General features: G+C 40.6%; 4 protein-coding genes across 4 annotated transcripts; all 4 read left to right on the plus strand.

Annotated features, from left to right (window-relative positions):
• Positions 1-17,478: 17,478 nt before the first annotated feature.
• On the plus strand, positions 17,479-74,457 carry LOC311197026 (uncharacterized protein; the record flags this gene model as incomplete). Its single annotated transcript, XM_084270712.1, is given in 13 exon segments — positions 17,479-18,112; positions 21,554-21,824; positions 24,693-24,840; positions 26,029-26,215; positions 54,512-54,552; positions 54,555-55,264; positions 55,772-56,020; positions 56,739-56,886; positions 57,617-57,814; positions 70,042-70,693; positions 72,346-72,616; positions 73,275-73,422; positions 74,172-74,457. Coding segments are annotated over 13 exon segments (3,849 nt in total). The 3' UTR covers positions 74,364-74,457.
• Positions 38,428-43,055, plus strand: LOC311197052 (serine protease inhibitor A3M-like; the record flags this gene model as incomplete). Its single annotated transcript, XM_084270738.1, has 4 exons — positions 38,428-39,073; positions 39,899-40,169; positions 41,124-41,271; positions 42,105-43,055. The coding sequence occupies 4 exons, from the start codon at positions 38,428-38,430 to the stop codon at positions 42,297-42,299; spliced, it is 1,260 nt and encodes a 419-aa protein (XP_084126864.1). The 3' UTR covers positions 42,300-43,055.
• A 6,239-nt stretch (positions 74,458-80,696) lies between the features above and the next one.
• On the plus strand, positions 80,697-86,645 carry LOC311196963 (alpha-1-antitrypsin-like). Its single transcript, XM_084270639.1, has 5 exons — positions 80,697-80,722; positions 82,375-83,046; positions 83,683-83,953; positions 84,509-84,656; positions 86,314-86,645. Exons 2-5 carry the CDS (start codon positions 82,392-82,394, stop codon positions 86,521-86,523), a joined length of 1,284 nt encoding a protein of 427 aa, XP_084126765.1. The 5' UTR covers positions 80,697-80,722; positions 82,375-82,391; the 3' UTR covers positions 86,524-86,645.
• A 21,387-nt stretch (positions 86,646-108,032) lies between these two features.
• Positions 108,033-117,358, plus strand: LOC311197040 (alpha-1-antiproteinase 2-like). The gene is made up of 5 exons (XM_084270727.1): positions 108,033-108,055; positions 112,834-113,499; positions 114,332-114,602; positions 116,355-116,502; positions 117,110-117,358. The coding sequence occupies exons 2-5, from the start codon at positions 112,851-112,853 to the stop codon at positions 117,302-117,304; spliced, it is 1,263 nt and encodes a 420-aa protein (XP_084126853.1). The 5' UTR covers positions 108,033-108,055; positions 112,834-112,850; the 3' UTR covers positions 117,305-117,358.
• Positions 117,359-129,183: the final 11,825 nt, after the last annotated feature.

Below are 129,183 nucleotides of genomic sequence, written 5' to 3' on the forward strand. Positions count from 1 at the left end.
TCTCATCACTGTTGTGGTTTTGACTTTGCTAATCACAAATACATACAAAAGACTGTGCCTGAGAACTTTCAGTTTAATTAGACAAGAGAGGAAAGAGGAAGGTAGGCAGGCCGATGAGCAGCACTGGCAGCAGTGAGACCCCACTGACTGGTGTGATTTGTTCACTGAATGGGCATTGCCAACATATGAACAGTGTAATTCCTCTACTATAGAAGCACTGTAACAAAGGAAAGTATAAGGAAGATTGTAAAAAGAACACCTAAATGTCCATGTCAATAATTATAAGGAACTCCCACAAAACATCAGTGTCAAGATGTGAGAATCTACGAAAGTGTTTGTTTGAAAATGTTCTGTGGGAATGATGGGGAGGGGCATAAGGGCAAGAGCTGTCCTTTGACACTGAAGTAGAGATTTAGGAAGTAGAAAGACTAGAAAAAGTTCAGAAAAGAAGGAAAAGGGTCAATATTTGATCTCACTAAAAGGAAGAGAGATTGAAGAGATGCAGGGGGGGTGTCAGTATGGTATTTATGAAAATTAGTGTTCCCTTTTTTTTTTGGATTCTTTCCTTCATGCCGTGGGGGGTGGTAGAGTGAGTGAAGAGCTGTGTGGTTGTTTTAACTCCCTGCTGTGTTAAACCAGGCACATATTTCTTGGGAGGAAAAACTGGTGCAGTTTCAATCTCTGTGTTAATTTTAGCTGGTGTGGTGTGTGCTTCCTTTCTCCCAGTAATGTCATGCTCTCATGGCTTTGGAGGCATTTCTGACTATAGCTGCTCCCACTCTGGTATGTGCATGGTAGTCAGTAGTGAAATTCCTTTGGAGGAGTATTTAAGAGTTTTTATTTTGCTGCACTAAGCTCAACATGCAGTCTGGGCAATGAAAAGATGACAGACTGGCTAAGATTTCAGCTACACCAGGAGTGGCAGGCCTGAGATTCAGTCATAGTGTAGCTGCCTTTGTGGTTGAAATATCCCAGGATGAGGCACAGAAGAGAAGGAAAACCAAAGCCAGCATTCTATAAAATCCCCACCAGAAATTAGCAGGGTGATAGTATAAGGTCACAGGCAGGTTTTTCCAGATAAAGTATTTCTTTTACATCATGAACACTCTTTATTTACATCTGAGATTACAAGCTTGATTTTAGCTTAGCAGTGATCATGGTCTTCCTGTGATTTCCCTGGATTCCTATGGGTTTAAGGTTCTTACGGGTGATGGTACAAACACAGTAACAGACGATGGTTAGACAGAGTTAATATTAACACGTCCTGTACAGTGAAACAGATCCTCTGAGGGATAATTGGTTTCCCAAGCGAGCAATCTTCCTGAAAACAAATTTACTTAAACATGCTGTAGGAAAAGATTTTAGAACACTGAGTCATCTGGAAGATGTTGTAGCACAAATGCGGAAAATAAATGGGAACCTTGCCACGCCTCCATCCAAATAGGATCCTAGTCTTCTTTAAAGGGTTTTGAGTAGGGGAGGATCCAGGACAGTGTGCACCACCAACTGCAAATTTTATACCAAACAAGTTATTAGGAACTATAATAAAGAAAAAAATTAGTGGACATAGACATAATTATGTTGTATGGTAAAAGAACCAGCATAGTTTATTTATAAGTGAATCACATTTCAGAGATTAATAGATCTGGTCAACATACTTTACCTGAAATTCTAAAAACTATGTGACAAAATCTCTCAATAAAGGCATTCAATTTCTTTAAGCTGTTATGAGTAAAGAGGTATGGACTACATCTTTCATGGGTCAAGTCTTTCGTGTAGAGCCTCTTACAGGAGGAAGGGGAAGATTTGAGTAGATGGGAGGTCAGGAGGAGTGTAATTTGAAAGTCATCCCATTGTCTCCACTCAACCCTTATTTATCAAAGTCTCTTTGCCTTTTTATTTTCTCTAATGCAAGAACTGAGGGGAGGCCAAATCAATTGCTAGGTGCCAGGTTTACAACAAGCAAAAGGAAATAGTACCTCATGCAGCACAGGATTGAACAGTGAAACTCCTTGCTACAGAATGCCAAAAGTATAAATGGGTTCCAAAACTGTTTTTAAAAAATCATCTGCTTCTGTCAAGGGCTAGTCAACTCTGGAGACAACCTGTCTCAGGAAATCCTAAAATACTGATTACCACAAGGTGTGAGAGAACTGTCAATAATCAACCCATTCTTATATTGTATCCCTAAAGAACCAGTACTAGTCATAGAGACAGAAGAGTGAGTAGCCTTTGATGTTAATAAATGTCAGTGGTATATTTTTAACAGAAAGCAAAATCAAGCATAATATGAATAAGAAAGAATTTAAGAAAAAAAAAGGCTGTTTGCTTTATTTGTTTTGGTGGTATTGTTTTTTTTTTTCCCAACAAGTTCTGACTAGGGGAGGAACTGCTCAGGTGCTCACTGCAGAAGGATGACACAGCTTTGCAGAGCACAGATGTATTCCCTGGGTCCCCCAAAGAAAGCAAGAATTATCAGAAGAGGCATTATATTTCAGAAGTTTTTCTTAGGATTTGTAACCTCTGGGTTCTGCCTGTTAAACAAAGCAATGATGTGCACGAGCACAGTAAAACAATTCCTCTCTATTTATCTTGTGCCTTTGGAGTTCAACAGTAAACTCAAATGCTCCTACAACCCCTTAGAGTTTGGAAAATGGCAGCCTTAAATCATGGAAGAATTTTAAAGGTATGTACGTTTGGGACGGGCTAATGAACTGTGGGGATTACCTCCCTTGCACAAGTGTGTCTGAAGACCCAAAGCTAGAACCAGAACTCAGAAGGTGATGAATTGACTAGATTCCTCAGGAATATGTTTAGCCAAAGACCAGGTATACACTTCAGCTCTGGGTTCAGTGAGTAGCCCAAAAACAGATGTTCAGCTCGACTTCGTCGCAGGATGACGTCTTTGAGAGACATACTGATGGAATAATTGAGAAAGTCAGAAAAGAACAAGAAGAAATCACAGAAATAAAAAGATAACAAGGTTTTCTTTTGCCCTCAAGCCTTTGGATGCCCTCTACCTCACATTTTGCTTAGTTTGTATTAATTTATGTCTAAGTTCCTGCAGCTACACAGAACCCATCACTCCTGCTCAAGTTTCCTGTTCCTTACTAATGTCATTCTATCCAGCCTCAGATTCTGATTTCCTTCCTTGAAGGCCTGGTTTCCTTTGTTCTGCTTTGCCTTTCACGCAGAGTAGTTATTCAGCTGGTTTCTTTAGGCTTCATCCAACTAATTGTGGCAGAGCTCTTTGAATAGGTTATCATTAAAATTATAACAACCCATTATTGTGCTTTGTCTGGGAGGGATGTGATGCAGCCTTTGTAAACAAATGGTGGATTCCCTATATAATAAGGCCTTCCATGATTCAAGAGTTTCATAACAACTGTATAACATCAACTAGAATGTATAAATTGTACACAGATTCCCCCCTCCTTTTCCATAAATCACAGGTTACTGATGTACCTTTTGGCTTCAGGAGTATTATTAAGTATTCTGGCAAAACCAGGTTCAGTTGCAAAGGTAAGGAACCACACAAGGAGAGGAGCCCCAGGTTGAAACTATAAAGGTTGTGTTCAAAGAGCTTCAGAATGAAAAGATGGAGTGATACTGATGAAACAAGTTGGCTCAGGGTGGGATGTTTTTATAATGGGAGTGGTCAAAGCAAGCTCATGTGAGGGAGTAATCTGAGGGAGAGTGAGAAGTTACGCATGGTAAAAGGGAAGTGATGAGGAAATATATGATGGGAAACAGGAAAGACCATGCTATAAAAGCAGGTGGAGATTGGAGTGTACAGGAAGAAGAGCACTGCTTTCCCAGCTGTTTGCTTGTTACGAACTGACCTGAAGTCTTGCTTTCTGTGCCTTTGGAGTAGCGTCCCATCTCTCCAGATATACATCAGTCTCCACCAGAGCCCTATTGCTCTGGAGTTACCACTTGTGAGAACCGTGCAATCCTGTGTTCCTCTGCGTGTTAGGAAGCATGTAACATACTTCTACTGTTACTGTAATGCCAACAGGCAAGTTGTGGGCATCAGATGGTATCTTCGGGCTTGATGTTGTTTGCACCTTAGGTTGCTTTATCTACTTTGAAGTTGATATTGGCATGTATTTTTGCCATTTGTTTCTGTTGTGGGCTTTATCTTGCAGCTTGACCTCGTTTCATGCTCCTTGGGCTGTGCCTTCCCCCATGACAAGGGTGTGGGCAGACCTGTTAACTGGTGCCATAAACACATACCTTCCTGCAGGGTGGTACTGAGGATGAAGCAAGAGTTTAATAGGAACTTCTTCAAATAGCTATGGAGTTTTGTCTGGCGGGATGCATACTGTGCTATTGCACCTATCCTGCTGTACTGGCCCTGCATGCCTCACTTAAGTAAATCTCTCTCCAGTCATTGATGTGGGTGTGTCTGTCACTCCTGCATCAGGAGGGAGTTATAGCTGAGCCCTTCATCTATATGTAGGGATTGCCTGTCTAACTGTAGAGATTGAACTTGTTGCTTTATGCCCTTGTATTGACACAAAGCAGATGATTGTAGCTTTGTTGAGGTCATGGCAGGTTTTGTTCTCTTTTGCCTTCCATACCGGGATCTCTGTGTAGTTCAAAGTGGTTATTGCGTTGAGTGTTGTTGTGTCATGGAGTTTCCTGAATGACCAGATGTTTGTTTGTTTTTCAAGCCACAAAATTTCAGTTCAGAAAGAGAGAGTTCTTGGAACACACAAAACTAATCCACATGGAAAAAAAGTCAAGTTAGCAAGCGAAGGCAGTGATGTACTTAGTCAGCCAGTTTAAGACTGTGTGGGCTGGAAGATTCAGGCATTCCAATAAACACTCTTTTACATTTCTGCTAATCCCTCTCTGCTCCTTATTACTTTTTTTTGCCCTGACTCCTTCTGTTAGCTACTAATTGGTATAATACTATACAGGCTATGTCTTTGATCTGAGATATATATTGAGTAAGAAGAGTGGATAAAACATAGTAACACATCATGCCAAAACCATTTGGTGTTCTACTTGATGATTCTACTCTTTTCTACCTAAAAAAATACCTTTTAAAATTTAAGATGATTCTTGCAACACTTAGATGACGTAATTGCTGTCTCAGGAATAAAAACTAAGAAGGAACTGCACACTGTCAGAAGGCTGGCCACAGGATTTTGATCTTTAATGGGAAAAAGAAAGAAGCTTTTAGAAGTAGACACTGAATAACAGTGGTATCAACAAAACTTGTACGCAGCTAAGTTCAAGTTCACAGTTTAGTACACAGATAAATTAACATATATACTACTGAACATACTAATTTTTGTTTGTCCAGGTTGATTTCATAATGCTTCACTTAAAAATACAACTACATTTGAAAAATAGAGCATTTTTAGATTCATGAAATTTAGTAAAAAAGAAAAACAAAACATCAACCCCCAAGCAAATAAAAAAATTTTTTTTGTTTGTTTACATGAAAACACATATATACAAATCATAAGAAAAACAAAAATTATATAATTTGCATCATAACTTGGTGCTTAAAGCTAAATTTTCACATATGACTTCTAACTTTTCAGCTATCTGAAATAGTGAAGCATCTTGCACTTTCTATAACCATTTCCTTTCATGTTTCATCAGGTCTAGTTTCCTTGTTTTCTTTGAAGAAGGAAAGAATATCCATCTCCAGGCAACCCAAGGGATTCTTGCATGGACAAATTACCATGAGGCAAGTTGGGGTGTGGATTTACTGCATGTTACCTACTCCACCCGATGGCTTCTCTTTATGGTACATGTAAGGCCTTTGCCACCCATCTGTTGAGGTGCAAACTACATTACACTCAATGGGGGTAAGATTACATGGGCATCCAAGCAGTTGCTGCTAATGTACCATAATTTCACAATCTGTGTTATCACTTAGCAACTTGTTTGTGTGGTATACATTTGCCATAGCAAAAGGTTGTAAACAAACAGAAAGGGAGCTTAGAAGGGTATTACTTGCAACCCAGTACTCAGTATCGGCCTAGTAAGAGGCAAAGTGTATTTGTATTTAAGGTTAGTGTAGAGTATTTGCTGTTCTGAAACTCCTTTGTAGGGTGAAATGTCCACTGTGAGTTTTTTGGGAAGAGTTTGTTAGCCAAATAGTATTTTATGTTGACTTTTTACTAAAATGTGTTAATATATATGAGCTAGAGACATTGATTTATTCAGTTCCTGCAGGAAGACAAAGAACATAGTTAATATTATACTTCATGCATTAATGAGAGAGTTGGAGGCACTCCTGCCTCTAAACCAAAGAATGATATTTTATTTTATTTATTTTATTTTATTTTAATGTCCTTTTACAAATTTCTGCTTTGGATTTTTTAAAAGAAAATAACAAGACTATGAATAGTTTTATGTAATTTTGTGTGAAGTGTGGCTAACATTTAACCTCATTTGCAAAAGCCCCTTGTCTCCTCTTTGTCTTCCCTTCTTTTAACATTTTTCTTATTTTTCTGTTTTCACTCTAACTCATCTTTTCAGTGGTTCCACTTTGTTTTTACTGCAAATGTATTTATACCACTTGCCCAGTGTTCTTTGGTTTGTCAAGCAGGAGAGCTGAAATTATATAACATAGTAAAAGAAATCCAATTACATCCACACCTGTGGTTGTCAGTGCTGAAATGTCTGCATCTATGGCTTCATTAGTAAACCTTATGCTCTGTGGGTACCTAATTACTGGAGATCTATTTTAAATTTCAGATTTCCTTTCTGGTTTTATTTCTTTGTTCTCCTTCTGAAAGATATGCAAAATCTCAATAAAGTTATTTTAATTTTTGTGAATCCAATTCATTAAAGCATTGGAGCTGTAGCTGTCAAGAAATGGATCTTTGAAAATGTCCATGCCCATAGATATAACTGCTTCTAAAGCACTCAAACTGGTTACAAGCCTTTGTATATGCCAGTGAAATCTCCAATTTCTTTGTATCCTAAACTCCTTTGAAAATCTGACTCCTTGGAACTTCATTCACTTTGGAAAATGGGACACAGGCTCTGAAAACGTTAATAGAATTTCTGAAAATATTACCTTATGCCTTCCCATCAATGTTTATCACGTCGAGCCACACTGCAGAGACTGACAATGGTTGCTCTTTCTGGAGAATGTGTACTTTGGCAAGTACAAGTTTTCATTTAGAAAAATGCAAAAACTGGAATGATATTTTAGAAAAGCTATCAAGGGGATCCCATTAAGCCTCCAAACCCATCGGAGAAGTACCTCAAAACTGGCAGGAGTGAAGAAATATGTCTTTTAGTGCTTGGAGTTACTTATGAATTAGCCATGACTTGATGTGAAAAATAGCACTGCCATACCTTTTTATGTGTAATCCACAGCCTGTTTTCCCCAGGAAGAGGTGAAAACTAGGCCAGTGATCCTGGAACTGATCTCACAACAAAAGCAGGAGCTGCCATCTGCTTTTTTTCTGTCTTGTATTGTTTGCACTGGAGTACGAGATCCGCCTCATCGGACACTGTCCTATATATATTTGCTTGAGTGAGCACTGTTACTGTGCAGTAAATGAAAGGTAACCTGCTTCTACATGAAAGAAAAGTAGATCAGTGCATTTTTATGGCAGGATTTGAGCACACATACAGGACTCATCACAGAGTATACATTGCCTACAAAGTCACAGCCTTGCTTATCTTGCAGTAACCTGTTCTGATTCCTATAGTTTCAGGAAATTATTGCAATGGGCAAAATTGCAAACAAAGCTTGTGACATATGAAGGAAACTCCAAGAGACCAAAGTTTTATTCCCTTGAAAAGCCTTGAAAAAAGCAGCAGCATTTGGTGTTTTCTCTTCTCGCTTCACTTCGGTTTGGATTAGGCCCCATCTTTTATCATTCAGCCCCAAAACTTGGCTGCTGCAATCTTGCAGTGGTTCAGAGATAATGTCTTGAGATTGCTTCGGCTTTGAACAGCTGAGGCAAAACATAAAGTCTCAACAGGATTTTGCCATAATGCAAACTGTGAGTCTGCAGTTTGCCCTGCGGATGGGAAGCCCGATGGAGAGCAGGAGGTGCTGCAGCAGGGACCTCATCCAGACCCTGCTTAAATCAGGCAGGAGGGCTCTTGTTGTCATTAGCTTGCTTGGATGAGACCCTCTCTAGAAAGTAGCAGGCACCACCAGACAAGTCCAAAATGTGAGTCCCTTTGCATTTCTCCTGTCCTGCAGTTGCCAAATTTCTTCCTGCTTTAGTGGCTGTTGTGGAGTGTCTCTTCACTTAACAGCTCTTGAGCAACTGTTGGTTTTTTCTTTCCTTTCATGTCACAGCCCATTATTAAGCAACTTTTAAAATACATACATACATAGATCTGTAATACATACATTCTTCAATGACTGGCTTGGACATTGATTGAAGAGGTAGAAGACACGTGTCTGTGGGAGGTTTCACTCTTGTCATGGTCTGAAGAAAACAAAGCTACTTGATTTTCTTTGTTTTCTTTCTCTAGAAGGTATGTCCCCTTGAGATGCTTTGGGATTTTTCCTAGCAAATTCACGTTTCTGACATCCACATGTGTTAGTCATGTGTTTTCTGTGGAGAGAGGGTTTGCCCCAAATGCCACTCCAGAGACATTGCTTGCTGGTTGCTAGTTACCCTGACTAAGCAAGTCCAGTACATCTCTGAGGTCCTTTTCCTTCTGGACACGTAGCTCCCTCTTCTGATATCATTACTATTGGTTCCCATTGTTTATTGTCCCACAGATCATTTTCTCTGGGCTAACAGAAACCTTCTCAGGAAAAGTGGCAAAATCCAATGTCCTTAGTCAGTCTGCCTTTCAAAATTTAGAAGTGTTTAATTCTGACCCTGTATATCTGTCTTTGGATGATGATGTCCATGGATTACTGAACATGTGCTCATTATGATCACTAATTTCTTTTATAAATCTGATTTCCATCATTATCACAAAGTGATGAACGCACCCAGCATCCCAAGTAAAAATTTCATTTCTTTAGAGTTGTGCAGGCCTACAGTTCCCTTGGCTGCAGCTTAAAGACATTAAAGGCATTCAGACTGTTTTCTGCTAAATTAAATATCTGCCCGTGGCAAATCCCATTTTGCTCATTTGCTTACTTGTTCCTAAATAGCGCAAAGTCCAGATTGGAATTTAGCTTTTCAGCCTGTCAGAGGTGAGATAATGGATTTTAGCCTTTTGAACAGTGGCAAATTGTTGCAATAGCATAGCGGGAAACAGCATATCTCCTGAACAATGGGTTCGTGTGGTGGACCAGTAGAACAACCACATGTGCAGTTGTAATATTTCACCCCAAGGCTATTTCAAAGGAGTGAAACCAATAATTGAAAAAAACACATTACTGTTTTTCTAACCACTGTAATAAATCTTCACCTGTAACTTTCCATAAGGGAAGAAGTTGCTTCTTACTGAAGTATGAAATGTGCCTTGTTAAGATATATGTTCATTTAAATCCAAAGTATGTCCCATTGGGAGGTCTCTCAGATTTAATCTGCATTCCCAGGGAGTGGTTTTCTCAAGGACACACGCTCAAGATTTTTTTGCACTTGTTTTGTCCTATTTCCCTTTCTAGTGAGTTCATTGCCCTAAGACTGGAGAGCAGGGGTATAATGTATTTTTACAAACACTGCTTTCAGGAAGGAGTACTTTTTTTTCCTCTCCATTTATTTGTCTATGCCTCTGATTCACACATGTCCTCAGTGTGCATTAGCTTGTTGCTGAAAACTTTGAATTGCATTTATGTCATTTCCACAACCCAAAGTTTCTCTTTAGTTGCAGTTTGTTTTAACCATCACATGGGTGTATGCACCAGGATCCAATTTACAACGAGCAATGACCTCTCTGTTTTCTAATTGCCAATAATTCATCCTCTGGTGTAATGTTGTGTAGCACTTGTATGAAAAAATCATTTAAATTCATAGTCAGAAAGGACAAGGACCTTATTATACAACTGCCATGGCTTGTGAATTCTTCCAAAGTTGTATAATCAATTGCACTTTTTCTTCTTTTTTCATACTGTAACATTTGTATTGCTTTGGGTTGGTTGTTACAGGAGGCATCATGGGCTAGTCTTGCCAGATTTGCTTACTTCCCATTGTATGCCTACACTGTGCAAAGCAGCTGTTTGCAGAGATATCTAAGGAGCCCTGTGTGAATTTGGTGAGCTATAAGAAGCAGTGCAGTAATGCAGTGTGGCAGTCTGGTACAGAACATTTCCATTTTGGTAGTACTCTGTATTCTCATGCATGTCTGAGACAGAGCATGTGAGGTACTGTCTACAAGATTAATTCTGGACCACACAACTTCCTTCAAGGTGCTACCTGGAGCTAATTCTCAGTTCAGTTCATTCAGAAATCTCACTCTGAGCTTTTCTATGCATTGAACTCCATTCAGAAAGATATTTTGGATGAGAAGGCTGATTTTTGTGTTCCATTTCTGCAATGTGATGTCATGCTAGGCATCCAAGTTTGTTCTGGATGAGCTGGCGTGAGTATATGGCAAGCAACGTGTTGTGCAGAGCTCAGTTGTCACATTTGAACAGTAGCACAGCCACATCAGCGTAATTAGTCAGATGAGTAGAGACCTGCACAGTTTCAGCATTGTGTCACTGCCTCAGTTGTCTTGCTTTCAGTTCTGGGACCACCAAGTGATCTCCTGTACAGCATAAAAATCGCTAGGGAGAGTTTCCAAAATGGAAGAGTTTTCTTTTCAGCCCTACAGCTCTTTTCTTAGTTCTATTTTCCTTTTGACCCCACAGTGAAAAATTGTCTTTTAGTGTTTAGAACAGGACTTCTTGCTTTCTGAGGCACAGCTTCTTACTTGTAATCTTGTAGGTCTCACAGCATGGCTAGCAGTAGGTAGGGAAGGTGGTAAGCTGCAGTTCAGATTTATTTGTCATGTTTCCTCCATGCCCCCATGAGAAGTGCTAATAGATCAAACAACTTCAGATGCAATAGAATCATAGAATCATAGAATGGCATGGGTTGGAAGGGACCCCAAGGATCATAGAGCTCCAACCCCCCTGCCACAGGCAGGGACACTAACCTACAGCCTGGATCTACACAAGTTTGCCCAGGGCCCCATTCAACCTGGCCTTGAACACCCCCAGGGACAGGGTATCCACCACCTCTCTGGGCAGCCTGTTTCAGCCCCTCACCACTCTCTCTATAGCTGGTAAATAAATTCTTACACCTGTTTCCAGAGTATTTAGATAATTGATAACTCAGAATTTAACTGAACATACGAAAAATTCATCTTGTAAAAAAAAAATGAATGAGGACTTCTTCTGATGACTGTCGTCTTGTTCCCTGGTTTCTGTTCTTAGTGCTGACAGAGTAAGCTGCTGGCTGCATTTTCTCGACAAAACAGTCGTTTGTGTTTCTTTGATGATATGAAGTGCCGTGAGACTTATTGATGAAAATTGTGCTAGTGTCTGGTGCCTGAGTGAACACTTTTTTCTTTCCCAGATGCGTGGTTTTGGAGCCACGGAGGGGTACTATAATTTGGGATCGCTGCTAGTCTGACTATCTGTCCAAGACACAAACTTCTTTAGTTTTCTTTATTTTGAAAAAGCCATTCAAAAGGAAAATCGAGTCTAGAGAGAGGGATGAAGATATTCTTGGGATGTTTGTCTGTGCATGGTTTATTAATTTAATATTGAGAAATTTCTTATTTTTAATATAGGGGCATTTTTTTCTCTTCAGTGTTTTTGCTTCCTCATTTATTTAAAATGTCATGAGCTGACAGTAGAAAGCCACTAGCATTGGTAACTGCTACTAAGCTGTTAGTATTCTAGGACGATTAGACTGTTGAAACTAAGAGGAAAGCAGTATTATGCAGATTTTCTCAGCAGAGTGTAAAAGTTCACTGAAGGCAGAGAAAAGAAAATTTGCTAAAAATTTGTTAAAATTGCAAGAGATATGAAGTGTGGGACAATGATTCACAGACCACTTGGGAAGAGAAAAAGGAAAGGAGCTTTCTTTTGTAGCAGGAAAGTCATATTTCACTGAAAGGTGTGCTGAGGGGGAAGGGAGCCTATTTTGTGGGAGAAAATGTTTCCTGGCTTTGAGGAGAAACCATGAGCAGTAAACTAATACTTGTTTTTCAGTATGATGGTTCTTCAGCTCCCTTGAGGCAAACTGCTACCTACTTCTCATCCTCACCTCTCCTCCCCTTTGTGTAACATTGAGGCCCAAGGAGATGCTGGACAAGAGGGCAGAAAGTGTCAGTGAAGCTGACTTGCTGGCAAGCATCACTAGCCCACTTCAAGCTATGCCACTTTTCTTTATAGTGTAATGGTTTTACTGGCAGGAAATCCTGGGACTAAAGGGACTGTGAAAAGTCCCATAGCTAAACAGAGATGCCTTGGAGTGTTTTCTATCTCTGTAGGTCATCTCTAACAGTGCTTTACATACTGAGCAATAATTCTTGAGAAATTCTTCAAGATCTGGACCGTTTATAAAAGGCTGTGGTTTTGTTACTGTAGGGAAACAGGTACCCTAAGTCAGATGGGTCACACCATGCAGGTTACAGAGGCTACACACTCTCTCCTGGTACATTTTCAGGAGAAAGTACTGCCAGCTCCAGAAAAGTACAACTTAATATAAATTTGTTTTCCAGTTCCCGTTGCCTCCCTTTTTAATTATGGTTATGAGGAAGTGCTTTAGTTTCAGTGAGACAACAAATTAAGAGATTCTTCCATCTCTTTGAAGCTATATACACACCTGGTATCTGTGTTTAGCACCGGCCAAGAAGAGGCTCTGGGGCCTTGTTTATGCAGTAGAGCTCCCCACTCATGCCACCAGCGGTTACTGGATATAGCAATGAGATGAACCTTGCATAAACAAATATCTTTCAACCTTTTTGCTCAAAGCAGATGTATTTACACTAAATTTTGCCAGCTGGAGCTTAAGCACATAGGAACAATTCAGTGATACCTGTATTAAGAGCCATGGGAGCTTTTAGAAAAGTCCCCGGTGCAGGTGAGGGAATTTCCTGTTCATTATCCATATCATATCTTCAATAGACACAAAATTACTCTGGAATATCCCAGTCTTCCAAATTGACCACTGGTTGAATTGAATTGGCTGAATTATTTATAAATTGGTATTCTGGTTATAGTTGTGATATAAATGATGGTTTATAGTTGTTGAAGCTTTTTCATCATATACAGAAACTATGCAGTTGGGTCAGGAATTGTCACCTTTTTCTTTACCTTCCTCTCATGGCTTGACACTGGAAAGACATGAAAGACAAATTTGGACTTTCTTTAATCGTAGTGTCTTGAGATACAAATTATTTGTTTAAATTGATCTTATATTGATTTTCTCTGCTTTCTTTCCAATCACAGAGCAGGCTTTTCCATGTTCAGTAGCAGGCTTTCTCCTGCAAGTGTCCTTAGGTGTGGTCTAGGTGTGTTCAAATCTAGCTTAGTCATTCATCTGTCACCTTGTCATTAGCATGGCGTCTATATTTAATTGGGCTTCCTTCCTTCCTTCATCAGAAATCAGGTTTTATATACCATGAAAACTGCAGCCCATTATTAGAAGTTAGCTCCAAGTGAGATTCTTAGCTCTTATTTATATAAGAAGCAACGAAAATAGTATCTCAAATAGTCTTTCAGATGAGCACTGTGTGTGAAGAACACATTATGTCTCAGTCCAGTATACTGCCTGACTCTTCTATTTCTCAGGCTTTAGTTCATAAGCAATTTGTTTAAGAGGGTTTTTTTGCAATCTGTTGAGCCGCTTGATAGGTCATAATCTTCAACAACTTTCTTTGGTTGCATCTTTGCCTCCGAGAAAATGTTGCTGAGTTGTTGTGGTTAGTATTTCAGTTGTGCTTAGAAATAGCTTTGAGATTAGCACTCCATCCAATTTGCCTGTAGTAAGGGTTGTTCTCTCCCCAAAACTGCTTGCATTTTGAAAGGAAAATGAGAGAAAATATCATCCCAGTTTTAGAAATGGAGACAGGAGATGGTCTTCCTGGGAGCCTGGGGGTCCTGGTGGACACCAAGTTGGCCATGAGCCACCAGTAAGCTCTTATAGCAAATGTAGCCAATGACTTGGGCTGCATTAGGAAGAGCACCGCCAGCAGGTCAAGGCAAAGTGATGCTTCCTCTCTACTCATCCCTTGTATACGCATCTGGAGTGTTGCATCCAGTGCTGGGCTCCAGAGTGCAGGAGGGACCTGGGCATTCTGGATTGACTCCAGTAAAGTGCCAAAAAACCGACTGAGGTATTGCAGCATCTAATGTATGAGGAGAGGCTGAGTGCTTACCTCAGGAAGAAGAGACCTGTGGGGATCTTACAAATGTGTATAAATACCCAGTTTTTGAAAGGAGGAGTAAAGGAAGAAATAGTCTCTTCTCAGTGTTATCCAGAGACAGCACAAGGGGCAATTAGCACAAATTGAAGTACAAGAAATTCCATTTAAATGTGGATAAAGCTGGGTTTTGTGTGTCATCAAATACTGACACAGGTTGCGCAGAGAGATTGTGGAGTCTCTATTGCTGGAGGAAATCAAAAAGCCAACTGGACACCATCCTGAGGAACTCATTGTAACTAACCCTGCTTTGAGCAAGGGCTTGGACTACTCGATCTTCAGAGTTTCCTTCTTCAATGGCTCTGTCATTCTGCACCCACCACCTCGCAGCAGCAGTCTCAGGAGTTTGTTGTGGAGAGTAGAGCAGAGCACAGGATACCTGACCGTCCGATCTGATCCAGCTGAACTTGGCGTATGATCAGTCGGGGCCTGCTCCCCACAACCCAGATCGCAAGATAGTAAACTGGACTGAAGACTTGCTCTATTTAACACGCATGTTCTTAGGCTTCCGCCCCCTGTCCTCAGGCCATGCTTGTAACAGGGATCACCTGCATGCAATGGCATCCCAGCCGCATTCCTCTTTGCTGGGCGCAGGGCCATGCAGAAATGGCCCAGGAGTCGCTATCACAGTTCTTGCTGCCAGCGGATTCCCCGTGTGGGAGTGGATAGTCAGGCACATTTACAGCAGCATTTGCTAATGTAGCAAAACAGTGTTTTAAGCCCTGCACCTGTTGGAATCATCACTGGATTCACCTGGAGACAGCCAAGCCCAGGCATGGATATGCAGGAGAGAAGCAGGCTAGGTCACAAAATTCACATTGTCCCAGTGCATCAAGCATTGTCCTCCTGACTTAGTGGCAGCAATGCTATAGTCACTGGAAATGACGTTCAAGTTATTTCTCTGTGGTTACTACTGCTGATGACTCTCTTGTTCATAAAATAGTAGATTTCTACAACTGAGATGTGTATGAATATTGGATATTAAGAAATAGTAGGTTCAGTTTGAGAAAAATCGGTTTGAATCTAACCAGATTGTCATGAATAATAAAAAGTCACGTGTGAAACATATATTCAGCAAAGTAAGGTGTCCAGTAAAACTAGTTTCAACATTGTTTGCACTACCTAATCTCTAAAATTATAATGTGTGAGTCACAGCCCTTAGATGATCTTAACCTTTACTAGAGGATACCCTGCTTTGTGTTCAGCAGCACAAACAACTGAGCAAGGACCTGTGCAGACCTGGTGAATACAACAGGACCCTTTGACTGTACCGTAAGTAATGATTTTTTTTTTCTGTGGAAAAATTGTTAAACGTTATATGCAGGGCAGCTTTTTCTGGATATCCAATTTAGACGTGACCATGTTCATATTTAAACTGCAATTTAAAGGGTTTTTTTATTGTTTCATTACTTTTTTTTTAAAATAGAAAAGCTATGTCCTCTGTGGGATAGGCATGTTTGTATAGTATAATTCTTTAGGAAAACTACATCTCTAAATGTTTTAGGGAGTTAAATAAAGGAAATGGATTATAATAACAAATGTAGCAAATTTTCTCTAAAGCTTATACAGAGTTTGGAAAAAAAAGAAATCATGGATAGAGGTAAAGACTAGGAGAATTAGAAGAAAAGTGATAGTGGAGCAAATCACAAATCAAAGAGATGATTTAAATGTGTTCTAGATATGAAAGTGAATTATCTGAAAGTGGTTTGTCATGGATCTCAGGCCCTTCCTAGCGATTGTAGTATTACTATAACCATGATACTCAAAGGGTGAGAATTAAGGAATATTTATAGCACATGTTATTAAAACTGAGAGCATAGTTCTGGGTTCATTAAATTTTGGAGAACCAAGATGCTGCAAAGTGGAGAACACAAATGCAGACTCGTGGTGGGAGCTGATAAGGATTCAATGATTTTACATGCATGAGAGTCTGAATACAATTTATCATTGCAAGACAGAAACCTAAGATGCTTTTCCCCTTTTGAAAACCCTTACCATTTCCTATAGAGAGTACTTTGTTTAATAAAAGATTCTGTAGGTAAAGTGATCATATACCACAGGAGGATATTCTGCATTTCCAGATACTCCACATCTTTACTTCCTTCTCTCTGTTGACAGAAGTTGTTGAAACCAGTATGGTACAGTATGAATTTCTAGAATTAAAAATATTGCCATATGGAAGGTTTCCATGATCCTCTGCAAGAGGCTTTCCTGTTCTATTGGTACCTTTTATCTTTGTTCCTCCAGTTTTCACTCATTCATCTTCACATTTTACCATTGCAGCATTCTCTGCCAGAATCACTCCTTGATATCTTCCTGATGATGAATGCCATGGTTGTTCTAAACTTTCCTCTAATATTTTTAAAAATTTTTTTAGGTGCTTTGGTTCAGTCACTGGGCTGAACATGCCTTTGCATGCAGCAGGCACACTTGTTTGCTGTTTTGCGTACACACTCATTTTCCCTTTCTTTAAGAAGCAACACGGTTTCTGGGGTCTTAATAAATTCCTGATGGCTCAAAGCAAATTTCTCTCTTTTGTTGGGTATGTGGAAGGCTATTGTTTTGCTTTTTTAAATGGTGCTCAATTGTTTCAAGCTTTATGGAATCACTGTGAATGCTCATCACTTCCTCATTAACAACTGCATTTACTTTCTCTTTGATGCCTGCCAGTATGCAGGCATAAATGTTTTAATTCGGACAATGGAGGAATATTGTGCCTTTCTTCTGCATTGATTTTTCATCTTACTAAATCTAACTGACTAGCCTTGACTGGCTTCCTCACTTTCTTCTCTACAGACCTATACTTTTGACTTACAGCTTTTTATCACTTAAAGCCACATCAAAAACAGAACACTGGAAACAAAACAGTTTCAAAGGAGTTGTAGCCTAACCTTAATGAGGGCGTCTTTGGTATTACTTCATATTGCTCTTTGACTTTAATTTTTGTTCTTTCATAACTTCTTCAGTAGGTTGAGTAACTTCCCAGAGTCTTCTTCCTTGAAATAGAAAGCTGGTATCCCTGAATTCAAGAACCTTGGAGTCACTGGTACCAAGCCAGCTCTGTACAGTGAAGGGATTGATTTGTTGCTAAGCACAAGGTAAAAAAAAATGGAAGCCAAATGTCATTTTTATTTTCTTCTTTTGCAGAGCTATAGAAACATGAAGATGTTGTTTTTCCTGTGTCTTTTAATTGTTGGGATTCATTCCAACAGTTATTGCTATGAGCCTAATAACCAAGGTGTGAGAAACCCAAACCAAAGAGGCCAAGACAACCGAAACATGCCACAGCAGACTGTAGGGAACAGTGTTTGTCGGTTTGCATGTTGTTTCTACAAAGAGATTTCTTCTCGTGAAAACAGTGGGAATATTTTCTTCTCTCCTTTGAGCATCTCTACAGCCTTTGCAATGCTGACTCTGGGTGCCAGATCAGACACTCTGACACAGATTCTTAGGGTCCTTAGCTTTAACCCACGTGAGATTTCTGAAAATGAAATACATGAAGGTTATCGTCAACTCATGCAAATGATAAACAGAAAGAATGAGGGGTTACAGCTGAATATGGGAAATGTCCTGTTTGTCCTTGACCGACTGAAGCCACAAGATAAATTTTTAAGTAATCTCAGAAACTTCTATGAAGGAGAAGCTTATCCTATGAACTTCAAGAGGGCTGATCAAGCTCAGATAAAAATCAACGAATATGTAGCAGGAAGAACCAATGGGAAAATCAAGGACCTCATAAATAACCTTGATCCACTTACAGAAATTCTCCTTATTAGCTATATTTATTTTAACGGTAAGATATACGTATCAAATTCTCCTGTTTCCTGTTATTTTCTCAGGTCAATCACAGACTATGGTTTTGCAGATGGATTCATATCTTGTTGTCCTTTTGCTCCTCACAATTATAAACAAAGACAATGGCAATTAAGTTCTGCTTGGCACAGATGATAACTCCTAGCAAAATTTATGGCAAATTTTCTAATATCTTTTAATAAATACATTTCTTCCCCACTGAAGGTTAATGGAATGCACATTGAGGAGGATGTCTCTATTCAGTAAAGTATCTAGTCCTGTACAGTATAGTAGGATTTAAACACTTAAATGCTTTGTTGGCTAAGAATGAATTTGAAAACCATTTCAGCAATTTTTTTTGTTTAGCAATTTCAGAGTTAAATTTTAAAAGCGCTGCTAAAGTGAAGCTTAACATCTTACCTAAATTTATTTTGCTCAATCATTTTGCAGTTACTGAGATGTTCATGTATCCAAAGGTAAACATTGAACAGTACAAACATTAGCTTCACACTCATGTACTCCTCTTTTTTTCTTGACTAACTGTGCCTTTTCTGATGTGTATGGCTGTAGTCCTGATGTGTCTCGAGGCATAGGTTTTCAACCTTTTTTTATTGATTTGCAGATTCTAATATTTTCCAGTGAAGAGATGGACCCACCAGTATCAAATACAAACCTAATGACAATAAGCTTGTTTTTCTTAATTAACTTGTTCAGTCTGCTTAGATACAGTCTAGAGATCTTCCCAGAGCTTTTCAGACTGCTGATGCAATGAGACAAATAAGGTTGTAAGGCTCAATCAGTGGTCTAATATCAGATATTGTCTTCTTTCAAACCTTTCATTTTATAGTATTCTGAAAATAGAGCAATTGTATTCACAAAAATAATATTCCATAATTTCTCTGATAAAATATCATTGAGCTTTTTAATTGAAACAGAGAAGACATATTAGAAATACTGTATTGTAAAGCAAATGCTGTTCTTTTAAAATTATTAACCTGGATGCTTCCACCCTTCTCTGCAATATGAGGCTTCCCCCAAAGGTAATTCAAAACCATATTTTGGTTTTGTTTTGCTTTTCATCTGTGTCTCTGCTCCTTGTGTCAATCTCTGAAGATTTGGCCACAACTAAATGGAGCTGTTTGGAATAGAGATGAGTGATGTTGCTTAATTCTCTTGAATACATACTTGTTTGTTTCAAATATGTTTTCAAGATAGGCTTTTATGTAGCATCGGACATATCTTTCAAAACAGGCAAAAAAGCTGTAGATTATTCTTTTACTGAAACCTGTTTGGAGAAAGAACTACAGATTTAGGATCACAAGGGGGACAAAAGCCTGAGAAACCCTGTAATAAATATCACTTTGCATTGCAGATAACTTTTACATGTTCTAAAAATGAGTTTTGTTTAAAATTAGGTGTTTGTTCTCCTTACTGACACAATTTCCCTGCTCTTCCAAAGATGGTGGAGATTCAGGTTTAACTTTTAAATTTTAAAGAAAGTGGATTGAAGAATAGCATTAATAACAGCAGTAAGGATTTTTATCTTGAAATTGAGAGTCGGTTAATGCTAGTTGATCTAGAGGCTAGGATTAATCTGGAGAGGATTTCAAAAGCTCAGATATCTCTACAACCAGCCTGTACTTCTAGGCTCTTGTCCACTCTCTGTGCATTACAACCTTCCTTGCACAGTCCTGGTGACTTTCCCACCCTGCTTTTCTGTGATGCAGTGTAATGTAGAAGTCCCTCCCTAAGGACAAAGGTCTGTCAGTGTTTTCCTGGCTTTTGGCCAATGGACATATTATTCCACTACAGTACACCAGACCCTTATCATGCACTCCCCAAGCTGGTCACCTCATAGTATCATATTTTAAGGTTCATTTTTCCACTTGGACACTGTGAAGCATTTGAGAAAGGTGCCATCCCTTGAAGGCAGCCTCATAAGAGAGAGGAGAGCATAGGAGTATGAGTTTCTCTGAAACAGAAGGAAAGGATTATTGAATATCATCTCTGTCTAATCTGTGTCCTAAATACTTACATCCTACTCAGTTTTTATTGAAGCAAAGCTCTCTGAAATCAGTGGGTGTTTTCCCTCAGTTGAGCACTTGATAAAGAATATTTGAGTGTTTCAGGACTTCTGTCATTCATGTTTCTGGAATTCAGTCTGGGTTTTTTTTTCCCTTAAGCATATCTAGGCCTAAATCTTGCCTCTTATATATCTGATGATAGAAGAAGTCACTGTTAATGAAGAAATATGAGTAGCAACTTTTCCCATCTTCAGAATATTGACACTTGTCAATTTATATTTTCAGAGCCCAAGACATACACTAAGTCTCATTTTACCCTTTCCAAATACTAAATAAGTGCTATTCATGTCTATTTCACAGATGGTGGAAACAGCAGATAATAATTATTTCAGTTGTACCAACTGCCTAGTAACCATTGTTCAACTAGAAATCAGAAGTTAAAAGGTGTTGCATCTTGTTTCATATTTTCTTGATGGTACTTTACTTAGCATTGTGACTCTAATTTTGCCCACTAAATTTGATTTAAAATTAGTTGTATTCTAGATGGCAAAACTTAGAACAGAGCAACACCTCTTCCTTAAAAAAAACCCAACAACAAACAAACAAATGGAAAACAACAAAGAGCAAACCACACCCCACTCCTCCCACCAGCTTTTCTTCTTTATTTAAATCTGTTCAGCTTCTGAAATAGATGAGGTGGATAGCTGGAATTTGGCTTAGCAATTCCTCTCTGCTTAGGATGAGACTTTCGGAGTTTCAATGTAGATAATTTCTTTCACTATGACTAAGCAAAGAGCCTTTGGAAATTTAACATTGTGAGCAAGACAGCACAAAAGGCTCTGTTTTATTGGCTTGTTTTGGTTTTTTTTTCCTTTATCCAGAAGTCTGGTACAATTAAGTTCTTCATGACTTTATAAGCCATTTAGTAAAGTGGCATATGAAACCCTTCTCTGCAAGCAGCCTGAATCCCTTTATTTCTCTGGAGAATTCATCCATCAGGTGACTCTTCACAAGTCTATTTTGATGTGGGAATAAGGAAAGGAGAGAATCTTTCTTCTTCTGAGCTGTCATGTAAATGCTGAAACATATGATGGCTTTATAAGATCCTTAAAATCCTTAAAATCCTTTCCTCCTTGTCATGGAGGAAAAGTGAACAGTAGAAGACTTGGTATCTCATTGAAATGAAGGATACTGCAGCCTGCTGTAAGATTTGAGGGATTTTTTTACATTACACTCTACCTACTGCATGTTGCTATTGAAATACTCTGAGTATTCAGTAAGATTATTGCAAACTGGTTTATCTTTGAAGCTGTTCCAGCTGTATCAATTCTTGTCGTATATTAATATGTCCTATGGTGATATGTCCAACAGTTTCATGTCCTCAAAATATCCTGTAACTCTGTCTCTTATATTTCAAGCTGAATGGGAAAAACCTTTTGATCCAAAATACACTAAAAAGAGCAAATTCTATGTGGATGGGAACAAGGCTGTTGAAGTCCCCATGATGTTCGGGATGGGCCTGTTCAAGCATGGTTATGATGAACAGCTGTCTTCGACTGTGGTGCAAATGGATTACAAAGGAGGTGCTTCAGCATTTTTTATTCTGCCTGATCAAGGAAGAATGAAGAAGCTGGAGAAAAGATTGTCCTGTGAACGTATGTCGAGGTGGAGGACATTAGTCTCTAAAAGGTAAAATTCTGCAGTTCTTGGTTCCCATGATAGGCACAGAATCAGTTCTGCTTTAATCTACTGAAGACTTCCCACTGACAAAAGTTGATATCTGTCTCTCTGGTGTCCCTGTGTTTTCACATTTAGTACTGCACAAAGTGAAAACCCTCAATTTTTTAGGACTTTAACCATTTCCCCATTTTGTTTCCTACCTTCGACTCTCCATAGTCCCCCGTTTGCTGTCTTAAAACATCTTCTCACTGTTTTGTTTTTTCTTCTGCCCTCTCCTATTTGCAAGGAAATCCCCACCTTCAGCCTTACCTCTTGAGTCTTGCTTCCTTTCTGCCTATTATAGTTAGAAATATTTCACAGAATCACAGAAAATTAGGAGTTGGAAGGGACCTCAAAAGATACCTAGTCCACTCCCTCTGCCAGAGCAGGATCACCTAGACTAATCACACAGGAACGCATCCAGGCAGGTTTTGAATTTGCACATTCAGTTCTGAAATCAAAACTTTCATTTAGCAATTATGAGGACAAAGCTCAATAATGAGTGTATAGAGCAGCTGGCACATCACAGAACCACTATATTCAGGCTCTGTGAATATTTAGAAAGGTAAAACTGAAATAAGCAACACTTGGGTCAAGATAACTTTCGAGTTTAGAAGTCAGAAAGTTTATATGCTTTTTAAAACCAACTGCCAACTGTAGACTCCCTCTGTTTAGTGCCATGTGTAGTGATCACCTTCAATAGGACAAAATATGCGAACATGACTAGACACTACATCTGTACAGAGTCAACTTCTTGTGTTCATTCATGAACATGATGTGTTGTTAGAGACCTTCACATGTACACATTTGAAAATTATACTTTAAATTATCAATATTAAGACAAAAAATGACATCCTAATACAGAAAAGCAAAACTGGTGTGATGTTCTTAACTCTTTCACTGCTAAACCTTATCAAAAGAATCTATATTATTTAATTTAAAAAAAGACAGAAAAAAGTATGTAATTATCCATGTACCTTCACAACTTTTAAGCCTCTGGGAGCAGCTATGAGGTTTGTGACTAACATCACTGTAGGGCAAACAAGATCATGAATCAAGATACGAATAATTTTTGTCAAAGAAGCACAAGTGTCTTTAAAATCATCAAGATACTAAATACAATTGAAGGGGGTTATGTTTTCTTTCTCCATCCTCTCTCCCTTCCCAAAACTGGAATAATCTACCTATTAGCATGAATGGGAGATGCAAATCTTACAAAAAGGCATTGTTGTCAAAGATGAGCTTGTTTCATGAAGCTCCCAATTTTTCATCGTTCACTCCTGCAGACGTATCACACAGATTCCTCCTTTCCCTAGAATTTTCAAAGCAAGTGATTGCATTTGCTGGAATCTCTGGGAGGTCTTAATAAATGGGTTTGGTGTAGGATATGGAATGATTTAAGGATTGTGCACAAAGTAGCTTTTGTTCCTGTTTCTCTGTCCTCAAATTGATCTTGACACAAGTTGCAGAAGAATTGTGAAGGACATTTTTAATTACTATTGGCTGCTGAACAGGGGATAGTGTCCAAATATTGTCAGTGCAGGCAGCTGAGATCTATTTAATGACCGAACTGTGGAGAAAACATAACTTTCTCTTCTGGAAAAGTGCATCCCAGTGCTTCGTGCCTGCTTGTCGTTGTTGCTGTGTGCCTACAGCTTTCCTTTTCCTGTATGTTGAAAGCAAGTGGGGGCCTGTGAATGAGTGGCTTTATGTAATAGCAAGACAAGTAATTCAATGATAGCTGGATCCTCAATTGAGACAGCAATCAGCACAGTCAAAAATTAGGCATAAGAGATCAGAAACCTGTTACCAATCCACTAGCACTCCCGTTTTTGGGTACCAGCCAGACTTGGCGCTAGATGCTGTGCTGTGCTGTGCTGGAGGTATGAGCCCTTTTCTTCCCACTTGTCTGCTGAATGACGTGCTCTTTGCCAGCTTCATTAAGTGCTTCACATCTGCCTGACCTGAAACACTGTACAGTTCTGGTTTCTCAGCAGAAAACAGTACCTGCTGTACCTGCTGCATTACCACTAACCTCTGTCTCATTATGTTGCTTCTAGCTGTAAATGTTGGTTTTAACCTTTGAAAAGGAATTACTAGATCCTTATTGAAAGAACAAGGAAGAAATGAGTCAGAAATATAGAGCTTTATTAATTTATAGAAAGCAGCAAGTAATTCACTTTTAAAAAAAACCTATTAAGAAATCAGCCACTGGATTTGGCATAGAAAAATATCTATTTACTAGCTATATTCTGTCAATGTGCTTTTGGTGCAATCACCACCATATATTTTCCTGTTTGTTTGGTATATCTTTTAATTTTTTCTGTCCTCTTTTATATGATAAAAGTTTTGTAACTAGGGAGCTTGGCTTCTGTATTTGGGGATGTGTTGGATTTTTTTTGTCTCCAGCCCAAGACATCTAAAAGAGTTATTTTTTCACAAGGAGAATCCTTTGCATCCTCAGTAATGGGACATGAGAAAGGTACTTCCTGCAGAAAGTGCAAAATATCACTAACTTCTGAAAATGTCATGAAGATCCTCAGAGAGTTAAAGTTGTACTGTTGTGCTGAATGTTCACAGGGTCAATTCACTGTTCATGTGTTGGCTTACTGCAGATTGTGAGCCAGCAACCTACAAGCCGATCCTCTCAATGAGCCTTCCAAACTTTCTTTTTATCTTCCCACATTAACACCAATATACATCTCCCATATAGTAGAGAGAGACCCTCCAAACTCTCTTTGGGGAGACAGCAAAATGAGTTCAACTCTTGGGAGTCTGTATTGTACTGTGATATCTGATCAAACATTTCAACATGTTCTTCTTCTTCTTTTCTGGCAGCTCAGCAAATATTTATCTTCCGAAATTCACTCTCTATGGGACATATAACCTAAAAAATATGTTATATAAAATGGGCATCATGGATGTGTTCACTGATAAGGCTGACCTATCTGGGATCACTGGGCAGCCCCAGCACAGAATTTCCCAGGTAAGACATACAACTCTTTGTTTTATGGGCCCATGGTTACATCATGTTCCTTACAACTATTCATGATGTGAAACTCGTGTAAAAAGGCTTTGCTTCGTAGGAAAATGCAGCTGTTGGCATACAGAGTATTTTGCCCATGTTACCTGCATTGTCAGTGCAATTGAGTTGGAGCAGGTTACAAGTCTGTAATTTTTTAATCTAGGAGGCCTTTTTGATCTGCATGAGGCAACCTTATAAAACAGACATGACCAAATCATCAGCTTTACACACCTCTGAACCCTCCTGCAGTGTGTTGTTACAGTCATTACATCGCTGCTCCTGTTTGTGTCTACCTTCTTTAGCCTGTCTGTGCGCAAGCAGGGAGCTGTCTGTGTTTTATGGAGGGGAGAGGAAAAGCACTGCTTGCTTTTAAACTGTTGGGGGAAAGGAAGATGCAGTTATTAAAAACATTTGTCTTCAAGTCTATAATTAGTGACTCTCATCAGTGCCAGGCCCAGGCAAAAGCTACAGATAAGTCATACTTCAATGAATCTAGAGTTCAAAGCTGGCAATCACTGCAAATTTCATTGTCTAATATGAACAAAACAACTACCTCCATAACCTCAGGTGGAAGCTGGTGAATTAGCATCTATGGTAATCTTGATTTTGCATACTAAAAGGTACATATTTCTCTGCCCTAGCCCTCCATTTCTAGCCCTTCTCCTTTGCTCCCATGTTTTCCAAGGCATTAAGGAACATAGGAAACATAATTTCAGGTCTCTGTTATGCTAATCTGCATGTTAATTCTTCAGCTATACAAACTTGTAATAGTCAAATATGATCTTGCTCTGTTAACTTTTAGCCTAGGTCCAGAGATCTACATGAGTGGGAGCAGGGAATAAGAAGAGAAACAAAGCAAATGTTTTCATTAGAAGGGACACTCTCCTACACCAGGGATGGGTCATTGTGGGAATTGACAGACTAACCTCCACAGATATTTCCTCTATGGGGTTGAGAAAGATAGGATGAGTGTAGCTTGCTGATTGTTTTTTTCCTCTGAACTTTGCTCTCTTTGTGCAGGGGACTCACACCTGTCCATGTGGTGCTTGTTTCTTACCCATCATTTCTTCAGTCACTTTTAGCTCAAGTTCTTATTTAGGTGACTATTTTTGTACCTCCTTGACTTGTAACATGTCTTTTTCTTCACAGGCTATTCATAAGGCTGTGGTAAAGGTGGACGAGACTGGCACTGAAGCAGCAGCTGCCACAGGCATGGAAATAGTCCCTATGTCCGTTCCAGCTACTATTACATTCAACAGGCCCTTCCTAATGGTCATAACTTTGGACAGCAATATGCTCTTCATGGGAAAAATTGTGAACCCTCTGAAAAAAGATTAAGTTGATGTATAAATTAGGTACGAGGTGATCACCACTGTTAAATCAAGTGTTTGACCTGATGAGTATGGCATGGCTACAGAGGGCTCTCTCCACCTCTTAACTGTTATTCACTGTTTTTTGTAGATGAGACTCTTCATCAATTTAAGTTTGTCATAGTTGCATGTTTGTTTGGGCCTCGTTTTTTTTTAATTTTTTTTTTTTTAAAGAAGGTTGCATTCAGGCAAAACTGTCATTAGATCTGGGACAAAATAGGCCTGTGTAATACTGACAGCATAGATACATCTTCTAGCAGGGAAGATGAGGAGCATGTGGGTGGAGAGGGTTGTGTAAGCCTGCTTCTTCCTTCACGGCTGCCTTCTCACCGTTTTTGCGTTGACTGACAAATGGGTACAAGTTACGGCACTTTATTACTTGTGCCCATTTTCCTACCAACATGAAGTTCATATCTAGCATAGATCTTAACGTGCATAATGCTTACTACCTTGCATAGTACCATTGTTGTCCAGTGAGTCTATTACATCCTTCCCTTTCAGCTGTCATTTCAGCTAGGCTGCTGCAAAAGGGTCACAAAGAAGGTGTGTTTTTCCCCTGCAGATATTTACTGTCCTGCCCGCTGTTCCTGTGAGAGTATATAATCCAGACTTATTCCAGGGCAAGTGTTAGAGGCTCTAACAATCGGGTCTAAGAAAAGAAGAGGTAGATCGGATCTCTGCAGTTCAGCGCCCTGGAACTAGCTTTTGTGAATCATAGTTGCAGCTCAGAGCGGACAGAAAACCACTTCTAGCCTATGCCTGCACCTAAACCAGCTTCTAGAAGCCCCCAAGCAGCAGGAAACACAAGCCATCTACCCTTGGTTCCAGTGCCTGTACCATTACCATCTGGCCCTGGGAGATTACCCATGGTAGTAAGCACCATTCCAGTATTGTTTGTAGGATCAAGCACCCTACCAGTAACACCTATACCCTATCAGTGACACCTACTGTGTCACTTGACATAACCCCTTCTGTTCCCAGACTGTCCAGTAATACAACATTGGTACTCTCTTTCTCATCCGCTTCATGGTTAGTATAGCCACAATATTATAAAGATCTGTTTTCACTATTAAGATACACAATACTAAATGTCACATTCATAATGCACATGCTTATTTATTTTTTCTCATTTACTTTCCTATCTATTTTTTCTTCTATTTTCCACATCTAGCAGTATTTTATTTCTTTGCTCATGTTCATGGTATATATCTGATCTCTGGTTGCAGGAGGGGTAAATTATTGACTAAAATGGGTTAGTCTGTTAATAGGTATCAAGCATTAACACCAGTCTTTGTACAGCCTTGAAATTTGCAGACAAATGTACTATGGTAGAAGAACGACAATGAATAAACATGACATTAAAAAGTTTCTAATTTTGCTACTTTATTTCTATAATTCAGAATTAAGTCCTAAGTATGGTTCAGGCAGGTTTTTCTAACTGATGTCAACAGCTGTTAATATACTGCTCATATACTTTAGATCAGCACAGTCAGGCCAGTAATGAGAAAGCCCTCTGGCCAGCATGGTAAATCCCTGTGCAGCACATAGTAGGTTACCTCTGTTAGGACAACAACTTTTGGGAAAGTCGTGCATTTCTTTGATGTAAAGAGGTTTATTTCAAAGGCTGTAGAAAACATGCTGCTTCTAGTCTATCAAGTATATAGCTTCGTATATGCCTCTCATCATGTCTCTTCTAAAAAGCTCTCTCTTGACTCCCTCTAATAGCTATGTTACCAGTCTTGGCATGTGCTTTGAGCTACGGTTCCTGTTACTCCATAAACAAAATATGGGCCATCTGGATCATACTTTTAAAAATAAATTATGACAGGAAAGCAAGAAAAGTGCTTATAAGCTATCAGCTTTTTGTAGAGTAACCTACTTCCAAATTAAAATCACAGTGAAGAAAAGCTAATTTTTTGTGGCATTCAAATTGGGCAATAAAAAGAATAAATTTAGCAGTTCCCAAATTGAAAACTAGATGTATTAAATCTGTTTTCGTTTGTCTATGATTACATCACTAGATACATACCAATCTTTGACGAAGGGCACTTTTCTACAGGTTCTTACAGATTTTTTTAATTTATATTGACCTAAAGGCCCTGCACATACTTCTAGGTCACAGATAATTTTCTGATATAATCAGATATTGCAATTTGGATGCAAATTAAAAAAAAAAAAGGCTTATTGACACAACAAAGTAAATTAGAAAATTAGAATTAAGATGAAAAACTTTAGAAAATGAAAGTCAGGATTAAATCAGGGAACACCCTGGCCAGAAAGAACTACCCCATAAAATTTAATCTAAAAATGTTAGAAGAAAGGATAAGGAGAACTTGAAGAAAAAAGCCTTGCAAAAGTCATAGCATGTAATATTAGATTCTTTCTCAAAGAAACCTGTCAGAGAGCCTGAGGACCCAGAAGATGTTCAAAGTGTAAAAGGAGTGTTTAAAGGGGTAATGGCAAAACAAAAAAGCTCAATCCATTGTACATGTACTTCCTTTGCAGTGCTTGAGCCTGAGCAACTATTTCAAGTTGAACTAACAATAGAAGAATTTTCAGGAAAAAAAATCAAAAAGAATATAACAAGAAATTGCCAGGACTCTTTAGAATGCATACAAGAGCCTTGGCTGTCTCAAGAAGAAAAATGTTTAGCTGTCCACTGGAATGCATCAGTTAAACTGGTCTCTGTTCCAGGGCAATAAGTAACACACAACAAGTTTTTTAAAAATATGCAAACGAGCATGCAGTGAACTGCAGAACAGTTAGTCCAGCTTTGGTGAAACTGCAGAACTGATAGTTGTGTGTATAAGTAGGACAAAATACCGAACATACGTCACATACTTCAGAAAGCACGTAAGATTCCCCAAAGAATGATCTTGAAAAAAACTAAGCCAGTAGGAGAAGAAATAAGTTCAGCCATGTGTTATTCAGAAAAGTCAGAGATCATGTGGGAATTTAATGAATTGTGAGATGACACATTTTCCCGATCATCCCACCTTGTTCATGAGTAAGGACTTCATGGTACTCAGTGACTGGCTGATAAAATGACAGAGGAAAATTACTGCCAAGAAATACAAAGCAAAGAATGCAAGGAAAGAAGCCCGGCTTCTGTAGATAGCATCATGGTCCCTTAAGTGAGGCATTGCCATCCAGCGTAGAGAATTTGCAGTGATGGATCGGGCACTGAATATGCCATCTCCATGCTCAGTGCAGGTGAAAAAGAAAACCAAGAAGTGGGAGATATGAATAAAGAGAGAGAGAGACAGAAATGAAACAACAGTGTGCCCTGTGCCATTGTATGCCAACACCATAAATACTCTGTGCAGCACCGGTTATTGAACTAGATCAACCTTTAGTCTAAGTCTGGCCATTTATATGGCTCATAGCATAATGTTATCTGTGCATACACTGTGTGTCTGTTGGCTCAACTCAGAGCCAAAGCCTAAGTGTTTATTTCCTTTTGCTATGCCTGAGGGTGTCTGAGACAACAGTATGGGGCTGGCAGCTAAAAGCGTTTTTATCTCCTCGATTAACAGCAACACTTCCATCAGCTGAGAGGTTCAGTAGGAAATAGCTAAGAATCAAAGCCAACTTACATGATTCAGTAATTTAGGAGTGTTCATTATAAAAAATAAGTGCCATTTTAGGTAGATTACAAGGGTCTTTTAATCATTTCTTTGAATGATTGAAATTAATTTTCATTTATGTGTTTATCCATACTTTCAGTCTTTTTATGATCATTGATCTTTACAGTTACATGTATACCTTGCTGTTTACCAGTGTATCATCACAAAGACTCCAACCAGATCTATCCTATCTCTTATTTAATATTTCTGGGTTTTCTTCTTTTATTTCTCTATCAAAATTATTTTTTAAAATGGGAATATTGCTGTATGAGAAACACCATTGCTTTCTTTCTGGTCAGTCTTCTATTCTACACTAGCCCCTAGATAATGTCCATAGTCCTATATTAGTATTATCTTTGCATCCAATAAAATACATTTCTCAGTTTCAAGATATTGAATTTTCTAAATTTAAAATTTCAAAAATTTTCCTGAAAAAATTTTTAAAATTTCCTTCTATCTTGATAGAATCTTATAAAATAAAAGTTAGCGTGGAACATTGCCATCATTTCTGTTTGAAAGTGTTGACAAAGCCAACGCATTCCTGAAAATGTTCTGATTTCTCTCACTCTGATTTCTTACACAGAAATTGCTCTCTCAGACAACTTCCAAGGAGGTTTTCTGAGACAGAATTTTTAAGGGGGACAATAGACGTGAACATTTATGATGTTGTTTGTAAGTAATACAACACTCAAATTGTATCTCAGTTTTAAGCCTACTACCATCAGAAGTGAAATGGGATAGAGTGATACCACAAGCTCAAAGGAGTGATGGATTTAACTTTGGCTGTGCATTCAGTTTAGAACGTGCTGTTAAAATTGCCTCCTTTGGGGACAGTGAATCCTCTTAGGCTTAGTCCTGGCTTGCAGGATTCTGTTTTGGCTAAAGGGATCCTAGTCATTGTGCTTCACAAATTACTTCAGGAGGGTTCTCAATAGCTCAGAGATCTCCTAAGAGCAGGGGATGCTAAGTGTCATCTGTGCTGTAATATTTGGGTGTTGGGTTTGGAGTTATAGCAATTATGACTGTGGAGGCGAATTAGAAAAACAAACGTGTTTGTTAAGAGATTAATTCAATCATCATTAGTAGGAGAGTTGGAGCACTCACAAAGGCTGGAGACCAGTTCAAACTGGTTTTCATAATCCCCACCCACCTAAGTTCTACCAAAGGCATTAATTTAAAAATGTTGCATCATCAAGGAAAAAAAAATTACTCTCACTGGCTGATCAATGAACCTGAGAGCAGGACATTGTCACCTAGAAGTTCTTGTGACCTGATTAACCTCTGCTCTCTACGGCTGAGCCCCATTCTTGTTGGCTGTAGCCCTAGGAAAGCCATAAAGATCTGTTGCTCTAAAGAAGGCGGCACCTGGGTATGCTGTGAAAAATCAGTCAGGGCATTTTCTGGTCCCCAAAGTTTGACTTTTGATGAAGGATCTTGCTGTGGCTGCTTTGGGAATGCCTTCCTCCATGATTCTTCAACAGGGTCTATTGGCCATCGCTCTCCAAGCCGAGGGAAGGAGCAGGGGGTAGAGGCATGGTGTGCCAAGGAGATGAGAGTAGTCTGCAAGTGACTGCGGTTGTGTAAAGAAAGGCAGAAAAAGAATGTCTGAGCAGATACCAGTATGTATGACCAGTTCTAGACAGGGTATTGACTAGTTTGGGGTGAAATAGTCACAATTCCAACAGTTTTTTGTTAAAACTAACAAATTTGAGATTCCTGTGTAATGACTGATTACTTGGAGAAATGGCTTTTTTTTTTACTCTTATGCATATTGACCTAGAGTACATTTTTAAAATCTATGTGCTGTTGGCCTAAATCTTTTCCCAACATAACTAAAAGCAGTGACCAAAACAAAACTCAATTCATTAAAAATAAAGTTAAGATGTGCCTCCCTGATGGACGCCTGTGTTCCTACCCTCATTTTCAACAGGGCTGTTCTGTATGAGTAGAGAGACTGACGAGGAGTAATAAACAAGGTAAATTGCCTCTGTGGCTTGCAGGACCACTTTCTGGGTCCTTTCTTTGAGCATTCGCCAAAATCCATATTGTGTGCCTGGGCAGCTGAACTTCTGAGTCACAGAATAATGTCATTACTGTTTACTTCAATCCGCTTTGATCAGCCTTACTTGATCAGCTGTGTGATCAAAGGTAGGCACTCGATTTGGTATCGCTCAGGAGTACAGAGGAGGTAAAGAAAGCAGTTCAGATGAGATGGTCCCAGATAGCAGGGTCAGTGGACCAAATGGGAAGGTGAAGAAGAACTTTTTAATGAAGGCTTTCAAAATAATGTTAGTTGCTTAAGTCTTGAATTACTCATTGGGATGGTTCTTGTTAGCTATATTTTCATGTTGTATAGACACACATTTATTACAATTTTAAATACTATATTGCTGTTGGAACCCCATAATTAATTGATTAATTTCTTTCTTTAACGCAAGAAGATTATTAGGAAAGAAGGATGGGCCAGCAGTTACACAGCATTGGGCTGGGACTTGGGAGTTTCTGCTTCACTTCCCAGCTCAGTCACAGGTTCACTTTACATAAACTTAGCTTCCTGTCTGCTTACAGCTATCCACTGAGGATGATCATCCTTCCATTTTTGGTTTAGTTAGAGTGGGATTCAGGTACCTTACCTTAGGTGAATAGTATGATTTCAAAAACACAACACTGGACTGGCAGTAGGTGACAAGGTTCAGGTGAAACGATCCCTGTTGGCAAAGTGCTTGGCACAAACTGGAAGATGAAAAAAAATATTTAATGAACACAATGATCTTATCTTCTCTATTTTCCTGTACAAGATTCTTACAAATACTGGCAACAGATCTTTACATTTTCTACTCATGAAAGAAAAAACATTCTAGTAAAAGGGTTGGCTCGTGCAGTGTCATAGGAAGCATACAGATTACTAATACTTGCAATTTACATGGGCTTTGTTACCTCTCCCCATGATGTAATATAACTAGGTAGCTAACACCTTTTGGATGCAAGTACTAAGCACACCAGGAAAGAAGACACTTTCTGTAACATCTGGAGGGCTTTTTATTGAAGCTTGCGACAATGGAACACTTCCAATATCACTTTGAAGCTCTATAAAGCTGCATCATGCAGACCACAGATTTTTAAATTCTGTATTTCTGTTACTGAGGGAGGTGCCATGGTATCAAACTGATAAAAAAAAAAAAGATCTTTTCTTCATTAAACTCAATAAAAAACTGAAATGATGCTCAAGGTCATTGAAAGTAACTTAATTTTCACATTATCTTATCTCAATGAGAAAGTTATATGTGTCATCTTTATCTTGTAGATAAGAAAACTGAAACTGATCAGTGTTAGTTATGTTGCTAAGGTCAAAACTGAACTGCTCAACAGAGCTAGCAATCTATCCTGAATTTTCAGTGCTGTGGTTCCCTCATCATGCAGTCCATTCCATCCTCAAGCCATTCCATCATCCTGAACAGTATTTGGGAAATGGAAAATATTATTGGAGTTCAATATAGTCAATAATATTGCAACATGGTTATTTGGTCAACTATTTCTGGTCTTAGAAGGAAAACAAGATAGAATGCATACTATTCTTTCATAAGAATTCTGTCCGAAATCATAGGAAATTCTCAGAAAGCTATGTTGTTGCATATATTAGTATTACAGAAACACTCAGGTTTGAAAAGAACGTCCATGGTGAAGCTGCTATATGCAGAAATAATAAAAAATAGGCCTTTTTTTAATGTTAAAGCAACCTGCCTTTTCTCCTACCCCTTTTTCAGGAGGGCTCAAGTGTAGTTGAGGTCCCGAGTCATAACTGCCAACTTGGCTGCTTTTGAAGCAGCGATGGGAGGTTTAGTTGTTATTCGTGCACCAACAGGTAGGTAATTTGTAACTAGTGTTGGCTTTCCAGCAAAAATGGTAATGAGTGATAACTGTTGGTCATTGTAATTGGTATAGGTTTGTTTGTTGGTTGGTTTTTTTTTTTCTGTTTTGTTTTGGTTTGGTTTTTAATTCTAGTCCTTCCTCTACTTAGTTCATACATATTATTGATGATATTAATTGAAATGAAAAGCAGGTATGTGAGCAGAACTTCCCCCTCCTCGTGAATGTTCTTGCTACTATATACAGATTGAATTTCATCACCATTTCACATTTCCTTTCTAAACTTATGGATCTGACCTTTCTAGCAGGACAGTGGTGGAGATTCTCCAACAAGTATTGAAAGCATGTTGTGATGACTGTGTGCAGATTTGGCCTTTTTTCTTCATTATATACTTCATCCAGACTAGAAGAACCGTAGTTCACCAGACATGAATACATCTTAATTATCAGAAGGAATAAGCCACATCTGTTTGGTTATTTGAGCATTCTGGACTTTTATTCATATTAAAAATAATCGGTAGATGTAGCAGAGAAGCAAGATCTGGTATTGTGATGAATGACCAGTACGAATCTGGTTAACGTGATTTCATGACATAGTTTTAGGTTGGAAACTGTGGTCAGTAGAGAGGTGTAAGTGGCTTGTGACAGTGCATAGTACACCTGGTACACATGCATCTGTTCATCCTTTTAGTTTAAAGCTGACGTAGCACCTTATTGCTGCTGCTATAATGAAGTGCTAGGGAAATGCCTTGTTAAAGTGTAGCTTAACATTATGAAAAACAAAACAGTAATTACAAGGCCTCACAAATGAAAAAGAAAACAAGAGGCTTATGACCATTTTGTAACACAGTTTGTCTTTGACCACCATGACCTGTCATTCACCTAGGCTTTGATGAGTAAACTAATCTGTTTGTGACCTTTTACAACCAGAATTAGAAGGAACAAGTGAAAAGGAAAGGGGAAAAAGACAAGAAGAGGAAAATAAAGGAGTGTCAAGACATGTTTTATCAATGTTCTGTCTCCATGTTTATCGATGTTTGTAATAAAAAAATTACACATGTGAGTAAACAACTACAGAGGAAAAAGAATTGTCATAAATGGGGAAATGTATTTCATGTTACCACTCTATCATGGTCCTTACTGTTAACTGGAAAAATTCAGTCAGCTTAATCCACTTCCATTTTATTCCTATTGGAAGTAGATAAAAGAAAGCAGCAGTACTTTTTTCATTCCAACAATTTAAATTTGTGCAAGAGGGACAATAAGGAGAAGTGGGTGCACACATGCAGTCTGTGCATGAGTGGGAGTAGAGAAAACAGCTTGCAACTTCTATTCCCACAATCTGCCTAAGGCAGCAATTCAGATAGACACAGAACTGAGGGACCACATTCATCTGAGTAGGAACCCCTCAGGGAAAGATGTCTACCACATATCCTTTCAATAGCATACAAATACAAGCAGATTGAGAAGTTACAGGCAATTAATTTGGAGTCCATATTCAAGCTGAGGATGAGGAGGAGGACTTGGCTCTGGTCAGACTTTGGAAGAGTGCTGAACTGCTGTGATGCACGTCTGTCAGCTCTGTGTGGGCTTCTGCACAGCACAGAAAGTCTGATTTCTGGCACCAAGAGTTAGCATCTGTTTCCAGTGGCTCCAGGCACAATCTTCCGGTTTCTGGTAGGGTCCTAATTACATAGTGTTTGTCCCAAGCTCCTCCATATGGTCGGAGACAACAGGCAGAAGTTGCAGCTACTATTGAAATGGCTGAAGACTGTCAGCTCTGTTGACTGAATTGTGGAGGAGATCCTCAGAAGCACTATTTCATCAATATTTGCTCTGCTTCCTCCTCTTTTCTTGTTGGTTCCAATTTTTATCAGGTCTGTTTAATGTTTAACAGTGAAAATGAAGCAGAAGATGATGTAGCAGTATAAGTAAGCATGGAGAACAGCACAGTCAGCTGAATGCAGCAAGGCTTCTGATTGTGTAAGTACTGCACAGACATTTTTCTTAGAAATTTGCACCTGATGTTTTCTGAGGTTGGTGGAATTTTCATGTTAGGTTAATTTAGTTTCTGTGTTTGTGACTTGGTTGTGTGTGAATGTTGCCATGAACTATTAATCAAGCAAACATGCAAGGGACCTGTGGGACCTGCTGTCCTGGGGGAATACGCTGAGCTTGAAATGAGAATAAAATAACCCTTGAAGTCATGTGGATTTATTAAGTAGTTGGTAAACCAGAATGCTGATGAAATAACTTTTTTAGGTAGAAAACAGCCTTCATGGTGACTTGAAATTAGCATAATCCCACTAGTGACTGAACAACCAAGTCCGATTTATAAACTCTTCTGGTGACTTAATGTATGAAACAACCATTCAATTGCTAAGGCCAGGCTCTTTAATTAGGACTGGTGTGAGTGTAGGGGATGGGTGGAAGGCCACAATTTAAATGTAATTACCCCTTTTATTCCCATAGGCAAACTAATCTGTGGTTTGGCAAAGAATTTTTTTCTGAATTTCCAATTTGCATATAAAGAATACAGCCCAGATTTAATAAAGCCTTTCCAATTTCTTCAGCTTTGACATGGTAACAAAAAATATTCATGTCAGGAATTTTCTAATTTCAAAATGTTGAAATTACTGTAATTAACATCTGTAAAGGGAAAAGTATGTGGGGAAAATTATGTGACAATATTCAACATTTTCCAGCTCCTGGTAGAAGTACTTCTTTAACATTTTTAAGGACAAGTGTGATACTAAAAGAAGTTTTTTAACTGATCCGTTACAGTAGAACTTAAAACAGAGCCATGCCTAATATAAGCTTGCTGAAGACAAATAATGCTATCCTTTAGAAGTACTTTGAAATTTAGTTTAATCTCTGTTTGGACACTGGAAGTGGTCATGGACAGATAAAAATATTCTATTTTTATCTTAAGTGTCCAATATCTCAAATAACTAGAGAAAAGCAGTCTATGAAATGTTCAACAGCAAGTACTTTTGAAATGCTCTGTACTATATGGTTGTTTCATTTCTCTGCAATACATAAAGGTTTTTTGGCTGGGGGAAGAGGGAGAGTTCTGCTTAGAAGAGATGCAAACAAGTGTATCATATTCCAGTCTAGGGCCCTACTCCATCTTTTGGTTGAGGAAAATAAATTTTATTTAGTGTTACCCCTTCTCATTGCAGTTCACTGCAGTAGTCACTGTCTGCTTTTACACATACCCAGCAGACTCAGATCCTAGGAATATGAAGACACACAGCTTGTATATTCCTTTCCAATAAAAACAAGACAGAGCACCATACCAATTGAAAAAATTAAGTAGCTGGCTAATCACCAAGAATCACAGAACTTGAGCTGTCCTCAGAAACTCTAAATCTTGTTTAGATAGTAGATACAGTCATCCTCCACATCTAGAAATGAATACAGGACCAAGAGAACTTCACCTTGTCGGGAAATGGGAAAAAGCAGTCTGGAAGAGAAGGATACAGACAAGTTGTGTTGGTGGGAAAGGAGTAGAAGAGGAGTCATTACAGTAGAATAGTTCTAGAAATGTTTTCACCTAGAAGCTGTGAGTGCAAAAAGCTTGTTTTCATAGATAGCTTGTTGCGAACGCCTCCCCAGAATAGTAGGGAGCTGAAGAGACTTGTTCTAACTCCCATGGAGGGTAGGAGGGTCATGTGAAGTGTATCTTGTTGGCATTAGGAGAACAAGCATAGCAAAGAAACTGGTCATTTCCAAGAGGATTAATCTGAGTGCCCTTGGATTTCCAAATGTGATCTGTGCTCCTCTTTTCCTCTTGAACCCAGGTCTTTCATCTGTCTCTGGAGGGAGCCATACATCTCACACAGGTTAGCCTATGGTGAGGAGCAAGCCACCATTTAACAAGTTATAAACACTTACTGGAGCCCCCCAAAAGAGGGTCCTTTTTTCCCAAACATACACCTCATTATCTGTTGCAAACCTGCTGCTTCCCATATGCCTTTATGCCTGCCTCTGAGTTCTGTGCTGCCATGGCACAGGATGCTTCAGGCTTTTGCCTTGAATTTTGCCTTGAAATTTATGTAGATGACTTTCATCCATCACTTGTCATCTGGGCCAGTGGTTGGCCCTGTGAGTAAGTAAGCATGAAATAAATAAGGGTGTGAATTTAACAAGAACTGGATAGTCCATGATAGCTGTCTGTGTGCTGCTGCCCTGATGAAAGTGAAGGAATTCATCCTACTTCCTGACATTTCCCAAACTGCATTTGGGCAGGTACTGTGGAATATTTGATGTCTTTGAAATCCACACCCTGTCTTGCCTCATGGCAACTTGTTTGTTTAGATATACCCTGTAGGAAACAATGATCCAAGGAAGATAACATCGTTGTTAATAGAGATTACTATGGACTTTGTCTCTATACTTTCATTCTCAATGAAGAAGAGAATTGCCTTATCAGGGCAGTTACAATAAATGTTATGGGTTTATTATGCTTGACATTTTAATTTATAATTTGGTTGATTTTATTTATGACATTTTACATTCTCTCCATGGGCACTTTATATATCTCATGTATATTAGATCCTCACAGTTGCACTATGTAATATTTATGCTAACAAACTATTCATTATTTCTTACTACCAAGCTCATCATTACCATCTGCTCATCTAATGACTGTTTGTTTTGTGACAGAATAATTTGAAAAGAAGATGAAGTATCTCCTGTGCCTGTGTTTACTCCTTGGTGTTCTTTGTGCCGTAACCCATTGCCACCAAGAAGACATTTGCCATGAAGTCAATAATACGAATCTGCGTGATGGAAGAGAAAATTTATTAACATGTAACTGTGACAAGCAAGGCTCAAGATATGCAGATTTTGTGTTTAGATTTTACAAGCAAGCTATATCAAAAAGACCTGATGAAAATGTTTTCTTTTCTCCCATGAGCATCTCCACTGCCTTTGCCATGCTGGCTGTTGGTGCTAAGTCAACCACCCTGTCTCAGATTTTTGAAGGACTGGGCTTTGATGGTCTGACTGAGACTCGCATACATGATATACATGAAAGTTTTCATAAAGTTTTAGCAGTACTGAACTGTGCTGATGTTAACATCACATTAAATATAGGGAATGCTCTTTTTACAGCTATTGGCTATGAACCACAGGAGAAATTTTTACAAAATACTAAACAATTCTATGATGCAGAATTTTTTTCTAGCAATTTCCATAAACCAGAAGAAGCTACAAAGCAAATAAATAAATATGCAGAGGATAAAACCAAGGGGAAAATTCCCGAATTAATTGATCGTCTTGATCCAAGTACTGTACTGGTTCTTGTTAACTACATTTATTTTAAAGGTAAGATACTTAACGTAATATTGCAATAGGTCATTTTGATGCAAAACAAAAATTGGAGGGAAGCCTTGATGACTTATTAGAAGAGTGACTATTTATGAAATAAATGGCCTGCACAGGACCTTCAAAGTAAAGATTACATGTACCCAAAAGCAGGTATCTAATTGCTGAGAAATATCGTCCCGCTCTAGTGGACTGCCTCATAGCCAAGGACTCACTGCACAGTCTTGCTGGTCTGAGAACATAATCACTAAAGATGTTTCCAAGATCTCTATGCTGACTGTATGTGCCAGTTAAACTTACTGGACTGATGTCCTTGCACTTCCAGGGTCCCCAGTATTATGACAGATCTACTAAGTACGCTGCATGAAAACTTGAGACATAGCACTTTGAGGGTCTGTTCTTCTGGAACCCTGCTTGAATGTTAGGATCCTTTATCCTCCTGATGAATTCCTCACCAGCTGAGTGCAGTCAGCTTGCATCAGGTACAGCCTAGCAGGAAACACAACAAGATCCTGTGACTGAATAAGTGGTTGAATTTCAATGTCATAAAGGTACAATTGATGGGAACATACTTCTCCAAGAGGACTCACTCGATTGGTCCTCATCAACCTCTGTCTGCTTTTCAGCTGAATAGGACTTACTGAAGCTAACTATGCTGAACTTACCGCACACCTGAAATACTTCATTGTGCATTATGCAGGAGATTATTTAGTGATACTCTTCTCCCACAAACAACCCTACAGTGTCCTATCATATAAGTTGGGCTGATTTTTATCTGACATTTTTATAATCACCATATGTTTGTTTTCTCTTTTCCCCCATTAGCTGCCTGGGAAAAGCATTTTGATCCTTTGCGTACATATGAGGATGATTTTTTTGTGAACACAAATGCATCTGTTAGAGTCAACATGATGCAGCGTGACAGTAACTATGACACTTACTATGACCAGGATCTTTCTTGTGAGGTGGTAGAACTGCCTTACCAGGGCACTGCACGAGCATTGCTCATCCTGCCCGATGATGGAAAGATGGAGCAAGTGGAAAATGGTATCTCCACGGAAACCATTTGCAAATGGCATAGCAAACTTGAGAGCAGGTAACTCTAGGTAGATGGATTATTATATTTGGGGACATCATGCCCGGATTTCATAAAGTGGGATTTTTAAGTGATTCTCAAGACAAATCAGAGCAGAGCATAACTGATAAGTAACCGTAGAGTGTCTGACCTGACAGAAGGGCACATAGCATTGTAACAACTGCTTTAAGACTTGATGGCTACCTTTTGGCTACCATAGCTCTTCTTTCATGATCATATAATCATAGAATCATAGGGGTTGGAAGGGACCTCAAGAGATGATTGGGTCTAACCCCCCTGCCAAAGCAACTCCCCAGCTCATATTGCACAGATAGGCATCCAGAAGGGTCTTGAATATCTCCAGAGATGAAGACTCCACACCCCCTGGGCAGCCTGTCCCAGGGCTCCCTCACCCTCACTGGGGAAAAGTTCTTCCCCATGTTGGTGTGGAACTTCCTGTGCTCCAACTTGCAGCCATTGCCCCTTGTTCTGTCCCCACAGACACTGAAAAGGGGCTGGCCATTTCCCCCTGCATCCCATACTTCAGATATTTATGAACATTAATAAGGTCCCCCCTTAGTCTTATTTTCTCTAGGCTGAACAGTTTGTTTCATTGTGTCTTAGATTTTACCCTCATTTTCCCTGGTTTTCCTTATTTTAGCCTTTCCACCACTGTTCTACCTACTCTCTGTAGCGCTCTAGCCACAAAGCTCTGCTAGATGGGCATACATTAGCACTGGGATGTAAAAGCTGCATGGAAGAAATTAGCTGGTTTTTCGAAAATCAAAGAGAGAACGTAGGTAGAAGAAGATGGCAGATTCTGGCTGGATGTCTGAATTGCTCAGGGAATATGAATGCTACCATCATAAATATTAGTAATCAAAAAATGTTTTCACCAAATTGCATACAGTCCAGCCTGCTGGCTGAAACAAGGCTGCAAACCCTCATTGCTGTTTCGCTTTCTTTGTTCAACAGGAGATTAGATCTGCGATTGCCAAAGTTTTCTATTAGTGGGTCTTATGATGTTAAAGACCTGTTCAAGGACATGGGTATTACTGATGTGTTCTCTAGTAATGCTGATCTGTCTGGAATTAGTGGCAGCCGTAACCTTCAGGTTTCACAAGTAAGTGAACAGAGGTGATGATGGGGTGGAGGAGGTTGGTTGCTCGATCAATGATATCTGGGGCTTTTAAAGACTTGCTTTCCCTCCTTCTTCTACTGAAATTATAAGGAAAACTCACAATGATATGTAGGAGCTTGCTTAGTAATTGTGCTTTTCTACAGAGAGGGTCAGCTGTCCCACCTTTAATTATTTTAATATTGCTATTAAAAGGCTGGGTATTAAGTACACGGAAAAGTTGGACAAGATTTTAAATTATGTCTTGGCAGTGGAATATGATTTTTGACATGTGATTATGTCAAGTAAATTATAAACGGGAGTATATTGTTATATTTGTATTGATTGGTACCCATTTTTTCAATAGTCTCAATTTTTCCAGGAAACTTCCAGTTGCAGTAGCAGAATTTCACCATGTTAGTTTAAGCAACCATAGAATCATAGAAACTTTTAATGTGGCAAGGCTGCCAAATACTGTATCAGTATTTGAATAGAATTCTTCCATTAACCTTGGAATAACAAAGAAAATGTTGCTAGTGGAAGTCCAAACCATCTGAGAAAGTTAGACAGCAAATGCATAGACTGTTGTTATCCCCCTCTACTCAGCACTGGAGAGGCTGCATCTACAGTTCATACATTTTTATCTCTGGCCCTCTTCATTCAGTCCTGATGTGGAAAACACTCCTGTTGCAGGCTGTTGGAGATTAACCATACAAGAAAGTTTGGTCCACTGAATTTTATCAGTCCTTTCTTCTCCTGAACATTCCATAAGTGTGTTTATCTTCACCACCTGCTTGCTGTCCCATAACAAACCACTGATTTGCTCCTTTTTCCTGCAGGCAATTCACAAGGCTGTCCTGGAAGTTGATGAGGCTGGAACTGAGGCTGCAGGAGCCACAGCCATAATTCTTAACAGACTCCTTCGTCCTACTGTTACCATCAAATTCAATAAACCCTTCATCATACTCATTTCTGACAAAGCAACCGGCACCAGACTTTTCATGGGGAAAATTGTAGATCCTACTAAGAAGTAATTGCTGAGTAGCTGGGCATGTTGGTATTCCACGTTAGCTACATTGGCTACAGTGTTCACACACGTGGGTTACTTAGTGCTACTAACTACTCTCTGATTTAGGAATATTCAGAAGTAAATGAGGAATTATCTCATCAAATAAAAAAAAAAAAGTAAAAAGAAACCCATCAACTTTCAGTTTTTAAATGTAACATTTTCCACCAATTCAAGTTTTTAACACATTTTCTAAATTTTCCTTGGAAGACAAGGGGTTTTGTTAAGTCTGATGTTATTTTTACAAGTGAATTCTCTCTGCTGAGTAGTTTTGTCCTGATTGCTTTCAGTTGTGGGTTACTCAACAAAAGCTTTATCCCAAGAAGTAATAAGTCCCTTGCAATTCTGTCTTCTCCAGGACTTGTTGACAATCAGTATTAACTTGAGCTGACCCCTACAGACTCCTTTCTTCCTTCCATAGCTCTTTGCTTCCTAGGCCATTGTTGTTCACCCTCAACCAACCTCACATGTTCCAACTCTTTGCATAGGACATCTTAAAAAAACACTGACAAAAAAGAGAAAATTGCTGAGACAATAGACTTACTCTGCTGCAGGACTCACTGTGTCTTTTTGCAGTCTGCAGGTTCAGCAAAAAAATTGAGACAATGATATTAGGCAGAAATTATAAAAGAATTGCCTTGCAACAATGTCATCCATGAATTATTGCTGTGGCTGATGAGTAAAATAAAGATTGTTATTTAAATCCATCACCTAAGGACTGGCACCAGTCTCTTGCTATCATTCTATAAATGCTTTAAAATCAACAAAAACTTTCATTCACTTTCATTGGCATAGCAGTGTGTCTGTAAAATATGTTTTAAAGGCCGTTCTATGAGTCCAACTTTTCTCATATGGAGATGGCGATTATTTGCATTCTCTCCTTATGTACCTACCTGGGTAAAACCTGTTTTTAAGGAATACGTGAACAATCCCTTGCTGTAGTGGGTCTTCAGATCACCTGCTTACTGAAATGGAGCACTGGGGCCCAGTGTTCAGCCTCTATAGCAAAACCTGTATCGTGGAGCTGCTGTCCCAGGCTGACTCCTGCTGTGGAAGCTGCTGTCCTGCTGCATTGCTTTGGCTTGTGTCATCGCACATATACCCTGGATAAGTTTTTTACAAGTGGAATTTAGTCCTCGTCTCTGGGAAGATGATGCTTCTGAATGTACATTGCTCATTTCTGCTGTGGTCCTGGTAATGTGCTGTGAGGACAATGCAAGCCCCAAATCAACAAGCAAGTACCCCACCCCTGACATCTCACTGGCCCTTTAACCTGTTCTTACAATCTAGTCCATTTTGCACAGAGGAGCTTTACTGAGACCATTCAATGCTTGTAGCAGGGGTCTGGTGTATGGGTGGTTGTGCTTCTTACTCAAGGGCACGTGGAGACTGCTGTCTTATGAGTCCCTTTGCTCCAAGCTGCAAGAACTCAGTGGAAGCCCTGAGCTATTGCTTCTGCTGGGGCAAGATACCGTCACTCAGTGGACTGTGTGAAGCAGCGGCTTTTACAGAGTTGAGATCAATGATAACCTGGAGTGGCGTGAAGCAGCCTGCTCTGTGGCGGCTGTACAAACTCAACAAGAGCTGGGAGCAGCTTGGGTCACATCCCACCCAGATAAATCAGTGCACCAGTACTGATTAGAAGGTAGGATGGCGAGATTTTTATCAGAGAGGGGTTGCAGAAAAACAGGTTCTCACTCTATTGCTAAAGGAAGAATCTCAGGGTTGCTAGGACAGAGCAGAGGCTTTGGGAAATAACACATGGAGCAACTTCCCACCTCATCTACCCTCCAGGCCTTGGCTTTTGAGAGTGGATGCAAGGAAATTCAGGAGGAGAGCTACACTGGAAGTTTTTACACTGGAGTGTTCGGAGTGACTGCTCCTGGCAAAAGTATCAAACCTTTGGATGCTGGATGAGTTTTGAAGGTATCTACCAACTTATGGGATATCACCACAGTTGTTGTCCAGTTGAAGATCTTTATGCTCCAGATCAACAGGTTGGCCAGAGCTGCCGCAAGAAACTGGAGAGGGAAAAGGGATTATCCCAAATCATTCTGGAAGGGGAAGATGGGATGGCAGGAAACAAATTCTTCTTGTTCTGTATATAAGTTGAAGGCATAAAACTGCCTGTAGTTCATAGTATGGAGATCCATAGAGCATGGGGGCTAAACAAATATGTCTTATGCTGTTCTCAGCATAGTCCTGATGATGTTCTTTAGGAACTGGGCAATTCTGTAAAGTTTTTGTGTGTCTGTGTAGGGTGGGGAGGGGGGAGGAGGGTGCAGTTTGTCCTAATTCCAAGAAAATCTAATTGCATTGGTCAGCATTGCATCATTTGTCCTTATTGGTTTTGTCTACCTTAATGTGTGACAGAATGTTCCTCTTTATGCTGTTGAGTTGTATTAATGGTAGAGAATGAAAGGAAAGATGCTGACAGACATAAGCTAACATTTTTATTTAGGTACTGTGTATTCATTCTATATGTGGTAAACACATATATTTTATGGTGTCTTTCATTCATTTGCATGTGAGTTTATTAACACCTTTCAGTCTTCCACAACAAAACCAGACCAGGACAGTTTAATCCCACACATGAATTCTGTCTGTCTATGGAACACCTGGAACCAAACTAAACTCTCAAAGACGACTAGACCTTCTTTATATGCTACTAAGTGTTGTCCACCAGAAGGGGACAACACAGCTTAGGGTCGAGTATGTGACCCCCTATCATAAACATCCAAGATAAATTACTTGCTGTGGGCCCATTAGCCCTTACCAGAAATGCTTACAAAAAGCTCTGAGGAAAAGGATTTACCTAAAGAAAGCATATTTCAGCTGAGAACCCCTCTGTAGGAATATGAACCCACGGGGGTGGGTCCCTGAAGGGCAGCCTAGCTGTGCCCCAGCAGACCTGAGTGCCAGACTTCACCTGACAGCCTCTAAACCATGGGGGAGGCAGTAAATTTGTTCTACCTGACCTTGTTTATGGTCCACAGTGACTCTGTTTGCTCATGAGATAGCTGCTGTCAGTAAAGCTCTTTGCTTTGTCGCATGGCAGAGTCCAGGTAGCATGTTGTCACAAACCACAAAGCAGTGGGATTTCAGGTCTAATATGGTATGCATACAATGCATTTTACCTTTCATCAGGAAGGAAAGGAGATGACTCAGTGCCAAAAGGCACAAAACAATCATGCAATCACTGAAATACCAGTTGCTCACATAAGCCATGCTATTCAGATGCTACCAGTACTTTGGACTTTCCATTTTTATTCCTAGCTATATGATTTGAGCCTCAACTCTGGTGTCTGGAGAACTTGCCCTTGAATAGGCACACCAGCCTTCCTCTTACAACAACGTCATCCATTCAGCCCTTGATTGCTGCTACTATTTCAAGAAAATGCGAATTCACCCAGATGTAAGCCAAACCCATTCTAATTATTTCAATAGACTGAATACAACAAAAGCAGCAGGCTTTTCCCTTGTCCTCACACTCATTTTAAGCAGAAAATCTCTAAGGTCTTAAAACCCAGGTAATTATGATAGTTCCTGAGCTGGGTGGGTTTTGTTCCTGAGAACCAGGAGTACTGGCATGGCAGCTATAGGGCAGTCTCAGTGTCTCACAACCCAGCTGTCCTGGTTTTGGTCAGGATGGAGTTAATTTCATTTGTAACAGCGGATGAATGCTGTGTTTGAGAGTAAAATGGGAGTAGTGCTGATAACACCCTGATGTTTCTAGTTGCTGTCAGACAGTCAAGGACTTTCTCAGCTCTTCATGAGAAAGGAGGGGCGAAGCCAGGACAGGTGACCGAGCTGACCAAAGAGAGTATTCCACGCCAGTTACGTCCTGCCCAGGATATCGGGGGGCTGATGGGAGGAAGGCCTAGGGCGGCTCTGGGACGCGCGGTTCTTGGGGGACGGTCGGGTTCTGGGACGGCTCTGGGTGGCACGGCCTGAGTTGTGTGGTTCGGTGAGAAACTGCATTGTGTAGCAACAGCTTCATATATTTTGCTTTGAAGTCCTGTTAGCATTGTTACATTGTATCTTTCTGTTATCTTAGTAAACTATCCTTATCCCAACCCACGGGCCTCTTAATTTCTTGATTTTGGGGTTATTTGCCCCTTTCTCTTCCTTTTCCCTTCCCTTACTTCTCATCCCCCCCTCCCCTTCCCTTTAACCTGCTCTTTTCCTTTAAGGAGCAGGCAGCTGCGTGGATCTTGGCCCTCAGCCGGGTGAAACCACGACACCAGCTCATTCCTTGATATGTGTCTAGGAAACCTTTGGAGATATAAAAACCCTCTTAACAGTGTTAATTCCTAATTCAGCATTGAAATCTTGGCCCCAAAGCACAGAGACACTAGTTTCATAGCAGAAAAATGTGCAAGAGAACCACAAACATTTTAAAATTAAAATGTTTCACTGAAAGCTCTAAATATTTACTGCATTGGGAGCTAATGAGTGCAAATTCTCAAGAGACAAAGGAGCATGAAGACCACCATGGGCTATGTATCTCTGAGTCCTGTGACACATCCTCTGAATCTTACTCATCCATCCAACACACCCTGCTCAGTAGTGCACCTCTGCCCTTACCCACATGGGGCTGCTTTCTTTAGGTTTAAACTGAGCACATGAATGATTATCCTAAATTCCCTGTAAGCACTTAGTCAGAAAAGACCGATCTGGAAATATCCTTTATTAAGTTCCAGTCTCACTTATAACAGAGAATCCATTTTTTTAAAAATAAAAAAAAATGGAATTTTACTTTCCTCAGACTAACAGTTTTAAAGAAAACAATACAATTCATTCATTTCATGTAGATGTCCTTGGGTAAGATTAATACACAAACTCAGCTTAGCACTGATGCTGCAAATAACTTTGCTGACTTCTTGAAAAGGAGAATTTCCATGATGAAAGTAGCTTTCCAGATCAATCCTACCCCTAGAGATTAATTTTTTAGAGGTGAATTGGGATGATTTATACAAATGAGTCTTTATTTCTCTTACTCTTGATTGCATTTAGTTTCTTTTCCATAAGCCATCTGGAAAAAAATACTTACGATTTATTACTTTACTGAACAATAAAGTATCCTTCATGGTTGGAAAACTTCTGTTAACAGCAATGTGATGCTTTTATGGAAGGTCTGAAGAAGGCTTTGCTGGTTTGTGCAAATATCTTATGAAAGAAGTTGTTACCCTGCTTACTATGTCTCATGTGGGAAACATAGACCACCTGGAAGATGCTCTGCTGAAGAAAACTGTTTGAAAGGGAAAACCAACATAGAATAAGATAATTCACCATGTGTTGTGGTTATCATAAAGACTTTGGTTGCTACCAGAAATGAAATGCTGAGCAAGAGAAAACATCTGTGCACAAAGCAGATGAAAGATGTAATGAAAAGTAGATCCTAAAATGTAAATGAATGCAAGAGAGGACATGCCTAGACCTCATTTTGATTTTCTGATCACAGTGATGCAAACTCTTTAGCCATCAATAAAAACTAGTGTCACGTATTCAAGGGACAGAGACTGGAATGTACATCTGGAATTTATTTTCTCTTCCTGTATCTTCTATCAAGTCTGAGCTCTATCGCTCTGCTAAACCTTAAGGATGAAATTTTCAGACATCTTGGACCCCAGTTTCCTCAGCCAGAGATTACTATCTCATGAGCATGCCTGTCATTGTGTCATTGCTGTGTCTCACAGTCTTGGTGTATTCACAGTTGTATCAGGGGTAACTGAGAAGAGGCATCAAAGAGAGGCAAATATGCTCCAACCCTTCTCGCTGCTTCTAGGTTGACAGAGTGGGAAAGATGGTGCAACAATTATGACAGAAAGCCTACGTAAGTACAGACTGAATATCAAAGTGCCTTGCAGAGACATGTTGATGTCAGCCATTGATGGAAATGGACTTGGGCTGACCAGCCAGAATGTGAGTTGCAGAGGGCTACCACACAGCCGCTTCCTTTCCCTCTGTTGAAACAAGGAAGAGAGTGGTTGTATTAAGCTATCCTAGTGACCCACCAGAATCCTCAACAGTCCAAAAGCTTACAGTGTCAGAGACTTGTTTAAGAAAAGGGATATGAGCAATGGAATCATAAAATGAACTTCATTTTATTGAACATAGTCATTCAGCTAGCTGATCTGCCTTCTGCTTCTTCACTATAGCCAACATTTTTAATCTATTAAATAAAAATTGTAACACTTTGCAAAGTTTAACCCTAATGCTTTCTATCCTATTTTGGGAGAAAAACATTCAAGCATAATTCTTAAATATCTATACAAGGGCTTTTCTTAGTGTTTGTTTAAGGCCATGTCTGCAAAAGAAAGATAAATAATGTAAGGCATCAATTCAAATTTAATTAAGAAAGCCAAGAGGTTTCTCTGTATAGACAATTTCATTCCAAAATAAGAGCTTTTATTCGCTGGTGAACTTGTCACTCTAAAAGTTGTTTGCATAAAAAGGTTTCCTTTACACCAGGAGAAGAATGTCTGTAGGAGAAATGCAACTTCTAAAATGCAATCTTTTCAGGATACCAATTATGATCTCTGCAAGAAACCAAGATTTTAGTGTGATTCTGATACACTGATTTCTGTAGGTTGAAGTGTGAGTATGGAGCCTCAAGTTCTGGGGATTATAGGAAAAGGAGCCCTGTGCCACCATCTTCTGGTAAAATCAAGGAATGGACATGACAATTTCTCATTTTGAAACCAGAAAGCACAGTAGCTTTCTGACTTGCTGTTACATTTGTCAGTGGGTATTTTAATTTTCTTGTTAAGTTTAGCTTAGGATTGGAGAAATGCTATACTTGAGCTGACTGTTGTCACTCAAGAGTAAGGGTTTGGTGTTATAGTAGGTAGTTCCTATGCAGATCAGATCAGCACTGGGAAAGGAAGAATATTAAATATTAGAAATTATTGGGAAAGAAAAAAGAACAAATGATAGGAACATTGTGCCACTGTCTAAATCTGTACATGTGGATTAAAGCATGTAATTCCAGTCCTATAATAACAGAAATTATAAATAAGAACTAGAAAATCTTTAGGAAAGGGTGGTAAGGTTAACCAAAACTCTGGAATAGCTTCTGTTTGAGATGAAAGGTCTTCAGCTTGGAAAAGAGACAACTTAGCATAAAAAAGGCAAAAATTCTTTCTGACACAGATTGGGTGAATGGAGACAATGATCATTACCACACCTAATGCCAGAGCTACAGACCAACACACAAAGCATGTTAGAGCCAGGTTCAACGCTAATAAAGAAGGAGCTAAAAGCTAATAAGCATATAGAGAGGAAGGAATTGAGTATTGTATTTCAAAATCTGTGAATATGATGGAGAGTGAAGGAACTTATACTTGCTCCCTGCAAGACAGACCTGGGCTGAGAGTACTTTCTGGAGACAGTGTTCAGCCTTTCCCCAAGGAATCAAAGTTCTTGAGCTCTCAACCGTCTCTTGCACTGCCAGACTAAGGCTTTTCTTATTGAGGGAAGATGTGAGCTAATATAATAGGAAGGTTGGAAAAGACCCATGTTTACCCAGATGGACAGGCTCCCTTTTATGATGAACAACAGATCAAACAGGTGTAATTTCGTAATTTTCCAGTTCTGTAATTCACTGTCCACCCTTAAAAAAAAACCTTTCAAAACTGCTTCTGCAGGAGTCCAGGCTAAGGCTCAAAGTCTCTCATTCATAATCCGACAATAATTTAAGTTTGAAGGATTGATGAGCTGCTCTGTTCTGGAATGATTACATATGGAGGTATAGGCCGTCTGCTTTACCAAGGTGGATTGTAGATCACAATGCTTCCCAGTCACTATTACTTCATATAAGCAATTGTTCTTTATATCCCATGCTTTTCTGTAGACTTGCTGGAACTGCTAACTGAATATTCACTCAAACCAATTTTGTCACAGTTCTTCAACAGATTTTATCAGGTAACTAGAGTAAAGCTGAGATTCAGGTATGTTAAGCTTTTAAAGTTGATTACTTCCAGTGATAACTATGAATGAATGACATGGAATCTCAGCTGAAAGATATGGTGATCTGGAATATGCAGTCTGGTTATCAACTGTTATAAAAGAGTTTTAGTGTTAAACATATTCATAATCCATCTTGAACTGCTAAATCATTCCTGCAAGTGCTGGGCTGTCCACAAATTCTTCCTAGAGATGACATAAGAGAAAAGCTAATGATTAAAATAGATATATGCCATTATTGAATGGTAATATAGGATATATTTGGTCTTCTTTTCATAATTAAACGTAAGAATGATGATAATATTGATGACAGTAAGAAATGCAGCTACATGAACTGTGAAAACTGAGAAAGCATGACTCTCATAACCTCAAATGTAAGGAAAATAAAACCACCAGCTTATTTTCCAGAGGAAAAATGTTTGTTTGTAACCACTTGCCCTCTGTCTGTGACCCTCCATAACAATGCAAGTTCCAGTTATGCTTAATGGAGAGGTAGGAGATCAGAAAACCGTTATGCTACCCTGAAAATCAGTGAAATCTTGTTTTTTGCTTGTTGCAGAGAAAGCAGACAGAACTCAGCTGCTTTAAAAGCTGCTGGGAGCAGCAGGTGATGAGTGTGTATCAAGCAGCCCCAGCCCTAGCCCTAGGCCCAGCTCCAGCTCCAGCTCCAGCACCAGCCCAAGCCCAGCTCTCTTGCCTGGTTGTCCTGGAGGCTGTGAAGTGAAGAGCTGTGGTTGTTGTGATGAGGAAAGTTATAAAACATTAGGAAACTAAGCTTTATTAACTCCACTGCTTACAGAGAAGTTTGTTAAACATTCTTCTTTGTCCTGGCTCTATCAGAATATAGTGAGTGCCACAATGTTTCCTCTGAATCAGTTTTAGGTTTGTTGGTTGATTTTGTTTTCTTCTAGGAGAGCAGTTTGGGGGAAAAAAAAAAAAAAGAGGTAATGAGTGCTTGCACTATGGAAACATCATTTGTGATGTGAATCAGTAGCACGCACTGACATCATGCACTTAATCTGCTTTAAACCAGAATGGAAGGACAGAGTCAGATTTTTTGTCTCATTTATTGGTTCATGCCAGTTTATTACCTGGACAGTACTGAAGGATAGCTTGCCGACAGGGGAGCTGGATACAAAACCATAATCATACTTCAAGATCAAGTGAAGACGGTTTCTACCTCACCACAGCTTGCTGGAAGGAGGCTACATTTAACTAAAACAAAAAATAGTAAATTAGTGATAGCTAATGGCATACCTGTTCTGGTGAGAGCTTCTCTGAAAGAGTTGATGGCTCACAGACTGGGCATTTATAATATAATCAAGTTATTTCATTGCCTCACTTTTAATATATTATTGGTTTTTCCCCTTTCATTTACACTTGACATAGATTTTCGTGTTTTTCAAGAAAATCAGTAAATAAAGTACTTTTATATCTCTTCATGTCATGATGTGAAAAAAATCTCAATTACTATATTTGAGTAAAAATTAGTTTAAAACATTGTGGGGATTTCTGCATATAAAATCTAATAAATGTGTAGATCTTCAAAGCTCTTGAAAAAGCATTTTGAAATTATTGTTATGTTATCAAAATATCACAATTAAATTACGATGAAATTTCTTTTTTTCCTCTCAATTCGAATCATAATGCATTAATTATTGTCACAGGTTCTCATGTAGCAAAGGTCATGATTATCTTTAGTAGAACTACTCACACTCTACTCATATGAATAGAATTAATAACACTTGCACATCTTGTGCAATCAGGTATCACATTCAAAAACAATTCCTAGGGCCTTTATTTCTTCTTCTTCTGGAATAATTCTTGGAGAGAAACCTAAGTTTCCTGTCTCCCAGACTTGTGCCTGCATTATCAGGCTAACTCATCATACTAGTTGATCTTTCTCCAGTATTACAAATAACTATAGGGGTGTGTGTGGATTTGCATACATAAATATGTATTTCACACATAGATAAAAACACATACAGTTATCCACACACAATTATCTACACATCTCAGATAAGCAGCTTTTCTATTTATATTTTATTTGATTTTTAATCCTCAGAAGGAAGGCTGGGAATTGTCTTTCCCTTCAAATTCTCATCCTCCTCTTGAATCCAGAAGATGAGTTATTACCCTGCCAAGTAAATGCTTTGGGTCCGATTCTCTCAGTTGAACAGTTTGTAAGAATTGGGGGCCTTGTATCCCAATCAAGTGCTCCAGTCACTAGGTTAGTAAGCAAAAAGTTAGTACTGTTGAGTTAAAAAAGAAAATGCTGTGCCTGCTCTGTTTTGTTGTTTGACTATGCAGCCATATGGGACAACCATGGGACAAGAGCTTTGGTTTGAAATTGAGGGGAAGAGGGTGTGGTTCCCTTTCCAGTGTTTCTTTCAGACTCCCAGAATGGCTAAGGCTGAACGGCACCTGAGAGATCAAGTTCCAATCCTCCTGCCATGGGCAGGGACATCTCTCACTAGACTGGGTTGCTCAAAGCCCCATCCTACCTGGCCTTGAACACTTCCAGGGAGGGGGCAGCCACCACTCCCCTGGACAACCTGTTCCAGTGCCTCACCATCCTCATAGTAAAGAATTTCTTCCTAAAATCTAATCTACATCTACCTTCTTTCAGTTTAAAGCCATTATCCCTTGTCCTATCGCTCCATGCCCTTGCAAACAGTCCCTCTCAATGTTTCCTGTAGGACCCCATTAGGTACTGGAAGGCTGCTATTTGGTCTCTTTGGAGTGTCCTGCAGTGCTGTGGTTTTAGCCCCAGACACCGCACAACCATTTGCTCAGTCCCCCCCCAGCAGGATTGGGGTGAGAATTGTAAGAGAGAAAGTGATAAAACTGAGATAAAAACAGTTTAACAGGACAAGTAAAAAAAGAGCGGGAATAGCATAATAATAATAATAGAATATTAAGTGAAGTATTCTTGAAAGCAAGCAAGTGGTGCAGAGTGCAATTGCTTACCACCCGCTCACCAATGCCCAGCCTCTTCCAGAGCAGAACACACACACCCCTGGCCAGGTCCTCCCGGTTAATATACTGAGCATGATGTCACATGGTATGGAATAGCACACTTTGTCTCGTTCAAATCAGCTGTCTTGGCTCTGTTCCTTCACATCTTCCAACACTTCTTCACTGTCAGAGCATGAGAAGCTGAAAAGTCCTTGACTTACTGTAAGCATTACTTAGCAACAACTAAAACATCACTGTGTTATCAATATTATTCTGATACTAAATCCAAAACAGAACCATACTCGCTAGTAGGAAGGAAACTAACTCTATGCCAATCAAAACCAGTACACATAGTTTGCTTGTGTCTGGGTTGGACAAACTGTCCAAAACATCTAGAGTCATTACTGCTTGCACTGCTTCCTCACTGGTAAATTTTATTTGAACAAATTAATGATTAACAGGGGTGCTCTGCTTAATCCTATTCAGTGGTACTGAAAAGAAGAAGCAGACAAACTGGATGGACATAGCAAGATCCTTTTTTGTAGCACTGTAAGTATCCTTTGAGTTTTTCCTTGGATCATTTGGGCATTTCATTTTGGGATTGTGTTGTTTTTTAGAAAGGGTACCTTTTTACATGTAAAAAAAGGGGTATGCCTGTTATACAAAATTAAAACATGCCAAAAGCCAGCAAGAACTGGCTGCTACTAAAGAAGATACTTTACATAACTGATTAAAAACCAACGTTTTGGAAACAATAGAAATGGAGACTTCGCTCTCACAGTGTTCCAGTATTTTATCTCTGAAGACAGTAAAAGTGGTTTTATAATTTTGATCCTAGATAGTATAATCTGTCTTTATGTCACATTTTTATTTAACACAGATTTAATTCTCTGATTATTTGATGAATTAAGGAAGACTAACAGGGCTGCAGTAGCCAACCTACAGGACTAACTTCAAAAACAACTTCCACCAGTCACTCTTAGAAAATGTCCAAAGCTCCCAGTTATTTGCAAATTTTAGAAAAAGAAATAATCAATCCTACCCTATTTTTACAAGTTAATATGGTCAAAATTACCTCTTTTGAGAGAGTACCTGGTTTCACAAATAGTTTATTAGGAGGCGGTTATACAAGCAGTTTATTAGGAGGTATATTTGTTCTGTGGATCACTGGCACGTGTCAGGAATGTGAAGTATAAAAGTGAGGAATTTTGTAGAACAGGTGTGTTCTGAGAGCCTCATTTTACTTGGCTGAAGCACACAGCATGAAAAAATTATTTTCCATGCCATGTTTTGTCTGTGTATCTCTGTTCCAGGAACATTTAAAAGGAAAATGAAGCTCACCTTCTTCTTGTGTTTATTGCTGGCTGGTTTGTATACTGTTACCCAGAGTCATAAGCATCCTCGTCACCGCAACAAGCATGATGATGCTAAAGGGACATATTACCCAGGAGGCGGTTCTCGTGGAGAAGGAGTTTATCCATTTAAGAACAAAACTTTTGTCAAACTAGTTCCCAGCAATGCTGACTTTGCATTTTCACTTTACAAGCTGGTCGCATCCGAAGCAACGGATCAAAATATTTTCTTCTCACCCATAAGCATCTCCGCTTCCTTCGCAATGCTGGCACTGGGTGCCAAGGCGGCGACGCTGACGCAGATTCTGGAAGGGCTTGCCTTTAACCTGAAAAAGACTCAGGAGCAGGAAATACATGAAGGTTTTTGCCAACTCCTCCACATGCTGAACCGTTCAGACAGTGAGCTCCAGCTGAACTTGGGCAATGCCCTTTTTATAGAAGAGACACTAAAACCGCTACAGAAGTTCTTGGATGATGTCAAAAGCTTTTATGAATCTGAAGTCTTTTCTACTGACTTTAACAACTCCTCTGGTGCTGAGAATCAGATCAATAATTATATTGAAGAAAAGACAAATGGGAAAATCATCAAACTAGTGGAAAACCTTGATCCTCTCACTGTAATGGTTCTTGTTAACTATGTCTTTCTTAAAGGTAAGTAATATCAAAGGGTGTGACGGCTGTAACATAGTTGCTTTCTGATTATTACAGAGAGTGAAAGGCTAAAAGAAAGAAACCATAGTTCAAATATTTTAAATGGAAACCATATTCGGTGTCTGGAAAATATTCCTAAAAAAAAAAAGTATATGTGTTGTCAGTATAGATGTTTGTGTCCTCACCTGGTTGAGTGAAAGAATGGATTTTTTTAAACAAGTATCTTTGTTTAGTTTGGTAAATTCTTTAATGTGATGGTAGAGTCATGCTCTAGTAAAAGATGATGTTTTCAGTATTATCTGTCTTTAATTCTCTTCAAGCATGTGAAAAGTAAAAAAAGAAGCTGCACTGCTGTAACACCTGAGGGTGCAGTAACTAGAATAAAATAGTTGTTCTAATCAAAGGAAGCCCGTGGGACTAAATCCTGTCTTATTTACCGTGACTATTCCTCTTTGTATCCCACTGAATTATTTTTCTTTTTGTCATAAGCCCACTGGGAGAAACCCTTTAGCACTTCATATATAAAAGAGGAGGACTTCTTTGTGGATCAGAAAACATCTGTAAAAGTTGACATGATGTATAGAAAGGGTTACTACAGAAATTACTTCGATGAAGAGCTGTCATGTTGGCTGGTTCAGATACCTTACAATGGAAATATTGCAGCATTATTTGTTTTGCCTGATGAAGGGAAGATGAAGCAGGTGGAAGATGCTCTCCTGAAAAGGACTGTGTCTAAATGGGAAAAGTTCCTACAAGACAGGTAAATGGTTTTGGTAAGATGAGAGGTAACCATGCTATAGATTAGTAGTGTTTATCTCACCAAGAAAAAACATTGAAGTCCAGGTTATTTTACTGAACTTTATTAATGGCCTTTCTCTCTGTGCAGGACTTCCCTTTCCTTAGCTGGAAAATGAAAAAGAGCCATGGGTAGTGAATTAATAGGGCATTGGACTTGGAATCTATCTTGGGTTAAGTTCCTTGCTCAACCACAAGTTGTTTAGCACCATGATCAAGTTAGACACTTGTTTCACATGGGCATTATGAAACTACAAAGAAGCAGCTGTTTCTGAGGTATTAGGTGCTAGGGTGTTGAGGCCACTGTATGTAAAAGCAGAAATATTATTCATTCAGCATTACTGCAGGTGTTTGTCTGGTGGTCCAGGCCCTGTTTTATATTCAAACAGCCTTAGGACATCTAGCTATGATCTTTGGGGTGGGGTGGGGGAAATAATTCTGTTACCTGGAAGTAGGAGTTCTGTTTGCCACAGAGTTGGCAAAATTATGTCTTCCACCCCACTCCTTCACTGTAGGAGCAGGGGATACCATGGTCTCTTTCTGCTCCAACCCCCCATGTTGGATAGCTAACCTGTTCAGAAGTGCTACCTGAACCCTAAGACTAGGCTTTTAACTTCTAGAAAAATAAATGTGAATCCGTTGAGGAGTGCTACCTACATGATAATTTGTGTTATTTGTTACAGAAAAATACATCTGCACATTCCCAAATTTTCTATTTCTGGTACCTATGATGTGAAAAGGATAGTCAAACAAATGGGTATGATTGATCTGTTCACTGAACAAGCTGATCTGTCAGGGATTACTGAGGAGCCTGGACTGATGGTTTCAAAAGTAAGTCAGCACATGAAACACAGCGACCACAGGAGTCATCTGTTTGTGGGAACCTGACATTAATATCCCATGAAAGCTTATCCCAGTCTCTCTGAAGCATTACTCAATCACCAACAGCTGTCAATTTTGAGGCAAAGCAAGCCCCATCTTTCCTAAACCTGAAGCCAAACATGCTTGTATGGGGTTATACATGCATGGTTCAAGGATGAGGAAGAAGACATACATATAATCAAATGTTCTTTTGGCTACTAAAGAAAATTATCTAAAGGTAGCACATTAGCTTTGGTAAAATTTCCTCCTATTCTGCCTACAGAGGGCAAAAAGCTGTTATTCCCACTCTTCTAGTGCTCTCAAAAAGTTATTTTTTTCAGCTAGATGAAAGGGTCAATTCACAATAATACATGAAGCTGCCAAAGGCAAAACAAAGTTGAGGCTAAATTACCAGGTTTCTTTGCTTCCAGAGTTTCTTGCCATCAGTCATGTTGAGAGTTCTTTGGCTGCCAGCTGTTCGAGGGTTCCTCCCTGCACGTATAGTGAAGGAGGCTAGCAAGATGCTCTGATGGCTGGTTGTGTTTCAGTGGGGAGTAGCTGGTGATGACCTTCCACAAGGATGGCCCTGCTGGGGCTCACGCCAGGCAGGGCTCTCTTTGGCAAGAGTGGGGAGGTGGCAGGCTGCTACCCTTCTTGTCGGGTTGTTATCTGGAGGTTGTTTTGCTTCGTGTCCTTGCAGGTGATCCACAGAGCAGTGCTAAATGTTCATGAGAATGGCACTGAAGCGGCAGCAGCCACAGTGAATGAGTTTACCTGGAGATCTGGCGATTACCCTCACCCACCTCGAGTCAGATTCAACAGGCCTTTTCTCCTGATGATTCTCGATAAATACACCCGCACTGTCCTCTTCATAGGGAAAATTGTAAATCCTCTGCAATGACTGACTGATCACAGGACATGCCCTTATGCACGTTGCTGGAGAAATTTCTGCAATCCAGAAAAACATTGATGTGTACATACCACTATGTACTAGTGCTCGTCTTTCAACCATTATCCTTACTTATATATATTATAATCCCTTAAAGTGAAAAAATAATTTTTCCTTGTCCCAAAGTCACTGGTATTTTTCCCCAGTCTACAGCCAGGTATAGCTTGTAGCATTAAAAAAACGCAAGTCATTTTTCACTGGTTTTATAAGAAGGCCTTCCTGATGTGCTCCTGTGAGGTACTTGAGATAGTGTGAAGTCTCCAGATGACGTAGCTATTGCTGTACGCTCACAATGTGTGCATGAGACAGCAGAAGAAGGGAAACAGAGAGAAGGAGGTGGGATATATGTCCTAGCTGTTTAATGCACTAACCTCTGATGACTAGTCTTAAATGCAGATTCCCTTAATACTGGAGTGAATTTCCATTAATCTCTTTGGTTTTTAACTAAGGATGGCACGAAGCTGCAGGATCAGTGACTGGGACACTGGAGGGAACACCAATATAAAGGAGCTGGTTTAGCTTGTCTCCCATTGTCTCCTCCACAGTGGAAGCCCTCCCCATGAAGACAAGAAGGTTGTTTCTGCTTTAGAAATAATACTTATTCTATGAAGGAAGGAAGCCATACCAGCAGAAAGACTTTCTGTTTTATCTTACTAATATAGCTGTTCTTGCCAGTGCCCGGAGGTGAAAGTATGGTGGAGCAGCCCATGATGTAGTGCTGGTTTCCTTTGTATGGATTTGTTGTCACTGTCATGTCTTTTTTCTGCTACTGACACCACCTTCACTATCACACCTTCCAGCTCGACTTGTCAGACTGGTAGAAAAGAGAAGGAATGAAAAATCGTAACTCCAGAGAGTTTGTATTTCCTCACTAGGAAGAGCAGAGCTTTCCTAGGGTCTGTTGATCTGCTTTGAACTGTCACAGGCACACATAAAAAACACAGGCAATATTTGAGAAGTCACCTTTCTAAATGTTAGAATGGATTGCTGTTGTAGTGTACAAACATACTGTGACTTGACATTTGTACCCTTTCACTTAAGGTTTCATGTGTCTAACTTATTGCTATTGTGTTGTTTTATAGTGACTCAATTGATAAAATTTTAACTTACTGGCTACACTGGGTAGTTGTATGGTTATGAAAGGAAAGAAACACAAATCAGAACATATTTAAAGAATTTTCTAATTTATTTAATTTTTAAGTCAGCATCATTAGTATGTCATTAAAATACAGAAAGCCAATGAAAGCACTGAAAATAGAGATTGATCAAATCTTTTCCTATAGAATTTCTCAAATTGGTAGAAAAAAATAAACAGCAACTTTTTAGACTTCAGTCTCTTAAAATATCTATGAAAAATATAACTTAAAATTATGGTGAAAATATAAATAATATATTTATCTTGATTGGTTTGTGGATCTTTGTTTTCTTTGACATTAGATTAATACTACCAATACTAGAATCTGTATGCATACCAATAAGGAATATAAACACCTTTCTGTGTCTGTCTGCCAACATTCACTGACAAAACCCTCCTCAAAATCATTTAAATCAGTGTCAAAACTTCCTTACTCATAACTGTGTTTAGTCTGTCCAGTACCTAGTAACAAGCAGTGGGCTTCATACTGCTAAATATAAGGGCCTGGTCTTGGTATAATACAGATACACTGATTCCACAAAAGTTGAAATGTTCTTGGCTAATTCAGGATGGTCAGACAGAAGTCCAGCTTCGCAGTGAGAAATGATTGTAGGTGAATACCAAGAGACTATATGTTTGTTGTTCCTCACAGACTCCCAGGTCAACAGTTTTTTTCAACGGATAAAAAAATCTAAATGATATTTTACGAATCAGATCTCACTTTGAGAGGTAAGCTTGTTGCTTAACGTATTCGAAAGTGAGTGTAGAAAAACCAAGCTGAATAGTTGGATAACCAAAAAGTATGAAGAAACTGTTACTGGTAGGGAATCATCTTCAAATGGGAGTAGAGACCACAGACATGCATCTTGCCTTGGTTTTCTTTCTGTTTTGACATAGATCAGGGAATGCCCCTCACTGGAAATGTGCAGCAGACAGCAAACTTGTGTGGTAAATAAAAGTACAGAAGGATTGTACAATACCACCCCCCCCCCCCCCCACTCCCCACCCTGAAACCTTCAGCCCTTAAGGTTGTCACAAATCCAGTGCAGGCAGGCATTGTTCAGGACTGTGTCTCTTCTTTCAGTCTGCTGGGTTTTTACTTATTTCCCATATTTTTGTTTCTTGGCTAACTCTCTGAGTTTCATGACCAAGAAGCCACAGTGCAACAGAGGAAGGACTTTCCTCCTAGGCAGTCAAAAGATTCTGCTGCTGTGTGCAATTACTGTGGTGTGTCACTTCAATGCAGTGACATTGCTGGAGAATGGAGCTGGGCTGATGAATCACCTGAGGGACAAAGTGCAAGGACATCTTCTAACCCAGCCTGCACTGAAGCCTACACACAAACCTGATGTGGCGGTATGTGCAACCATGTATCTGCAGGACCTGTGGCCTCAGTACTAACTTTGTGGACCCTAAAAGAAATCTGTGATGGTGTGGCTGAAAGTAGGATTCTGTAGAGGCTGTATTAGGCCAACAGCCACAGAACAGCTTCAGCACAGCAGAAGGTTGGAACAGCGCACACCAAGAAGCTCTCTGAAATAAGGATAAAAGGAAAACAAGCATGGTGGGAATAGCAGTAAACAGTGCATTTTTTGTCATAACTGGGAGGGAGTTACCTGCAGAAATGAAACAAAGTCTAAAAGCATAAGTAAGGAGCTCAGAAACCAGGATTAATCCATGGTGGAGATAGATTTAGCCCTTACCTGCAAACTACATTAAATTCAAAAGACTTTGGAAGAAAACTAGCAGCAATTTTGGGTAGTACTAAAGATCATAAAAGAAGGAACAAGCAAAAAGAGGCAGTGTATATGGGTATGAGGACAGAGAGGGAAATAATATGCTTGAAGTAAATCAAGGAAAATAACATATTTCAAACAGCCCGTGGTTAGTGCCAGTGCTCAGGTCTGTCATTGTTCCAGTGCTGCGCAGCGTTTGCTACCAAGAAACAAAAGCCATAGAACATAAGCAGTAACATTAAAGGTCATAGGCTGAAAGACAAATTGCATATTCTGCTGGAAATACCTACCAATGCTCTATTAAATGTAAGCACAAATAAGAACCCATATTTTGGCAATGATAGAAGGCACTGGTTGCTTAATGAGAAAAATTCCTGACAAAGCAGAGGTGCATGGTTCTGATGCCAATGCATCTTCATCAAACAGGAGATACCATAATTTAGGTCCTTTCCAAAGTAATCAGCTTTTAATTTGTTTTCTAATATATAATGACTAAATACATATAATGACCAAATAGTGATATCTTGTTAGTATTGTCTTGATACTGAATAACCTGTTATGTTCTTGTAATTCCTGTTCTTTCTGCATGTCACTCTTAGGACATAATAATGCAGAAAAATTTTAGCAAGGTTTATAAAGTTCTGGTGAGGACTGACCCCACAATATTTCAGAGAGAGTGGTGAAAGAGTCTCCCCTTAATGACAGCATGCTTTTTCTCATGCTTATCATTGATCAGCACACCCACATCATTATCTTAATGGGAAAATAGTTACCCCTGTAGGAAAATACTGCCATTCATGCCACAGAGCCATCACTTGGAGGTGGCCAATTTCTCAAAAATTGCATTATGAAGATTATAACAGTTGTCACAAAAATAGTAATTAACAGATTATCCTAGGAAATAATATGTGAATTTCTCAGCTCTCAAATAAATTGGAGATTACTTAGTGCCGAAAATCAGCCTTCTATTGCCACCAGGAACTTGGCAGCTATGAAGGTACTGTGGCTGAGATCCACATAGCCAGTATCCATCATCTGCTAATAGCACTAACGCCTAGGCTCAGGAAGCCCTTGTAAGAGATGTATTGCTCAAGGCAGTGCTCTCCTGCAGCCTTCTTTGAGCACTGGTAACCCAAAATACGAAATGCACACCCCTAGCATATGTCAAATTGAGTTACCGGCAGCATAGTCACTTATGTGAAGCATGGTTGGGGCTCAGAACGGGGGGTCTGAAAGCATCAACAGCTTCATTGTTCTAACAGCTCTAGAAAATTGTTTCTGGAATGGAGTGCATGTAATTGTACAACTGGCTGCTAAGAGACTGCAAAAGCCAGACCAAAACAAATGAATGCACTTCACACAAATATTTCCAAGCCTTTGTAATGGAAAGCCATAATGTTAACTCAGTAATTCTGCTATATATTAGGTTCCTGGCTCGTGCTCTGTCATTTGGACAGGAGAAAAAATATCAGTGGTGAAGAATGGAAGGTCTGCAGCTATTTGACTTCTGGAAAGACTTGGCAAAGAGTTGTATTTCTATTCCTCATACACAACATGATTTGGTCATTTTTGTCTTATATGTAGCATGATATTTTTTTCTGTTAAGAAAACACATATGGTGACCATACAGTATTATGATAATTAAATGTTGATGCACACAGACAAGTCAATCACTGTAAGTACACCTTTACTTTCTTGTTTGAAACTTAACTCCTGTTAATGCTGAAGTTTACCTGGTCCTAGGCTTTGGCTGCAGCTGCCTTCCAGAAAAAAATTCACAGGATGCTTTTCTTGAGGAGAGGACCGGTCTGATTTCTGAGAACTGATTTCAGACCATGGCCTCAGATTGAAGTTACAGAGCTGTCAGAACATCTCAGTAGATCTTCCTACTTCACCTTTCCAGGAATAGCTGCATTTTTCAGTGTCCAGAAATCTAAGTTTGTCATAAACCAGAAACAATTTCATAAGACAGAAACAATTTCAGTCATAAACTATTACAGCCTGGGCAAAAGGGCTAAGAAAGAGCACTGTCCATGACAAATGGGTGGCTCCATATGAAAAGATTGTCCACATTGTGCTGCAAGAGAGGGAGGCACAAGCTGAGGCCCCTCTCACAGCTGCTGTGAGAGAGGGAAGCAGGGAAGCAAGAGCAGTCTGGCAGTATGTATGCTGGGGCAAATGACCTCATCTGTCTGTGCAGCCCACCACCTAACATAGCCTTCAAGTCTTTCTAAGGTTTGACTGGAACTTAATTATCAAATGTTAAAAATTTTGGCATAACTAAGACAAAAAGCAATGCCAACAGAAAGAGAATCTAAGAAACAATTGCAGAGGAAAAGATATAACATGGAACTTTTCACCTCCATCAGTTAGAGGTTTCTTAGTCAATAGGGTACAGGCTTGGACCTGTGCAAGTGCATCGGCATTATTGTTTCTCCATTGCTTGGAGTCCAAATGTTGGCTGGGGTTTACACCTTGCACTCTGGCCACATCAGCTCCTTAAAGCTTTAAAACTTCAAAACTTTCATAATAAAGATTCTGCTCTTCTGTTTAATTTCCAGTCCTGTGTCATTTTTATGTGACACTTTCATTTGCATTGTCTTTTATTTAGGTACTGTATGGCATATGCAAGGTTTGCTTTTAAGGTTTTTACTCCAGCTTTCACATAATCTTGAGCCTTTTGGGAAGGTTCCCTGAACTTCTTTCTCCGAGGCAAACTTGTGTGTAGGACCTGGCTGCTGTTGTGACACAATCACTTCTTCCTTATTTTGGAAGTACATGGGGCTCCCTCTGTGCCAAGATGTGTAGCAGCTTTAGAGCACTGCAGCAAATGGAGTGTCTCTTCTGAAACATATTTATGTCTGTTCTAACTGTGAGCAATTACCACCTCAGTATCTGCTCAAAGACTGCACCCTGCCAAGCTCAGTGAGGTGATGGCTACCCCTCTCTTTTTGATTTTGTAGATCTGGTACCGTGGAGTAAAACCTGATGTAGTTTAGATCCATTTGTATCCAACTCATTCAGTAAAGTCCTATGAATCATAAATGAAAGAGCTATTCCAGTCTGAGGTGACTCACTTTTTGGCCAATTTTTGGATAGTATAATGTGTAGAGGCTCCTTAAAGAAATAATTCACTTTCTACATTAAAAAAGAAAGGAAAAAAAGAAAAAAAACCACAATTTGGGTAAATGCATGTAGTTTTAATTTTTGCTGCTTTAAAAAAAACCTTCCTGCAGTTGTGTTGCTGTACAGACTAAGGCATCAAAGACAGACGACTTCATTTAATTCAGCACAGCAAAATTAAAAAAGCAAATTAATTCAGAGTCAGTAAAAGGCATCTGATATGTCCCATCTTCACATGTTTTAATAGTAAACACTATGTTTGTTTTGTTTTTTCTTTTCTGACATTGATCCCCAAAATGTTCTTCCCATGATTCCCCAAGAAACCCAGCTCTGTTTTCTTTCCAAAGCGCTCCAGTTGGATGTGACATGTGTGCTTTGGATGGAGGTGGAATTTGGGTGGGGGAAGATGGTGAAAGGTCAAGAGAAGTTTAAGGGGAAAACAGCCTCTCTAAACACTTCAGTATTCACGGACTTTGGCAACCATGAACTAACCACTGAGACCTAAGCCTTGTATCTCATTTCTGTGGGCAAAAATGAAGAATTATTTTTGGCATTCTGTGGATTTAATGGGTGTTCCAGTCTTTCTTTAGAAACTACTTCAAAGACATTAATTAAACCCCTTTTTTCTCATTGTTTTCATGCTGATCTTTGAGTTCAGTCATAGATCGGTAACAACTATCAACGGCATTCTATGGAGAGCTGGGTAATTTTCATGAGGCTTTCTTACTCAGATGTCAATTCCATTCCTCATGGTCGTGTAAATAACAGCCACCAAACAAGTCCACTACATGATTAGATTTCACTCCTACGTACTAACTGATCACCCCTGCAAATACTGTAAATTACCTCAACATCTCCTGGAAAACAGCAATTTATCTGAAACCTGGCTCATCTGAAGGTAGCCACCAGCAATGCTGACTTCACATTTAGGTTTTACAAGCAGGTCATGGCAGAGAAAGCTAAAACCCCCATTTTATTCTCTCCTTTCAGCCTTTCTACTGCCTTTTCAAGCCTGTAACCTGGGGCTTTTACGCTCTGACACAGTGGCACATGCTGGAGATATTACAGTCTGGGATTTTACACTCTGACATAATGGTACACATTGAAGATACTACAGGCATGGAAGGCTTGGCCATATGTATTGTGGTTTCTTGGGTGATCCAAGATTTTGACATACCCAAACAACTGGAATAAGAATTCTATATAGGTATTGCCAATGTTTAACTTGAAAGCAGCCACTATCAAAGCTCAAAATTAAGACCATGTTAATCTTACTGAGACTTGTTTTTAAATTGGATGGGGTTAAGCAAAGTTTGTATGAGGGGACAACTTGAAATTTCAACTGCACAATACTTGAAAAGTAAAGAAAACTTATAAGGAGTGATCTTTGTTCCATATGCACACATGCATCACTAGCCAGCTATACTAACAGATAGTGTGCCAGCAGCAAACTGTCAGATTAGGTTGGGCTAATTAAACCTTATTAGTTTGTTAGGCATGGCTCATTGAACAGCCACTGTGTAACTGTTCACAGAAATTTTCCAATTCTTGAAGTTCTAATGAAGCAAAAACATGAGGTTAGACTTTTCTTTAATATTACAAAAAATCCTCACAGTTGTCTCCCATTAATGTATAAACACAATATATCAGAACAAACTTGCACACAACCTGTGTTTACATTAGAGCTCAAAGCAAAATTGTGTTTCTTAAGAAACACAAGTAATTTCCTAAGAAGTAATAGTAACACAACCATTGTGCACATCTCTGTAACTGAGTGGGTTTCTCACTGCACTTTAGTTGAGTATGGTTTTTACATAGGTAGCTAAAGAAGATCTTGAATGCAAGGCTGGCGTGCCACCTTGAGATACTGTCATTTTTTGTTTTGTTTTTCTTTCAGAGCACCCCAAGTAACAGGAGAGTTATCTAACAGCCTGAGAAAATGCTTATACAGAGAGATGCTGAAGGTGGGCATCACATTCAAGAGGGTGTGGCTGGGGCTGCCTGAGGTTGCAAGGCTTGCTGAGCATTTGCTGATGAAAGGGGCTAGTTAGCTTGTACACTTGGAGTAAAAGTATGAGTACAGTCACTTGGTTAGGAATGAACTAAGGTGTAAATCCATGTGTCAGTGTTGGCAAATTTTACAGGTTATCCTCACTGGAAGCAAACTCTGTGGTAAAGTTTCAAAATCAATCCATGTTGACTTGCAAGAAGAGTACAGGCAAATGTCTGAACAGCAAAAACATCTGCATTTGTGTCTCTGCCACGGTCTTCTTGCTGTACTTAGGCATGCTTTGGTTCTCCTCAGAGTCATCATGCAAGGAAACCAGAATTACTCCCAACCCTTGTGTACAACTCTTCTTTACAGCATTGTCTCTCCCCTGCTACCTTCCTACAGCCAGGCAGCTGCACTGTAGACTATGCTACTCAGGCTTCCTCTTCCAGTATGACTAAACCAAGGCTCAAAGTTAGCCTGGGTGTGGGATTGTTTCTGAACTGATGCTAAATTCATTTTGGGAGGGGGAAAAAAAAAGATGAAGAAGAAAAAGAAAAGCCTGATAATTATCCCTTCTGTTCTGCTTTTCATAGAAGAGAAAGTTAGTTTGGTTTAGCATGTCATAGCACGCGGCTGAACTGCATGGTCAGGAGACTAAAGCCCCGAAGCAGGTCGTAACACAGCTCAGAAGGTGTTTTAGTGTTGTGTCATTAGCTGACAATAGGCTAGGAAGGTATACCTACCACTACTCATGGCCATGGACCTCTTCTCTCCAAAGCATGTTTGCCTAGGGCAATTATGCATGTTTGGGAACAGCAAACATTTAAGCAGCTGGCCCTGCGATCACTGACTTCCACCTGCTCTGCATGGCTACATGTGGATGGAAAAACGTTTCACCAGAATTTATCTGCGTCCTCAGATGATTTTGTTTTGATCCATGTAATGTTTAACAGAAGCATAAATGCTCAACGCTGCTCAACTGTATGACTAATGGAGGAGCACCAAACAGCCAACAGCCTGACTGTCATGGAACACTGTGAGCACTTCTTCCTGAAAGACTGGATTTGTGTAATCAAACATTCCGGTTTATACATTCACGTAATTCAAACACAGTGGTTTAGTGGCTGGCAAAGGAGAACAGTCTGCTCCATCAAACCTCACTTGACCTACACAAACTCTTCAGGGGACAATGGCAAGTAGTACTCTAGTAAGAAAACACAAATTCAAAAACTAATGTACTTAACAGCAAACTTTGGCTGTATGTAAAACAGCCTCACAGAGTTCAGCTGTATTCTGAAAAGAACCCCACCATCTGAAGTTGTAGATAACTGTGCAGGGAGCTTAGATGTCTAACAAAGGCCATGGATGCAATGTAGATGAAGTAGTAACTTTGAAAGCAGCGAGGTGGCAATTGGGAATGGCTGCATTTACACTGTTTTACTTACACAGTTCCTTGGCTCTTCAGGATCCAGGAACTTGTTACTGTCTGTTTAGGAACGTGCAGCACAGGTCCTGCAGCATGCAGCAGAGACACAGAGGAACTAAGCAGGCATTCTTGTGGCTAATCAAACCATGCATCTAAATGGTTCATCCAGCTGTGATTGCTGGTCCACTAGCCTCACACCACTTATCTTCCTTCAGAAAATTCCCAAGAAACAAAATTCCTTGGTTTGCTACTGCTTAATGTTACTGGGTTCCACTTTTCTGTTATTTGCTATTCTTTGAGAGACTTGAGACTGTGACCTTGCTTTACAGTTTATATGTTACAATAGTTGCATTTGTGCAACTTGCAGTGATAGCACATCGATTTTAGACAGGTTATTCAAGTGCTGAAGTCTACCTTATGTACTTGTTCAGATCTTGACACATTAGGTCACTCTTAACAGAGACACTGAGAGGTGTGAGGAGTCAACATGTCTGAAGGATTACAGGATTACCATGCTATATACAGATAAAATTCACTACTGTTAAACAAATGAACGAGGTACTGTCTTTATTAATGAGGCCAGGAGGACTCAATGGCTTCTCCATAGTGACTAGTGGGGTCTCTGCTGTGTACTAACAAAAGATGAGATGTTGACACTTAATCAGAGTCCAGTAAGCTGGAAAGCACAGCTCAACATAAGTGGTCTCTCTGCAGCTCACTCACCTTGACCCTGGCTGTCAGACGTTAGACCTGGGCAAAATTGTATCTACAGCTGAACAATTATATCCATCTCAGGTAACATATAAAGCAAAGTAGCTACCTTTGGCACAAGAACTTCATTTCCAATAAATATTTGCTTAGGAGTTGGATAGCCTTTGGGGTGCTACCCTTTGGTATCAGCAGGGCCTGATGGTCTTTGCTCTCTGTTTGGAGTGGAGAGATGTGAACATGTGACTACGATGTCCAAGAAAACTAGCTTATCAGCATTCGGCTTTGTTCTTCTAGGTAACTTTTATTTGAAGCTATGTAATGTTTAACAGGAAAACAGCAGCATGAATAAAGCAGAAAGAATCAGCACAACCCATGCAAGAGCAAGACCCTTCTGAATGTAATGTAAGTACCCAGTTATCTTTACCTTAAAGATTTTGATGCAGCTTTATGACATTTAACTAGCAAGTCATGAAGCACATCAGCTTTCAAGGGTGAAGCCTGGTTTCTAAGCACTCAAATGACAGCAGAACTTAATTTCAAGAAATACTGAATAGCAAATCATGGGGATACATTGAAACAGCTCCACAGAGTGTAACTGTGCTCTGAATACTCATACAAAATAGCTCTTTCACATCTAGAAGAAATTGGCTTCATTAACAAGGAGAAGATATTCTGACTTCCCAACTGTTGATCTTATTTTTTTATCACTACTAGTGTTCCCTAAAGCTTGCACCCAGAAAACCAAAACTGAGATCAATGAGCTGTCTTATTTACATCAATGCTGTCCAGACCCAACCTCCCCTCTAAGTCCTGATTTACTCAGATCTCATAGAGCAAAGCTACAGAATGAAAAGCTGGCTCCTTTTTACCCAGATCTCAGTGGTCAGAGTGCCAACACTGAGCAGGAAAAATCCCAATAAACTTTTTTCTGTTCTACTGAACCCATGTCGCTGAGTGCCTGTGCCACTGACTTGGGGGGTTGGTGACTGAGCAGGTAGTCCATGATCTTCTTCCCTGAAGCTGTTCAACTTCAAGTAGGACATTAGGTGAAGGCTATTTGGAGTTGGTTTTCTAGTCACTAGTACTTTTTTAAAAATAATAGCTTTTACCTGTTTTCTGACAGGTTAAGCATCCTAAACACTACAAATCACATCAATATGTTCTTGGCATTACAAGTAAATTAAAAAACAATGAAAAAAAAAAAACAAAGAAAAAAATGGCCACAGTTATCAAAAAGGGCAAAGACTCCACAATCCAGGCTCTTTGCTGAGCACTATTCTGGCCATGGAGTTACACAACCTTATGGAAGGAGGCTTTCTTGCTGATACAGAGTTTGAAATGACAGGAGAAGCCAAGCCCATACCAGTGACCTCACCCTGCCATAACTGGGGGGGGGGGGGGGGGGGGAGGGTACACACAGAGGAGGACCCCATCTGAAAGACATGCATCGCATGTGCTTGCTTAAAATAAAGCAACACACTCTGATCTAATCTGGTATTGAAGCAGAATTGTTTTACCAGCTCTTGTGGTTAGTCACTTTGCATGTGAAAATGAGTCAGGAATGAGAGAAAGAATACCACTTCTGAGGGCTGCAATCTCGTATTGTTTTCCATTGACATAGCACTGCCTTTTGACGTAAGGCTCATTCAGTCACTAATAGCATTATAATCCTGGGAATTCTTAGAGACAAACATAAAAGAATTAAGAGTTACTCCTGATGTGCTGGCTCACCATAAAATAGATCTACATAGATATAAAAAAAGAAGCCTTTTCACTTGTTCTCTGACTCTTATTTTTCTTTAGTACTCATTTTTTAATTTATTCATATTTCTTTCTCTTCTGTAGCTGGAGTAAAGCAGAACTGAAGTAGATAGCAATGGAAAGGAACTGCAGCTAAACTCAGAAACATTAGGATTTAAAAAAACACTTCCATAAGCAGATGCAAAGATAACAGTGATTACCAGAGAGTTATTGAAAATAGTAGCAGATAGACATAAAAGAGATGTTGACACAACATGGCATCCATGACCATTTTTTTCTTTGTCAACACAGCAGCTGCAAAGAATGATGAAGGCCACCCTCCCACTATGCTTGCTAGTAGCCATGCTTCACCTCACTGTCCACGGCCTGACTCAGACTGACCACCGCAATGATGAGCCCAAGGGAACTCACCCCCAAGGTGATCATCTTGAGCCCTACCAACAAATAGTCCCCATCAACACAGACTTTGCTTTCCGGTTTTACAGGCAAGCAAACACCCAAGAACCCATCAAGAACATTTTCTTTTCCCCAGTCAGCATCTCTACTGCCTTTGCCCTGCTTGCCCTAGGCTCCAGAGCCACCAGCCAGGCTCAGGTGCTGGAAGGACTGGCCTTCAACCTTACCAATACCCATGAGAAGGAGATACACAATGGCTTTCATCATCTCCTCCTCTTGCTGAACCACCCTGGCAACCAAGTGCAGCTGAGCATGGGGAACACCCTGTTCATAGATAAACACCTGAAGCCACTTGAAACATTTCTGAAGGACATAAACAAATTCTACATAGGAAAAGTTGTTTCTAGTAACTTCCAGAATTCCAGTGAAGCTAAAAAAGAGATAAATGATCATATAAAGAACAAAACCCACGGGAACATAAATGAAATACTTAAAGAACTTGATTCAAACACTCTAATGGTAATTGTCAGCTACATTTACTTCAAAGGTAAGTTATACAGATATTACTGCCATGCCTTAGTTTCACCTGCACTAAAACAAATACTCCAGATTATGTCTGAATTATTTTTAAAAGCAAGCCCTGTGTTAAGATTAAGTTATTGTGATAAGACATATTGAAAGTTCTCAGGCTTTGAAACCTCTTCCATGTCTACATTTTTCATGTTTAGGATCCTAGTTATAAAAGTTCATTTATTTGTGATCTTCAGGTTTTAGAGAATTGCCAGAGCACAATAATTTATGCATTTGTAATTTTTTGGGGTCAGACTTTATCTACTTATTTAGAAAGTTGCTCCACAGTATTTTCACATGTTGTATGAAGTAGAAAAATGAATTTCAAAGAGGCAGATTAACACAAATTGTCAAACACTCTAATTTACTTACAGTCTATGCCTATTAAATGGGCAGGTACCTCTGGAGCCCACATGTTCTACAGTTGGACATCACACTATACATATCCCAAAAGGTATTCATGCTTTTGCAATGATTAATTTCCTCTTAGATGTTACATTCATTTGAAGCAGTATGAAGGACATACGTGGAATTTACCAAACAGAAAGGCATGTTTGGAAATACATGAGCATTAAACAAAACAGATTTTGTTGCAAGTACTCTATTAAATTTTGGTACCCTAGTCTCGGGTGCACTAGTCTGAGGCATTTCTTTATGATACCAGAGTATATGGTATCATATCCCAGTTTTACTGAGAAGAATAGGGGAGAGTCAGAGGAGTTTCGGATCTGATATTAGGAAAAATTCCTTCACTGAAAGAGTGGGTGCCCAGGGGTTGCCATCCTTTGGGTTGCTTAAAAAACAGGTAGATGAGGCACTTTGGGAGGTGGTTTGCTGGTTAGGTGGTGTAGGGTGAACAGCTGGAATTGATGATCTTGAAGGTCTTTTCCAACCTTGATGATTCAATGAAAGCTCAAACTTATAAAGTCATCAGAGTACTGTGAAGTTTACATTCCATTATTTTTTCATTTCTACTAAATATTATACAAAAAAGAGAACATGTTGGATAGCAAGCTATGATTTGCCCAGTGAACAACCTGTTTTAATATAAAATAAAATATCATTTAAAAATTTGTTGAATAAACATCAAGAGAAACCCATTTTGAAGACTAAAACCCTTGAAGTGCTAGCTCATTTACTGTAATGAGGTTATGATCGGGTCCAAAAGTTTGTGTGGTTCTTGCTTGTAAGCTTTTCCATAGTTCTAAAAGATGAAGAACATATGAAAAATCATGGAGTTTAACACACTACTTTTAAAAAGGCAGAGATCTCCTCCTGTGAGACTTACTTTGCAAGCAGTATTCTGAAACCAGAAAGTAACTTGTTGGATACTGGTCAGCTTTCATTTTCTTCAAATAAAATGTAAGCTGATATGATGAACTTATTTCACTTAGTTTATCATGTTAGAAAGGTGTTGTACACGTCCTGGGGTATTTAGTTGTTACTGAACACACTACAGCAAAGACGACAGGGAACAGGATGTTTAATAATCTTGCAATACCTTTGATCTTCAAGTATGAGTGTAACTTTTCAGATATGGATTTATCTGATGTACATTAGTCTGGAATGTATCAATATATCCTCCTTGAAATAAGCACTCAATTGCATTCTTTCCCTTTTGGTTTTAAGCCTACTGGGAAAATCCTTTCAATGTTAAGGGCACTCACAAGGATTATTTCCATGTGAATGAGAAGACCTCAGTTGAAGTGGAGATGATGACTCGAGATGGATTTTATAAAACATACTCTGACAGGAAGCTGTCTTCTGAAGTGGTGCAGATTCCTTACAAGGGAGATGTTGCAGCATTGTTTATCCTGCCCAATGAAGGAAAAATGAAAGAGTTGGAAGATGGTCTAACAAGAGACATTTTGTCTAAATGGGAAAAATCACTTGAAAGACGGTAATATTGACTTCTGATTTGACACCTCAAGGTAGTTGGAAACCAAAGTCTGAATGCAATGATCAGGTTTTATAGCTACTATGTGTTCTGTTGATTTGAGATTTAAACTATGCAAGAGGTATAGAGAGACAGACTAAGTAACTTGATGATTTGATACTTTCAGTAAGAATTAGAAACATCATTGCATTGTGATGAGGGAAGAAATCTGTAAGCTGGGAAATCTAATTTTTTCCCCCACATATTTTCTAGTTGATGTTAAGTGTCTTCATTTCCTTTGTCTCAGGCATAATGTTTTGAATGGCAATACTGCAACATAGCGATCAGACACCTCAGAGGGAATAGTGTGGCTTCCAAAAGAAAACCTTCAAAGCTAGAAAGTGAATTCAAATGTAGTCCAGAGCTTTCTGTCACCACAACTGCTTGCTGCCCCATCAAAATGACTGTGTTGCAGAATCATACAAGAAACCCCAACTGATGTCTATCTTGTATACTTTCCCATCCTCCAGACTATTCTCTTCCCGTCTTCTTTTTGCTGCCATATTTTCCAGATGAAAAGACCAACACTTTAGCACAGACAAGCCACCAGTAAGTTGGGAGTCTTCAGTCCAAGGCATGCTTTGATTGTAGTAACTACTATAATTTTCTTTTGAATTAACAGGAGGATAGAAGTGCATATTCCAAAACTATCCATTTCGGGCACCTATGATTTAAAGGAGATGTTCATGAATATGGGTGTAACTGATGTGTTTTCTGTCCAAGCTGATCTCTCTGGAATCACAGGAAGACCTGATTTAAAGGTTTCAAAAGTAAGCTTGTCAATACTCAGTTGCTTCCCCTAAACTATATTGTGGAATTTTTCTGAGTGATAGGACTGGTAGGACTAGAAAATTTAGCTGATAAAGAAACTTAAAACTCTCTCAGACTTCTCCAAAATCTGTATATAAGGGTACTGGCTTCCATCTGACAGGCAGTGGTTGAGAGAGGAGGAGCATTTGTCCCAGAAACTAAACATAGATATCTTTTGCATGTGAAAGAAGTGCACATGGATGTTTGTGTTGGGGATGCCTTGTATTAGCATATCTAGCAGAAAAAACACCCTTTTTCTAAATTGTGATTCTATAATTCTATAATGTTAAAACTTTTGCTTCCCCGATGAATGCTGATCATGTAAGATGGATCAGACTTGAGGAAAACATCCCATTTCCTGAAACAGTGTACAGAAAATAGATTAAGTGAAGAGAAAGGCTAGCATCCTCACAGCCATTCTGAGCAGCAACATCCTAACATTTTGGGGCTAGATAAAAAAAAAAAAAAAAGGTATCAAAGGTGAATTTCTACTGGCTATAGTCTGTGTTGGATACACTTATGGTGAGGAATACTAACTGTGAGAACACTTGTTTATTGAGACCACATTGCTTAAAAACCCACCATGGCCTATAGTGATTCCTAGCCTACCAGCAATTTTTTGTGGCAGACAGTAGTCAAATTAAGTTAGTGATAATTTTATTCATTTCTGTCCTCCCTGTACACTAATTTTTTCTGTGTTTCTTTGTAGGCTGCTCACAAGGCCCTGCTGAAGATTCATGAGAATGGCACAGAGGTTGCAGCAGTCACTGGCACAGATTTTCTTCCTCATTCAGTTCCTCCTGTTGTTAAATTCAATCGTCCATTTTTGCTGTTGATAATTGATCAACATACTCAGAGCGTCCTCTTCATGGGAAAAATTGTAAATCCAACTGAAAAATGACAGATCAGGGGCTGAATTGAATTCTTCGTGACATTATAGTTCAATGTCATTAAAATTATATCAAAATAGTTACTATTTTCTTTTTACAAAGAAATGTGGCAAAAGTGTGGTCATTCTTACAAATACTGTCATTGATTCTTCCTCCAGTAGAAAATAACCAGAGAAATACCTATTAGTGAATTATGAAGAAGTTTATAAATCTATCTTTTAGTGACCAGTGTGTGCCACCTTTGAAAAACAAGGTCAGTATCTATCTGAGAGAATCAGTTTAAAACATCTTAAGTAAGTAAAGACTAAACAAAGATGCCACTCCTGACTTGTGGGCAGGAAGGAAAATAAAAACCCTGAAGTTTGCTCCAGCTGCTGCCAGCTCTCACCAACTGCTGGTGCTGGAGGGCTGACATATGGGAATTTGAAACACAAATGCAGTACACTCAGGGATATCTTAGTTCTTCTCTTCCACATGGATGTTATTGGTGGAGAAAGGTCATATATTTACATGAGAAAATGATTGCTTACCTCTGTGAGGATGTCTGTGCCAATGATGTCTCTCCTAACGACAGCCTTATGGATCCAGGGCAGTGTCAAAATCCAGAGCCAAGGCTTGGCACTTGTGAGGATCTAGATCACCCAAGAGAAGGGATGCATGCCAACACACAGTCTGGTGTGGTGTTGTCCTGACTCCTTTCCTGTTCCATCCTGTGGGATCAACAGCAGAGGTTTAACAGAAGAATTTAACACTGCTCAAGGGTACAGCATCATAGAATTAGGTTTAAAGAACCCAGAGCCTTCTCAATGTATTGAACCTCATTCAGTGTCTTTAAATACACCAGGCTAGGTGATCAGGAGTTTATTTATTTTTAATCAGAGTTTTGAGTCTATAGAGTCATGAGATCAATTTGATAATAGACAAATTAGTACCTGAGAAGGAGAGGTTGGGGTCTCCAGAGTAGCTCCAAGGAAACTGTTACCTGCCCACATTTGTGCAGTTAGAGCATTTGTCTTGGGTACAGGACATTCAGGAACATTCATGTTCAGACCCCTTCCTTTCCTGAAAGCAAACAATCCTGTATCTCAAACATCCTAAACTCCAGGCTGGCCAGGCTGACCCCTGCAAAAGGAGAGGTGCATTGGACCCAGAGTGCGGGTGAGGATACTTGCCTGCAAGATAGAAAACCAGGTCTGCCCTTCCTTGGATGGAAAATGGGTTTGGTAGATAAATCCTAATGAATTGTTTGCAAACTACACTGTTGAGTGGGTGGTGGCTGAAGTAATGATATCTTGTAATCATTGGTAGGGCTTCTAGATAAAGAAAAGCATAGTTTCAAATCATACATTGGGGGAGGCAGTCACTTTCAGGCCAGGCCTAGGAACTTCCTTTGAAGGTCAAGTCTTTTGCCATATTCTCCTTCACAACAGCTGATGGCATCGACCCACATTGTGTTGGCTTCTTCAAGTCCCCATCTATGCTAACAAACTCTCCACAAACATCCTATTTGGAAGCAGTCACTAAATCAGAGCTGGAGAATATTTTGATTGGCTACACACCCAAAAGGTGCTTATAGTGTTGCTTTAGGTTTAATCTTGTGTTTTGTCAACAAATTGAAGCTCGAAAGGGATAGGGCATGAATACCTGGAAGAGGTAAAACAAACACAGAGTTTACATCTATGCCAGTAAATAAGGTGCTCCAAGGTCATTTCACTAGCCATGAGGTCAACTGGCTCATCACAGCTCATACCCATGTTGCTTAATTCTGACCCTGCAAGACAACTGTGCTGCTTATTGGAAATATCCCCTGCCCTGTGCTAAGTCCAAAACCAGGCTTAACACTTGTTTGGAAGAATCGTAGCTGGCATGAGTGATACCTGTGTCTGAAACTACACTAAATATATAGGACTGTGAGTGACTGAAATTGAGAGCTCAGCCTGTGCCCCAGCACTGCTCATGTGCTGGTATAAACAGAGCCAGAGTGACTGGCTGAGGGCTGGGAAACACTTCAAATCTGAGCACAAGGAAACCGTAATGAGCATAAAACATGCAAGTTGAATTCTATAACATTGTAATATACATGAACTTAAATACAATTTAAAATGTGATATAACTTACTGTGGAGACATAGCCATTGTCCATCACCCATGTCCAGCCCCCATCCTTAAAAATATTGAAACCAAGAGTTTTGTTATGAACCAGAAAGTCTGTCACTGGTTCAGGGACCTGGGATTTCTTTGACAATGGTGCAAGCTTCTCTGCAAACTGCAATGAGCTAGAGAAAAAAGGCCATTGGAGAATCTCCTTTGACAGCTGGATTCCCCTGTTGAGAAAGGCTCAGCACCCAAGACCAATGTCATGCAGCTTTCCTTCCAATGACTGCACAGAGGCAGGCAGAGATGGAGGTGAAGTGCACAGCTTCTTGCTCCTTGAATCTGACAGTGATGTTAAACAAAGCAGTCCATGACTGCAGTAATACAACTGCCAAACTGGTGCTGAATAAGAGGGGTGTAAGCAGGTCCCCTGTGATTAGTTCATTCTCATAGACAGTGCCAGAACAAAGGGAAACTTGGGGGGGTTTTATTGCTAACATTTTTTAGAAATGTTTTTACTGACAGATCAGAAAGACAAATGTTGCTATAACCTGATAAAGTAATAACTATAGACATTCCCAAAGGTCCAGATGGATAAATACAGGAGTTGTTTCTGGCATGGTACACAGATATGAAAGCTATTTACCATTGGATCAAGAAACCTTGATTTTGTTTTATTTTTTCTTTACCTATGACTGTGTGCAATACTTTGCTTCTAGCCTGTTGTCTCTGTCTGTCAATAGCCCAGCAGCCACAAGTAATGTAAGAAAACTAAGTACTGCAGGTACAACATCCTCATGGGAGACATCCTTTTGAGTACTGCCATGTCTCCAGCAACATGGACTTTTTCTTCCAGGTTTACAGGCAAGTGACTGCCCAAGAATCTGCCAAGAGCATTTTCTTTCTTTGGTCAGTATGTTTGCTGTCTTGGCTGTGGTGGCCCTGAGCTCCAGAGCCAGCAACCAGGCTCAGGTGCTGGAAGGGCTGGCTTTTAACCTCACTGGCACTTGGGAAGACCCACCCCTTTACAGTAATTTGCTTTAATTCTGGAAGTTATATGTGCCATCTTTAAGTTCTTAACTAAAGTTTTTAGTTTGTAGTCTCAACTACTTGAGTTTGTTGTATCTTTTAGAAAAAAAAAAAAGTTACAATTTGAGAGCAAAACTTGTTCTTGCAGGCTGTCTACTATTACTTAGTTTTCCCCACTTTTTTATTCTGGTGATTTTTTAAAAACTCATAACAACTGATTTTGAAAAGCTCTGTCAGTGTCAAGCAGGTCTACGATTTCAATGCCTTCATCTGGGAACTTTATGGAAAATGCATCAGTGAAACCTGAGATGAGCTCTCAGTGAGACATCACCTATCTTGAACATTAAAATACTGGCTGATTGACTCCAACACCAGGCCTTAAATGCTTGTACGCTCTTGGAAACACATTTTCTTTCAGTGCTAGGAGACTAGGTACAGACAAAGCAGAAAGCTTAAAATATTGTTTCCTGCAAATTGGTGAAAGTTATCATCTGAGGTGAAATGTCTGTTATGAGAAATGGAATCACACCCTGGTGATAAAAGAACTTTATTTCCTTCTGAGATATAACAGAAAAGAAAATAATAAGATTATTTGATTCTGTTTATACAGCTTTCATCTAGCAAACTATGAGTGCATATGAAATTTTACTTTAGAGATTCCTATTGAATTGGTAAAAGAAGCTGAAAACAAAGCAGAAAAGGTCTAGTTTCTATTCCCAGGTCTGTCATAGACATTTTTATTAGCCTTTAGCATTTTTCTTTCTGTCAGTCATGCTTTTTTTAAAATGGAACCAGAACATTTTTTACCCAAGGAGAAAAGGATGAATATTTGTAAGACACAGAGGTCATAGTTGGAATACCCTTTTCAGAAACAGATAAAACTACAGAGGATGTGATTTTTTTATTCCAGTTACAGCAATTTTGCAATGATACCAGTCTCATGATTTTAGTGGAATTATTTATGACAAGAATTTTATTTACATTAACTTTTGCAGACAGATCTTGAGTGCTACAACTTTATAAGGCACTAAGAAATGGCTGCATGAGGATTTATCATGCAAAGTGCAAATTTCTCTTGCTCAATCCTTATCATCCTGCTGATGTTTTCTTTCTGCAGCCAGAAATCCTTTGCCCTGGAAAACACAGAAATGTAACTTGCAAAACTGGCATATAATAATCTGATGACCAAGCAGCAACAGGAGTAAGTTAATGGCATGGGAAAAACTCCTGTAAGGAGGAACCAAGGCATATTGCATAACTGAGCAAAGTCACTGGCAGAGTAGGGAAAGAGATAATTAAATTACTTTTTAATTTCTTCCATATAGACCATTATCAGACCAATGGGAAAACCATGTCTGTCTGTCAGTGGTTTCTATGACTGCTCTGTCTCATTCTGTCCCAGCCGCTGCATATCTAAGAGCATCCCAGAATGGAATTTTCCCCCATGAAATTCCCTGGTATGGATCTCCTTCCTGCAAAACCCTGCACAAACTTTCCAGTCTAGCCTCACGTTTCATAGTGACGCTTGTTCTGGGGACACAGACATTTGCACCAACAGGAACATGGAGAGAAGTAACAAAATGCTTTCTCCTCCCTGGGCTCTTAAGGACACTGGCACCTGGCAGGTATGCCAGTGATACCCATGCATGGTGATTCACCCTCATTTTCCATTGCATTCAAAAAAGAGAGACCCTAGTCTTCCAAGTCTCTATCTCTGGCACCTATGACCTAAGGGAGACTTTCAAAGGACAAGGTGTGACTGAGGCATTCCTTAGCCACTCTGATCTATCTGGAGTTGCTGAGCAAGTTGATTGCTTTGAAGTTTGCAGACAAAAAATGGTCATTTGTGGGTCTGATGTAACTGCTGGCCTTAACCTTGCCTAGGAAGAGACACAGCTCACGCCTGGCAGTGGTGATCAGGGACAGAAGCAACTTTTCACTCTCTCCCTGACACGCTGATTGCTGCTGCGTGTCCTGGGAGAAAATAGAGGAATCACTGCAGAAGGTCTGCTGTTCCCAGCAGTTCCTCCCTGGAAGCAGTAGCATCCTTCAGGTTAGCCAAGCATTAGGGCTGGGCTGAAAGATTCATGCTATCTAGGTAGGCAAGCCTAGACTTGAGAAAAATAGCTTGTCATTGCTAGAGTTAAGCAACAGCATGCTTGCTGCTGCTGAACCTTGGTCATTTTACGTAATACCACAATAAAATTTCTGGCTACCTGCACACATCATGAAAAAACCCCTCTCATGTGCTGACCAACTCTGCCACTGTCCTGTAAGAGATAGTAGTTAAATAGCAATAACTATAATGGGTAAATTCCTATGTGTAGGTGAACTGTGAATTTACCATGAGTCAAATCATGTACATTCAATGGAAATAATTAGTCATTGCTAATTAGGATGAATGCCATGCATCTCATCCTTAACCTTCTAAATAGCTGCATTGTGCCTTTTCCATTGAGCTCCCTTTGAGAGGAAACTTAGTCTGTCACATATAATATGCATATAAATCATACCTATCCTATGTGTATGTAGCAAGGGGTTAAAAAAATCTATTCTCTTCTCCCCAGCTAACTTTTTGCCATGGTAAAGATTGCCCATTTAACTCTTCCATTTGTTTTATTTTAAAAAAATATTTATTTATACTTTGCTTTTCACTTTATTAGTTTCTAAAATACTCATCAAAGACCTCTCAAAAAGCTAACCAGTGCCTACAACTATCCTTTGTCTAATAATTTAATGAGCCCCTCAAGTAATGTCAATTAGGGCATACATAGAGATAGTGAGCTATTCCTGAACAAACTTGCTGCTGCCTTGGGTACTCAATTAGACGGCATCCTTGCACCAGGGTATCCCATGCAGAGACTTCAGTGGGTCACAGCATCCATTTTATAAACAGACATTGCTTTGGCCCTATCTTAGGTTTCCAGTTCTTCTAATATTCTGTTTTCTAAAGCTCATTTACCATGGTTATGCCAAAACACCTTGAAAGCTGTTTTACCCACAGTTTAGTTTAAGCCCAAGAGGAGCAATGCCCAGCTCAGAGCCCTGTGTGCTGGCATCCTTCTGCCTATATGACAGAAAAATAGACTTATAATGTTTGATGTCCAGAAAAAAATAGCTTACTCAGTCTTTGCTTTGCAAATAATTCTTATTTGCTCTGTTTAATATTTACCAGTGGACATTAACTTAATACTACCTAGCAAAATGACAAATAGGGAAGAAGCACTGTGAAAGAGAGGTCTAGCACTGTAAGTACCATATTATACTTCCTTACAAGTCTTTCAATTGATGTTGCCTGTGATCTCTGCCATTTATTGCACAATATTTAGTTCTGAGGTTAATTTATTTTGTACAGCAATTGGAAATTATTTTAGCTTCTGGAAGCATTTTCTAAATGTTGTGAGAAGGATTCAGTCAGTGATTCAGAGGCAGCATGACAAAGAGAAGAGGTCTAAAATGATTGTTCAACCGTCAATAAATATCAAGGTGAATAACAAAACCTTTCCTTTGCTCACAGAGGAGTAAATTTATTTGTAATTTCAGCATCCCGACTACTCCAGGCTGATGCAGGGCTAATGAGACCAGTGTCCCTGTACCTCCAATGTGCTTAAAGACCAGGCTGCTTTTAGCCAAGTGGCATGGAACATAAATTACTCTCTCTCTCAGTGGAAGATTTGGGGAATTAGGGAAAGAGTACTTAACAGATCAAAATTAATTGCCTCCATTTAGAATGCCTTTTTTTCCCCCAAGCTCAATGTTTTTATTCAGAACTTTAGGCATGTTGAACACAGCTCCTATATTCAGCACTTCCACATCTTGTACCTCCAGTGTTTCATATTAGGTAGCCAGAACAAGGGGGAATCCAGAATTAACAACAGCCCATTAAAAGTTTGATAGGACACCTAAATCTGGCATTAGACACCCAGCTTGAGGCAGAGCCTAGGGCAGAATCCCATGCTCCAGAATAAGCATATAACTTCTATGAGCATCATTCAGAATATCTCTATATTCCTGCAGGCCACTGCTTACTTGGTGTTATTGAGTTTCTGTCATTTGAGATAATTTAGGTGAGGTCCCCTATGGAGAACATACTTCTCCAATAAATTTGATGGCTCTTCCCCTGAAAAGGGCAGAAGACAGATGTTGAATTTGGTTAGGTAAGGAAGAGGAGAAGTCACAGAACTGCACACACACATAAGGCAGGTTCTGCTATAGCTTTTCATAAGCTCTTGAGTCTTGGGCTTTGCGACCTTATGGATCATTCATACACAATACAGTTTATAACCTTTCTAGATTTATTCTCAATTTGCTGAAACATTTAAGGTAACATTTTGAAATAATATAGTTCTTGAGTTCAGAGCTGCTACATAAGAGGCAAAAAGATAAAAAGAGTTTAAGGGGTGAGCATTTAGATGGATTTTATTCACAACTATAACTGATACTATCTCTGTGTCACTGTAGTGTTTGAAAACCGAAGTCATAACAGACCATGGGTACTAAGGAAACATACCAGCAAAAGTTGGTCCCTCTAAGAAAGTACTTACCAAATACATGGGGGCCAATTAGGTGAACTCATCATGCACTAAAAGGCACTTAGATGAGCAACAAGACCATGCTGGTCAGAGGTGAAAATTGTTTCAGGCATAATACCTCAAAAAAGCCAACACAACATCAATTTATTCCTGGCAATCTCACATTAATACATTCTTTCACTCATTCATTTGAAACTGACAGAACTAAAGAGACTAGCCAGGAGGCCAAGTAGAAGAATATTTCTAAATAAAGCTGTAATCCTTAAAGACTACCATCCGAAAATCAATATCTAGAATTCAAAACCTAATTTTATGCAGAAACAATAAAATTCTCTTGATCTCAATGTTGCTTTATTCTTTCTTAACAGAACTGTTCAGAAGGAAAATGAAGTCTGCATTGCATTTGTGTTTGTTGCTTCTTGGACTTCAAGTCAAGGGTCAGCATAGCTTCATCCTCAATGATGAACAGCAGGAACAAAAACTACCCCACTCCCCAGAAGATCACTCCCACACTAAAAGTGAAAATTTGGCTCATGTCAAGATAGCACCAAGCAATTCTGACTTTGCATTTAGGTTTTACAAGCAGGTCAGAGAGGAGGTGGGCAACAATAACATTTTCTTCTCTCCTTTGAGCATCTCCACTGCCTTTGCAATGGTCTCCCTGGGGGCCAGAGCAAACACGCTCAGACAGCTGCACAAAGGCCTGGCTTTCAACTTGACAGAGATGGAAGAGCAGGAGATCCATGAGGGATTTCAGCATGTCCTCCAGCTGCTCAACGATCCTCACCGAGAAGTCCAGTTGAGTATGGGAAATGCCCTGTTCGTAGATGATCAGCTGAAACTTCTCCAAAAATTTTTGGATGGTGTCACAAATTTTTATTATTCTGAAGCTATTTCTAGTAACTTCCGAAATTCTGCAGAGGCTTTAAAGGAAATCAACAAATACATAGAAACAAAAACCCATGGAAAAATTGTTAATTTACTGAAGAGTCTTGATCCAGATACCATGATGGTTCTGGTTAACTACATTTTCTTTAAAGGTGAGTGAAAACATGAGTAGCAGTTATACACATAAGCTCTGGGTGTCTTATTATTTCTTATATGAGAAAACAAAAAAACCCCAAACAAAAACAAAAAAGAGAAAGAAAAAGAAATGAACCTGTAGAAGTATTGATAAATGTTGTCTCAATTTAAACCAGGTTCAGAGATTAAAATACTCAGAAGGGATGAAATTGAGAGCTTATGGTCACTTTTTGAAAGGCATAAGGGTTTGGCTGTGCAGGACATGGTCAAATGCAGATGACACGTCTATAAAAGGAGTACGCCTGGTGCCCATATATTTGGAGTCTGGAAGTTTTACCATTGCCTTAGCAAGCAAAGGCTCATGCCTTTTCCATGGCAATCCTTGGCTTATATTTTTCTTTTGTGGTTTTTATTAGGAACATTGAAATGATGTAAAGATTCTTTTCATGGCCAGGGAACAAGCATCCTTAAACTGAGATAGCTTTGTTGTTGCCTTTACAGTTCAAACACAGTATTTTAAGCACAGAATCGTAGAATGACCTGGGTTGGAAGGAACCTTAAGGATCATCTAGTCTGGCATCAACTCAAGTGATGTAATTTATTGGTCTATTTTTTCAGTTTATTCAATTATATACTCATTCTTTTGTCGACAGGCTACTGGGAAAAACCTTTTAAAAATCTGAATACCAGAGATGATGACTTCTTATTGGATGCCAAGAATTCAGTTAAGGTCAAAATGATGCATCAAAGCAAAGTCTTTAAAATTCATAGAGATACAAAGTTGTCTTGCTGGGTAGTAGATATTCCATACAAAGGAAATGCTACTGCACTGTTTGTTCTACCTGATGAAGGGACAATGAAGCAGGTGGAGGATGCTCTGCTAAAAGAAACAGTATCTAACTGGATGCAATCGCTTGAGAAAAGGTAATATTTTAACTGCTGCTTTGTTTAAATACCAAAAGGCCATAAGTACTCACCCAGGCAAAGGAAAGCTTAGGTTGCCACAATTAGTTGCTAAGCACAGCTCTGAGAAACAAGCACTGCATAGTTTCTTTAAATCAGACAAGGTATCAACAAATTTCATACCTAAGGGGAATCCTGGGGTAGTCCTCAACTACCCCAGTCACAGCAGTGGGAATGCAATCAGCTATGAGGATCCTGCACACAGGCCCTCAGGAGTCTGCTCTGAGTAAGAATAATCCAGTTTAAAAGAAAATACAATTTCTTTTTCACCAGTCTGTATGATACATTCTAGACAGTTACTTTCATAAACCAATGCTGTGTCCCTGCACCACTGATCAGACTGTGGCTGGTGGGACAGGTTCCTCAAACTCTGATTCTCCAGCATGGGATTTATCACTGTCTTTGAAAGCCAAGTCTTAGTTCCATGGGTATTTGGGATGTGTATATATCCACCAGCTATTTCGCTGAGGAATCTTGCAATAATAAATTTACATTTTTTTGTTTACTTTTGAAAAGAAAAATCCACCTGGACCTTCCAAAATTCTCCATCTCAGGCTCCTATGATGTTAGGAGCCTGCTTGAGAAAATGGGTGTCACAGATGTATTCAGTGACCAGTCTGATCTCTCTGGAGTGGCAGAAAATACTCTTCTGAAGGTTTCCAAAGTAAGTATGCACAGTGAGGGTAATCAGGAGATTTGTCTACTTCACTTACATGTGGGTTTTATCTCTGCAACTAGGCTGATCCCACTTCTGGAGTGTAGTCATGGCTCACTAATGTTAATAAGGGAAGAAGATTAAGGATTAAATGACTGTTGTTCCTACAGTTTCATATTAAATTTTTTTACTACATAGGATCCTGAAAATTCACTTGAAAATCTCTGAAGAAAACAGATTTTGAAAAAGCAACAGGAATAATTTCACAACAAGCTGGAGTAAAAAAACTAATGCATGACAAGAGTCATGACATAAGTTTGGGAATAGTCTTTCTCACCTTATGTGTACACCTTTCATTACTGCATTATCTGAGCACCTCATGATTTATATGGACAACAGACTTGTGGGACAAGGGATAGCTCCATGTTACAAACAACAAAATGGCACATAGACAAGTGAAGTCATTTCCCAGAGCATATATACCTTATGTCATGAGGGACATTCCTTTCTATTCTGCACTTTTGAGACTGCGTTTGGAGTACTGCATCCAGCTTGGGGCTCCCCAGTGCAAGGGAGATGTGGACATACTGGTACAGGATGAGCCCCGCGGGGGGCGAGCAGGATGGCTGTGTGGCTGGAGCACAGGGTGTATGAGGAGATGCTGGGAGACCTGGAGTTGTTCAGGCAGGACAATGGAAGGTCAGGGGAGGTTCTTAGTGCTGTCTACAGATAGATATTAGGAGGGTGCAGACAAGATGGACCCAGGCTCTCATTGCAGGTGCACAAAGACAGGACAAGAGACAATGAGCACAAGATAGAAAATGGGAAATTCTCATGAGGTCTTATGAAAAAAATTCCAACAAAAGGGTGATCAAGAACCTGGATGGGTTACTTAAAGAGAGTATGAAAATACTAAAACCCTGACTGGATGAGACCATGAGCAACCTTATAGAGTGGCAGTTGACGCAGCGTTGGTTTGGTTGCGTTGGATGACCTCTAGGGGTCCTTCTAACCTACACTATTTAATGATTTTGTGGTTCCTCGCACAATAATACCTCATTACACGTGAAAACACCTGGATTACAGATAGAGGACATGTGAACACAGGAAGGGCAGCAGAACCTCGTGAGGCAATTTCAGATCCATTATGGACAATGAATGAAAAACACAGAGGGCTTACCAAAGACTATGAAATAAGATCACATAAATTCAGAAATACAAATTTCTATAGCTACAATAGAAAGCCCTGTAAAGTCATATCTATAAGCTTTACTACAGAAAAACATTCCATATTTGTCACTGTTGTGTCTTTGCAGAAAGGAATTTTTTGCATACACAGAAATTGATGTATAATTAAAACTTTCTTTTTCTGTGTTAGATACTAAGGACAAAATCTTACACTAAGAAACAACAGAGCAATAAATGTTCCCTATACTGCTCAGCCTCTGCAATCAGCCAAGTTTGACTCTGCCAGAGTGTTGGAGAAAGCTGTGTCTGAACTCAGAGAAACCTTTGCTTGTCTTGAAAAGGCTGAACCTAAGTATCCTTTCTACATCTGTTCTGTGCTTTCTTTTGAAAACTACACGCTCACAGTTTTAAAGCAAGTTTGTCTCCAGATGCTTCTCTCTCTTCTCTACCTCGATTTTAATCTTTGTATCCCTTGCAGGCTATTCACAAGGCCGTGGTGGACGTTAGTGAGAACGGCACAGAGGCTGCTGCAGTGACTGCGCTAGAATTGGTACCATTGTCTGCAGAGATTCCTCCTCCTCCATACATCAGATTCAACAGGCCCTTCCTGATGATGATTGTTGACAAAACCAGCCACAGCATCCTGTTCATGGGAAAAATTGTGAACCCAACTGCCAAGGAAGACTAGAGCAGAGCATTTGTATTCCTCAGTGCAGAGAAGAGAGCTTGTGCACATCACAAGGACTCCTTTGTAAAAAGGGACTAGAATTGAGTCCTAATTAACAAATAAATAAATATTACACAAAGTTATTCTTCACTTACAGACAGTTGGGGACAAGCCAGAATGGGCCACATTTAGAAAATGATCCAGGCCAAATAGGCCTCTGTGGGATCTTCAACAGACAAACATTTCCCTACCTCACTCATTCGCCACCAGTGCCACGGTCCCTTGCATGCAGAGAAACCCTCCTGTTGGCTGAGAAACTCTCTCTGACTCCCATTTCCTGCATATCTAGTCCTTAGCTCAGAAACCACAAATCAGCTGAGAAACTTTTCCCTCCCTTTCAGTCCACTGTGAATCCCAAGAGAAGTCTCCTTCATTTCTGAAGTTCTTCCAGTGGCTAAGAAGGGAAACAGAAACATACACCTGTTAAACCTTTCCTCTCCTGTATGGTGGATGGCCCCTTTTCCTTCCAGCTTAACAGCTGCCTCCTACCAGCTCCAAGCCCTTGCTCCCATCTCCATTCTGCGTTAGTTGGTCCAGATTAAGGGGCCCAAATTTTATGGCAGGGCAAGAATTTAGCTTATGTCTCAGCAAAAGCAGCATATTGTTGCACAAATGGTCATCCTTCGTGATCTTGTGCATGTACCATAAAGCCTGGGATGCCTAGAAGAACTGGATGTAGCAAAAACCACCCTCTGGTTCTAGAAACTGGTAAGAAAAGCCTCGGAGGTCACGTCTCCATTGCCCAAATGACAGTTAATCATGTTGCCCACCACCCTCTTCTGCAAGTTCAGATTGGTAAATTCTTCCAAGAGATTTGTCTCCATTAAGCTGATGTTTCTGGTTCAGCAAGGTGACTCGAACACCTTCTTGAGCATTGACTAGGCAGAATCCAGTGTTCCCAGCAACACGATTTGAACAGAGGGCTGCACTGCAGAAGATTAATTTAAGTTACTGCCAATTAAAAGTACAGCAGGATAGTAATAAACAAAGACATAATTAAAAATACCTTCCCCCCACCTCTCCCTTCTTCCCAGGCTAAATTTCCCACCTAACTCCTTTACCTCCTTCCCCTGAATGGTGCAGGGGAAGGGAGAATAGGGATATAAGGGTTGTGGTCAGTTCATAATGCATCATCTCTGCCGCTCCTTCCTCCTCACAATCTTCCCCTAGTCCAGTGTGGTGTCCCTCCCACAGACAACAGTCCTTCACAAATTACTCTGACATTTCTACAAGGTACAGTCTATCAGGAACAGACTGCTCCAGCATGGGCTCATCTCTGTTGGGCCACAGGTCCTGCCAGGACCCTGCTCCAGCATAGGCTCTCCATTGGCTGCAACTTCCTTCAGGGCCCATCTACCTGCTCCAGCATGGGGTCCTCCACAGGCTGCAGGTGGATCTTTGCTCCACCATTAACCTCCACTAGCTGCAAGGGGTCAGCCTGCCTCACCAGCAGGGGAATCTCTGCTCCAGAGCCTGGAGTACATCCTCCCACTCCTTTTTCACTAATCGGCATGTCTGTGGGGCTGCTTATCTCACATGTTGTTTTACTCCTCTCTCTCAGCTGTCATGCATGGTTTTATACCATTTGTGAAACACACTTTCCCAGAGGCACCACCACCTATGCTGAGGGAATCAGCCTTGTCCTGTGGTGGGTCTGTTGGAACCAGCTGTGTCCATCGCAGAGCATCCCTGGCCTCTCCTCACAGAGGCCACCCTGCAACCCCCCTGCCAACACCTCTACCCAGACACTGGAAACATAGAAACACAGTCCTAAAATAACATTCTGTGCACGAAGGGTAATGATGTGTAATGGATGGGTAGAACATTTGATGGCGCTAATGAACTGTCAGGAACTGCCATTAGGATCACAGTGTCATCTCAGCATCAAGAACTGGTGGGTCTCCAGATTCCAAAACATAACCTGAGCTAAGTGACAACACCTCCTCCCAATGTTTACAGTCTCAGCCCTGCTTTCCTCCTGAGGAGGGGCAGGAATCAAAACTTCACGTGAGAGGGCCTGGGGGCTGCCCACAGATGCTGGAGGGTTTTGGGTCCCAAATGCTAAATGCTTCTGCTGTTGTAGCTTGGCTTGGCAAAGCCCCGGCAGGTCTCAGGGATTGGAGAAAACCAGAGGGTGTGTATTTGCACTGAGAGATTAAAGGGCCTTTGGTGTGGGTGAGCACAGAGCTTTCCACAGACCTGTGGGCAAAAAACCACTAGCATCTAGTCAACCTATTTGCACAGAACTGAAGAGTTGCTTGATGCAAAGTATTTTCTCTGTAACCATCTCCTTGTCTCCAGATTTTAAAGAAAGAAAACAGCAATGCTTGAAAAATGCTCTATGGAAAATCTTATTTGGCTATACCTAACTCATTTTCTCTCTCAGGAAAATGAAATCAATTGTTTGAACAGGGCTTGAAGGGGCAAAGCCCTGTTGCTGGAGTCAGGCCAAGGATTCCAGCTCTGCACAGGACTGCCAAGCAACAAATCTCTTTACAGCTACTAGTACAGCTGCACAGCCATTGCTCCCCTGCTTTTAGGAGTGGTGGGGGGCAGGTGAGCAGTTAACTGCACACTATTTGGGACACATTAGAAGACAAGAATTGACAATAAATAGGAAAATGTTCATTCCTTCCCTCCCTCTCTGCCCACTTCTGGAAAATTACAACAAGGAACAAAATCAGTACTTTTGCTTAGTTGCAAATGTTAGATACCTGAAACAGAAACCTTTAAAAAATTCTTAATTCTCTTATCAGAAGTGTGAGATTTTCTTAAGGAAAATAGCATAAGTCCACTTGGTGACCTATGGGTTAAAAGCAGTTATTTGAAGGTGGAAAAATTATTTCAGCTAGAAGGATAGTTCCCAGCAATGCTTTTGTAACTTCCCTACAACTGCAAATAAGAACAACTGCTGAAGAAAGTTTTAAAAGGCAGGCCAGTGATTTCTCAAATAAGCTGTTAAGTTCAAAGACTTTGCTGAAGATTTATATGGGTTTTGGAAAGGGACTTAAAGACTTGGAAGAGAGCAGGAGTGTTGAGCTGATTTGCTCAGGAATTTTAGCTCCATGGTGGAACTAGGGGGAGTATAACAAGAACATGATGATTTAACAGAAAAAGTGAAAACTTTACAGATGTTTGGAAAGCCTGCCATAAGCCCAACGGCGATGCAGTGGCCCAGCTTTAGATATCCTGAATCAGCTCTGGCTGAAAATGAAGTTCTACCAAGAGGAAAACATATCACCCCAGGCCAAGATAGCACCAGCAAACTGCAGAGCCTTCACATTTTTGGGATCAACATGGAAAGAAGAGGAGTAAAATCTCTCTGAAGAAGACAAGGAATCCTTGTCCACATTTCAACATCCCGATGCTCATTGCACTGGAGTCATACTGACCCAAGGGAGAGAAAACTTGGAGGCAGCACATGGAATGGACTGCTGCTGTGCTCTGTCCCTGCGTTATAAGGGAGTAACTAGCCTTGCCCCATCCTTCACCAGCACAGTGCCAGCTGAAAAACAAAATCTGGATTTGGATCCTTGATGACTGCCCTTGTTAACTAAAGCAGTAGCATCTCCCCTTGACATACAGGAGCACTGTGCATGCAAAGGATCTGTAAGCACGGTGAGGGATAAAACTAGACTGCGTTAACTTTACAGTCCTTTACCTCCATTTTGCACAGGTCTCTCTGTGCCTTCATTAATCACTTTTCTATGCTGCTTTTGGTGCCAAGGGCCTATCTGGGAAACCAGGCTTTAGTGAAGTTTTGAGACACAGCACTGCTGTTGCTGGAGTCACCAGGAGCCTGACCTCGCACTGCCTACAGTCAGCAGTAAATGGGGATGGATATTATCTGAACAGTGGGCATGTTCTGTATTTCCAAACAGCCTGACCCAGCATCCAGCAAAATTAAAGCTTATGAGCAGCGATAGGGAATATTGTAGGCGGCAAACTGTCATATTTGAGAAGTAACATATTGCACTGCAAAGTCACTGTGAACTCTCTTGATTTCTCAGGAATGCACATATTGAAATAATAATCATAAATAGTCCCCAAATCAGAAAGGGTTAGGGAAAAATCACAATGATTTTTTTCCTTGGCTAACATAAAATTGTATATTAAAAATGAAATACAACTGCTTGTTACATTGGAGTCTTTTTCTGTTCTAGCCCTTTTTAAATTCTCTGTAGGGTTACCATGTCTCTTAGTTTGCACCTTCACAACTGCCTTGCAGAGTAGGGAATGCATCTGGAGATACCAGGTCCATATGGGTTAAGGGTCTTCCATAAGACCATGAAGAAGGCCAATGCACCCACCTTCTTTGCTTGGAGAACCAGGCCCTGGGAGCCCACCTGACAATACCTGGAGCTACTTGGTGGTTGACAGTTCAAGAAAAGAACTTCTCATGAGCCCTTGGGAAAACTGTTGCAGAGTTAAGTGGATTTTCTTGCCAGCTATATTTCTTTAAAGATGTGGCAGTAGAGGCAATGCTGGGGCAACTTGTAACAAAGGGGCACCATCTAGTTTTTAGTCTTTTAAAACTGAAACTATTATTAACTCTGTTAATGTTTTTTATTAAATTTATTGGTCCTATTTTATAAATCTGTGAGTCTTCAGGCAAGTCTGTCACATTTACACCTAAACTTCACATGCTTATGTGCTGTGTGGAAGTCAATGGGAGGTGTAGATAGGTATCAAAGGTCTGTGCCGAAGATGGGATTGATTTTAGCATTTAAGTAAGAAAACAGAAATCACAACTTCTGTCTAATTTAGAAATACAGCCATTCTTTCCAAACCTCTGCAGGGCCTGTGGCATTTGCTGTGCCTTTGCACTGCTCTTTGTTCAACTCTCATTCAAGAACAAATTGCCCCAAAATGAGTACTATCTATTCTGCTCTGTGATGGACAGTCAGCAACTCTGGACATTCACCTTAAGACCTAAAAAAGTCAATACCTAAAGTGTCGTTACTGCTCAGAAAGGGGTCAGACTGACCCAAATGAATCAGTTTACATGGAAGAAACAGGTCCGTCCCTCCACAAAACAGCAGATGGCATGAGACCGAGCTGAAGATGCTGGTTGCCCAAATGTCCTTGTTTGCCATGTGCAATCTTGCTGAGGCCCACATGTGCTTCATGTGGATGGAAAAGGGACAAAACAGGATTCATTCTCCTCAGCAGGATCAGTTCTGAACAATTTAATTTCCCATCTTGCAGGCTTCTTGGTGTAAGGATGTTAGTCTGCAGGAGTTTTAGGTGAGCAAGTAAGTTGTGTTAAAGTCCTCTCATAACTTTTAAATTAGTTGGATGACATCAGTAATTCTAAACTGAAAAAAACCCTATCAAATAAAAACTTTGAACGTCTGTCACTTTCCTACCTATAACCCTATCTCTTGCATTCCCTGTGCTTTTACAGAAGGAAAGTAAATTAGGTACAAACTAAACATGACCCAGCTCTCTAGCTCAGCCATTGAACCACATGTAAGGCTTCAGGAGAAGAATTCTGTTTCACCAAGGAAGTAGAGGGTTTATTCATTTCTATATGTTTCTAAAAATGAAACACTTTTATCTGGAAATGATCCGAAACACATGAAAGGGCCTCAGTGTAACAACAGAAACAACTTAGAAAAACGATTTTGAAAACTAGCTTTCCTAAAACTGCAGATTTAAAGAAAATCCATTTCTATTTGTTTCACATGTTTGCCTTTCACCAGGAATATTACTAGCTAATAAAACTTTCAGAGCCCTAGTAATTATGGTCATTGCTTGGTGAATCCGGACATCTGGTTATAGGGTAGATATGCCATTGCAGAAGTAAGATTTCCATGGTTAAAAAACCCCACAACCCAAACAAAACATATCTAAACAGAGAATCATGGGTATTTCTTAATGATTTATCTTTTGCTTCTTTTAGCTTAATTTTCCACTGTCTCTCAAAAGCCTCATGAACATGGAATTTTGTTATAAAAAGACACAGGATCATGTTTAGGTTTTCCTCATAGAAAAATATCAGTTAAAGCTCAAATGGGAACCAAGCTGAGTAAAAATCACAGTGACCCTCATGAGCACTGAGTGGCTGCCTGCCTGGGTGGTGAAATCCCATAGACATAGTAAATCTCTTGTTTATTTTACAGAAATGAAAATGAAAGAGGCATAGAAGGCCCATTGGAATGAAATCCTACATAAACACAGAAAAAAATTCATTGGAGTACAAATTTTTATCAGTCGGTGTTTACATACACTTGAGGCCAGAGCAGGCCAGAAGCCTGTGCCTTGACAGTACAAGTGTCGTCTGCTCTCTTGCTTTTTGTACTATACTAAGGGGACAATACATTTCTTATTCTCCTTGGAAAAAAACCCTCTGAAGGTCTACTTCCTGAGCCTTTTTGCCTCTAAAGGTCTACACTGCAAGGGAGAAGTGCTCCTTCCCTAGTATTACTCAGAGCTGGATGGTGTAAATGGACTAGAGGCTTTTTTATCCCTGTATATTTCCCTCTGTGGGCTGCAACATCAAGGTTCACTATTCCTTCACAGGTGATAACTTCAATGTCTTCTACAGCTGGTCAGAAAGTGCGGGGCAGATCATTCCTTCAACATTTTCTCCAGAACAGTCATATTGAAGGAGCCACTCAACTAAAAGAAGACCATTCCCTCTCTTGATACTGGATCAGAGCATGCCCCAGTATGGAAAATCATTAATTTCCCTACATAGCTCCTTCAACACCACATGTTCAAATGAGAGTTTTAAGGGGTGATTAGAGACATTATCTTAAAATGTCTTAGGTTTGTAGATAAGTGGATAGGGAGTGAAAAATAAAGTATTTTTTGACAGCACACATGAAATTTGTCACAAATGGCAAATCAGAAATGGGAGTTGATCTCTTCCTCCTCAATGGGAGTTGATAGAAAAGGTGTAGAGAGTTTGCGAAGAGCTTGGAAGCAACAGAGAAGTAATTACCTATGCAGTAAAAACAAGGAAAAGCCAGTGAAATCTTCAAAAAGTCAAACCTATGGGTCTGAGTGGGGCAAATATGTATTTGTGAAGCTCCAGAGAAAAGAAACATGTGCCCCTTATGTTCTGTTGTTTTACTGATTTTCACAACAGCTTGTCTGGCTGCTGTCTCCAAGGGTCAACAGCAGCTCAGGCTCCAGCTGGGCTAACACAGGTACTCAGAGGGTACCAAACCAGCAAGCGTATTAACATGGTGGTCAGGCTTGGAAACCACAAAAGCTAGGTGATGATACACACTAGCCCAAACATGATTTAGGTCACATTTTTAATACAGCTATCCTTCACAGTTATTCATACACATGGACACCAAGATTTCCCAGTCACATACTGAGCTCACCGTAATTTATAGCTTTGTGTTCCTCTACCTACCTATCTGATAGAAAGATCTTTACAGTGACCAGTATTCTTAACCAGTAAGTACCATCCTGTCTAACAGTTTACATGCCTGTTCCTCTGGTCTGGTCTTCCTGGACTGGACTCCAAGGATTTTCACCCAAACCTGCACATGGATCTACTTTCAGTGAACTCTGGGCTGTTTTCCTTGAACTCTTCATCATGCTGAGCCCGATGTGATATAGACAACAAAGTTATTAAGGATGTTTTATAGAGGGGACAGTCCAACTAAGTAACTCTAGCAACATCCAGGGTAATGTCTTCATATGGCAATTTACCACTTAAAGGCTTCCTACTTAGCCTTCACCAAATGATATTTCATCATGACTCCACATTGCTAATTTTGTCTAATGCTTAATTAATCCTAAAGGTGTAAACCAGGAAAACTTGTTCAGACACTCAAATAGGAAAGAAGATAAAATACCTGTTTTGATATTTGTGATCAGCTCAGTTTCTGTCATTAAGTTTATTCAAAGAATCACATAAAATTCAGTTGACTTCTACTTTGACTGTCATGATTTCAATTAATCTTAAAATTTCTCTAGATTTTGAAATGTAGCTGTTTGATGGAAATATGATCTCTTTCTAGCAACCACAGACAGGAGAAAGAATAAAAGTGACAGCTCCAAAGGAAGAGGTTGATTTCTCAAGTATGAGATACAATTTAGAATAGATGTCTCGGCAACAAATGTGGTGTGTCACATGCAAGTAGCTCTATAACTTGTCAGGATTTCTAGGATTTATGAAGAAATCAGCTTTGCTTGGTATGGATGACTTTGGAGCCATACTGCTGTTGGCATTCCTGTCAAGACTTCCAAGTCAGAAAAGCAGGGAATGCGAGTGTTTACTACAACACCTTTCACAGAGAAGCTGTGTGAAAATCCCATCACCCTTCATTTCTGGCACGAACCCTAGGAGATCACAGGAAACAGCAGAGCCATTGGGACCCAGGAGTGCTCAGTAAGTGCTGGGTTTGCTCTCTTGTCCTGGCACGCCTGACACATTTATCTGTGTCCAGAAAAGCAATGTTGTTACTGCTTGTTCTACGGCTACTGTAATAACTTTATTTGCTCTGTTTAATGTATAACAGTGTCTTCTCTATCCAAGCCTGATCAAACAATATAAAAGCTGCAAAAAACAGTAAAGGTTAGAGGAATATGATGGGGTCCTTCTGAAAGGGCTGTAGTCTAGTAGCTAGGGACATTAGATAGCCCATTAGCTATCTGTGTTGTAGATGAACTCATTCAATAGATTAATTCATTCATACACAGCTGACACAAGTGATCATGGTGAAGAAAGTCTACCCTGTACAAAGAAGTTCTTTATCCAGCTAAGAAGGCAGATGAGGTTTTTGCAGTTGTAAAAACTATTTTAAGTGAAAATGTTAAAGAAACAACAATGGGGCAAAGACGGATGACAAAGCACAAATTGTAGAAAGCTGCAGGATTTTTAGCAAGGATTAGTTCTCAGCAGCAGCAAATAACTAGTGTATCTCTTTGGCACAGAGACAACAGCTCCCTCTACTTTAGCACCTAGTGACTGTCCTTTAGACACTAGGAGATTCCACATTGCTGTTCATCATCTCATGGGATATCTGTGGTTTTATTGTTGGTTTTCTTCCACATCTTTTTTGCTGAACATTTCCCTTCTTGATCCTGACCAGAACCCCAGCTTTCCTGCACTGTTTTTGCAAATGTGAATTCAATTTATTGAGCAAATAAATGCACATTTCACCATGTTAGATCACACTCTCTGCTTATACTACCTGAGTCAAAAAGACACAGAGACAGGGATTCCTCTGACTGAGGTGATCGATTTCCATCTCAGACGTGGGACCAGATGCTCTCTCACACATATCAACTTTGTTCTTCTCACACACACCTGAAAGAAAAGAACTCAAACAAGTTTCTTAAGAGCAATGCTATTTATAACATCTCATAGCAATTGATTATTATCAGAATTTTCCATGCATCATTTCTGTCATCTATTCCTTATGCTTTCATGGCATTCAGGAGCTGCTCCTGAAGTGAGTGTGTGTGGGATGGGAGGCTCTTCCCTTGGAGACAGGCTCGTGCCTGTTCATAATCTTCCACACCCTTCCCTAATCCCCACCAGTCTCACTTGCCCCAAGTGAATCAAACACCATGCTGGAGCAGTGCTAATAAGCAGTTTCAAATCTGCCCTTTGAATGAAAATCTTAATCAGAAAAATAGTTTTCATGTCTCAGTAAAGGAGCCGAAAGGTTGTCCAAGCAACCAGCACGTTTTGCCTGACCTCAGCTGAAAAGCTGCACATTACTGAACTGGGGAAGAGTCAGACAAAATTTGAAAGCAGCTTTTTAACTACTATTCCAGCTCAGAAACTGTCAAAATTAAATACTTTACAATTTCATCTACAAACTATTTGGGGAGAAACTATTCAGTAGATTCAGCAAAAGCTTCAGCAGTTGCTCTGAGCAACGGAACACAACATGTTTGGATGAAGACAAGTTTTGACAGGAGGTTTTCACCCTGTCAGAGGCTCTTCTCTCTTCACCATGCAGCTGACCTCCCTCTAAGTGGAAATCAATTGTGAAAAACAGAAACAGGCAATATCTATGTTATTTACTGTTTGTCAGGAATAATTATCTCTCTTTTGCCTCGTTAATATTTATGATATAGTCTGGGTTTATAACACTTTTCAACAGTGGAAGGAATATGAAGACCAGGACAGACTCAAAGAGCTCTGCTGCTCTGACCTTCTCCCTGTGTATTGGAAATAATTGACTACAGCAGTAATAAATGTCTGCAACAAATGGACAGATTTAGAAACAGCTACTGAGCACCAGACCTTCTAAAAACTGAAAACATCAGGGGCCCAAAGAGACCACCAAGACTGATGCCCAGCTATTCCTTTTAGCTTGCCTTCTCCAGTCACCTCCATGGCCACTTTCCTCCAACAGCTGGGTAGTATTCTGAGCTGCCACGAAAAAAGGTAGAAAGTATAAAGCCAAGAGGCTGAAGAAAGCACACAGACCACACAGGTCTCCTCAGTATAAGCAAAACAATTAAAGTAGGCATGAAAATGCATTTTACTGAATAAGAGACATTTCAGGTCATTTCTCTTCACCAGAAGACATAGGACTCGGTAATATCAGGGTGCACTGGGCAGTCTTTGGCTAGATAGTACTGGATATATCTGTGTATGCCCAGGTTACTGGTGGTGATGGTCAAGACTAACTGGGTCTGTTTGCTACATGTCTGTGATCACCATCTTGTAAATAGCAGCAAACAAAATGCAATCAATGTCAGCTAAAAACAGAACTAGATCAAAGCCGAATTTGCACAACCATCTGTCTAGGCATTAGGAAATACAGAAGTTAATGTAGCACTGACAAACATGTCTCGAGACCTCCTGTGCCAATATTCAGCGTTACTATCCTTACATTTGCTTTTGGGGAGGCACCTTGTTTTTATCTGGAGAAAAAAATGCTGGATATTTTTATCTCAAGCAAATGAATATCTGTAGTTGGAAGTGACACTGAGTTCTCAGAGAGTGTTGGGGGTTTTTTCCAGCCTGTATCCATACAACTTAGAGCCACAACTTAATGTCATTGTGGAAAAACAAAAATCATGGGTTGCTCAGGCAGCTGGTAACATGGCAGAATATACAGGTGGCTGAACAGAAATGTAAGAAGCATTTTTCCTTAGGCCTAGGAAGGCACTTAGCCAAAAGCACCCCCTTCACATGAGTGAATTCCTTCTGTCCCACAACAGGACCAAAGCAAATACAGGGAAAGCAACATCATGTTGGCAGCAAAAACACTCTTCCTCATGGTTTACCTGACCCTCAGCAAAGCGTGACCTCAGAAATCCCCGTGTGTTCACCTGATCCTACATGGGATCCTTCACTGCTACCATCTCTCCTTCTCAGTAGCTCAGGTGCAGATGATCATCACCAGGATACATACCAACCTCATGATGCACACTGTATAAGTCAAACAACAGTAATTTCCAAAAAGTTTTCTTCTCCCCATCAGCATTTCCACTGCTTTTGCAGTGTTAGCATTGGGTAAGAGAGCTACCACACTAAGCTGAACACCAAAAGAGATGAGGGAAAGGAGATAGGTACAAGCTTATGTCATTTCATTAAGATGCTAAATGTTAAATTATTCATAAAATAAATATGGGAAATGTCATGGTCATGGATACGGGGCTGCAGATGCTACAGATGTGAAAGGTGTTTAGGAAGTAGATGCTTTCTCTAGTGACCTTTGGCACTTTACACTGCAGAGATACCAGCCTGAGGCTTTTTAAAGGAAGGGAGCATGCAGTTTTTAGCTGCAACATAGTGAATATTGATGAGCATTTATCAACACATGAGTTCAGTAACTCTTTCTCTGAGAAGCGTGGATCTACAGCACATTTCTAGGAAAGCATATAGAAATCATGTATCTTGGCCAATTTCCTTTTATCTTTTGCAGCAACATAAGTGGTAAGGGTTCTTCTAAAAGGTCTTAATTTGGAAATATACAGGGATAAATTAAATGCTTATATGGTTCCAAGCTCTGTTGATGCTAGAAACACCAGTAATTCACTTAAAAGCTTTGGAAAAACCTGAAGAGTGTCAAATTTCTAATGCTACCTGTAGTTTCAATTCTAAAAGTTTTCACACTTGCCTAAAGAATCTTGAAGCAGTGAAGTTTTTTCCAAGGAGGAGTATCTGAAATTCTAGTGGCTGATCACCTGTCTAAAAATAACTTAGTGCAAACAATGTTGTAAGTAACTTGTAAAACATAATTATACTGTTTCAAAAATTCATTGAAGTGAGTATTTTGCTGCCAGATACTTGCACAATAGCAAGACCCAGTAGGGGATTATCACTGGGGCCTTCCCAAAAACTGTCACCATGGAGATTTTAGAGCTACACTGCATATATCTGATAGAAATAGAACAGTATTGTTATATACTACATGTATAGCTATATAGATTACTTAAAGTGTACTATCAAGAGTTCAAACTAAAGGGCAAGAAGGAATTGCAGTATTCTGACAAGAGTATAGGGATGCTACCTGGTTATGCAGGGTCAGGAAGGCCAAGGCTCAGCTGGAGCTGAACTTGGCAAGGGACACAATAATAAGGGCTTCTATAGGTATGTCAGAAGAGAAAGGTCAAAGAAAGTGTACACCCCCCCTCCCCCCAATGAACACAACTGGTAAACTAGCATCAACAAAAGAAAAGACAAGGTAACTCAGTAACTTCCTTGGTCCTCACTAGCAATTCCTCTTCCCACACCTCTTGAGTAGATGGACTTCAAGTCAGGGAATGGGGAAACACAATCCCTCCCACTGATAGAGAAGATCAGGTTCGAGACCACCTGTGGAACCTGGACACACATCAGTCTGTGGGACCTAACAAGATGCATCCCAGAGTCCTGAGGGAATTAGCTGACATAGTTCCCAGACCACTCTCCACAATATTTGAAAAGTGATGGCAGTCAGGTGAATTGAACTAATTTTTAAAAAGGTTAGAAGGGAGGACCCTCGGAACTGCTGACCTGTCGGCCTCACCTCTGTGCCTGGGAACAGATCCTTCTAGAAGGTATGCCAAGGCACATGGAGGAAAGGGAAGTGATTCAAGACAGCTAGCATGACTTCACTAAGAACAAGTCTTGCCTGACCAACCTAGTAGCCTTTTATGATGCAGTGGACATAAAACCTCTTAGGCAGCCTGTTCCAGTGCTGTCACCCTCACTGTGACACAGTTCTGCATATTGGTGCAGAACTTCCTGTGCTCCAACTTGAGGCCATTGCCCCTTGTCCTGTCTCCACAGACAACTGAAAAGGGGCTGCCCATTTCCCTCTGTCTCACACACTTCGGATATTTATAAACATTAATCAGAACTCCTCTCAGTCTTCTTTTCTCAAGGATGAACTGTCCCAGCTCACGCAGCCTTTCCTCACAGGGGAGATGCTCCAGGCCCTTAATAATCTTTGTAGCCTCCGCTGGACTCTTTCCAGGAGATCCCTGTCTTTTTTGTACCAGGGAGCTCAGACTGGATACAGTACTCCATCTGAGGCCTGACCAGGGTAGAGTAGAGGGGAAGTAGTCCAGATACTAATAAAAATACCAGGGTAAAAGTGAAAAAGATTTAAGCTGAACCAGTCTTTCCAGTGAAATCAATATAAATGCACCAAAATGTATGGTTTAATGGCTACAGGTACAAGCTGGCAAAGATTACACTCAGGAAAATCAAAACATTTTCTCTGGTGTCAGCATGTTTCTGTGTCCATTTGACCAAGAGCAGTGCAACCTGTGGTACCCAAAACGTTCTTTCTTCCCTATGTGCCCCACTGTAAGGGCTGAACAGCTTCCTTGGCCCTTCCTGAAGCCAGATTGTCTCTGGGCATTGGGTTGCATCACAGACTAGCCAAAACATGGATGGGGAGTAATGGCCACTCAGAGAGCTGTGAGCAGCTCACAGCAAAGTTAAGACTTGCTTGGTTTGTGCAAAGCAAAAGTCAATTTCCAATTCTGGGAAAGATTAAATGGATTTTTTTCAGTACACACTGCTGAAATGAAATACACATTTCCTGACTCTTCTTTCAGTTTTCATTCTAGAGACAGAGTGTGAAAATCTGGCATTTTGTTCTCTTTGGAGATTAAGACAAACATCTAAACACTGAATACATAAGCTTCTATCTTCAGTTGCTAGAAGCCAGCTGGAGAAAAGCTTTGCTGAACAGCCTGAGAAAGAGGATTCCCTGCACAATGTCCAGGAGAACGATATATTATGAACACCCTGGGTGAGCTGCAGGGCCTTCCTCTGGTTATCTTCCACGGGAAATCCCAGTGGGTTTTTCACTCCACCCCATAAAGCACAAATGGAGATCTGAGACAGCAGATAACCTGCCAGAAGAAACTCTGAGCCATGGGGACAAACAATTTCTTCAGATGTTCACCAGTGGATATTTTAGGTAGGGATAAAGCACTGAAATACGTACCATTGTTTACTTTTCCCTAGACTGAAGGACTAAGCAATAAAGAAAACAAAACCAGTCAGAAATGTGAGACGCCTTTAGGGCAGGAATAACAGATGCTATGGACACCAGAGCCATGTAGTGGGAGCTAGCTCCACTCTGGGTGAAGCTGGACAGGGCAATGCCTTCCAGGACACATCTGCTCTGCTCAGTGATGGGAGACACATGGTCCAAAGGGAAACTCCTCTGAAACAAGTCCAGTGGAAACAGTCATTCCTCAGCACCAACTGGTTTGCTGTCCAGACATGAAATAGCTCTATATTAATGCTGTTCTTACTAAAGAAAAAAGATGAATAAGTTATCTGGCAAAAACAGTTTTGAAAATATGTTTCCTCTTGTTGAATGCTATAGATCAAGTTCTCCTCCTTCACAGAGAGATTTCTCCTTTTTATTTACCGCTTATGTACTGGGAAAAGTCTTGCGCACCACAGGGAAACGTAACAGACACTAATATTCAGTCATCAGTCATTGTTACTTATGTTTTCAGTAAATGTTCATGCTGAATCTTTTCCATACTAAATTTTACTGAAACTATTCACACACGTCTTGCAGGCTGAACTTTGCTATTTTCCTCTCCATTCTCTCCCATGTGTGCTTCCACACTCTTCTGTGGGTTTAACAGATCGCCGCAGTGTATTTTAAGCTTGAAGTTGAGGGTAGGGAACTAATAACTTTAACTGCACGGCATTTCTAGAGCAGATGGGCAATTATGTAGTGTGTGTAAGCTGATACTGGTTTAAGCATGTCATAAATACAAGGAAGTAAAACTAAACTTGTGCCAAAATCTTCACTTGGTTACCCTAATTATGCGTATAAGAGCCAAGTATTACCACCAGTCTCCTTGTCAATATGAATAGCAATTTTTAGTGGTCATGAATAAAGACTTTGTCTACATGCATGAAAAGTATTCTATAATATTTTAAACAGCATAGTCACTTAAATTCTCTAATCTTTAATGTAGAATTCTTTTTCTGAGCAGAGGCAAAGGTTTGTGTAGCCCAAGACTGTCCAACAGGCCTGAGCTAATGGACCTGCTCAGGAAAATGAATGGATCCAAAGTACTCAACAAAGTGGCCCATACTTGTTGGGAATTACTGGGAAGTGAAACTGTGCTGATCCAAGCAGGCGTGCAATACATGGTCACACCTATGGGTATGACCCATACATACTCTAGGAAGGGTCTCCCTACATACAGGACATTTCATCAGCCCAGACCCAGCCAAAAATGAGATATAATGCTGTGCCAGGAATATATGAACAGTCCTGTTCACTTGGGGAAAAGTGTCCTTGACTGGTCTGGTCAGAGGACAATGCTTTTATGAACAGTTCATATCTACAAGCACTCCTGCATAAACCTGTGTCTCACATTCAAAGGTTGAGGATTACTTCTTGTTATTCCACTGCAAGCTGTTGCTAAGGCTGTTCTCCACACTGGAGAGATAACAACTGCTGCAGGAGCAGTTCCCCCTTCAGTGCAGCTCACCTTTCTCTGCCTCTCTCTGTTGATGGGCCAACAAGCAGCAGCCTCATCTGGGAGAAACAGTAAATGCTTTGTAAAACTGTATCTGCCGATGCAAGGCATAGTGTTTACTTTTGATTGATTGATTACAGTGGGTCAGGAAAGTGCATTCATATCAACAACAGAAAGTGGCTACTAAAGTGTACTTCCATGGTGGTTAATCTGTTACTGATTAAAAGCCTTCAGTGGTTAACACTGCCATCATTGATTATAGTGAGTTCTGCATAAACAGATACAACTTTATCTTCACCCTTGTGTGTAATTCCTAGGCAAGCAGTAGTTGGGGAATTGGTGGGAAAACTTGAGTATGTGGGGGTTACCTTCACACATCTTCGTCCATTCACACCTCTCCCCAGCTCCCTACCTCAGTTACAGACACCCCATAGCCTCTCTGAGCTCCCAGGTCCTTCCCAGTCCCTGCAGAGGAGCAGAGGACATTGTGTGCTTCTATTGTAAACAAGCCTACTTTAAAAAAAAAGAAAAGAGCAATAAATTTAGAGAGCATTGGGAAAGGATAAAAAGTATCTTTCTTAGAAAAAAGGCTGGGGGGTGGGGGGGAGCAGGAAGAGGGAATTATAGCCACTCAGCCCAACTCCAGTTCTTGGAAAAATGCTGGAAATATTAGTAAAGCATCTACCAAATAACAAGGTGATAAATAGCAAGAAAAAAAATAAGATGACAAAACAAAAATGGTTTTGTCAAAACCAAACCACATCAGACCAAACTAATCCCCTCCAAAGGCAAAGCAACAAGCCTTGTCATTAGGAAATATTTGAACTAAAGTACAGCTTAGCTAGGCAATAGCTAGGTTATATTTAGGTTTAGTGAGGCATTATTGTCTTACATAAGGTACAGAAATACACACTAAGAGATTGGTGCAAGATCTGAAACTGCTTCCAAAGGTTTTAGTGACCTGGTGTTAAGGAGAGATCTGTCTTTCCCGGAGGTGTGCTCCGTGTGACTCAATATTCTCATTTTCACGGGCATAAAGCCATCAGGTGTGAAAGGAAGGGGGAGGCAGAATGCAGCCCAGGGGCTGCCCAAAGCAGCAGCTGGGTACAGAAACAGTGGGCCTCCAGCTTTACCTCTGGAGAAACATAACAGCGAGTCAGGGTCAGCTGAGCAGGACTCCAGCAGTCCATTTCTGGCCAAAAAGCACAGCACGACATGGCATCCCTGAATGGCAGGTGGTTCCCAGATAACGTGTCCTGCTGAGGTGCATGGCATGTGACAGCCCGTCAAAGAGTTCCAGATCCTGCACCTGCAGTACCAGTACTACCTGTTTCTAGGCTGGCTGAGTACATGAGAGTCACTACAGATGGTGGATGGGACAAAAAAAGGGATTCTGGGGGAAGAGAAAACAAAGCAAATGCTGGAGCAATCAGCCTAACACACAGGTGACAGTAGGCTTATGGGGTGTAAAATCAAGCCAAAGACTAAGATAGTTTTCAGTCTGCTGGAACAGGTGTTTCTGTACATGGTCAGTCTCCAATTTCCCAGCTGTTTCAGGGAGATCTGAAGGCATCTTTGGAAAAGGTGATGTGCTTTTAAGGAGGGATATGAAAGAGGAAAAGTGTTTCCACGGGCCATGTGCAGAAGTAGGCAACACCTGACAGCTTCCAGGGTATAAATCTCTCATGGATCATCTGTCTCAGCACAGGGCAAGAGGTGTGCAGACAATTTAAACCTGCAGAAGCCATGGACTTGTCTTTGATGAAAGAACCAACGCTTATCAAATAAAGATCTAACACTGAGTGTGTTCAGACCACATAATTTTACAGTGTAGAAGCAATAGGTTCACTGAATCGTCCTTTTCCCTACCATTCTCCAGAGAGAACAATTGCAAACAGACACAGTAAGGAATGAAATTTGCCCAGATAAAAGGAAGAGAACAGTCAACATTTGTTCTCAGGCCCACTCACATATATTGCTTATTCATGGCACAAGAAAGCAGAACATAAGTCTACTCAGATAAAAAAAATTAAATGTACAAATCAAATTAGCACACATTTGATCATTTTCCAAACTCTCTTCTTCTGTGCTGAAGGATTTTGTCAATAATCAGAGAGAGCTTACCCCACTGCAGTCACACAAGTTCATCTTTGGAGACGCTTTATCTTGTCCTGAGGCTAGACCACAAAGAATCAGACCTCTTCAGACACCTGCAGGCATGCTTCTTGCATCTCTAATGAAGCAAATGGAGTTGAATCTCACCTACTTGGCTGCCCCTCTAAGGACAGTGTAAAAAACTTACCATTTTAATGGACACATGTGAAGGAAAATGACAGAGACAAGCGTTTCTTTGGCAGCAACTTATTTCTAATTTTGAAATAGCCCGTTAAAGTTTGTCTGATCCAAGGTTCACCCTTTTTCTTCTCCGCTCCCACACAGGCTTTTAAAAAGCATACCATTCTCAGGTCTTAATTAAAGGCTGATCTAGAAAAATCAAGCTACATGGATCCCTACTGAGAACGCAATCGGTGCTGGAAACCTTTGAAGTCTCCAAGGAGAAAAGCACAGTCCTGTGCAGTGCTGCAAGCCTGAGCCCAGGCGGCAGAGCAGAGGGGTGCGTTGCCGTGGCTGTGGCGTGCTGGGAGCATGGCAGATGGTCCACCAGATTTGTTTGTTCCCAGAGTGCATATTGTGTGCTGCGCTCTGGCAGAGCCTGTGTCTGGGCAGCCAGGAGGCAGGATGTCTGCTTGTTGGTTCTGCTGGGGCATGCCAGAGGATGAGGGAGATGGCACCCTCCTGGGGGACAGAGTGCTTCAGGGAAAAGCCTCTGGAGTCATGTGGTGAGGAGCAGAGGGAGGTTTCTCTGCAGGGTGATGTGCAAACCTGCAGTTGCGAGTGGAGACAGGGACTCCTGAGAGCATGGTTTCACAGTCATCTTTACTAGCAAAGTAGAGCAAATTAGGTGGGACATCACCTCTGGAGGTCATCCAATCCCACCACCTGCTCACAGCAGCACCAGCCTGGAACCTAGCTCCTGCTGCTCAGGGCCATGTCCAGCCAGGTTTTGAATGACTCCAAGGACAGAATGTTCATGGTCTCACGTGGAGACCTGCCCTTGTGTTTCATCTCCCTGTGAACATTACTTTCCTTATATCTTATTTGCATTTACCTTGCTGCAGCTTTTATCCCCTGCATTGCACAATGCTACAGTGCACCTCTGGCTCCATCTGCTCTCTAACAGAGTACAGTAAGTAGGGGAGGACAGCAGGTACAACCTCCCCCTTCGCATTCTCTTCCCCAGGCTGAACAAGCCCTGGTGTCTCAGCCTCTTCTTGTTTGTCCTGGGTTTCATCTCCCTGCCCACCCCAGAGAGACAGCAGGGGTGGTCTCTTCAGCCAGGTGACAGATGACAGGACAAGGGGAAATGGCACGAAGCTGTGCCATGGCAGGTTCAGATTAGATGTTATGAAAAAATTCTTCACTTGAAGATTTGTCAGGACGTGGAACAGGTGCCCAGGGAGGGGGTTGAGTCACCAACCCTGGATGTGTTTAAAAGGCTGATAGATGAGGTACTCAGGGATAGGGTTTAGTAGAGGACAAGAACATTTGCACTTGATGATCTTAAAGGTCTTTTCCAACCTAGACATTCTGTGATTCTGTGATGCAGGAAGATGAGACACCTCTGGCAGCAGCATCCTGCATTTTGGTTGGGGTAAAGCAATTGTGAAATTGTAGCTTCAGAAGAGAAGGAAGCAGATTCAAAGCAAAATTTTGGAAGTGATGGACAGGAAGAGTTTACTTGAGACCCAAAGGATCTTTACTGCATTGCAGAAAGAAACTGGTGCTAGAGTGACAGCAAGAGCAGGGACTCACTGCAGTGAGAGCTACGTGTGCGTTCGGGGCTGGAATTAACCTCTGAGATAAACACTCCCCCTTGGAGTGAGCCTAGTGCGTGGGGCTGGCAGGGGGGAAGGCCAGTGTACAGGAAGAAATCAAGGAAGAAGCAACTTAAAGTTGAAGGTCTGCTGTATCTTCACTTGCAAGGACTGAGGCAGACCCCTGACACAATTGTACCTCATCTGTATTGGTGCTGTGGATAACTTGTTCCAGCAGGTCACTGCTGAACAGTTTTCCCCTGGGAACATGGTGAGAACACATCTCCACAAATTAAACACAGCCTGGCAGCGGAGAGAAAGGTGCAACCTTCAGCTCCACGCTGACATTTAATCTCTGCAGTATCACAGGAGGGGCTTGTGTGCTCTCTGTACTCCAGCAGGCATCATAATAACAACAACAACCCACCGTGTTTTAAAATGGCTTTCGGGGTAATTAGTTAAATATTTTAAAAAGATGAAAGTGCTTCCCTGCCACAGAAGCAAGCATACTGTTCTTCTAATTTAAATAATTAATTCTTTTTGGACCACAGACAGCCTGTTTCCAAGGGAATTCATGCTAGATGACTCTTGTTAATGTTGCAATTTACTGAAAACGAAATCGTATTATTAAGATCTTGCAATAATAATAATTTTTAAACCTCAGAGTAACTTGGGGTTCACAGTAATAAGATGCTTAATGCTCCAGATCAAGAGGAGTAAATGGGAGGACTCTGAGCAAGATTGTTGCTAATGAGCTGTCTCTCAAAATACCAGAGCAGTGGCTATGTGGGCCTGCTGCCCGCACAGAAAGAGATGCAAGTCTACATGAGACACATTCTGCTATCAGACATTGAAACAGAGTCTCTGCAAATTTCCAGATAATTTACATGATTGGATGAAACTCTTGTACACAGGAGGGAAAAGAAATCAGGTATCCCATTGCATGTAATGTTGGAGACTGGTACGGATTAGAATTCGTTTTGCTCATTTTGCCTCTTGCACTCCCATAGAAGCATCAGGAGATGAAGGGCACTTTCCACTGCAAGCAGGAACTGACAACTGGCTCAAGGCAGTCAATTGTTTTTTTCTTCACTTTTCTGGCTAACTTTACTCACAACTACACTTTTTTTTTTCTTTAATTGTGTCCTCATTTGTCTCTTGGTGCACATATTATTCATCTTCAGTCTGCACATTTAATTTTGAGTTTACTAGTGATGTCCTCAGAAATTGGCCCTTATTAATTGACTATTTAAAACAAATATGCTAAGTGAAAATATTAAAAGTCTGGTGTAGAAAATATTAAGATGAGATCTGGCTGCAGCTTGCATCCAGCTGTCTTTTCCTTAGGCTCTTGTCTAATATTATGTATGCATTTAATTTGACTTATTTCACTCCTCCTGTATGAATTCATGTCGATTACAGAAGCTTATGATGATGTTAAGTATTTGATAATGTGAGGGGCTAGGTTCCCAGCAGAAGGATCTGCAGAAATGTAGAAGGACTCATGACTGTTCTAAGGAAAGGCATGCATATACAGCAAAAATCAGGTGCCTCCCCCAAAAAAATTGTCTTCACTATTTGCTCTGCACCATTCCTAAAGTAATAATACTTGTCTGCCCTGGTTAATGTTTTCTAGAGGACACTTTGCTTTCATAATGCTATTTAACAGTATAAATAAGAGAGGGAGCCGCAGGGCAGTCCTAGTGAAGACAGCAGGATCCTTGGAAGCTGCTGTAAGTTGTGATTTTTTTTTTTTTGTTTCCTATAGAGACTTCAGAAATGCATCCTCTTGCTGTGTACAATTTATTTTAAGTCTTTCCTAGGGTTGTATTTTGTACTGAAATCTGTCTTAGCAATTGTTCCAGCAATAAAGAGTCTTTTATTGGGTCAGCTGGATAGAAAAGATGTAGGCATCACCATTTAGGCATGGAGTCATCTGCACGTCGTCAGGTGGCTGGCAGGAGGAGTAAGAATCTAAAAGCCAGATTAGGGTGTCCAGTTGCCTTGCAGAGAAGCAAAGTGATCTCTGGAGCCAACATATCCTAAGCACGTAAAAGCAGGTCTTTCCCAGAGGTACCTCCTGCTAGAGGAAACAGGCTCTGATCCATTAAAAGCCTGAGGATGGGTGCCTAGAGCTTTTTTGTAATAAATTGGTGTTTCTTTTTAAGTAGTTCTGCTGATTTTTATATTGAAGGTCTACAAGAAAGAACTTTGATCAGGGAATGAGATCTCTCAGGTCTGCTTCCCTTTTAGGTGAGACATCTCCTTATTGCTCAGACTACAGGATCATTGAGAGGGAAGGAGGAGAGGTGGTCCTCCCCACATGCCTAGGGGAGTGGAGATCACAGTGAGGCCAGCGTGTTCGTCCAGCCAGCGACCGGGCAGGGGTCAGGTGCACACTGGAAAGTAGAAACTACGAGCTTGGTCTGATCTGCTCTTGGGACTGTTACTGCTTTTCAGAGAGAAGAAAAACTCCTCCTGACTGCCCTAAGCATTGCACTGGTTCTATTTTATCTTCCTTTTATTTTTTATCCTCTGGCCTCAGTGATGCTTCATCCCTCAGTATGTGCAGTGACTCATGTTCAACGTCAAATACTCATGGTGACCTGGGAGAAGAGTGAGAGCTCCTGTTCACCTATTTCCAAGTGAAAGGAGGCCTAGAAGTGGGCGATGCCACTCTTGGAGGGTGCACTTTCTGTTCGAATTCTCCAATGCCAAGCTGTCTAAAAGAAGATAAATGGCACTGGAAAAACTATGAATAGATACACACATTTCTAAAAGACAGTGGAAACTTGGATTCCGTGTTTCTGCTGCAAAATTAATTACTTTTAATGAAATATTCCCGGTGGTTGCATTCTCTGCAAAATCCAATGACCTTGGCTTGTGTTTGCAATCTTCTCAGGGGCCTCAGGCACAGCAGCATCAAAACTCTGAATCACAAGAGAAATAATTGTCTAGCTGATTAAGTCTGGAAAAGTCCCTGAGCGTGTCCAGGCACATGCAATGAGGTACACAAAGAGCTTTCTGGCCAGCCAGGAAAGCACATGTGAGTTTGTGGTGCTCCTGTGAGTAGGTAGTCCTGGACAGTAGGCTTCTGAGATCATTTTCTCACACCTAGATGTTACTAGTCAAATCTTTCTTTTGTGGATTTTTTGTGTGCTTGGGTGATTATTTTTTTTATATGGCCCTGAGTAGCTGAGATTATTTCAGCAGACACCGTTGGCTGTGGTGGGGCCATGTCTTGATGTGTCTGGTGCCCTCACAGTGCAACTTTCAGGGAACAGATTTCTAAGATTTCCTCATTTAGAAGCAATCAGGAGGGAAGCAGCACCATCTGGTGAGCAAAGAGCTTTTCTATTTTGTGTCTGCATATATTTTTGAGCAGTGCGAATTTTCATGTACTCTGAAATGAGGGGTTTGGTGAGGACCCCTTATGGGAGTAGCATGTAATGAATATTCATTTCTTGAACTATCACACTGGACTTTAGAGGCAGAAAATTGTCTTCAGAATCATCTCTCAAAATCACTGAGATAAAAATCCATCTGAAACTGGACAAATTATCTATATTCACAAAGAATCAGGTTCTGTCAGTCAGAAATCTTAGTCCAGCTCACTTGCAGGTCTTCTGGTGGAATTGTTCTGGAGTAATTTCAGCTAATCCCAGTTTTCTCCATTTTCTTTCTAGGACATACTGTCCAAAATAAGTACTGCCATTCTGGGCTGCATGGTAGGGAAGATTATGTGGTAGGGAAGAGGTAATATATTCAACAAGTGTTATCACCAAGTCTGTTACAGATAAATTGCTTAAAGGAACACTGTTCTCCAGGGATTGGCATGCTCTTGCACCATTGTCTGGTTTGATTGAAAGCTCTTCATGAGAGCAACCTTTTCTTGAATGCCACAAATATGTTACCATTGTGTAACATAGACAGAGAGAAGAGGTGGCGAGGTAAACAGGTTTTCTTCCAGTCTATTCAACAAGTCACTGGAGATTTGGAACTAGAATTGAAAAGCTTTTCATTTCTACTCCCATGTTTATGGACAAACTGCTTTTTAATAAATTGTTGACATTATGCTGGTAGGAAAAATCCCTCAGTATGAGAACCTGCATCTTCTGCTTCATACTTCACTGGCTGATCACTTGCTAATGTAGAAGCCACAACAACATTGAATGGAATAGTAAATATCAAGTACAAAGTAACAATCCCCAATCATATTCTACAGGTTTACAAGATGCAAATTCTATTATAGAAGTACCTTTACATTTCAAAGGAGAATCTAATAGAGTGGGCCACTTGTATCTTCAAGGCTTAAACAACATCAAAAAAAAACCTTGTACAAACTGCAGCTGCTGAGTCTTTTATAATCTTATGATTTTAAAATCAACCATTATCAAGATTTTTGTGAGGGCTGACTCATGAGTCTTGACTGCTTCTGATTGGGCAGTTCTGAGTAACAGATGGATGATTCAGATTCAGATTGTATTTAATTAACTGTGAATTTAGAGCTGTAATAAAATGAAATTAATTCCATGAAAGTACATAAATTATCCACAAAGTGCAAGTGTGTCATAATTACATAGAGCAAAAAAAATATCAGGATAAGAAAATAACCTTCAGAAAATGATAACCAATATTTTATGGAGCCAATGATAACCAATATTTTATGGAGCCTTACAGCAAAATGATGCTATATCCAGTAGCCATAAGAGGCCAGGTCAGTTAAATTCCACGTCTACATTGCATTCCAAGTAAATAGGAATTGGTGGTTCAGTGTATATAGAGAAAAGTCCATCTATCTGCTGTGTTTTGTAATAAATATTAAATGTAATGGGATAGGGAACAGGTGGTGACTTATGTTTAAAATGAAACGTTTCATTCTTTTGTATTTATGTTATTCTTAATAAATTATGACTGCAGCTGAGTAAATAGTTCACAGTGAATAATTTATCCAGAGGCAGCTTCTGAATCGGCCTGCTGGATATGTGGAAACAGATTAAGCTTAGCTCTGATGCTTTTGTTTGGGAGTTGATTTCTTTTCAAAGTCTGACTAATACATTGGCTCGCTGATAGCGGTTTTAAATACTCAGAACTGGGGCTCTTGTTTTGAGTTACAAGTAGCTAGATATATTGAGAAGTATCATTTCAATGCCAAAATCAGAGGAGGCCAAACTATAATTTAAAACTACTGTGCACAGTAATTGAAAATGTAGTTACCAAGAACCTTCATGGTTCTTCTATTTGTCAGTAACACAGTAGGTGTTACCACAAATAGGCCTGCTTTTTACAAATACTTATAGCAAACACAGAAATGTTTGAATATTTGATTATAGCTTGAAAATATTTTCTTGTTCTTATGCAGGTCTAAATGTAACTGGATATTCAGCTACTAATACAAATTGCTTCCTCCAATGTTATGGAGAAAGCAGGACCCTGAGCGTAGCACTTTCAGACAACAGTGTCTCAAGTTGAATCATGCCTGAGTAGAAAGGTGTAATTTGTTTAATAGCTGTCCCTGCACAAGTTTTAGCAAATCTGCCTCATTATCTCCCCAAACCCTTTGCAACTCTCTCCCAGTTTCATTGCCCTAGATTCTTCTTCAGAAATGAGGCCCACAGTTCATACCACAGTTTCAAGGTCCCTTTGTACAAGTTTACACAGTGCAGAGTGTCAGCTCTGCAAAGGAATGTAGCTGCCACAGCCAAGTGTAACGGGTTGATAAATGTTATTGCCCTTTGACCAGCAGAGCATCTGATAAAAATAAGGCCTTGTTTTTGTTAATGACACTGACTCCTCCTGTGCTGAATATGAACCCACTCCCATGGTATGGTTTGTCTATTAAGAGACAACACGGTACTTCAGGTTCTTATTTAAAATATCAACATCATTTTTATTGAGAAGGAGAGACCATCTATTCATTAGAGACAGAGGGCTTTATATTGGGCTTGCTACTGAAAAATGGCTCCTGCCATTTGTCCTATCTTGAAATAGGGTGCCTTATCAACCTGGACAAAAGTTTATTTAAAGATTTTCTTCATGCCTGTTTGCTCACATTCTGTTTGTATGTAGCTACTGATTGCTGCACACTTGCATGAATTTCCTCTTTCTCCATTTACTCACAAAACATCCAGACTTCTTCCATGATGCACTTTCAAGGAGTTCGCTTACAATGTTAGTGTCAAAAGCACGGTGGTATCACTGCTCTCCAGTGATTAGACATGGTGTGTTTTCTGATGGGATATGCTCCGTTCTCTGGCCTGCTGAGGGTGCTGTGTATTAGCTAAACCATGCTGAATTTTGGCTTTGCAAGTATTTAGGGTGAGGGTGGCAGAAAGAGTTGGCGGAGACTTGCCAGGAGGCCTGGGAAAATAAAAATATCTGGCAGGAGTTAGAGAACCTGGAAGCTGAAGACAAAAGAGATGATATTTCCTATTCAGTGGAAATAACTGAGTAACTATATCTACTTAATTAATTTACTTATGTTATTAATAGCTTCAACTTTTTTCCACAGGATTTTTATACAAAAAGATGAAGACCACATTCTACCTAAATTTGCTACTGGCTGGGCTTCATGCTATTGCCCATGGTCAGCTCCCACCCAGTCATCACAATGGACACGATCCCAGTGAACACAAGCACCACATGCATCTCACAGGTGAAGCCATAGCTTGCCTCAAACTAGTGCCAAGCAATGCTGACTTTGCATTTCAATTTTTTAAAGAGGTTACACTGGAGGCACCTAATAAGAACATTTTCTTCTCTCCTGTAAGCATCTCCACCGCATTTTCAATGCTGGCCCTAGGGGCCAGGTCAACCACTCAGACTCAGATCCTGGAAGGACTCGCCTTCAACCTGACAGAGATTCAGGAAAAAGAGATACATGAAGGCTTCCTCAACCTTATCCACATGCTGAGCCATCCCGAGAGTGGGGTCCAGCTCAACATGGGAAATGCCATCTTTCTAACAGAGAAGATGAAACCTCTAAAAAAGTTCCTAGATGATGCCAAAGCTCTCTATCAGCTGGAGGCATTTACCACTGACTTTAACAATCCCGTGGAGGCTGAGAAGCAGATCAATGATTATGTAGAGAGGAAAACAGATGGAAAAATTATTAATTTGGTCAAGGACATAGATCCACAGACTGTAATGCTTCTGGCTAGCTTTGTTTTCTTTAAAGGTAAGTCCTCAAGGATTCACATTCACTTTATACATTGTTTTTGACAGATGTAATGTCAGCTACCTCATTTGGAAATTGCTCTGGGGGAAATTTCAAATGTTTTTTGCTGGGCCGAAAGAGCCCTTAATGGCATACTGGAGGTGGTAGAGAGGTCACAGGACGTTGCTCACCATGGGGAGACAGTTGGGGGCCACAGGGGCTTGGTTCTCTTTGTGGCAGCTGCAGAAGCTCAGCTCAAAGCCACAGTCCCCCCCAATGCAGGCTGAGCTCACTTTCATGGGTTTAGCCATAACACTGATTGCCACATGTTCTAATTTTCAGTGAAGGTGCTGAGATGTAGAAGAAGTGATGAACTAGGGAGGAAATTTTAGGGAACAAAGAGAGAACATAGTACGTTTCTGATGTGGGTTAGATGATTTGCTCTTAAGCCTGACATAACAGCACTCAGATATGACAGCCTACATTAGTTTTACCTGCAAATTGAGGCTTATATTTAAAGTAAATAGAAATGAAGTGCATGGAGTGTATGTGTATACAGATGATGTCAGGTAAGCTCTTACGTGACAACTTACAGAAAGGCCACTTAGATCATCTGAAAAGAAAAGCAGTGGTAGGTATGAATACCTAATTAGTGAAATTGCAATCTAATGTACCCTTTTGACCAGGTAGGAGATTATTTCCTTACTGTGATATCCATTTAAAATATTATGTTTGAAAATTCTGAATTTAACCAACGGAGGAACGGGTGAATATTATTGCTAGTTATTTAAAATTCAATTTATGATTGGATGGGACATGGGATATTCAGTTGCATTCTCCTTTTCTGTATCAGGCAACTGGGAAAAGCCTTTTAAACAAGAGCATACCGAAGAAAGGAAGTTCTATGTGGATGCTGAAACTACTGTGAAAGTGCCTATGATGCACCAGACCGGCAGATTTGACTTCTACTTCGATGAAGAGCTGTCATGCACCGTGGTACGGCTTCATTATAATGGGAGTGCTACTGCATTCCTGGTTCTGCCAGCAAAAGGGAAAATGAAGCTGTTAGAGCAAACTCTGGTCAAGGAAACCATCCAGAAATGGTCAGACCATCTCTTCCAGAGGTAATCATCTGCTAGTCAGCTGCAGCAACACCTAGATTTATAGCCTTTTTTTTTCCTTTCTTTATTTGGGAATGCAAACATTATGAACTTGCTGATTCTGGGAACCGAGTGGGTTATTTTTGGCTTGTGCACTCTAGCTGTAAAATCTTGCAGCTGGTTGGTATTTAACTATTTTGTTGCCTGAGTGACTTGCTCCTCCCCCCACCAGTGCAGAGAACATCCTGATGGGCCCCCAGGAGTCCTCAATAGCAAGCCTAGATTGGCATTTCTAAACCAGTCCATTGACTGAGTGGGAAGGTGGCAATTCTAAGGCAAATCTCCTATACTGACGTTTGAGCTAATCTGTTTTGCCTCTCATATGTCACTGACACACCATGACTCAGACATATGTCTAAACCTTAAATAAACCATAACTTAAACGGTTCGTAGTAATGCATACGTACATAATATATGCTACACAAATATCTTCCTTACAGGAACCACTGCAGCACACTGTGATTGTTGGAACAGGCTAATGATTAATTATGGGTGTCCTGATTTTCTGGCATTTTGTTTTTTAAACTATAAAAATCTAATGAGGTTCTGTTAGCTCCTACCACTGACACTAACATCAGCTAACGCGTTTTACAACCTTGTTTGTCTGGGAGGGAAGAGATCTTAGCACCAGTAGATGAGTAATGCCAAGTTAATACGTGCTTAATTTACCAAGCTCTGCCCTGATTCACAACTAATAAGGCTGTGCAGTTCACACCCATGATTCTTGGTGCATCCTTATAGAAATGCCAGTGCAGTTAATAAAAACATAATGGGTAGGAAATTGGATATGAACTAGTAATGTGATACCTCAGATATGAAAAATAAAAATGTGTAATTCTCAGCTGCAAAATCAGGAAAATCCTTATCTAAATGAATTCTTGCTGCAAGTTTCTCCAAGATCAACATAGGAACAAGCTATCCATGGGAGAGGCTGTGAAAACCAAATGGCAATTTCAGTGTTAATCCACTTGGTACCATCTTCTGGTGCACTGGGCAGTACCACATGAAGGCCATGGGGTTTGGGTCCTCTCTGTTTTGCTACTCAACCCAAGCTGCCTCTGAGTGAGACAGCAAAAGACTTGACCTGCCTAAAGGGTAATCACTGCATTAGGTGACTGGGAGGCTTTGAGGATCCCTAAACAGTGCATGAAGAGAAATCCAACAGAAACCATCATAAGCAAGAGCTGCTTACAGATAGTTTACCATCAATGGCCAGCCCATGGGAGGAAGATGACTAGAGGATAGGATGTCCAATGATGTGGGTAGCAGGGCACAGACCTTCCCTGGAGCCACGCCAAATGCCACAGTCACACCAAAACACTGCTTTGCTTTGAAGTGCTGGTGCTTGCCACACTTCTCCCCCAGCAGACTGCTTGTGTCCCATTTCAGCTCTCCACCTGATTGAGTGACACAGTCTGTCACCTCTGCACCTCATCTTCCCTGACTGTAAAGAGGGGACTTGTTATCTTGCTACTCTGCTCCTTTGCAGAGTGTTCTCAGACTTGCTGGAGCAAAACACCAGGTAGGTATTACTATTATGAATAATAGTGCCTGTATCACCAAGAGACACACCAGCAATTGCATTAATGCTCATTGTGGACTCATGGTCCACCCCCACGGGAGTCTGACAATCCTGGGAATTACACAGCATTCTCATGACCTTTTACCTTGGTGGAAAATCCTTCTCATCACCTGTGCTTCTCTTCTCCCTAACAGCCTGGTGAGCCTCTACTTCCCCAAATTTTCTGTTTCTGGGAGCTATGAAATAACGAACACCCTTAGCAAGATGGGAATCGTCGATGTATTCACTGACCGGGCAGATCTCTCTGGCATCACTGGTACCCCAGAGCTGAAGGTTTCTAAAGTAAGTCCATGGCTCTTGGCTCTCTTCTGTTTTTCATGAACATACAGAAAAACTCCTCTGTGGTAGCACCCAGAAAAGTCAGCGAAATACAGCTCAGCTTCCGAGCTTGTCTGCACCTGGATTCACTTCAGACTTAGCCTGCAAGCTTACAAGGGGAGTTTGGCCCTAGTGACAGTGGAGATCAGATTAGTTTTCTGAACACCTGTATTTTCCAAGACTGGTATCTTGGGTGGTATCTGAGAGGAACATTAACCCCCACCTCCTTGAGGGGAAGCACTAACACTCCTAGGTCCACCACAGCCTGTCTTCCTACCCAGGAGACAGTTTTGGAGCTGCAGCCAAACTCCTTACAAGTGGAGCCTTCAACCTGTCTTTGGGACAGGAAAAATAGTCTGGGACTTTTTTTTTTTAATTAAGAGATTTCTGTAGTTCTATCCTGGTCTTCATTTATAGCAGACATGAATACAACACCCCAACTCACATGTCTGCTGCCTCTACTCACTTTTCAGTGGATTCTTCAAGGCAGGGCTGCTTTAAAATGGGTCTGATTCATCTCTCAGGTGGCTGTTGTCTGCCTAGAATGACTGTCTGTTTTCTTTCTTCTTAGGTTGTCCACAAAGCTGCTCTGGAAGTTGATGAGAAAGGTACTGAGGCAGCAGCAGTTTCTGCTGCTGAATTAATGACAGTGTCTCTTCCTCCAACCATTGAATTCAACCATCCTTTCCTCATGCTGATTTTTGATAGAGATACAAACAGTACACTCTTTGTAGGAAAAATAGTTAACCCAACTTTCACTAGCTGAAGGGGCACATGAATTCTATTTGCTATTACTGATTAAAGAAGATGTGAAACTGCATGATGTCATTTATTTCCATTTGTACCAGCTTAGAATATAGTTCTTTCTTAGCAAGTGTTTTCATTCTATGCCATTTTCAAAGACTATTGGTATTGACCATGACACTTGGTTAAGAGGAAGCAAGGAAAACATTTTAAATTCAGCTAGAAAAGAATGTCATTTTACTTGACTGAAATCCAAGGAAAGGCCTAAGATTCACCAGCATTCAGAGAGACATTTATATTACAATGGAAGATTCTTGCTTAATATGTGGTTGTCAGCCAGAATAGCAGATAAAATGATTAACACTCTTGCAAACAAAGCAGAAGTAAGTAAACAAGAGATGGGAAGAGTTGGATCAACATGTAGGGTCATGGGAAACTGAAGCTTCTAATGGAGACAGCACTAGGAATGTGAAAAACTCTCTTCAGAGAAAGAAACCTGTATTCTTCAACAGACTCCTTTTATTGGTTTTAGTATTAACCTAGCAGCAAATCTTCCTGAGTTTCTTGCAGCTCAAAACAGAGCAGGAGGATCACATCTGCTCTTGAACCTGAAGACTTTCAATCACATATTGCCAGTTCAGCAGAGGTAGCTAGCCCCTGCAGGTACCTGACTTCTCACACATCAGTGGTCTGACCACATCAGTGGTCAGAAGGGGGAAGTAGCTGGTTGGGCAGGTGAAGTATTTGGGTGGCAGTTAGACAAATATACCATCAGCTGAGATTTCTGGAAAATGTACAGTGAGGGTCTAGAAAGCTGCAGATAGTTCAAGTGCTGTCCTTTTACAGCAGAAAAAAATCTGTAGGAAGCACCCAATAAGCAGATCACCTGGCCCAGAGGACAGTGGCAGGCACCCAGGTAGGACATAGGGCAGCTTGCTGGCTGGCTGGCAACCATTTTCAGCAGACCTGCCTCGGCCACAGGTACCAGAAAGTGCATAATTGCCTCTTTCTTTCCTACAGTTGTGTTTTTTGGAAGCAGATGAAGTGGTGTCATGGCATCAGAAATTATGTAGGGAGCAGTAATATGGCTTGAGAAGTTAACACAGCCGCAGCTGTGTCTTGTGTGCCTTCTGTGAAATTAGAAAAAACAGTGATTTTATCAGTCTGGTGCAAAGCACTGTCTCCCCTTTTGCAGTCAATAGGAAAGCCCCTTCTCTGCTCTGTGTTCTTAGCAAAAAGCTCCTGTTAACTCTCATGGTGGTTTTTGACTGAATAGACACAGTCCCTTTGTAGACAAGTATATGAACAACTCACAAGCAACAGTGGCAGGACTCCCAGTGAAAGAGCACTGGATCATCTGCCTGGGTCCTTCCTTCACTCACCTCCACCTGTTTGTGTGGATGTCCACACAGTGATAATTCATACAGTTGACGGTGCAGTTTTCTTGTCTACCTGAGATACGACAGCACAGTGCAGCATCAATCGGCTCAGTCTTGGCCGTTATCACTCCCACCATTAACTGCTGTTAAAGAATGGGCATTCAACAAGGCAACAGTAAAACATTTAGGGATGAGAGAGCACAAAGAGGTAAGATCCTTAGCTTTGTATTGAATTCATACCAATCTGCACCAGTTGAAAAACTGTCATCATTGATTTTAGTAGAGTGATCCTCAGTTTACATCAAGAAATGAAGAAGCAGAGGTCCCAGATGCACAATTATCTGTGACAGCTGCAAGACTAAGTATTGCTCGCTCCCTTGTAAACCATTTTGGAGTAGGCAGAGACATATACCTAGAAATACAGCATAGTAGGAGGGAGGTTGTCCCTGTGTGGTTCTGAGAAAGATGCAGTGAATCCCTCACATCAGCTAAATCAGCTTTTGCAGGATGTTAATCCATATTTTGGGAAGAAGACTCCTTTCTTTCTTTCCCTCAGTGTCCTGGTGTTCTCACAGACACGTCCCCTTCAGCACCAGGATGTGGGAATCCTGTTTTTCTTCCACATTCCAGGAAAATGAGCCCATGGGGCCATAGAAGGGAGGTGCAGGGGCTGACATGCTGCCATGCAGAACTGGTGCTCCTCAGCCTGTGCTTCCCCTCTCGCTGCATTGATGTATCTGTGTTTGTAAAATGTGTTGAAGAGGTCTCAGGGACAGTGAGTGACATGGTACCTGTCTGCTAGCCTGGGAAGACAGAGTGGTGGTGACAGAGATGGGTGTCTGCCGTTCCCCCAGGGGATTTCCTGCTAGTGTCAAGATCGGTGTCCTGGGGCCGTCTGCCAGACTTGCTTCATCAGGCAATAGCTCCTGGAGTATTGACATCATGCTGTGATTTTCCACTGCAGGATCTGCCAGAGACAGTGTTGAGGAAGAGGCAGGCACCACACTTAGCACAAAAGAGCAGCAGACAGCTTGCTCCCTGCCTACACCCGTGCTGTGCTGCACCATTTGTTGTGCGGCCCGTTCTCATCTCTCCCTCCCCCCATCCACCCAGTCCTACTCCCCTAATCCTGCTCTCAGCGCTGCAAGCAACACCAAACAGATTTTCCCTATTACGCTCTCTCTCCTCGTTTCCTCTCTGCACCAGATCTTTTTCACAGCCTCCCACTCTCCCTCCTGCAGACTAACATTTCATCCCTCCCTCCCACCCGCGCCGTTTGTTCGTGCAGGAGGTGGACGTTGCGGGCTGGGCCGTAGCACCCACTCCAGCAGCAGGTCCTGCTCTCCTCCTTCCCAGACATAAAGAGTGGGAGGCAGCGGGGCCTCCCTACCTCCCACCCACCACCTCGAGGGCCCTCACAGCAGAGTGGGATGGCTGGGCAGACAGGCAAGGATTTGGGCACTCAGCTATTCCCATACAGTGTGATGGGCAATGTGCGGATATAAAGGGGCCAAAGGTGAATTTCGTGAATAATTAATGACCACGTTCATTAGCCAGTAGCTGACACAGCTATAGAGTATGGGGATGTTACTCACAACTGTGTTTGTGGTGATCCCAGGCTTGGGTGACCTGGTTGTCTCCTGGCCAGGTGGGGACATTTGACTGCACCCATTTTACTGACTGCACCCTGGCCACGCCATCAGCTGTAGCCCAGCAGCCTCTAAGTACTCCAAGTCCCCTATCCCAAGACTGCAACATTCTCCCCAGCTCACATGCTGTTGCTGGTAGGAGGCATTTGGAGTATGTTTTGCTCTTTTCTCACCATCATCCAAGGCTGTATCTGGAGGAAGGGAACCAAAACTGGCCTCACTTCCCACTCCCCATCCTTCAACCCCCTACAAAGAGGAAGAAACTCCCCATTTACACTTCAGGCAGGTGTAATTTGACAGCTTTTGTTCAGCAAGAACAGACATGAGTCAGCATAGCCTTTAGCCTTGGAAATGCAGGAGTTGTTGCTTGTAACACAGCTACCGGCCTTATGTTAAACCAACATCACAGGCCTTGGGTCTCTGCGCTTGTCAGGCATTGTTTGGACTTGGCCTGGCCTGCCTGGGCTTTTGTTTTAGCTTCTTTGTTTGTAACAGTGATTATCCAGCAATCAGGTGCTATTGCCTAATTTGTTTAATTTTTTCCTTAGCTTTATATGATTGTATGGTATCAAATTTACATATCATTACATATATATATAGTTCTGTAACTAGGAGATACTACAAACAAGTAGTTATTCTGCATAGAGTCTATGGCCCTAGAATGAAAGAGTACGGGGATGGCAGTATGACAGCAGGGGACTTGAGAGGCCAGGGACAGGATCATATGGGAGGCCTTGGGGCTATAAACAGCTCACTGGTGCTCAGCTACTGGTCATCAAACGATTGCAGCCTTGGGAGCTGGGTAAAACCAGTTTGAGGGATAACAAGAAGAGCAGACATCCCATGTATGTAAAATACTGCACAGGCAGTAAACTTGGGTGTAATGTGGAGCTGTGAGCCAATGAAAGAAGAGCAAGGGGTAGAGCATGAGAGCAAATGTATAAAAATGACCCCAGAGCACAGAGGTTGCTCCCACCACCCTCATATCCTCTCAGTAGGATGCTGGATGCAGCTCTCCTGCTGTCCCCTTCCCTTAGGACTGAAAAAATTGACCAGAGGAACCAGTGGGACAAAGAAAGGGTGAGTGTAAGACTGGAGAATGGGGATGATACCAAGTTTGCATTAATTTTAGCTAATTTAATTAAAGTTAATTTTAACTACGCATAATCTGATCTGTAAGTATTAGTATTGTAACCAGACTAATAATTCTTGGGTAAAACTGTTAAGATTTTAAATACTCTACTAATAAATTCTTATCTTTGTATACAAGGCAGGGTTTTTTCCACCATAACAGGATTTGGAGTATAAGAAATCGGTGGCAATTCAAGGCATCTGCACTGCTACTAGGTGATGGCACATAAAGAACTGATGTTTTGGAAAGAAAACATCCCCCAAATCCCATGCATTTTCAGGCCATCAGTGAGCTCTGCCAACTGCTGTGCGCTTAAAACCTTGTGTACCAATATGGGACAAAAGGCAAAAGCTTGTGCAACAGGAGGAAGAGGGATTTGAGGCAAGGAGACAGCCCTGGGTGGCAGCCAGGTCCCCATCCTCCTCCAAGGACCTTAGCCTGACCTGCCCCCCTCCATTGAGACCCCTGCTGCTCTTGGACCACAGGACTTCTAGCTCTTCCCTACACCTGGGCAGCAAGACCATGAGGGAAGGCTGGAACAGAGCCAGCCACATCATGAAGGGACAGGAGACCCCTATCATTCCCATTCCCTCTGGGTGCAAGGGGATACCACCCCCACCCCCATCCCCCCAGGCAGGAGGCTGTTACCTGCAGCCCAGGGACCTTCTGAGTGACCCTACTGGGGCTACTTGACTCCCCTCCACTCAGCTGAGGTGGTCAGAGGAGAACTGTCCCATGGACAGTACTTCAAACCACTTTGGTAGTCTGGAAACCAGGGAAGATAGTACAACAGGCATCAGTACAACTCCTTTTTCTTTGCTTCCTTATCTTATCTGAAATACTGAGAGTCTGTTATTTAGTCACTAGATATTTAGCAACTTGACCAAAAGCACTTTTTTTTTCCCCCTGGATAGCTGTAAGAAATAAAATTTCATCATTATTTATTCTGTCTTATCTTCAATAACCAAGCCAGTCAGCTACGAACTAGTGGAAGGCGCCAGCGTGCCTGTACGCGCTGGCAAGGGACCGCACCTCACTGAGGGGAGCTGAAATCACAGCTAAAAACTCTAGCAGGCTGCTTTCTTCATGGTTACACAGAAAAACTGTTTAAAAACAAATCTTCCCAGCTGTAAATGACTGCAGCTGCCCTGTGACAGCCACAAAACCTCTGCTGTGACAAACCCCCTTTGTGCTCATTCGCTTGTGCCAGAACCACCTCTCCCAAGTGCCCAAAACTGGCATTGAAATGCACGGTTCTGTTGGGGCTGGGGCACTGATGGCAGGCAGCATTTTTAAACAGAGCTTCTTGCAGGCCAGGTGTGACCATAGTTGTGTAGGTTATTGGTTGTGGGAGACCAGCATGAGGGTCTGGTCGTGTTTGAGATCTCTCACCAGGCAATGTGACACGTGAATTTGAGGTACTATATTACAGCTCTATCTCCGTCTATTCATTATTTTATATCCCTGGGCTTGCTATGGGTATTTTTTTTTTACACAGAGAATCTGTTTGCCTGTTAAATGATGCAGCTGAGAGATTATCAGGCTACCTAGAGTGTTGAAATAGCTGGCTTCAAAGCGAGGGAGATAACTGCTTAACTAGCGTAACATGTTTGGCCACAGGTAAAAGTCTAGCATGACTTAATATTTGCATAACATCCAAAACTTTATAAAAAGCTTTAGTAATACATACTAGAGGGATTTCTTTTTCATATATTCTCAAAATATATCCTGAGTGTCTCATACGGTGGCGGGGAAGAGATACACTTCTGGAGTGGCTCTGTTGTGGAAATGAGCTCAGCCTGTCATGCTGGGCAGCAAGGGTGAAGCCTTCCCACGTAGCCAACCAGCATCTTGCAGGGAAGCCCAGCTGACAGCAGTCTTCCCAAACAGGCAGATCTCATGCACATTTTTCTTCATGCAGTTGGCTCTCTCTGATCACTGGGGAAAAAAAAGAAAGCTTTCTAATGATTCCAGATTATAGTGAAATGCAAATGAAAAGTTCAAGGAACAAAGGATGCATTTAATCTGGCAGTTGCAGAAAAGCTCAGCCTCCCTGATTAGCACAGGAGTTTATCTCAGTCAGTTCCGCCCATGGCCATGAAGACTGGTGGAGCTGGGGACCAGCCTGGCTACGTGCAGGGCCACTTGAGTTGGGAAACTAGGGGTATCCCTAGGGTGAGGCTAAGAATAAACAGGAGTTTGGGTGGAAGGAGCCATGGAGCTGTGGCTCCCAGCCTCACTGCCAAGCAGAGAGCTACTGACTGTGATGCAAGAGCCCTGGCATCACCTGCCCCGAGCCCTGCCTGTGCTGTCCATCCCCAGGTAGCACAGACAGGGACAGTGGTAGAAAGGAGAGACCTCCATGAAGCTGGAAGTCTGAAGGCAGGAGTACAAGTGTGTTTGCTGCCACATTTGGAGGGAGGCGTGATCTCCCCTGCAGAAGAAATACCAGCTTCCAAGCCTCATTTAACCTGATAGGAGCAAACCCAACATTTTTAGGATATGACAACTGGGATCATCATATCTTTGCAGAATCAAAAATAAATATTTAATACAGCCAGCACATCTTGTTTCAACTTAGTTCTGCCTACCTTGTCGATCTCAATGGCTCACTGGATGCATTGAGATGAGGTGAGGAAGTGACCAAGACCTTATGACAAGGCAGCACAAAAGCTGGATGTTTTTGAGCTTACTGGGAAACTATGGTGACAGAACTTTATAACATATTTGTCCCCAGCTCAGACACAATATTGTTGAGATTATAGAAGGAATGGTGTGTTTTAGGCCTCTGCTCCCCCTCACCCTCCCTCCACCATGGAGCAGTGCTGGTGGTGCTTGGCATGCCAGCAGGTCCTCCGTGGGGTGGAGTGTGCTCCACCAAGGCATGCTTTCTTCTCAGTTTCCTTCCCCAGATGCGCTCTCAGGTTGACTACAATCTGCCACAATTCCTGAGCAAATCCTGGCTAATGGGCAAAGGGACACAGCACAGGTCTTGCCAGCTCTGCACCTGTTTGCTTCATGGCCTGGCCTTTCATGTCCTGCGTTCAGTGTCTTTGTATTCCTTTCCTATAGATGCATTTGCATACAAATGCATGTGCACACGCACTCACTGTTATTGTATGTTTTGGGGTTAAAAAAGTGTTACAAACTCGTATTATAATGACACCAAATGACACTATAGAAGGAGATCGTGGCTAAGAAACTCTCAATGCACAGTGGAGATTCTATAAGAAAATGCTTTGCTAGCTTATATATTTGTTTTCCAGTCTCTCAGGGTAAATTTAAGATAACCCTCATATTTGCATTGCAGTGAGCATGCTGACTTCGCATACCTCTTCCACCCCCATCCCCTATTGCTTTATTTTAAACTAGGAGATAAAACTCTGGGCAAAGACTCCGTTGCACAGCTTATTTCACTTTTCAGCAGAACTGGAAAAGAGGAGAAGCGCTGACATCTCATGAGTGCTTAGGACCAAGTTTCCAGCCTGGCTTCAAGTTGTGCTTTTGCAGCCTCATCCATTATGACCTTGTTTGCTTGCAGGCTGTCAGTATCCCGCTGCAGACTGTCCTCAGTGCCTGTGAGTGTCACACCTGCTTGAACTAGATGTGCTGCTCCCAACGTAAGCTGCAGCATGTGCATAATTAATTACTAAATCGGCCCTTGCCCGAGCCAGGACAGCTAAACCTGCAGTTGGCTCCCTGAAGTAATACAGTTACATCACGGTACAACTGCTTCCTGCAGAGGCTGTTGATGGCACTTCCCCTGGCCACAGGCACTGTACTGCTGCAGACACAGCTGTACCACTATGACTGCTCCTACGGGGGTGTCTCACTGGCTCAGCTCAGTGAGAACCCCAAACCCATCACACCATGGCCAGCCAGGGCACACTGAGGGCAAGAGCTGCTCTCTGAGTCAGTACGTGGTCGGTCAGGCCCAGGGATATTACACCTTCTCTGTTCTCTGGGCAGTTTGGAGGCAAATATCTTTGCTTCTAACATGTTTCTAGACGTCTCAACTCTGTCTTAGGCTTGTACATGAGTGATAATGTGCTCAGACATTCAGGCCTCTGCTATTGTGTACCAGATCAAATTGTTCTTCAGTAAGTATGGGAGTCACACAGGCACAGGGTGGGCATACTCCTACTCCTGTGGAGTTTTGCAAGACTTCACATGTTGAATTTTAGTCAAAAGGGCAGAAACATATGCATTGATTTCCAAAAATTGTATTTGATTAATAATTCCACCTTCACAGAATTCTATGCACACAAGAACAAGATTCTGCTATGATCCTAAGGTTTTGTTTAAAGCAATGTAGTTCTGGAGTGAAAATGCTCTGTACAGAAACTTCTGTTCTGGTATAAGACAACCTTTTAAATTTGTGACCTGGCAAAGAGATTAAGAAGTCACTCTTACGCTGGAATGAAAGTCCACACAAGGATACAGGATAGTAACATTTTTCTATCACAGTTCTTTGGGTTATTTCCTCATGTAGACAGCTCTATTTTGGTTAAATTTTACTGCTACAAAGATAAAACATCTCCACACTGAAAAGACTGATGATTTTCCTCTGTGGATTATTGTAATTGCATGTATCTTACATGTTTCTTTCTTCAGACAAGAAAAAAAATCAGTTCTCTACTTTCTGTGTTCTCCTTAGTGCTTCCAATGTGTCTGCTAGTAGACATCCCTCTTCTGCATCCCATTGTGCTACACATCACCTGGGAAGAACAACATGATCTGGTTTGGTACACAACAGCAGGAGTCTGAGCACCTTCTCACACACTCACATAAAAATCTAAGAAGTTGAGACTTGCCTTCTGGGGCATGTTAGAAGCAGACATTTGCCTGCACAGTCCAACCTGTATGGAGTACGTACAGACCAGCTGCATTATCACTGGGTTTGACCCAGCACAAGTATCAGAGAAGGTCCAATGACCATAGAAAGAGACTGCAGAACATCTTTGCATCCAAGCTTAGTCCTTCCAATGTGTATTACGGATATGATAAGCTTTAAGATAACTTAGGTCAAGCTGAAGATAGGAGTTTGGGTGGCAAGTATATGAACCATGATGCTAAAGACTAAAGTGTGTTCTCAAACGCCCTCTTGATACAAACCCCTCCATTTCATGCTATTATTGCACTGCTGTACACAAGAGCACTTGCTTTGCTGTTGGTCAGAGAGAGCAACGTCTGGTTAAATATAGCCACTCAATAAAATACAGTTGAAATATCATATTCACCCTACGTTTATCTTCTACTAAATAGAAATGTTGGCTGACAAGAAGTCTGACCACAGGACTGGCTGTCCTTTAGAAGGACAGTGATTGGACCTTAAAGACACCACTGCTCACAGAAGAAGAATGGGTGGTGAATTGTAATTTAAACCTCCTGTCAATGCAAATGCTTCCATGCTCATTACAATGCCAAAAAGAAAAATGAATACCCCCATCAAAGGCAAATTATACCATGCAGAAATCTCACATTCATTCTATAATCAGCTGCTGACCAAGGTTACTATCATTCAGTATAAAGCAACTTCAGTGGGATCCAAAAATTGTTTCATTATACAGAGAGCAAAATAGGTGCTTTCAATCAAAAATTACTAAGAAGGAACAACTGAAGATGCTAGAGGAGGCCTTCTGGGAGGTAAGAAGGATGTCTTCAATGTGTTCACTGACTTATTCTTATCTGTCCACAGACCCAGGAAATGTCTGAAGTAAGACTGTTCCCACACTGGAGACACCACTCTCTCTAAAGGAATATATAATACAGTGTATTACAGGCTTTTAAATGCTTTAGTTTGGCACAAAATCCCAACTGTAGGAGACCGTGAGTCTTTCCAAGAAAAAGCATATAGAGCAGTGTTGATACCCTGTGTACAGCTAGAGCACTGTAAAGCCAGGACACCCTACAGCTGAAGCTTCACAGAGGGCCCGACGGTGAAGGTACTTTAAGCTGGCCCACAGTCCATGTCCTCTGGGAACACAACTCTCTACTCCAAGTGAGCCAGAGTCCAAAGAGACTGTGTTGCCAGTGCCAACCACGTGGTGAAATGCTGCCACTAGCCAAGTAGCAGACCCTGAGTTTTCTTCATGGCTTGATGAAATACTGGACCAGGTTTTGAGTGACTCCAAGGATGGCTACTATTTCTGAGCAATGTTCGACCTTGTTTCCTTTTCTTCTCCATTCCTCCCACCTGCTCTGTTACCCTCTTTGCTCTAGATACTTACATAAAAACTGCTCAGCACGAACGTATGTCACTGTTCTTTGTTAGCCAGCAAAGGAATATTAAGGGTTCATTTACCTCCAACACACTGATGTGCCTAATTTACCAGCATAAAAATAAATACCCAAAAGCAAACCTATGCACTTATATATATATATATATATATATATATATATATATATATATATATATATATATATAAATAGTTATCAGACCTACAAAATCAGTGCAACCTGGTTTCCATGGATGGTCTCATGTGGATTCTCTGATGTCTAGCAAAGACGAGCTCATCAGCTCCTCCCACAGTGCAGGCTGTAAAAGTGTTTCTGTCCTACATCAGGTCATTCAACTTCATGAAATTTGTATGAATTTGTTATGTTTCAGACATTCATCATTTTTTTCAGATTGGATGCAAAAAGAGAATACTTTCAAATATGTAAAATGAAATAGAAGGCGGAAGAGAGACAATGAGACAGAGAATCTATAACCTGAATTTTCTTTTAAAAAAGCCAAACTGAAAATTCACTGAGTCACAGTTGCAAAGTTGGATGGTACTTTAGCCAGAAAATGGAAGAGCAACCAAATGCTGTAATGGTCTAAAGGGAAACCACTCAAAGGAACTATCAAATTCTGACCTGGTTCCCATAGGGAGTGAGAGAGATTAATGCATTCGCTCCATTTCCCAAATCCTTTTTCTAATATAAATGTTATTCTCACTAGCAATGTATGTGCATCCTTAAAAAGTTCCATTTCAAAGATGAGTAAGGTTGCTAAGTGACATTAGCACTTAAATCAAGGAAATGAATAATTAACACTTCACATCTGGCACTGCCCACATTAAATGAAATATTCTTATGGAACATAAAGAAAAACCTTACTTGAGTCCCCATACAGCTCACAGACAGGAGTTGCTGTCCATTTAACTATTTCATTGTCTAAATAATTTTCCTTATGGGAAAGAAACAGTGGAAATATTAGTTACAGATTTTCAAGTGATAATGGATTTTTCCTGTGTCTGGTTCATGAAAATTAGTATTTTATATATATATGTATGATAAGTGATAGACACAAGGATCTAGTGTCTCTGGCCCTGCATTTGAGACTGATCATTATGGATGTCTCTAGCATGTAGCAGTGTGTAATTTATTGTCCTTTTAGCTCAAACTCACAAAATCTACACTGTTGCCATGTGACAGCTTCATGTGGCATTTGAAGAAAATGTCCATGACTTCTTAAACATTTGTTTATTTGCCCTTGTTCCTCCACTTTAGTTTTAGTGTTTTCAGGTAAGCTTGGCTACTATCTTTAACAATCTGAAGAAGGGACTAGTGCCAAGACCAGCATGCAGACACAAACAGAAGGACATGGATATTGATTTGTCTCACTGAAGGCCAGGTAGAGAAAGCCAAACCCTGATTAAATACTTGGTGAAACCACAGCCAGGTAGACACATACTTTCTCCAGGAAGAAGAGTTGCTTGTGAATACCCACCATGTGCAGCCTATGGGAAGCTCA

This window comes from Gallinula chloropus (assembly GCF_964237585.1).
Source record: "Gallinula chloropus genome assembly, chromosome: 14".
NCBI classification, from domain to species: Eukaryota; Metazoa; Chordata; class Aves; order Gruiformes; family Rallidae; genus Gallinula; species Gallinula chloropus.

Excerpts from the sequence above, each read along its gene's own strand:
- LOC311196963 (XM_084270639.1), top strand. The coding sequence starts at position 82,392 with ATGAAGTCTGCATTGCATTTGTGTTTGTTGCTTCTTGGACTTCAAGTC. Across the intron at positions 83,047-83,682 it reads TAACTACATTTTCTTTAAAG|GCTACTGGGAAAAACCTTTT; the intron begins GTGAGTGAAAAC and ends TTTTGTCGACAG. Across the intron at positions 83,954-84,508 it reads ATGCAATCGCTTGAGAAAAG|AAAAATCCACCTGGACCTTC; the intron begins GTAATATTTTAA and ends ACTTTTGAAAAG.
- LOC311197040 (XM_084270727.1), top strand. The coding sequence starts at position 112,851 with ATGAAGACCACATTCTACCTAAATTTGCTACTGGCTGGGCTTCATGCT. Across the intron at positions 113,500-114,331 it reads TAGCTTTGTTTTCTTTAAAG|GCAACTGGGAAAAGCCTTTT; the intron begins GTAAGTCCTCAA and ends TTTCTGTATCAG. Across the intron at positions 116,503-117,109 it reads CAGAGCTGAAGGTTTCTAAA|GTTGTCCACAAAGCTGCTCT; the intron begins GTAAGTCCATGG and ends CTTTCTTCTTAG.